Genomic DNA, 144179 nt, shown 5'->3' with positions numbered 1-144179 from the left:
CCAAGGATCGTACGCTCCAGGCCTAACCACCCCGACATGTACAATCTCATAAGCTCGCTCACGGTCCATCAGCTATAGCCTTGCCTTTACCTACACATAAACGTAAACTGTGAGTCGACAGACTCAGTAAGAAAAGCATAATAATATCATACATAATTCTAACTGTCGTGTCCAACACGATACTGAGTCCCGCTACGGCCATGTCCAACATGGTACTAAGCCACTACTGCCATGTCCAACATGGTACTGAGTTTTGAACGTTCACAGGGACGGTACTATTGACAAATATCCTCCTGATCGGTCGAACCGGTCATACTCCGGCTGCTGGTCATACTCCAGCCTGTACCGACGGGATAGGTCAATAGCACTGAACCACCAACCAAATGTCAGCCTGATCGGTCAAACCGGTCATACTCCGGCTGCTGGTCATACTCCAGCCTGTACCGACGTGACAGGGTTGGATGGTTCGAAGCCTATATACATAACTAATGTAATCTAGCAGGCTTCCTACATGCACGCTAAACATGTAATCTACATATGCATACTGTTATACTAATCTTACCTGGATTCCGATTTCAGGTGTGCCGTCAACCCGACCGGAACCGAAGCCGAGTGGCGGACATCGGCTCCTAAACCATAAAAATCACAACGTTATAAGTGACACGCTAAATCACTTCCCGGGGACTTAAACTAGGAACTAAAAGTTTCCCTATCGATAAAAAGCATGGCAATACCCCCAAAAACATAAAAACGAGGAAAACTAGGGTTTCTGAAAATTCCCCAACCTAAGTGAGCCAGGTTGCCCAACCGGAATTCCTGGTTCGGGAATTATCATGGACACCCATCCGGAATTCCGGTTGCACAACCGGAATTCCGGTTCCTCGCAGGAATTTTTCAAAAATTCCTAACTTGATCAATTCTAACCCAAAACAATCCAAACCTTCCAGACCTGTTCTATATGTCCCAAATAACCATTCAAAGGCAACAAAATCACCCAGAACACTCAGAAACAAAAATCACCATGTGAGCTCCAAGCTTTGAGTTAGAACTCAAACTTGGCTAAAGCTCACTCACAAGCCTCAAAGCTAGCTTAGAATCACATAATCAAGCATAGAAACATAGCAGAAAACAAAACCTAGTTCATGCAACAACTACAGCCACCAATTTCTCAATTTTTACTTTGAAAACTAAACTTTTGCATAAGAAAATTCTAGCATGCTCAACCTAGGAATTACACACCACAAGTAGCTTAATTAACATCTAAAAATCATGCTTTTTAACCACAGAAAACAACCACAGAATGCAGCAGCAACAACATCCAAAATAACATGCATTTACTCATCTTTTTATCAAAAATTCCAAGAAAACATAGAAGGATAAGTTCAAGGATCTTACCTACAATTGAATTACACTTAAAATGGTAGAAAAATGATTGAATTGATGAGAAAATCCCCCAGCCCTAGCAGCTCACACCAAGCCGAAATAGAGAGAAAGAATGAGAGAAAATTCTCTTTGTTTTCAAAGTTTTTTTCTAATTTTTTACTAAGTGTTTAAATGAAAGGAGAAAATGAATTTTAATGCATATATCACATTAATTCAGCCAAGATAAACAATTAAAATATACATTTATTCCAATTAATAAGTCACATAAGACAAAACACTAATGGGGCAAAAAGACCATTTTGCCCCTCCACCATAAAATCACATAAACCATACTAAAGGGGTATTTTTGGGAAATTCTAAATTCCCGGCCATTCCCGACATTCCCAATGTCTAAAACCCGTCCCCAAATTACTAACATACTAAGTTGTGATTTCTACTGAGCCAAACGCCGAGTTCCAAAATACCGGACACCGGAAATGCAAAATATGCAAGCTACTGAATAACATAAATAACAGTATAATAAATTATTTAAATAGCTATAAATAATTCCATAATTAATCATAAACAACTGCTAATTTCCAAATTAACTAAGCGGGCTTTACAACTATTCCCCCCTTAAAAGGATTTCGTCCCCGAAATCTAACCTGAATAACTCTGGATATTGAGCTCTCATATCTGACTCTAGCTCCCAGGTGGCTTCTTCCACCTTACTGTTTCTCCAGAGAACCTTGACCAATGCTATGGTCTTATTCCGAAGGACTTTATCCTTTCTATCCAGGATCTGCACTGGTTGTTCCTCATAGGTCATGTCTGGCTGAAGCTGAAGACTCTCATAACTGAGTATATGAGAGGGGTCTGAAACGTATTTTCTCAACATCGAGACATGGAATACGTTGTGCACTGCTGATAAGGCTGGAGGCAATGCTAACCGATATGCCACTTGACCTATCTTCTCGAGAATCTCGAAAGGTCCTGTAAATCTAGGGCATAGCTTGCCTCTTTTCTCGAAACGTTTAATCCCCTTCATCGGAGATACCCGTAAAAACACATGTTCCCCTACTTGGAACTCAACATCTCTGCGTTTCTGATCCGCGTAACTCTTCGTCTCGCTTCCGTGAGGCAAGCATTCTAGCTTTTATCTTCTCTATCGCCTCATTGGTCCGCTGAACTGACTCTGGACCTAGGTATTTCCTCTCCCCTGTCTCATCCCAATGGATAGGGGATCTGCATTTCCTACCGTACAACAGTTCATAGGGAGCCATCCCTATCGTACTCTGATAACTGTTGTTGTAAGAAAATTCTATCAACGGTAGATACTTACTCCATGAGCCCTCAAAGTCCATAACACAAGCTCTCAACATATCCTCCAATATCTGAATTGTCCTTTCAGACTGACCATCTGTCTGAGGATGGAATGTTGTACTAAATTTTAGCTTTGTACCCATTGCCCGTTGCAAACTTGGCCAAAATTTGGAGGTGAATTTCGGATCCCTGTCCGAAACTATAGACTTCGGTACCCCGTGAAGTCTTACTATCTCTCTGACGTACAGTTCTGCCAACTGATCCACTGTGAACGTTGTTCTGACCGGCAGAAAATGAGCAGATTTTGTAAATCGATCCACCACTACCCAGATGGAATCATACAAACCCGTGGTCCTAGGTAACCCGACCACAAAATCCATCGTAATATCCTCCCATTTCCATTCTGGTAGGGTTAGAGGCTGCAACAACCCCCGTCGGTCTCTCGATGCTCAGCCTTAATCTGCTGACAAGTGAGGCATCTCGATACGAATTCTACCAAATTCTTCTTCATACCGCTCCACCAGAAGTACGGTTTCAAATCTTGGTACATCTTGGTGGTGCCGGGATGCAGAGAATACGGGGTAGAATGAGCCTCCTCAAAGATCTCATTTCTAAGTTCCACACTGTTCGGAACACAAACCCTGGCTTTATACAAAAGCATCCCACTATCTGACACTGAAAATTCCTTGGCTTGACCAGCCAACACCTCATCTCGAATTTTCACTAACTCCGGATCTGTCATCTGAGCGACTTTTATTCTTTCTAATAGATCAGATTGCAGCGTCAAGTTGTGAAGCTGACCTACCACAAACTCAATGCTGGATCTAACCATATCCTCAGCTAGCTGGGGTGAGATCTGAACCATGCTAGCTACTTGCCCGGGACCCTTTCTGCTCAGGGCATCGGCCACTACATTGGCTTTTCTGGGATGATAGAGGATCTCGCAATCGTAATCCTTCACTAATTCCAACCAACGCCTTTGTCTCATGTTCAAATCTTTCTGAGTAAAGAAATACTTGAGACTTTTATGGTCGGTATAGATCTCACACTTCTCCCCGTAAAGGTAATGCCGCCAAATCTTCAGTGCAAAAACCACTGCGGCCAATTCTAGATCATGAGTCGGGTATCGCTGTTCATAATCCTTTAACTGACGAGAGGCATAAGCGATAACCCGGTCGGCTTGCATTAATACACACCCCAAACCCTGTTTGGATGCGTCACAGTAGACTACGAACTTCTCCTTGTCCGAAGGCAAAGCTAGCACCGGAGCAGTAATCAACCTCTGCTTCAGCTCCTGAAAGCTAGCTTCGCACTTATCTGACCAAATAAACCGATTATTCTTCTTTGTAAGCTCGGTTAGGGGCATTGAAATTTTGGAGAACCCCTCCACGAACCTACGGTAGTACCCAGCTAATCCCAAGAAGCTTCTGATCTCTGTCACTGTCTTCGGTCTCAGCCAATCCCTGACGGATTCAATCTTCCCGGATCCACCTCGATCCCATCTTTACTCACAATGTGCCCTAGGAAGGACACCGAGACAACTGTAACTCACATTTCTTGAACTTGGCGTAAAGCTTATGTTCTCGAAGTCGTTGCGGTACCATCCGAAGATGTAACTCATGCTCCTCTTCCGACCGAGAGTACACGAGGATGTCGTCGATAAACACAATCACACATATATCGAGGAAATCCTTGAATACTCTATTCATCAGGTCCATGAATGCTGCAGGAGCATTGGTTAGTCCGAATGACATAACCAGAAACTCGTAATGTCCATACCTAGTGCGGAAAGCCGTCTTTGGAATGTCCTCCTCTCGGATTCTCAAATGATGATAACCCGAACGGAGATCGATCTTAGAAAAGACCGTCTTCCCCTGAAGCTGATCGAACAAGTCATCGATCCTAGGTAATGGATATTTATTCTTCACCGTCAGCTTGTTCAACTCCCTGTAGTCGATGCACATCCTCATAGATCCATCCTTCTTCGACGAACAAAACCGGGCTCCCTGCAGGGTGACACACCGGGCCGAATGAACCCTATGTCAAGCAACCCTTGGAGCCGAATCTTTAATTCCTTAAGTTCAGCTGGAGCCATCCTATACGGGGCTTTGGAAACCGGATCCACCCCTGGTGCCAAGTCAATCACGAAGTCAATCTCCCGCTGAGGTGGTAACCCTGGAAGTTCTTCGGGAAAAACGTCCAAAAATTCCCGAACCACTCTGATGTCCTCTGGCCGAATGGTGTCTGGCCGAGTGGTGTCCACCACCACGGCCAGAAACCCTAAGCACCCGCCGTGCAACAATTCTCTCGCTGACATAGCTGAGATCACCGGGATCCGAGATCCCTGAACTGAACCCACAAATACAAACGGTTCTTCACTTTCCGGTTGAAAGACCACCATCTTCCTTTTACAGTCAATGCTCGCCGAATATTTAGATAGGAAATCCATTCCTAAAATAATATCAAATTCGACTAAGCTCATCTCTATCGTATCGCCGCTTAACTCTCTACCATCTATCCCGATCGCATAGACCTAATCCACCTATTGGAGATAACCAATTCTCCGCCAGGTAACAGTGGTTCCAAACCATGATTCATATCTATCATAGGGTCTACCCAATTTACTAAAGACTCGGCCGCCACATAAGAATGTGTAGCCCCGTAATCAAACAAAGATCGAATATAGCGAGTTGTTAATAGAAAGCCGACCCGTGACTACCGATGGGCCGGCATCCGCATCACCGCGTGATAGCGAACACCCCGGGCCGGAGTGGGTATCGCCGGAGCTCGCGGTGCCTCCGGGCTCCGAGCCGGGGACATTCCCTCTTGAAGTGTCCGGCATGCCACAATGAAAGCATCCCCGACCTTTGCACTCACCCCGATGGTGCCTCTTCCAGCCTAGGGCACTCGGGATAGGAGAATCGGGTCTCGCACCACCAGACGACTCCCTCTCGTTCGGTTCCCCCGAACCTCTTGTTCGACTCGAGCCATCGGAAGCGTGGGTGCCCTCTTCCTCCGATCAATGGTCGAACCACTACTCCCCCGCTATAGCCCGATGCAGAGGGGTAGGAGCTCCGCCACTCACCGAGTACCGGCCGATTCCCGACATGCACCCCACCGCGCCCCCGCTCGCAAAGCGTTGCCTTCTCCACCATCCGAGCATAGGTGGTGCCGTCGTCCGTGGTGATCATCGGGTCATGCCTCGATCTCGGGATTCAACCCGTCCGCATACTTCTCCTTCTTGCCGAAGTCGGCCTAAGACAATTCCCGAGGCTAACCTCGCCAACCGATCAAACCGAGTAGTATACTCGGTGACGCTCATGTTCTCCCGCCGGGTCGTGAACGAACTCTTTCCTCTTGGCGCTTTCCGACCGCCTCATTGTAGTATTTCGCATTAAAGAAGTTCCCGGAACCTTTCTGTGTCATGGTGGTGACGTCATGGATCCGAGACACCATGTCCCACCGTACCAATGCGTCCTCCCCGGAACCGAAACGTGGCGCACACCACTCGTCGTTACCGGTGACACCCATGAAATTCAGAATTTTGGTGATCACCGTCGGCCATTGCTCGGCTTTCATTACATCCGGACCTCCCAGAATACCGGAGGTGCTTGCTTCCGAACCGCTCATACAATGGTTCCAATCTATGGGCCGCCACCACTATCTCGGCCCGGGGCGGCAGGGCGGTGCCACTGGAACTATGGGCACAGGAACTGCAGGAGCACCCTGCTGTCTCAACCTCTGAATCTCGAGGTCTTGTTCTTCGATCCGGGCTTGCATCTCCGCAAACCGTAACTCCCAGTTCGGGGCTCCCTGATCGGCTGGGGGAGCCTGGGCAGCCTGTGGCGGGTTCTCATCACCCCTGCCACGAGCCCCCGCCTCGGGACCTCTACCTCGCCCCTAGCAGTGGGGGAAATTGAGCTCCCCGACCTTGATCTCGACCCCTACGAGTTGCCCTGACTCCTGGTAGTCCGCCTGGCGTCCATCTAGTTAGAACCGCCTGCGAAACCAAGAGGTGGCATATCAGGTCGTATTCAAGGAGAGCTTACTAATGCCGCTTAATTTGGAAATTAAAAATGAAACATGCGCCTATTCTACTATCAGGCTACTAACATGCTTCCTAACAGGCTTTTCTTTTTCATAACTGAATAAAATAAACTACTAAAGCAATAAAGGCTTACTGAACCGTGAACCAAGCTAACTGCTGATGATGATTGTACATGTCGTGACGATCTTCTAAGACAACCCGGCGCTCGATACCAAATTGTAACACCCTAACTAACTTAGGCGTATTACGTGATTTTTAAACATACTGTGCAGCTCGTTGCTAATCAACGAGGTTTATGGAAAAACGTGATTAATTAAAATTTTGCTTTTTGATTAAACTTGTAAAATAATATTACAAAAGGCTCGGGATCCCGATTATAAAAATATTTACAAAAAGTTTAACTGTTTAACTATTACATAAAAATAAAAGTCGTCTAACGACCAGTTACAAAAATTCAGCCTTGCTGTCCCGAGGATCGTACGCTCCAGGCCTAACCGCCCCGACATGTACAATCTCATAAGCTCGCTCACTCGTCCATCGCCCTATAGCCTTGCCTTTACCTACACATAAACGTAAACTGTGAGTCGACAGACTCAGTAAGAAAAGCATAATAATATCATACATAATTCTAACTGCCGTGTCCAACACGATACTGAGTCCCGCTACGGCCATGTCCAACATGATACTGAGCCACTACTGCCATGTCCAACATGGTACTGAGTTTTGAACGTTCACAGGGACGGTACTATTGACAAATATCCTCCTGATCGGTCGAACCGGTCATACTCCGGCTGCTGGTCATACTCCAGCCTGTACCGACGGGATAGGTCAATAGATCGAACCACCAACCAAATGTCAGCCTGATCGGTCAAACCGGTCATACTCCGACTGCTGGTCATACTCCAGCCTGTACCGACGTGACAGGGTTGGATGGTTCGAAGCCTATATACATAACTAATGTAATCTAGCAGGCTTCCTACATGCACGCTAAACATGTAATCTACATATGCATACTGTTATACTAATCTTACCTGGATTCCGATTGCCGGTCAACCTGACTGGAACTGAAGCTGAGTGGCGGATTACTGGCTCCTAAACCATAAAAATCACAACGCTATAAGTGACACGCTAAATCACTTCCCGGGGACTTAAACTATTAACTAAAAGTTTCCCTATCGATAAAAAGCATGGCAATACCCCCAAAAACATAAAAACGAGGAAAACTAGGGTTTCTGAAAATTCCCAAACCGGTAGACCGGTTGCCCAACCGGAATTCCGGTTCTGGGAATTACTGGACACCCATCCGGAATTCCGGTTGCACAACCTAATTCCGGTTCCTCGCAGGAATTTTTCAAAAATTCCTAACTTGATCAATTCTAACCCAAAACAATCCAAACCTTCCAGACCTGTTCTATATGTCCCAAATAACCATTCAAAGGCAACAAAATCACCCAGAACACTCAGAAACAAAAATCACCATGTGAGCTCCAAGCTTTGAGTTAGAACTCAAACTTGGCTAAAGCTCACTCACAAGCCTCAAAGCTAGCTTAGAATCACATAATCAAGCATAGAAACATAGCAGAAAACAAAACCTAGTTCATGCAACAACTACAGCCACCAATTTCTCAATTTTTACTTTGAAAACTAAACTTTTGCATAAGAAAATTCTAGCATGCTCAACCTAGGAATTACACACCACAAGTAGCTTAATTAACATCTAAAAATCATGCTTTTTAACCACGTAAAACAACCACGTAATGCAAAGAAGAACAACATCCAAAATAACATGCATTTACTCATCTTTTTATCAAAAATTCCAAGAAAACATAGAAGGATAAGTTCAAGGATCTTACCTACAATTGAATTACACTTAAAATGGTAGAAAAATGATTGAATTGATGAGAAAATCCCCCAGCCTTTCAAGCAAAGCTCACACCAAGCCGAAATAGAGAGAAAGAATGAGAGAAAATTCTCTTTGTTTTCAAAGTTTTTTTCTAATTTTTTACTAAGTGTTTAAATGAAAGGAGAAAATGAATTTTAATGCATATATCACATTAATTCAGCCAAGATAAACAATTAAAATATACATTTATTCCAATTAATAAGTCACATAAGACAAAACACTAATGGGGCAAAAAGACCATTTTGCCCCTCCACCATAAAATCACATAAACCATACTAAAGGGGTATTTTTGGGAAATTCTAAATTCCCGGCCATTCCCGACATTCCCAATGTCTAAAACCCGTCCCCAAATTACTAACATACTAAGTTGTGATTTCTACTGAGCCAAACGCCGAGTTCCAAAATACCGGACACCGAAAATGCAAAATATGCAAGCTACTGAATAACATAAATAACAGTATAATAAATTATTTAAATAGCTATAAATAATTCCATAATTAATCATAAACAACTGCTAATTTCCAAATTAACTAAGCGGGCTTTACAACTATTCCCCCCTTAAAAGGATTTCGTCCCCGAAATCTAACCTGAATAACTCTGGATATTGAGCTCTCATATCTGACTCTAGCTCCCAGGTGGCTTCTTCCACCTTACTGTTTCTCCAGAGAACCTTGACCAATGCTATGGTCTTATTCCGAAGGACTTTATCCTTTCTATCCAGGATCTGCACTGGTTGTTCCTCATAGGTCATGTCTGGCTGAAGCTGAAGACTCTCATAACTGAGTATATGAGAGGGGTCTGAAACGTATTTTCTCAACATCGAGACATGGAATACGTTGTGCACTGCTGATAAGGCTGGAGGCAATGCTAACCGATATGCCACTTGACCTATCTTCTCGAGAATCTCGAAAGGTCCTGTAAATCTAGGGCATAGCTTGCCTCTTTTCTCGAAACGTTTAATCCCCTTCATCGGAGATACCCGTAAAAACACATGTTCCCCTACTTGGAACTCAACATCTCTGCGTTTCGGATCTGCGTAACTCTTCTGTCTGCTCTGTGAGGCAAGCATTCTAGCTTTTATCTTCTCTATCGCCTCATTGGTCCGCTGAACTGACTCTGGACCTAGGTATTTCCTCTCCCCTGTCTCATCCCAATGGATAGGGGATCTGCATTTCCTACCGTACAACAGTTCATAGGGAGCCATCCCTATCGTACTCTGATAACTGTTGTTGTAAGAAAATTCTATCAACGGTAGATACTTACTCCATGAGCCCTCAAAGTCCATAACACAAGCTCTCAACATATCCTCCAATATCTGAATTGTCCTTTCAGACTGACCATCTGTCTGAGGATGGAATGTTGTACTAAATTTTAGCTTTGTACCCATTGCCCGTTGCAAACTTGGCCAAAATTTGGAGGTGAATTTCGGATCCCTGTCCGAAACTATAGACTTCGGTACCCCGTGAAGTCTTACTATCTCTCTGACGTACAGTTCTGCCAACTGATCCACTGTGAACGTTGTTCTGACCGGCAGAAAATGAGCAGATTTTGTAAATCGATCCACCACTACCCAGATGGAATCATACAAACCCGTGGTCCTAGGTAACCCGACCACAAAATCCATCGTAATATCCTCCCATTTCCATTCTGGTAGGGTTAGAGGCTGCAACAACCCTGCTGGTCTCTGATGCTCAGCCTTAATCTGCTGACAAGTGAGGCATCTCGATACGAATTCTACCAAATTCTTCTTCATACCGCTCCACCAGAAGTACGGTTTCAAATCTTGGTACATCTTGGTGGTGCCGGGATGCAGAGAATACGGGGTAGAATGAGCCTCCTCAAAGATCTCATTTCTAAGTTCCACACCTCGTTCGAACACAAACCCCCGGCTTTATACAAAAGCATCCCACTATCTGACACTGAAAATTCCTTGGCTTGACCAGCCAACACCTCATCTCGAATTTTCACTAACTCCGGATCTGTCATCTGAGCGACTTTTATTCTTTCTAATAGATCAGATTGCAGCGTCAAGTTGTGAAGCTGACCTACCACAAACTCAATGCTGGATCTAACCATATCCTCAGCTAGCTGGGGTGAGATCTGAACCATGCTAGCTACTTGCCCGGGACCCTTTCTGCTCAGGGCATCGGCCACTACATTGGCTTTTCTGGGATGATAGAGGATCTCGCAATCGTAATCCTTCACTAATTCCAACCAACGCCTTTGTCTCATGTTCAAATCTTTCTGAGTAAAGAAATACTTGAGACTTTTATGGTCGGTATAGATCTCACACTTCTCCCCGTAAAGGTAATACCGCCAAATCTTCAGTGCAAAAACCACTGCGGCCAATTCTAGATCATGAGTCGGGTATCGCTGTTCATAATCCTTTAACTGACGAGAGGCATAAGCGATAACCCGGTCGGCTTGCATCAATACACACCCCAAACCCTGTTTGGATGCGTCACAGTAGACTACGAACTTCTCCTTGTCCGAAGGCAAAGCTAGCACCGGAGCAGTAATCAACCTCTGCTTCAGCTCCTGAAAGCTAGCTTCGCACTTATCTGACCAAATAAACCGCTGATTCTTCTTTGTAAGCTCGGTTAGGGGCATTGAAATTTTGGAGAACCCCTCCACGAACCTACGGTAGTACCCAGCTAATCCCAAGAAGCTTCTGATCTCTGTCACTGTCTTCGGTCTCGGCCAATCCCTGACGGATTCATTCTTCCCGGATCCACCTCGATCCCATCTTTACTCACAATGTGCCCTAGGAAGGACACCTGAGACAACCAGAACTCACATTTCTTGAACTTGGCGTAGAGCTTATGTTCTCGAAGTCGTTGCAGTACCATCTGAAGATGTAACTCATGCTCCTCTTCTGACTGAGAGTACACGAGGATGTCGTCGATAAACACAATCACACAGATATCGAGGAAATCCTTGAATACTCTATTCATCAGGTCCATGAATGCTGCAGGAGCATTGGTTAGTCCGAATGACATAACCAGAAACTCGTAATGTCCATACCTAGTGCGGAAAGCCGTCTTTGGAATGTCCTCCTCTCGGATTCTCAACTGATGATAACCCGAACGGAGATCAATCTTAGAAAAGACCGTCTTCCCCTGAAGCTGATCGAACAAGTCATCGATCCTAGGTAATGGATATTTATTCTTCACCGTCAGCTTGTTCAACTCCCTGTAGTCGATGCACATCCTCATAGATCCATCCTTCTTCTTGACGAACAAAACCGGGGCTCCCCAGGGTGACACACTGGGCCGAATGAACCCTATGTCAAGCAACCCTTGGAGCTGAATCTTTAATTCCTTAAGTTCAGCTGGAGCCATCCTATACGGGGCTTTGGAAACCGGATCCACCCCTGGTGCCAAGTCAATCACGAAGTCAATCTCCCGCTGAGGTGGTAACCCTGGAAGTTCTTCGGGAAAAACGTCCAAAAATTCCCGAACCACTCTGATGTCCTCTGGCCGAATGGTGTCTGGCCGAGTGGTGTCCACCACCACGGCCAGAAACCCTAAGCACCCGCCGTGCAACAATTCTCTCGCTGACATAGCCGAGATCACCGGGATCCGAGATCCCTGAACTGAACCCACAAATACAAACGGTTCTTCACTTTCCGGTTGGAAGACCACCATCTTCCTTTTACAGTCAATGCTCGCCGAATATTTAGATAGGAAATCCATTCCTAAAATAATATCAAATTCGACTAAGCTCATCTCTATCAGATCAGCGCTTAACTCTCTACCATCTATCCTGATCGGCATAGACCTAATCCACCTATTGGAGATAACCAATTCTCCGCCAGGTAACAGGGTTCCAAACCCTGATTCATATCTATCATAGGGTCTACCCAATTTACTAAAGACTCTGGCCGCCACATAAGAATGTGTAGCCCCAGAATCAAACAGCACTGAATATAGCGAGTTGTTAATAGAAAGCTGACCTGTGACTACTGATGGCCGGCATCCGCATCGCCCGCGTGATAGCGAACACCCCGGGCCGGAGTGGGTATCGCCGGAGCTCGCGTGCCTCCGGCTCCGAGCCGGGGACATTCCCTTCGAAGTGTCCGGCATGCCACAATGAAAGCATCCCTGACCTTTGCACTCACCCCGATGGTGCCTCTTCCAGCCTAGGGCACTCGGGATAGGAGAATCGGGTCTCGCACTCACCAGACGACTCCTCTCGTTCGGTTCCCCGAACCTCTTGTTCGACTCGAGCCATCGGAAGCAGTGGGTGCCCTCTTCCTCTGATCAATGGTCGAACCACTACTCCCCCTGCTATAGCCTGATGCAGGAGGGGTAGGAGCTCCGCCACTCACCGGAGTACTGGCTGATTCTGACATGCACCCCACTGCGCCCTCAGCTCGCAGTGCCTTCTCCACCATCTGAGCATAGGTGGTGCTGTCGTCTGTGGTGATCATCAGGTCATGCCTGATCTTGGGATTCAACCCGTCCAGATACTTCTCCTTCTTGCTGAAGTCGGTCGGCACAATTCCCGAGGCTAACCTCGCCAACCGATCAAACTGAGTAGTATACTCAGTGACGCTCATGTTCTCCCGCTGGGTCAGGTGAACGAACTCTTTCCTCTTGGCGCTTCTGACCGCCTCATTGTAGTATTTCGCATTAAAGAGTTCCTGGAACCTTTCCCAGGTCATGGTGGTGACGTCATGGATCTGAGACACCATGTCCCACCAGACCAATGCGTCCTCCTGGAACTGAAACGTGGCGCACACCACTCTGTCGTTACCGGTGACACCCATGAAATTCAGAATTTTGGTGATCACCGTCAGCCATTGCTCGGCTTTCATTACATCCGGACCTCCCAGGAATACCGGAGGTGCTTGCTTCCGGAACCGCTCATACAATGGTTCCAATCTATGGGCCGCCACCACTATCTCGGCCTGGGCAGCAGGGGCAGGTGCCACTGGAACTATGGGCACAGGAACTGCAGGAGCACCCTGCTGTCTCAACCTCTGAATCTCGAGGTCTTGTTCTTCGATCCGGGCTTGCATCTCCGCAAACCGCAACTCCTAGTTTGGGGCTCCCTGATCGGCTGGGGGAGCCTGGGCAGCCTGTGGCGGGTTCTCATCACCCCTGCCACGAGCCCTGCCTCGGGGACCTCTACCTCGGCCCCTAGCAGGTGGGGGAAATTGAGCTCCCTGACCTTGATTCGACCCTACGGAGTTGCCCTGACTCCTGGTAGTCCGCCTGGCGTCCATCTAGGTTAGAACCGCCTGCGAAACCAAGAGGTGGCATATCAGGTCGTATTCAAGGAGAGCTTACTAATGCCGCTTAATTTGGAAATTAAAAATGAAACATGCGCCTATTCTACTATCAGGCTACTAACATGCTTCCTAACAGGCTTTTCTTTTTCATAACTGAATAAAATAAACTACTAAAGCAATAAAGGCTTACTGAACCGTGAACCAAGCTAACTGCTGATGATGATTGTACATGTCGTGACGATCTTCGGAAGACAACCTGGCGGCTCTGATACCAAATTGTAACACCCTAACTAACTTAGGCGTATTACGTGATTTTTAAACATACTGTGCAGCTCGTTGCTAATCAACGAGGTTTATGGAAAAACGTGATTAATTAAAATTTTGCTTTTTGATTAAACTTGTAAAATAATATTACAAAAGGCTCGGGATCCCGATTATAAAAATATTTACAAAAAGTTTAACTGTCTAACTATTACATAAAAATAAAAGTCGTCTAACGACCAGTTACAAAAATTCAGCCTTGCTGTCCCGAGGATCGTACGCTCCAGGCCTAACCGCCCCGACATGTACAATCTCATAAGCTCGCTCACGGTCCATCAGCTATAGCCTTGCCTTTACCTACACATAAACGTAAATCCGTGAGTCGACGTACTCAGCAAGAAAAGCATAATAATATCATACATAATTCTAACTGCCGTGTCCAACACGATACTGAGTCCCGCTACTGCCATGTCCAACATGGTACTGAGCCACTACTGCCATGTCCAACATGGTACTGAGTTTTGAACGTTCACAGGGACGGTACTATTGACAAATATCCTCCTGATCGGTCGAACCGGTCATACTCCGGCTGCTGGTCATACTCCAGCCTGTACCGACGTGACAGGGTTGGATGGTTCGAAGCCTATATACATAACTAATGTAATCTAGCAGGCTTCCTACATGCACGCTAAACATGTAATCTACATATGCATACTGTTATACTAATCTTACCTGGATTCCGATTTCAGGTGTGCCGGTCAACCTGACTGGAACTGAAGCTGAGTGGCGGACATCGGCTCCTAAACCATAAAAATCACAACGCTATAAGTGACACGCTAAATCACTTCCCGGGGACTTAAACTAGGAACTAAAAGTTTCCCTATCGATAAAAAGCATGGCAATACCCCCAAAAACATAAAAACGAGGAAAACTAGGGTTTCTGAAAATTCCCCAACCGCAGAGATCGGGTTGCCCAACCGGGAATTCCGGCTTTCGGGAATTACTGGACACCCATCCGGAATTCCGGTTGCACAACCGGAATTCCGGTTCCTCGCAGGAATTTTTCAAAAATTCCTAACTTGATCAATTCTAACCCAAAACAATCCAAACCTTCCAGACCTGTTCTATATGTCCCAAATAACCATTCAAAGGCAACAAAATCACCCAGAACACTCAGAAACAAAAATCACCATGTGAGCTCCAAGCTTTGAGTTAGAACTCAAACTTGGCTAAAGCTCACTCACAAGCCTCAAAGCTAGCTTAGAATCACATAATCAAGCATAGAAACATAGCAGAAAACAAAACCTAGTTCATGCAACAACTACAGCCACCAATTTCTCAATTTTTACTTTGAAAACTAAACTTTTGCATAAGAAAATTCTAGCATGCTCAACCTAGAAATTACACACCACAAGTAGCTTAATTAACATCTAAAAATCATGCTTTTTAACCACAGAAAACAACCACAGAATGCAAGAAAGAACAACATCCAAAATAACATGCATTTACTCATCTTTTTATCAAAAATTCCAAGAAAACATAGAAGGATAAGTTCAAGGATCTTACCTACAATTGAATTACACTTAAAATGGTAGAAAAATGATTGAATTGATGAGAAAATCCCCCAGCCCTAGCAGCTCACACCAAGCCGAAATAGAGAGAAAGAATGAGAGAAAATTCTCTTTGTTTTCAAAGTTTTTTTCTAATTTTTTACTAAGTGTTTAAATGAAAGGAGAAAATGAATTTTAATGCATATATCACATTAATTCAGCCAAGATAAACAATTAAAATATACATTTATTCCAATTAATAAGTCACATAAGACAAAACACTAATGGGGCAAAAAGACCATTTTGCCCCTCCACCATAAAATCACATAAACCATACTAAAGGGGTATTTTTGGGAAATTCTAAATTCCCGTCCATTCCCGACATTCCCAATGTCTAAAACCCGTCCCCAAATTACTAACATACTAAGTTGTGATTTCTACTGAGCCAAACGCCGAGTTCCAAAATACCGGACACCGGAAATGCAAAATATGCAAGCTACTGAATAACATAAATAACAGTATAATAAATTATTTAAATAGCTATAAATAATTCCATAATTAATCATAAACAACTGCTAATTTCCAAATTAACTAAGCGGGCTTTACAGAATCAATTCTTTCGATCCCCTTCATAGTGAGATTAGGCCACTATTTATAGGGACTAAATACATGAGGAATTATTTCCCTTTGTCTATAATAAATAAAACAGAAAACTACATTAATTCTATAATTACAATGTAAATAATAGGAAACTAAAGTGAGTTGCCACCATTCTCTGACTTAATCCAACAATTATAGGGATTGTCTTTGTGTCTTGGAAACAACAAGATTGATCTCTAGAATTTGTATCTTACATGCTTTGCTCGGCATAAATATGTCTGCATCTTGGCCGGACATCTTCTCGATCATCTTGTTCAGGTATCCGAATGTCACAGATGTTAAATAACCTATTAACAGGCTGTTAGGAATACTTTCCTTCGCCCAAGTATCGGAAATGTGGGACAAGTGTCATCCATTTGTATTGCCATGCCAAGGTGCAAAAAATAGGATAACATTTGTCTTATAAGTCTGTGTCAACCTGGAGTCTTGTCCGTATGGGTGATGTTTGTCTTTGATGATAGATGATGATCTAATGTGACTCTGACTAGTGGTCTCTTCAAAATCTGACCATTTAATGCTAATTGACAGTTGTACCTCGAATCACAACTTGATGCTTAAGCACGCTTGGCGGTTGTAGTCCCTGCAAGGAGTACGTAATGTCTATTTTTTGGGGGAAACTCAAAAATTCGAATTTTAAAATGGTTAATTCCTTTTTTAGATTACTTATAAATAGGACCAGGAACCCTTGGTAATCCTTTTAGCCATTTTAATTCTCTTAAACCATAGCAAAGGATTTTCAGTCAAATTTCCTCTCAAATTCTTCGAGAAATTCATAGGAAAACCTTTGACAATACCATCCGAGCAGGATAAGAAAGCTTCAAATCAGTGAGTAAGTTCTTCATTCCTTTCTTTTCCACATTTGCAATGAAATGCATGTATGATTTCTAAATTTTTTGCTGTGAATCTTGCCTATTCTTGAACTGTTCTAGGTTAACCATAGAGTAGCTAGGTTTAGGACTTGGATCATTTATGGCTAACCATAACATCCAATTATTTGATTGTGTTTCGAATTTAACCTTACAACGTTCATTTCCACTTGTTCATAAGATTTTAGCGAAAATCAGATTCCAATTCAAAGTTTTGAACTTCCAAGATTGAAAATTATGTTTCTGGGTGAAACCTTTGCTTTTGATTCTCAATCAGGTCTGGTCGACATATACAATTTGTTTTTCATTCGTTACTTTGACCAACTCTTATTCTCTTGTCTCCCACCTTTAGTAGATGAATCCTGGTGAGTTTTGGGGAGGCAAGCATCATATCGATTAGGATTTACTTCAACTTCTATATGAAGATCACCCCATCTCCATGCTAGCCCATCCTCGTCCAGTCACAATCTTTCAAATTCTAGCTTTGAAGATTGGGAAATAAGTTGTAATACCCTGGAATTAAGGAAATGGATTAGCAAAGCCCTAACTAGGTAATTGAGTATTATTGTAGAATTATATTATATTATAATTTATTATATGCGAATTAATATGAGAAATGACATGTTAAGACCCCGTTGGTGAGTTAGGGGCATTTTAGTAATTTTGACCCGAGAAGGGTAAAACTGTGAATTTAATTTATTTATGTGCTTATGAACTATATTATTATATAGTATATCTGGTGTGTCCTTTTTCAGGTGTGTTCTGACAAGTTGGCGCGGTATAGTCACAATCGGGTATTTCGGGCCGAACCGGGTTCGGGGCCGAAATATAATTTTGGGATAAATTATTGGCATTTTATTTATGTGTGAATAATCTGAAATTATTTAAATATGTGTTATATATGAAATGAATTCAATGTCCTTGATTGTTTGAGTATGTGAGAAATGGCCCTAGGGGCAAAATGGTAGATATGTATTTTTGGATTTATTTTCAACTAAAGGCATTCTTTGTAAAAAAAAATGAAATTCATTTTCTGCATTTACCTTAACACTAAAACAGCCCCCTTCCCTCTCTCTCTCTATCTCTCTTTGTATTTGGTTGAAAAATTGGTGATTTGCTTGGTATTCAAGCTTGAAATTGAAGAATTGTTTGAGGAGTTGTGGCTTGATCATTGCATTGAAACTTGAGGTAGTTTTTTTATTGCTGAAATTTAATGAATTTGCTGCTGTGATTTTATGGTTGAAAAGCATGAAATAGGTTGGGATGGTCTTGAGATGCATGTTGGTGTTTTCTTGTTGATTTGAGCATGTTTGTACTTGGATCTTTTGAATTGATGTTGGGTTAGGTTTAGACAGAATTTAAAAGGAATTTTATTGTGTTTTTATTCTGTTATTGAACTTTGAAATTAATTGTTCAAGTTCAAGTTCTTGAGCTTGAAGTTCTTGGTGATTTTGCTTAAGTTGGAGCTTTGAAGTTTATGATGTTTAATCTGAATTTTTGGGGTTTTTACCATTGGATTTTTAATGCATGAATTGTGTTTTAAGCTTTTGATTTAATTACTGGAAAATCTATTTAATGGATTTAAGTTTTGGTTGTGAATTGAGTTGAAATAGATGAGTTTTGGGGCTGAAATTCATTGTTGAAGGCTGATTTTTAGTTGCTGGTTTTTGGTGTTGTTGGAGAGTGAATTAGGTGTAATTCCTCTCTAATTACTTGGTTTATGTTAGGTGAAAGTTTGGTATGATTGTGGGTTGATATAGCATGAAAATTGGTGTTTTTGGATGCATTTTCGTGGCTGGAAACTGGGTTTCCTGGGTTTTTAAACCCAGTAGCCGCGGCCATTTTTGGCACCTTATTGTATTTTTTTTTCGGGTTTTTGTTTTGGTCATAACTTTTGACTCGGGACTCCGTTTGGGACGTTCTTTATATCGTTGGAAAGCTCGTTCCGAGCTCTATCTGAATATCTGGAATTTAAATGCCCAGTTTTTAATTTGTGGAAATGGATTTTGGGATTAACCCTATACTTGTGTACCCCGAAATTGTGACTAGGATTACCGGCACTTGGTCAGGAGCACCCGGGGATTTAGAATCTCCATATTTGTGGGAGATCATGTAAGACAGTAGTTAACACGTAGAGATATGCGCAATGGCGCTTATATGGAATGTGATTTATATGAGAAACTAGAAACCGGGATTAGAGTTATTACTCTAAAGTGAGCGGTTTATTGGCTTAGGGTTATTACCCAAGTGAATTGTTAATATGTAATTGTTATGCCATGATGTATATAGCTTTATGTTGAAGTAAAGGGTTATGTGCTTAAGGCATAATCGGGTTGGACTCGGTAACTAGAACCGACATGAACCGTTCTAAGGCCTTATTGTAATTAGACGTGTGAGCGTAACACGTAGGTCTATACCACATAGACATAAATAGGCGTGTGAGCATAACACGCAGGTCTGTGTCATACAGACAAATATGAAATGGCATTATTATTATTTATGTGATGAGTTATATATGATTAACGATATATCTTACTGTCTTGCTGGGCTTGTGTAATAACCAAAATATTCAGGTATTATTTTTTTTTCTATGCTAGTCTTAATATCTCGATGTGGAAATAGTGATTTCATAAAATATGTTATTGACTATGGTATCTTTCAAGCTATAGGAATTATGTTGATATTATAGTTGGACTATAGATTAAGTCGGATATAATTTAAATTTTTGGTTACTACTTTGACTATTAGAGATAACTATGGTGGATGCTACAAATTTAGTGATAAAATATTTTGCATAAATATATGCATGTGTGGCATGAGGAATTGAAGAAATAAATAGTTTGTATATGAAGCATTGAGAAATAGTTAAGTTATAATTTTATAAGTCTTAAATAATGGGTCTTGATGAGTAGTTTTGAACTATTCATGAAATGAGGTGTCAAAATATAGTTACCCTAATGTTCATATAAGAAACGTGTGGCACATTGTTGGAGAAATATATGGGAAGCTTTCAAAATTTAAACATGATACATGTACAAGCATAGTTGTAGATATTTTTTTTTTTTGAAACAATTTGATTTAAATAATACTTAGTACACGTGTGATGAAAGGTTTAAGAAGCACTCAAACCACACAACAACTAGAGACCAATAATAAGCCTAGGATTCAAATATAATAATAACTACTCCTCTAGTCTAAGTGGACCGAGTATAATGAAGTGAGAGAGTGGAGTTGGAGTTCAAGTTTGAAGTATATTATCACCTACATAAAAAAAAGAAATCGGAGTTATAGTTCCCTTTTGACCAAGTATGGGAGAAAAAGATTTGAATTTAGGTATTTTATTTAGTATTTAATTAAGTTAACTATAGCAAGCTAAATGATAGGCTCGAAATTAGTGAGTTTAGTTAAACCTTGAGGCTATAAATAGGAGCTATCATTCTCACATTTCTTCATTCACTAAAAGCCAAATAGCTATTTACTATACTCTCTCTTGCCCCTCTTCTATACTGAAGTTATTTTATTCTATCTTTTATAGCCACTCACTTGTTTTTCCAAGAGCCAAGATAGCCATACACACCATCATAATTACTACAAGCTTTAAACACCAACATCCTCTCTTAAACATCACTATCATTCTCCCATACGTATATATATGTCCTTCATCATATCGACATCATCATCACCACTATTTTTACATTCAAGTTTTAGTGCTCTGCTAGTTTTCTTTGGAAACTAAGGTATCATCTTATAATTTTAGATTTTTAGATTCAAAGTTAAAATTTCATATATATATATATATATGTATATACCATTACGATAAATCCTAATTAATGAGTATGAACTTTAGGTTTTTCGTAAGACAATTATTTCTCAAGAAAATCACTCTCATTGCAATCAAGGCTAGGACTCCACATTCGAGGTAAGGAAATTAAGTAGATAACATAAGTTTTCTCTATGTAATAACATTCATAGAAAAGAGTGGGAATAGTAAAAGAGAAGTTAACTAAGGTCTTCTGCCTGACTCTTTATTATTTGTTATTTATTGTACTGTATAATATATATTTAAATAATATGTTTATAAGATTCATGTTATTTATGTATGTTTACAGTATTAGAGCATGGCCATTGCTAAAGGTATATATTTAAATAATGTGTTTATAAGATTCATGTTATTTAAGTATGTATGTAAATAGTGTGTTTATAAGATTCACATTATTTAAGTATGATTGTTATGTTATTTAAATAATGTAAAGTAGTTTGACATTATTTAAATTAGGCAGATTATAATTTATGTGACATGATTTGACCGAGAAGATAATGGTTAAATACTTGACTGTTGGGTCTATATGGTAGATAGGGGGCCATTTAGTAGTGGGTACGATTTTACTGAACCCAGCCCTCCGCCATTTAGTCCAATAGCTCGAGTTTATTTGCCCAAATTGGACTCGGGCGTAATCATTATTATGTGATTTAGCTTAGAACCTAATTATTAGTGACTAGTGATATGATTAAGTTTATGTTTTGCTAGTTGTCTATATATGTGCATGTGCATTTTTAGTTAAGTTTTATTTTTATTTATGTGACTACCTGACACACATTTCCTTACTGAGTTTAGTAGCTCACCCTTATCAAATTACCATGTGCAGACCAAGGTAACTGAAAGTTTAGAAAGCCGGTGGCGAGTGAAACTTTGGATGCTTGTGTGTGTGAACTCGCTGAGGGCCATATAACTGCGGGCGGTCTAGGGCGCTCTATTTATTTATTTACGTTATTAAACTTATGTCGCAATTATTTTAGTTATTAATTATTATGTCTTTGGTACGAAAACTGGCCAGTTGTGAACATTTTCAAGTATTAAATAAAAATGCGACATTATGATTTTCCGCGTTTAACGCTTGTAAACAAAATTAATATTTTTATAAAAGTACGGGCGTTACAGTTTGGTATCAGAGCCACAGTTATATCGGTCCCGAACGTTCTCACGAGTTACACACATCAGCCAAAAAGTTTCTACTTGCCACCAAGTAAGTCCATTATATATGCTTGCATTTTATGTGTATTTTTTTTTTTTGTAATTTCTAAATTGGCATTTTACTAAAGAAAAAAAAAAACCTTAGTACCAATATCCAAGTTTAGGTACTACCCATATGAAATATTTTTTTTTTTTTTACATATAAATATATTTCAAGTTAGTTTAAAATAAAATTTTTGGGTAAAATTTTAGAACTTGATGTTAGATAGCACCATATGACTCTTGAAAAAAAAATGTGTGTCTTATTATTTTATGTGATTATTTATTTTATCTTTGAATAAATAGAAATTATTTGTGAACTAGTTATGTAAGTATGGGCATTTTTTTTTTTTTGAAAATAGTGATATCTTATTTAAGTTTATCTTCTTTTAGAAATTCTTAGAAACAAACAAGGAACATTAGGAAATAATGTCTCCAAGAAGATCAATTCGAATCAACGGCAATAGAAACATCCACGTGGATGCAGCTCCAGCACCCGCAAGGGGCGAAGGCCGAGGTGATGGTCGACGCGGAGGCCGACGTGGAGGCCAAAGCGGTAGGGGAGGTAGACAAGGAGCATCGGTAGCACCGGTAGATGAAGTAGCACTCGAACAACAACAAGCACCTCCCAATGCTCAAGCTGAGATACTCCGAGAAAACGCTCGTATACATGAGGAGCTAACTCAAGAAATTGCAAGGCTACGAGCTCAGAATGAGGAGTTACGCCGGAATCAAAATCCACCCGTTAGAAACCTAGCTCTTCAACCAGCTGCATTGAATCCAGAACCAATGCAACATTTTGAACCTGTGTACGAGCGATTCAGGAAACAACAACCACCAATATTCAATGGAAGCTCGGACTCACTTGAAGCTGAGGAATGGTTGCGCTCAGTGGAGTCCATATTAGAATATATGGACCTCAGTGATAGGGAAAGAGTATCCTGTGCTGCCAGCCTACTTAAAAAGGATGCACGGATCTGGTGGGAAGTAGTAAGACAAAGTCGCAACATAACAACTATGACCTGGTTGGACTTTGTTGATGTGTTCAACAGGAAATACTACAGTGCCGCCATACTGGCTGCAAAAGAAGATGAGTTTATGAATCTGAGGCAGAACAATCTCACTGTCACGGAGTATGCTAGGCAATTTGACCGTCTGGCAAAGTTTGCACAAGAGATCGTACCAACCGAGGCCCTTCGGGTCAAAAGGTTCTTGAAGGGGATGAACCCCATGATTAAAAAAGATGTGAAAATCATGGTGGGGACCAACACAGTTTATGCTGAGGTGTTAGAAAAAGCTCTTGAAGCTGAGTTGCTCGAAAATGATATAAAGAAGGAGAATGCTGCTAAGTGGGAAGCCCGAAGAAACAATGGAGGAAATCAAGAGAATAAGAGAAAACACGAGGGAAATCACAGTAATGATCGTGATAAAAAGGGGAAAGCAGTGGTCCAAAATAACAACAATGGGGTGAAAAGGTCCTATGTAGAATTCCCAATTTGCCCCACATGCAATAGGAAACATCTTGGGGAGTGTAAGATGAAGTCAGGGGTGTGCTACAATTGCGGGCAGCCAGGCCATCTGAAGAAAAATTGCCCAAAGGGACAAAAGAAGGAGAACCAAGTCGCTCCTGCTCGAGTGTTTGCTCTCACCAGAGGAGAAGCGGCCACAAGCAACACTGTTGTCTCAGGTCAGGTTTCTATTTACGGATTGCCTTATAATGTTCTCTTTGATTCTGGAGCTACTCATTCTTATATAGCTACTAGGGTAATTGATAGTATAGATAAGCCATGTGACCTACTTAGATGTGGTATTGTGACGGAATTACCCTCGGGAGAAACCATGTTATCAACAAGAAGAATGCGAGATGTACCTATCATAATCGAAAGCAAAGAACTTATGGGCAACCTAATAGAGCTGGAAATGAAGGAATATGATGTTATACTTGGGATGGGTTGGCTATCTAGTCACGGTGCGACAATCAATTGCCGAAAGAAACTGGTCGTTTTTGAAACAAAGGCTGGGGATCGGTTTACTTTCAAGGGCGACAAGCTGGCCTTGAGGACTCCATTAATCTCTTCCCTAAAAGCTAGTCAGCTAATGAAGGCGGGGTGTCTGGCATTCTTGGTCAGCGTAGTGGATCAAGCAATAGAGACGCAACTAAATGTGGAGAATGTGCACATAGTCTGTGAATTTCCAGAGGTCTTTCCAGAAGATTTACCGGGACTACCTCCAGACAGAGAGGTGGAGTTCATCATCGAATTAGCCCCAGGGACTAATCCAATTTCAAAGGCTCCATACAGAATGGCACCTAATGAGTTAAAAGAGTTTAAAATACAACTACAGGAGCTCTTAGACAAAGGGTTCATTAGACCGAGTTACTCACCTTGGGGTGCGCCTGTACTCTTTGTCAAGAAGAAAGACGGAAGTATGAGGATGTGCGTAGACTACCGTGAGCTCAACAAGGTGACCATCAAGAATAAGTATCCTTTGCCAAGGATTGATGATCTCTTTGATCAATTGCAAGGTTCGGCTGTGTTCTCAAAGATAGATCTAAGATCTGGGTATCACCAACTGAAGGTCCCGAAGGAAGACATACCCAAGACAGCATTCAGAACACGGTATGGACACTATGAGTTCTTAGTAATGTCATTCGGACTAACTAACGCCCCAGCAGCCTTCATGGATATGATGAATAGGGTGTTCAAGGAGTACCTAGATAAGTTTGTTGTTGTATTTATTGATGACATTCTTATCTACTCCAAAACTATGGAAGAACATGAGGAGCACCTGAGGATGACTCTAAACCGACTTAAGGAGAACCAACTATACGCCAAATTCAAGAAATGTGAATTTTGGTTAGAGAAGGTGGCATTCCTAGGCCATATAGTTTCCAAAGATGGAGTCGAGGTGGATCCTACAAAGATCGAAGCGGTCAAGAGCTGGCCAACACCTAAGACTGCAAGTGAAGTAAGAAGCTTCTTGGGTCTAGCTGGTTACTATAGACGTTTCGTTGAAGGATTTTCCAAGATCGCAACTCCTCTAAACAACTTGACTCGAAAGACGCAGAAGTTTGTCTGGTCAGAAAAGTGTGAGGGTAGCTTCCAAACACTTAAGGAGAAACTAATAACAGCCCCTGTATTATGTGTTCCCAATAACAAGGATAAGTTTGTGGTGTACTGCGATGCATCGAAACAAGGGCTGGGATGCGTGCTGATGCAAAATGACAAAGTAGTAGCGTATGCCTCAAGACAACTTAAGGAGTATGAACAGAGGTACCCAACACACGATCTGGAGTTGGCAGCAGTAGTTTTTGCGCTAAAAATATGGAGGCACTATCTCTACGGGGAGAAATGTGAAATTTATACCGACCACAAGAGCCTGAAGTACTTCTTTACGCAAAAGGAACTCAACATGAGGCAGAGGCGATGGCTAGAGCTTGTTAAGGACTATGATTGTGAAATCCACTACCATCCGGGAAAGGCCAACGTAGTAGCAGATGCGCTAAGTAGACGCAGTTATGCCAGCTTGGCAATACTGGCACAAATGGAAATGCCACTACAACAAGAACTCCAAAGAAGTGGTATAGAGATCATTACACAAAAGCTAGCTAACCTAACCATTGTCTCAACGCTGCTACAAGAACTTAAAGATGCACAGATTGTTGATGAGTTCTTACAGAAGAAAAGAGCAGGCATGCCAGAGAAGGAGGCAGAGGATTTCTCCGAAGGTACAGACGGCATGCTAAGGTATAAGGGAAGAGTGTGTGTAGCCAATGACATAGAGCTTAAAAGAAAGATCATGATGGAAGCACACACTACACCCTACTCAATGCATCCAGGGTCAACCAAAATGTACAATGATTTAAAAACCTTGTATTGGTGGCCAGGGATGAAGAAGGATGTAGCTGAATTCGTAGCTAGATGTCTCACTTGTCAACAAGTTAAGGCTGAACATCAGAGACCAGCAGGGATGTTGCAACCCTTGGAAATCCCAGAATGGAAGTGGGAAGATATAGCCATGGATTTTGTGACAGGACTACCCCGAACAACCAAGCAACACGACTCAATTTGGGTAATTATAGACAGACTCACCAAGTCAGCACACTTTGTTCCAGTAAAGTCTACTTACAACGCAGAGCAGTATGCTGACCTGTACGTGCAAGAGATATTGAGGCTGCATGGAGTTCCAAAGACGATAGTCTCTGATAGAGGTTCAATATTCACCTCTAAGTTCTGGGAGAGTCTACATAAGGCAATGGGGACGCGATTGAAATTAAGTACAGCATTTCATCCCCAAACAGATGGACAATCTGAACGCACCATCCAAATACTCGAGGATATGCTTCGAGCGTGTGCACTGGACTTCACTGGTTCGTGGAGCAAGTATTTACCTCTAATGGAGTTCTCCTACAATAATAGTTATCAAGCCACAATCGGAATGGCACCATATGAGATGTTGTATGGACGAAAATGCAGGTCCCCGCTTCACTGGGATGAAGTTGGAGAAAGACGCTACTTAGGTCCAGAAGCAGTAAGAGAAGCTTCAGAAGCAGTTGAAAAGATACGGCAAAGGATGCTCACCGCCCAAAGTAGACAGAAAAGTTATGCAGATCTGAAAAGACGGGAGGTTGAGTTTTCTGTAGGGGACTTAGTGTTCTTGAAGGTATCACCTATGAAGGGGATTATGCGTTTCGGAAAAAGGGGAAAGTTAAGCCCAAGATTTATAGGTCCTTTTGAAATACTGGACAGAATTGGTCAGGTAGCTTACCGTTTGGCCCTACCGCCAACATTAGCAGAAACGCATAATGTTTTCCATATTTCCATGTTACGGAAGTATGTACCTGATCCGACACATGTGCTTAAATACGAGAACTTGAACTTGCAGCAGGACATGAGTTATATGGCACGCCCTGTGCGCGTGATAGAAAAAGGAACAAAAGTCTTACGAAATAAGACTATACCTTTAGTCAAAATCCTGTGGAGTGATAGTTCTGATAGAGAAGCAACATGGGAGTTGGAGAAGGACATGCAGAATCAGTATCCAGGGTTATTCTCTAGTAAGTAAATTTCGAGGACGAAATTCCTGTAAGGAGGGTAGATTGTAATAACCAAAATATTCAGGTATTATTTTTTTTTCTATGCTAGTCTTAATATCTCGATGTGGAAATAGTGATTTCATAAAATATGTTATTGACTATGGTATCTTTCAAGCTATAGGAATTATGTTGATATTATAGTTGGACTATAGATTAAGTCGGATATAATTTTAATTTTTGGTTACTACTTTGACTATTAGAGATAACTATGGTGGATGCTACAAATTTAGTGATAAAATATTTTGCATAAATATATGCATGTGTGGCATGAGGAATTGAAGAAATAAATAATTTGTATATGAAGCATTGAGAAATAGTTAAGTTATAATTTTATAAGTCTTAAATAATGGGTCTTGATGAGTAGTTTTGAACTATTCATGGAATGAGGTGTCAAAATATAGTTACCCTAATGTTCATATAAGAAACGTGTGGCACATTGTTGGAGAAATATATGGGAAGCTTTCAAAATTTAAACATGATACATGTACAAGCATAGTTGTAGATACTTTTTTTTTTTTGAAACAATTTGATTTAAATAATACTTAGTACACGTGTGATGAAAGGTTTAAGAAGCACTCAAACCACACAACAACTAGAGACCAATAATAAGCCTAGGATTCAAATATAATAATAACTACTCCTCTAGTCTAAGTGGACCGAGTATAATGAAGTGAGAGAGTGGAGTTGGAGTTCAAGTTTGAAGTATATTATCACCTACATAAAAAAAAAAAAAGAAATCGGAGTTATAGTTCCCTTTTGACCAAGTATGGGAGAAAAAGATTTGAATTTAGGTATTTTATTTAGTATTTAATTAAGTTAACTATAGCAAGCTAAATGAGAGGCTCGAAATTATTGAGTTTAGTTAAACCTTGAGGCTATAAATAGGAGCTATCATTCTCACATTTCTTCATTCACTAAAAGCCAAATAGCTATTTACTATACTCTCTCTTGCCCCTCTTCTATACTGAAGTTATTTTATTCTATCTTTTATAGCCACTCACTTGTTTTTCCAAGAGCCAAGATAGCCATACACACCATCATAATTACTACAAGCTTTAAACACCAACATCCTCTCTTAAACATCACTATCATTCTCCCATACGTATATATATGTCCTTCATCATATCGACATCATCATCACCACTATTTTTACATTCAAGTTTTAGTGCTCTGCTAGTTTTCTTTGGAAACTAAGGTATCATCTTATAATTTTAGATTTTTAGATTCAAAGTTAAAATTTCATATATATATATATGTATATACCATTACGATAAATCCTAATTAATGAGTATGAACTTTAGGTTTTTCGTAAGACAATTATTTCTCAAGAAAATCACTCTCATTGCAATCAAGGCTAGGACTCCACATTCGAGGTAAGGAAATTAAGTAGATAACATAAGTTTTCTCTATGTAATAACATTCATAGAAAAGAGTGGGAATAGTAAAAGAGAAGTTAACTAAGGTCTTCTGCCTGACTCTTTATTGTTTGTTATTTATTGTACTGTATAATATATATTTAAATAATATGTTTATAAGATTCATGTTATTTATGTATGTTTACAGTATTAGAGCATGGCCATTGCTAAAGGTATATATTTAAATAATGTGTTTATAAGATTCATGTTATTTAAGTATGTATGTAAATAGTGTGTTTATAAGATTCACATTATTTAAGTATGATTGTTATGTTATTTAAATAATGTAAAGTAGTTTGACATTATTTAAATTAGGCAGATTATAATTTATGTGACATGATTTGACCGAGAAGATAATGGTTAAATACTTGACTGTTGGGTCTATATGGTAGATAGGGGGCCATTTAGTAGTGGGTACGATTTTACTGAACCCAGCCCTCCGCCATTTAGTCCAATAGCTCGAGTTTATTTGCCCAAATTGGACTCGGGCGTAATCATTATTATGTGATTTAGCTTAGAACCTAATTATTAGTGACTAGTGATATGATTAAGTTTATGTTTTGCTAGTTGTCTATATATGTGCATGTGCATTTTTAGTTAAGTTTTATTTTTATTTATGTGACTACCTGACACACATTTCCTTACTGAGTTTAGTAGCTCACCCTTATCAAATTACCATGTGCAGACCAAGGTAACTGAAAGTTTAGAAAGCCGGTGGCGAGTGAAACTTTGGATGCTTGTGTGTGTGAACTCGCTGAGGGCCATATAACTGCGGGCGGTCTAGGGCGCTCTATTTATTTATTTACGTTATTAAACTTATGTCGCAATTATTTTAGTTATTAATTATTATGTCTTTGGTACGAAAACTGGCCAGTTGTGAACATTTTCAAGTATTAAATAAAAATGCGACATTATGATTTTCCGCGTTTAACGCTTGTAAACAAAATTAATATTTTTATAAAAGTACGGGCGTTACAGCTTGGCTCACGGGTGCTCTACTGTGCAGGAAAGGGTAAATCTATCTCTAATCAGCCATGAGTATGGGAGTTGGGCGATGTCTATACATGTTCGGGCCACACTAGACCAAGCGGGTTGGGGTCTACCAGCGTTGAAACTTTTGTAACTCTATTTTTGCCGCTTAGGTCGGCTAAGGAGAAAAGACTTGTAATATTTTGTAAAATGATTTTTTTTGGGATCCCGAAACATGTAACTTTTGTTTGTAAGGTTAAAATTATTACAAGTTTATTTTCATTCCGTTTTCGTTGAAAGTTTTAATGTCCGCGCTTATTTTAAAACCAATTCCGTTTAGGGGATTAGGGTTTCTTAATCATATTGGGTAGCGTGCCTAAATCTTAGGGCGTTACAGTTTGGTATCAGAGCGCCAAGGTTTTTAAACTTCCTGTAGACCGGCCGAACATGTACAATCATCGTCAGAGATAAGCTCGACTCATGGTGCAGTAAGTGTTGAGAGTAAATACTTTACTGCTTATTTGATCAATTATTTACCGCTTTCCATTTTAGGCAGTATGTAAGCATCTAGAGTATTTATGTGATATATGATGCCATGCTTAAAATGCTATATGTTAAGTGTTTAATTATATGAAGTAAATAGTTGAGTTAGGGTTTAAGGTAATAAGTGCATAAGTGTGGTATTGGTGCTTAACTCGCTGGGGTTGTTGGTTACAGGGGTACTTGTAAAAATGGACCCTCCGCAATCATCTAGACCACAGGGCGAGCAAGTAGAGCATGGTGTAGACCAAACCAATCCACCGGCACCGCCTGCACCTCCGCACAATCCGGGGGATAATGTGGGGGTTGGCAATGTTAATCCTCCTGCTGACTGGCAGCAGATGTTCCATGAAATGCGAGGTATCATACTTCGTCAAGAGGAAGAGTTGCGTCGATTAAGGCAACCGGCACCGGCTGCCCCTGTTGAGCAAGTGTTACCACCAGTGCCTGTGCCAGTGGTGGGTAACCAGGGGTTTATGATGCCGCATAGAGATTCCGTGTTTGAGCGGTTTGTGAAGCTGGAACCTCCTACTTTTCTTGGAGGTACTGACATAATTAAAGTTGAGCAATGGATGAGTACAATCACCCGTATCCTTGATAATATGGGAGTGACGGGAACAGAGAGAGTGAATTGTGCAGCTTTCATGTTACAAGATCATGCCCGCGTCTGGTGGGATATTGTGGGACAGACTCGTGATGTCAATGTAATTACTTGGGATGAGTTTAAGAATTTGTTTGAAGAAAAATTTTATAACATCGCTGTGAGGACTTCACACATGGAAGACTTTGTGAAATTAACTCAGGGGAAGATGTTTGTGGCCGAATACACTCTAGAGTTTGATCGGCTGTCCAAGTTTGCTGGTGATCTGGTGCCCACAGATTTCACCAGGAAACAGAAATATGTGAGAGGACTGAATGCCACAATCATTCGGGACTTGAAGATTACCACTACTCATGACACTTTGTACAAGAAAGTGGTAGAGCTAACCTTAATTGCTGAGGAGGCTGAGCATCAGGTAATAAAGGAGCAGACTGCAAAGGATGTTGTCATGGCATCGAACCCTGCTGCTAGTGGTAATATCAATAAAGGGACCGACAGTGGTAACACTGATAACAAACGAAAGGTTGATGCTTTCGGAACATCAGGGGGTAACAGGAAGTTTCGGGGAAACAGAGGTGGCCGCCAGGGCCGCGGATCTTCATTCTGATCTTATCCTGAGTGTCCAAAATGTAAGAAACACCATCAGGGTGAATGTCGGGCCAAGACTTGTTTCCAGTGTGGCATGGTGGGCCACTTCATCAGAGATTGTCCTCAGACTAAGAAAGAGGAGCCTAAGAAGAATGTTACTCAGACCCCGGGACGACTTTTTACCATGACTCAGGTTGATGTTGATGCTAGTCCGTCAGTGGTGACAGGTCAGGTTTCTATAAATGGTTGTTCTTATACTGTATTGTTTGATTCGGGAGCTACCCACTCTTATGTGTCAAGTAGAGTAATTGAAAATTTCGATAAACCATGTGATATTTATGCTTCGGGGTTTGGTACCCTTTTACCTTCGGGAGACCTTATAGTATCCACTAGGTGGATTCGGTCCTTGTCCTTCTAGATTGAGGGTTGTGAATTAACCGCCAATCTAATAGAATTGCAACTGTCTGATTTTGATATAATCCTGGGAATGGATTTTCTGTCTAAGTATGGGGCAACGATTGACTGCAAGCGGAAGATGGTGGTGTTTGAGCCTGATAGTGCCAACCCAACAGTGTTTGTGGGTAAAGTTCAGGGGGCACGCATACCAAGAATAACACTTTTGAAAGCTAAGGACCTGATGAGCAGAGGTTGTCTGGGATTCGTAGTTACTGCAGTGGATACCAGCCAACCTGTGACATCTGGACCTAAGAGTACAAGATTGGTATGCGAGTTTCTTGACGTCTTTCCAGAAGATCTACCGGGATTGCCACCTACCCGGGAGATTGAATTTGTAATTGAGTTGGTTCTGGGAGCGGAACCAGTATCAAAGGCACCGTATCGAATGGCTCCAGCTGAATTAAAAGAATTGAAGATACAACTACAAGAATTACTGAATCTGGGATTCATTAGGCCGAGTTACTCTCCTTGGGGTGCTCCGGTATTATTTGTGAAGAAGAAAGACGGGTCTCTGCGAATGTGTATTGATTACCGAGAGTTGAATAAGCTTACCATCAAGAACAAATATCCTTTACCTCGAATTGATGATCTTTTTGATCAACTGAAAGGGAAGATGGTCTTCTCCAAGATCGATCTTCGCTCAGGCTATCATCAGCTGAGAATTCGAGAGGAAGATGTCCCGAAAACTGCTTTCCGTACTCGGTATGGACATTATGAATTTCTAGTGATGTCTTTTGGACTCACCAATGCCCCGGCGGCATTCATGGATCTTATGAATCTGGTATTCAAGGATTACCTGGATAGATGTGTGATCGTGTTTATTGATGACATCTTGGTTTATTCTGAATCGGAAGAGGAACATGAGTTGCATCTTAGATCTGTATTGCAACGATTACGAGACCACAAGCTCTATGCTAAATTCAAAAAGTGTGAATTCTGGTTATCTCGTGTCTCTTTCTTGGGGCACATAGTAGATAAAGATGGGATAATGGTGGACCCGGCCAAGATTGAAGCTGTTCGGGATTGGCCAATACCAAAATCGGCTACTGAGGTCAGAAGCTTTTTGGGCTTAGCTGGGTATTATCGTCGATTTGTTGAGGGTTTCTCAAAGATCGCTGTACCCTTAACGGAGTTGACTCGAAAGAATTTGAAGTTTGTTTGGACTGATCGGTGTGAGAAAAGTTTTTTGGAGTTAAAGCAGCGCTTGATTACCGCTCCAGTGCTAACTCTTCCTTCAGATAAGGAAAAATTTGTTGTTTATTGTGATGCCTCGAGACAAGGTCTCGGCTGTGTTCTTATGCAAGCTGGAAAGGTAATACCTTATGCTTTTCGGCAGTTAAAGGAGTACGAGCAGAGGTACCCTACTCACGACTTAGAATTCGCGGCAGTAGTATTTGCGCTAAAGATTTGGCGGCATTACTTATATGGCGAGAAATGTGAGATATACACTGATCATAAAAGTTTGAAATACTTCTTTACCCAGAGAGACCTGAATATGAGATAAAGACGCTGGATAGAACTGGTGAAGGATTATGATTGTGAGATCCTTTATCACCCTGGTAAGGCCAACGTGGTTGTCGATGCCTTGAGTAGAAAGGGGCAGAGTCAGATAAATACTGTGAATCAAATCTCGCAGCAGTTAGCAAATGAGATGACCCGAGCTAAAATCGAGTTGGTTGTAGGGCAGTTGGCTAATATTACCCTGCAATCTACTCTTTTAGAGCGAATCAAAGAAGCACAATTGCAAGATCCAGAGTTAATGAAATCCCGAGATAGGGTTTTGGCTGGGAAGACTAGTGACTTTACAGTGGATGAAACAGGAATGTTACGATTTATGAATCGTGTTTGTGTGCCTATGGATGACGGTATTAAAAGAGAGATTATGACTGAGTCTCATACGACTCCTTACTCAGTTCATCCGGGGTCAACGAAGATGTATCAAGACCTCAAGGCCATGTTTTGGTGGCCAAGCATGAAGAATGACATCGCTGAGTTTGTTGCTAAGTGTCTTACCTGTCAGCAAGTGAAGGCTGAACATCAGAGGCCTGCAGGGTTGCTGCAGCCATTGAATATCCCAGAGTGGAAATGGGAAGACATTGCTATGGACTTTGTGGTAGGCTTGCCGAGAACCACGGGACAGTTCGACTCTGTATGGGTCATAGTGGACAGGTTTACAAAGTCAGCGCACTTTTTGCCTGTTCGAACGAACTTCTCCATTGATCAGTATGCTGAGTTATATGTTAGAGAAATTGTTCGTCTTCATGGTGTCCCAAAGTCCATTGTTTCGGATAGAGATCCGAAATTCACATCAAGTTTTTGGGAGAGTCTACATCGAGCTATGGGAACACAGTTAAAGTTTAGCACAGCATTTCATCCTCAGACGGATGGACAATCCGAGAGGACTATTCAGATCTTAGAAGACATGCTACGGGCATGTGTGCTTGACTTTGAAGGATCATGGGTAAAGTACCTTCCCCTGATTGAGTTCTCGTACAACAACAGCTATCAGGCAACAATCAGGATGTCCCCTTATGAGCTTTTATATGGAAGAAAATGTAGATCACATATTCACTGGGATGAGGTAGGTGAAAGAAAGTTCTTGGGTCCCGAGGCTGTTCAGAGAACAAGTGAGGCAGTTGATAAAATTAGAGCGCGAATGCTCGCGGCTCAGAGCAGACAGAAGAGTTATGCTGATCCAAAGCGACGGGATATTGATTTTCAGATCGGGGACATGGTGTTTCTCCGAATATCGCCGATGAAAGGCATCAAGCGCTTTGGTAAGAAAGGAAAACTTAGCCCCAGGTTCATTGGACCTTTTGAGATCCTTGAGAGGATAGGGCAAGTAGCGTACAGGTTGGCTATGCCCCCAGTCAATGGGTAAACCGTACATGATGTGTTCCATGTTTCGATGCTTCGAAAATATGTCTCAGATTCGTCCCATATCCTGAGTTATGAAGCATTAGAACTACAACCAGATTTATCATATGAGGAACAACCGGTGCAAATACTTGACAGAAGGGAGAAAGTCTTGAGAAACAAGACAATTGCACTGGTGAAAGTATTATGGAGGAACAGTAAAGTAGAAGAGGCAACCTGGGAACTCGAGACGGATATGCAGCAGAAATATCCAGAGTTGTTTAGGTAAATTTCGGGACGAAATTTCTATAAGGAGGGGGTAATTGTAATACCCTGGAATTAAGGAAATGGATTAGCAAAGCCCTAACTAGTTAATTGAGTATTATTGTAGAATTATATTATATCATAATTTATTATATGCGAATTAATATGAGAAATGACATGTTAAGACCCCGTTGGTGAGTTAGGGGCATTTTAGTAATTTTGACCCGAGAAGGGTAAAACTGTGAGTTTATTTTATTTATGTGCTTATGAACTATATTATTATATAGTATATCTGGTGTGTCCTTTTTCAGGTGTGTTCTGACAAGTTGGCGCGGTATAGTCACAATCGGGTATTTCGGGCTGAACCGGGTTCGGGGCCGAAATATAATTTTGGGATAAATTATTGGCATTTTATTTATGTGTGAATAATCTGAAATTATTTAAATATGTGTTATATATGAAATGAATTCAATGTCCTTGATTGTTTGAGTATGTGAGAAATGGCCCTAGGGGCAAAATGGTAGATATGTATTTTTGGATTTATTTTCAACTAAAGGCATTCTTTGTAAAAAAAAAAATGAAATTCATTTTCTGCATTTACCTTAACACTAAAACAGCCCCCTTCCCTCTCTCTCTCTCTATCTCTCTTTGTATTTGGTTGAAAAATTGGTGATTTGCTTGGTATTCAAGCTTGAAATTGAAGAATTGTTTGAGGAGTTGTGGCTTGATCATTGCATTGAAGCTTGAGGTAGTTTTTCTATTGCTGAAATTTAATGAATTTGCTGCTGTGATTTTATGGTTGAAAAGCATGAAATAGGTTGGGATGGTCTTGAGATGCATGTTGGTGTTTTCTTGTTGATTTGAGCATGTTTGTACTTGGATCTTTTGAATTGATGTTGGGTTAGGTTTAGACAGAATTTAAAAGGAATTTTATTGTGTTTTTATTCTGTTATTGAACTTTGAAATTAATTGTTCAAGTTCAAGTTCTTGAGCTTGAAGTTCTTGGTGATTTTGCTTAAGTTGGAGCTTTGAAGTTTATGATGTTTAATCTGAATTTTTGGGGTTTTTACCATTGGATTTTTAATGCATGAATTGTGTTTTAAGCTTTTGATTTAATTACTGGAAAATCTATTTAATGGATTTAAGTTTTGGTTGTGAATTGAGTTGAAATAGATGAGTTTTGGGGCTGAAATTCATTGTTGAAGGCTGATTTTTAGTTGCTGGTTTTTGGTGTTGTTGGAGAGTGAATTAGGTGTAATTCCTCTCTAATTACTTGGTTTATGTTAGGTGAAAGTTTGGTATGATTGTGGGTTGATATAGCATGAAAATTGGTGTTTTTGGATGCATTTTCGTGGCTGGAAACTGGGTTTCCTGGGTTTTTAAACCCAGTAGCCGCGGCCATTTTTGGCACCTTATTGTATTTTTTTTTGGGTTTTTGTTTTGGTCATAACTTTTGACTCGGGACTCCGTTTGGGACTTTCTTTATATTGTTGGAAAGCTCGTTCCGAGCTCTATCTGAATATCTGGAATTTAAATGCCCGGTTTTTAATTTGTGGAAATGGATTTTGGGATTAACCCTATACTTGTGTACCCCGAAATTGTGACTAGGATTACCGGCACTTGGTCAGGAGCACCCGGGGATTTGGAATCTCTATATTTGTGGGAGATCAGGTAAGACGGTAGTTAACACGTAGAGATATGCGCAATGGGGCTTATATGGAATGTGATTTATATGAGAAACTAGAAACCGGGATTAGAGTTATTACTCTAAAGTGAGCGGTTTATTGGCTTAGGGTTATTACCCAAGTGAATTGTTAATATGTAATTGTTATGCCATGATGTATATAGCTTTATGTTGAAGTAAAGGGTTATGTGTTCAAGGCATAATCGGGTTGGACTCGGTAACTAGAACCGACATGAACCGTTCTAAGGCCTTATTGTAATTAGACGTGTGAGCGTAACACGTAGGTCTATGCCACATAGACATAAATAGGCGTGTGAGCGTAACACGCAGGTCTGTGTCATACAGACAAATATGAAATGGCATTATTATTATTTATGTGATGAGTTATATATGATTAACGATATATCTTACTGTCTTGCTGGGCTTGGCTCACGGGTGCTCTACTGTGCAGGAAAGGGTAAATCTATCTCTGATCAGCCATGAGTATGGGAGTTGGGCGATGTATGTACATGTTCGGGCCACACTAGACCAAGCGGGTTGGGGTCTACCAGCGTTGAAACTTTTGTAACTCTATTTTTGCCGCTTAGGTCGGCTAAGGAGAAAAGACTTGTAATATTTTGTAAAATGATTTTTTTTGGGATCCCGAAACATGTAACTTTTGTTTGTAAGGTTAAAATTATTACAAGTTTATTTTCATTCCGTTTTCGTTTAAAGTTTTAATGTCCGCGCTTATTTTAAAACCAATCCCGTTTAGGGGATTAGGGTTTCTTAATCATATTGGGTAGCGTGCCTAAATCTTAGGGCGTTACATAAGTAGCGATCATACACCTTCCCTGGAGCCCTAGGTGCAACATCACTTCTATCCTGACCAGATTCGTGGTGAGGGATACAGTCGTTTTATCTGGGAACTCAAGAAAGGTTGGAGGCGTTATCTTCTTGTCAGCTGGACGTATATGGTCTATCCAAGCGTGGTTGACACCCTGTCCGAGGGCCGCCCACACCCAGCTGCTGAGGGCAAACCTATTGCCAACTTTGTTGTGACCATTGCCAGGCACACTTTTAATAAAACCCCGTCCAAACGTAGAATGATGGCGCGAATCAAACAGACTGTTAGGAAACCTTCATCTACCGACCCTCATATTGCTCATCTAACCACTCTGACCAGGGCAGAACAGGCCTCTCCTGCTGTTGACGAGGAAGAAACTACTAGGGACATTGAAGTCTAGGAAGTGGATGACTAGGGCGAGGTCCGTCCTACTACTCCTTCTGAGGTCGAAGGCGACGAAGAAGAGGGGTAGCTCACGTGCTGCCATTCAACAGTTATAGTGAGCAAGGAGAACATGTGTTTGAAGTGGGAGACATCCTGGAAGCTAGTCAGGACAATGTTGAGGAGGAGTACACTGAGGCTCATCCTACAAGAAGGAAAGGTCCGAAGGGAGATCAAAAGATTTCCCCGCCATCTATCTTGACAATGAAAATATTGACCAAACTTTTTAAGGACGATCTCTTAGGGGATGTTGAATGCTTCCTTCCCTGCCCCGTCAACTGGCTATCGACCCTGGAGAGGGTTATTGTGCTTGGTTAGGAGCTCATACTAAATAGGGTGCAATGCTGCCTTTGCTCCCATACTTCAAGAAGATAGCAAACTATTACCACATCAATCTGACCCAATTCACTCCCAAGGGCCTCAAGTACTTATCTGCCCTGTTTGTGTTATACGCCTTGCAGGGATGGGGTGAGCCAACCCCCTCTTGATACATGTTGGGAATATTTTACCAGGATCTAGATTTACTAACAAGTATGTTGAATTAACATCCTAAATATGAATTCTCTAAAACAATGAAATTAAACACATAAGGGTTTAAGAAAATCTTACATTGATTGCAGCGGAATGTAATGACTCCTTCCGTTCAAGATCTCTAGCCCTTGATTCCTTTTTGTAGTAGAGCATTATCAATATCTGAACCTAGATCTCTTTCTCTCATTCGGGTTTGGTTACCACCGTCTTACTCACTATGATTGAGTACTTGACTTGCTATGTTTGGGCATGACACTCATCACTAAGGGTTCGAATAGGTGAAGAACAATGAAGGAGGTTTGAATCACTAAGGAAGGAACTCTCTCATCTAGGTTTGGTTGAATAGTCAAGTTTAAAAAAGTTAGATGAGTGAGAGTATCATGTTCCTTTTATAGTGTTTCAACTAGGGCTTAGGGTTGAATTATATGGATTGAAAAAGAATAAAATATTGGGCAAAAATCCACACTTGGTCGTACACTTAATGGGACCTCTTTCTAGTTAGATTTTTGCCACTTTATTTCAACCACTTATTCTTCTTTTCAATAATACCATATTTTCCAATTCAACCTTATAAATGCTAAAACTATCTATTTAATAATTATAATTAATTACTAAATAAAATTGTCATTTATGTAATTTAACTCCAAATAAAATTTAATTCAAATATACCTCTTTTTATGAGTATTAGTATTAAATTATCATTAGACACTCACATAGCTAAGACATAATTTCAAATATAATAGATTTGTGTTCTTTGTAGATGGATGTGTAAGTTTATAGGAAAGTTAGATAAAAATTTTGATTAAAGAAAACTTAAAACTATTATAAAGTGATATGGATAAAATTGGTAGAATGATTGAAAAAAAAAAATAAACATAATAAATTTATAAAAAAAAAATTAAAATTAAAAATATCAAATTAAAAGAAATATATAGTGTAATTTCATCCTCAAAAATATTATATTTCTTTCGAAGTTGCAAATTGTTGTAAGCATTTGTTTGTTTAGTTGTCGTTTGCTTCTCTCTCTCCATTCGAGTACCTTTTTCGCCACTCCTTTTTTGGGTGGCAAAAGGTTCTTTCTTTTCTTTTCTTGATGTGCCCCCCACAAATCTCAAAAACTCTAAATTCAATTCTGATTTCTTTCTTTCTTAACCTTTTCTAAGTTTAAGTTTTATACCGTTGAGGAGGAGTAACCTTTTCCAGTTTTCTGTGTAAGTCAATAAGTGAGTCAATCTCTTTCCATGGGTTTTCTCCGTCTATTCTCATTTATTTGATACATCTATAAATAAAAAATATACATATACTTTTTAATTTTTTTGGCTGATGGGTTGGTTGACTTAGTTGTCTTTGGACTTAAACCATGTTCGATGGTGATTTATGTTGAGCCACCTTGATCTTAAAAAGAAGAACTTAATGTGGGTTTTTTCTTCTTCTTTAATTTTTTTTTTTTCTTTTAAAGCTAATGTTTTTGTACATAAGTATTTGATTTGATTTAATGTTATAACACAACTATTTTCTTTCGAGTTAATAAAGTTTTAATTTTTCTTCCTTGGTTACTTTCATAGCTTTCTGTTTACGTTTTGAGTGTTGTACTATGATTGAGTTGTTGTGTACAAGAAGGTTACCATTTAATCAAATGTTTTTTTTTTTTTTGATGGTTTTCTAAGTTTGGATATCTGTTGCTTATTAACATTTTGCAGGTCTGAATTTGTTGGAGTAAGTTCGGATGTTAATTGAACCATGCAGCTATATCACCATCCCTACTCTTTGAACAGCCAAAGGGTGAGATTAGCTTTGGAAGAGAAAGGCATTGATTACACATCACACCATGTCAATCCTATTACAGGCAAGAACATGGATGCCTCTTTCTTTAGGATGAATCCTAGTGCTAAAATCCCTGTCTTTCAGAATGGCTCCCACATCATCTTTGATACTATTGAGATAATCCAGTATGTACCTTTGTTTTGTAATCTTCTATTTTTTTTAGTCTGAAAAATACTAACTAGATTATGTTTCTCACTGAATTGAATAAGCAATGATGGAAGTTAAAATGTGCTTGTTGATGAATGTTACAAGTTTGGAAACATTAGTTACAATAGGTAAAATTGGTCAAGCTTGGCTTTTGTAACACCAATTATATTCATTGGATTTTCTCTTAGGTGTGCAAATTACTAATATGGGATTTCTTGATTTGTGCATTTTCAATTGATTTGTGCAATTATTACTGATGTTTTTTTTTCTCTTTTTTGCCAAGGTATGTAGAGAGAATCGCATTAGTATCTTTAGGCACTGATAACATCATGTGTAGCAGCAGAGAAGTCATTGAATGGATGCAGAAGATACAAGAATGGAAGCCAAAGTTCTTCACACTGGTCCATATACCAGACAAGTATCGGCAATATGTTTCAAAGTTCATTAGACGAGTAATTATCGCTCGCATGGCTGAATCTCCTGATCTTGCAGGTGCTTACCATTCAAAGTTAAGAGAAGCCTATGAGACAGATGATAAGATGAAAAAACCAGACATTGCATCTCAGGACAAGGAACATCTAATTAGACTTCTTGATGATATCGAAGCACAGTTGAATGAAACAGCATTTTTAGCAGGAGAAGAATTTACCATGGCGGATGTGATGCTTATTCCAGTGCTCGCTCGCCTAGTGCTCTTGAATTTGGAGGAAGAGTACATCGGAAGCAGGCCAAACATTGCTGAGTATTGGACTTTGGTTCAGCAAAGGCCTAGTTACAAGAAGGTAATTGGGAAATATTTCAATGGATGGAAGAAGTACATGACTTTGATGAAAACATGGGGCTTTGTTCGTCTCAGAACTCTTGTGAAGAGATTTTGATGCAAGTGTACACACTACACACACATATATTTAAATCTTTGAGGTTGAATAAAGTCAAAAGAAAAGGAGCTAACTTTATGTACGTTTTGGTCTTTCTTTCTGCATTTTCTTCTTCATTTTACTTGGAGAAGATGCATTGAGTGGAAATATATCTTGAATATTGATCCACAATATTAAATTAAATTACAAAGATTAGCATTTGTACACAATTGCTTATGCTCTCCAACTGAAATGTGTGAGCTTTTACCAGTGCAAAATTATACTTGTGAATTACAAGAATTCTCTTTTGGATTGGTACCTTTCAGCGTTGGCATGAAGGTGGTGACATAACGGGATGACTTTGTTGGCGCCGATGCAGTCGTCCTTCCCTTGTGAGGGCAGTGTCTGTGTTGTTGGCTCTTCTCAGATCCGTTGTTGAGGTTGTGCTTGACATGGGATTCCTGTGTTTTGGTTGTTCAGGTCTCTTTGGTAGTGGTGTTCTCAGGTCGGATCCAAGGGTGCTCGGGTCGTCTCTCGCTGATGGTTGGTGGCATTATCTAAGTCTCTTCCTGATTTGGCTTGGTTTTTTTCTCCTTTTGTTTTGTTTTATTTTCTCAATAATGATATTGTTATGGGTTTGTCCACCTTTAGTGTGGAGTTTTCTACTGTTAATCTTTCATAATATGGTGTTTGGTTTACTTTATCACAATTAGTTCTTAACATTGTTTTTATTGACTCATTCAGGCAACAAAAGTTGATTACAAGATTTTTTATGATCCGTATTAAAGTTGTGTAAATTGCAGCATTGAGTATATTATTTGTATGTTGTATGACCCTTTTACTTCATCAATGAAAATGACCTTTTCAACAAAACATAAAATAAAATCTTCTTGTCTACTCAGTACATAGATATAAATGACAGAATAATGATACTTGAACTCAAAATATGCAGGCAAGCTTCACAGAACCATTCTGTAATATAGGTGTACTGTAAGTACATGTCATCGCTCATTATAACACCCATAAATAACCCTACATGCATTAGTTGGAAACTCTTGACACTGAAAAATGAAAATGGGGCAAACAGATAAAGAACTGAAAACTTGGCCAATTATTAGCTTATCATTAAGAAAAGAGAAAAATGATGTGTCATTACTCATTAGTTACTTCAGCTGATACATTAAATAATTAAATAAATAAGAAAGCCTGCATTCTAGGCAACAAGATGGACCAATAATATTCCATTTCAGAGTCACCGTATGGGAGGAGAAGCCTATTTTTTTGAGTGTTGGTATTTTCCATATCAATTCAATATCGGATGCAATTTTCATTCAAAATGAAACCCACAAGAAAACAGAAAACAGAAAGAATTGGAAATACATGTAATGAAAGAAAGGAAACAAGTAAATCAATGTTGACTGTGGTTCTCTGGATGCTGATGACAATTATTACCAGCTTTCTCCACACCACAGCCTAAACTTTCTGAACAATATGTACTTCTAAGCTCGCTTGTTATGTCTCCTATACTTACGCAGTTTGTAACACCTTTTGAGCTTACGGTGTCATTCCTTTTCAAGTGGCCCGGGGATCCGTGTTTTATGCTATTCCATTTCTGCTGTTTAAAATATCTTCTTCCCAAATCTTGTGACCATTCTCTACCTCGTTTGAATGTATGTTGATTGTCTGTACACAAAATGTCCGCACCTGATAGGCTACCAGTAGTGCTAGGAGTGCTATCGTTCGTGTGAGTCGGAGGAAGCTCACCGTCCTGTTGCTTTTCCGCAGGTTGATTAATTGACAGACAGTGTCCATTCTCAGAAGGCGAAGAGTCTTTCTTACCACGAGGAAGTGGGGGCAATGGTGGAAACGGATGAAAAGGCATGCCAGGAGCAACAACCCAGCTTCCCACAGTTTCAGGTGGACCAAATTGCTGTATAATGGACAGAGGAACTCCGTATGAAACAGGTGAGCGAGAGAGAAATTTCTCCTGTGGATGCCCAACAGCAGTGTCGGGAGGACACTGCAAATTACAAACCATCGAGGGACCAAGTGACAGTCCCATAGTAGGCGTAATGGGAGACGAGAACCCTGGTGGAACATCATCCCCGGTATTCTGTTTTACATCATGAGCAATATCGACTTTATGAAGCTGATATCGATCATTTGTGCAGCCAGAAACATCTTTGTCCTCTGTGCTCGTCTGGGGTAATGAGCTAGACTCTGGCCCTTTGGACTCCACATTCAGTTCCTTGTGCTGAAGAGAACTAGAATCTTGATTTGTCACTACTGGATACTCCCATGATACCTGATCCCATCGGCTTTTACGCTTGCGAGTTCTTGTCCCACTGATGGGGCAAACACCTGTATGTGATGCAGATGATCCCTCCTGAATGCCTGCACTCACCAAGGTTGAAGCAACGACCGGTTGCTTGACACAATCAAATGCTTCTGAAGGTCTCCCGGCATGATCAGACCAATCATTCTGTGAGACAGAAAACCTGTTGCAGTCGGACCAATCGTTCTGTGAGACAGAAAATCTGGAACTCCTAGAATGTTCGGTCTTGTTTTCGTCCCTGTCTATATGAGTAACTTTTCTACCTAGTTTTCTAAGCCACCTGTCACGGAAATTCCGTGCAATCTGATGGACCTGTATGGACAGCAGATTTAACTGATTAAACTTTTTCAAAAAATGGAGTCATATAAACGAGTTGTTACATGTCAGGAAGCAATAAGATGCTAGAAAACTGTCAAGTCCAAAATAGGGATAGGAAAGGAAAAAAAAAAAGAGGGGGGGAACAAATTCAATAAATTTTCAAGACAACGAAGGGGTAGTTGGCTTGAGATATAAATACCTGTCTATCACCGTGCTCTGTCAGTGACAGAATTGACTCCGTAAAACTGCATGCAAAAAACATATTTATCAAGAAACATTTGAAAACTAGATAACAAGTGATTTATTTATTTTAAAATAGGAAACAAAAGATAATAACTATTTAGGAAACAAAGGACATCACAGTTTAAGATTTTCCAGCTGCCTGAAAACCAATATACAAGAAAAATACTATTTTTGTCCACTCGATTGTACAAATCCTACAAGAGTTAAAAAGAAAATGCTAAATTTTGATGAACCTTTATATTTTAATTAAGGTGCAGGAACAAGGGAAAAATTGGTTTTTTAATAGAGATGTAAAACAAGTGGTTATTATTGACAGGTTAAGTCTGGTATTCAATTATATTCTTTTTTCTTCCTCATTTTTTTTTTCCAAAATTTCCTAATGAACCTCTAAATGATGAGGAAATTCTAATTGTTCAAACTATCCCTCAAAGTCAGCAGAGAAACAATGTAAGCATGAGAAGAAGAACTAATTTTTTTTTCTAACCTCTCCATTTGAGGGCAAGGAGGATCTTTGCTGATATGTCTACAGTTAATAATCTCCCTGACTGCCAAATACTCCAGGACCTGCAGGAATAATAAGTTAGGAGCATGCTGCTGCATTGTTGAATTCATGAAGCTTTACTGTATGGTAAATTGTCTACCAAAACCTCATGACAATGTATTAGCGTCAAATTCATTTTTGGATAAACATGACTCATTCTTTAATGCCCCAAGTAAAAATTTGTCTTTTCTTTTGTTTTGTCAATTAAAGCAAAATATGGGTGGATGGGGCTGAAATACTTTACATAGAAAGAAAGGATCATTCAATCAAGTAAGGCTTAAATTTGCACGTACCTTGAGAAGCTTCCGAAGAATAGGTATCTTTTTAAAGTCTGCTTTGTACTGCTTCATTATATTGTGTAGCATTCTCAAACCTAAAGAGAAAGTGACATTGATTAACTGCAGCAAACTGGGAATGGCATAGTAAATTCTCTAATATACTTACCATTATTGTTGATTATATCAGTCAACACCAGCCTTGATTTTGTTTTCAAAAGAGCATCAAGAATCATTGAAAGATCTCGATTTCTGAAAAGAGAAGGTATAAAAAGTAAAAAGTCATCCACCAAAAGCCATTTTGTTCAAAAACTTTCAGCATTCTACATGACCGACAATTCAATTCAATAGAGGATATTAGAATGATGATAAAACAAAGCTGACCTCTGAATAGGTTCACCATTGACACTATCACCTGATTTGGCAGTATGATATAAAAGCTTTAAGTAGAATTTTGGGGCATCCTGTCAGAAAGCAACATGAATTGCAAATATGAACTCCAACATTCTTATGAAAAAAAAAAATATGCTGACTCTTGTGATAGTGCACTCAGCTTATTTCATAATGCAGCAAAGAAACCAAAATTAAAATGCTAAGCCACACAGAAATATTTGTCCACATGCATTGTGTCCTAAATACTTACTTTCCGCTTACTTATTCCCCCATAATCATCAAGCAAATCATTAAGTTTCTCCTCAACTGCAGAGCATTAAAGGTCATTGACACTTATTTGACACAATAAAATGTCTTCCTCTAAATACACATAAAAAGACATTACTTACCTTCATCGAAACGGCTAGCAAAAGAGCCTTCTATAGCTTTTTTGGGCTTCATATGAAGCACTTGAGATTTTTTTGTTAACATCTGAACTTTGCAAGCATTTGGGGAATTACTTTTAACCTTTCCTTTCTTAAGGACATTGGATGAGTGAGGAGCTTTCATATTAGGATGAGCTTTAGAAGAAAGCAGCCTATCATCAGCAATGCAAAACTTGGACCGCCTATTAGCATCAACACCGTCATGTAAAGATTTGTTGAGCACCTCAACAGGTGAAGTTCGATTGAATCTATGAGAAGAGCTTGACGATTTTTCAAGAGCAGATGGAATGAGTTTTTGAGTAACATCTTCTCTTTGTTGGGAAATTTCTAAAGCTTCACCAGAAAGAGACATTTTTCCCTTCAAGTCCAACTCTAATGCATCATCTACAAGGGAAACAACAGAAGCAGAGTAATTCATGGAGTCCTCTTTTCCTGTAGAAATCTCTAATTTCCCAGGATCAGTAGTGTATCTATCCCATTCATCTCTTTTGTCCAGATCACCCTCAGAAACTGGTGCTATGACATCATTACAGGAACTGGCTTTGTGCATTAAATTGGCATCGCCATCTTCAGGAAGCATAAGAGTTTCTGGAAAGTCCTCATCTGAACCACTTTGACTACCATCCTCCTTATTAAGAGGATCACCACCAATATAACCCCGGCATTGGGGAGAGCCACAATAACACTTTTTGGCAGCAGCCCCAAATACCCTGACATAGTTGTAGTCAAATGTCACTTCTTCACCCTGACACAAACACCCAAAAAGAAAATTGCAATGACAATTTTGTCTGAAAGAGACAGATAGATAAAGATAGAAAAAGGAAATAGAATAACGAAACCACAGGTAATGGCTCGAGTTGAAAATGCATGCAACAAACTAGTGGTAAGGACCAACTTACATGACCTATGTCAACAATCTCTCTTCTATTACACGTGTGTGTGTGTGTGTGCGTGAACGTGTCATAAGTGAAATCAGAAAAATACAACCTACAGTAGAGTAAACAACAACAGCTCATTTAATGTCTTCTCCTTCGGAAGTTCAAATTCATCAATTAAGCCTATTCCCATCACCTTTACCTTTACCTAATAATTAGTAGAAAGGAATGGGCTTACACCAGTTCAACTTAAATCAAATTATTGAAAGAAAATAAATCCTTTTCAAGTGATTCTTCTCGGCCATCCAAACTTTGAAAGCATGAGAGTAAAAAATAAGCAGTCACAACAAAACGGTAATTATGGCCTTAGCAAAAAGGTCTAAACAAATAAAGTAATAGAGCAAAATGCAATTTCACCTTCTTTATATCTCTCAAGGCAAAGAGTCCTATACAAATCTCTCCATTCACCATCCACTGCAGCAAAAGTTTAAAAGTTAGAGTAGAACAGAAAGAAGTTACAAACAGAAAAATTGCAGGCTTTCCTTCCAGAGTTGTGCCCAACAACTAAGATGTGATATAAGCTCATACATATATTATAATTATGTCTCAATTTTCTAGATAAACATCCTCAAGATACAGGTTACTCTCTTTAAGGTCATAGATGCATCTCCAACTTTTAAAGCAGCCCGACTTAGCAAGTCAGGCCACAAAATTCACAGATGCATCTCCAAGGTTGGTATATAAAATTGTTCACTCCAAATAAAAGATAAATAAATAAATGTGGAAAAGCAAATGTCTTCTCCAAAAATAAAAGATACATGGCAAAAGGGACCATAACATAGCAAAATCAAGAGTTGGAAGTAAACATAACAAGAGAGAGCAGTCAAGCCAATCCTCAAGAATGTTCAACTGGATGTAAGCTGAAGAATTCAGATCCAAATGGTCAAATCCAAACTCCTAAACCCCATCCCTCCCCTTTCCCAAAGGATTCAAATTGGAAAAACAGACTCCCCCTTTTCACCTTAATAGATAGAAAATTCAAAACCCAAAAAAATCAGATTCACCTTTTCTGTCTGACAATTTGGATCACAGCTATGGTTAATAAACCGTCCTTTATTTCCTTTTACACATGCATCTATGACCTGAAATGAAAGGTAGAAGTGAATCAATAAGAACATAATTTAATATCATTACAGATAATAATAAAAAAAAAAAGAGGTTTTAATCAGTCTATTTATTTATTTAAAGTTAGGATGCGAAATACTATAGTACTTGAGATTCAAATAGCTAGTGCTTGGGTTGGGCCAAAAATATTACTGAGTTGGAGTATGTCTGTTTTTGTAAATTATCCTACTCTACAGATTCAGAGAAAGACTATTCCAAAGGCTGCAAGTACAATTGGCTTACAATAACTCTAAAGATTAAACCACCAAGGAAGATGTCAAAACCAACATGTTGTAAATCCAGCTTATATTCCAGAAGATACATATAATGAGGTTCAACTGGAAATGAAGAATCATAATTCCTAATATGTACTAAACAAAAACGCCAAAAATGCTATTAAATCTACCCATGAGATCATGAGTTCATAACATATAATTCCGATAGCTCCCAAAAATCTTTTGCATTCCAAGTGCTCATCAAGGCCATAATGGGAAACCATGTCATACTCACCCCCTAGCTTTGATGATTATTTTCCAATGTGATATATATACTGTGTCATACTTATATTAACACACACACACAAACAAAATCTATTTGAAGGGAACATTAAGAGCTTGCACACACTCAAGGGTTTGCTGACAAAATATGAGAAAAGGTGATCATGCATCAATAAGATATAGATGCCTATATACTAACCTCATTGCAATTAAGTGTCATAAAGTAGAAATGTTTATGACCCTTCAGAGCATACTCTTTCTGCCGTGACACATAAGATTGCATATCAAGCACCTGATTGGAGATACAGTAATTAGTTAGGCAGGAAAGAATAAACTAACAATAACGCGGTTGTGAATGTGCATTTGCATAGTTAGTAAACACTTGCACTCAGAAAAAAGGATAGCAAGTTCAAGTAACTTTAAACTTTAATAGTGCACCAATTAGAAATTGCCGCACTCCAATTTACTCAAAAATAGACAGTTTCATTCCCACAAACCACTACCAGATTAACTAGCAAGTCTCATGTATCTGTCCAAAAAGGCGACACAAAATGCCAGCAGAAAATCAAACACAATTTCACAGCATACACCCAGTTTATCAAAAAAAAAAAAAAAACTTTCTAGAATACTTTATTTTGTATTAACTGCTGTTCATGCCATTTGCACGAAAAAGGTATAGTTCTATGCCTAACTTGTTGGGACTTATAGTCTGTATAATGTGCATACTTCTTTATCAGATCCATACAGTAACTCATGGAACCCCTGCCAACAGTTCCTTCTAGTTTGAAAAGAAAAAAATAATTGTAAGCCCTGAAACCATGCGTCATTTAACTTCTACAATAATGATTTTTATGAACACAAATTTATTTTCTCATGTTAGAAAAAACATAGACCAATGACAACATGTTGGGAACTAGCCAAAAAAACAAATACTTCATGACTTAACACCAATTTACATTTGAAATACTTCACAAGTTAATATTACCTCCCCAACATATTCAATAAGAAAATGTCCTTTGGATATATCCTCAAGCAACTTAAGCCCATAACCTTTTTTCCCACAACGAAACTTCTCCAGTTTGGCATACTTGCGTTTCTGAAACTGCAAGGAAAGCAGACCAACAGATTAAGAAAAAACAGGTTCAGAAAAGACCGTAACAATAGCTGCAAGTCCAAGATACCTGCTGATTTGAACAAAGGTCTCGGCATGGACAGGTTCCTTGCATACATTCAATGTTTAGCACTCGATTCAGGCAATCATCTCCGCAACCCAACCGGCCATCTGAAGGTGGCTTGCATTGGCAGATCATCATCTGATAGAAAACAGTTAAGATCGTCAAACTTCAACAAATCTAGCGTCTTCTATATGACAATAAGATAAGACTTCACAAATTAAAGTACTTGGGAAGCATTTAAAAAGCTAAAGAGGCAACAGCTACAATACAACATGTCCCCACCACCAACTATATACATATATATTAACATGAACAATGTACACAAGCACAAATGACAAAATATTTCTACAAAAGCTTCCAATCCAACAAACATACTCACCAAAACAATCAGCACGTGTAAAATCTCTATTACAGATTTTGCAGTCAATAAAATATGATTTTTTTAAAAAAATAAAATAATCCACTTCCGGCAGTAGTGAAGTACTAAAACTTGTTATTTTCTTTGGTAAAGCAATACCATTGGTTCTCAAAGTAACGTCATTTAGGTTTACAATGAGTTAATATGTTTTCAACACAAGAATAATACAACATTATGCAGATATCAAACTTCTTAGAGACAGCCAAGAATATGTAGCTCATATACTTCTATGCTGGACAGTTGCTTGGAGATTTAAAACTTCATACAATTTTGTCTCTAGGGAGGTGCAAGAAAAAAGGCAAGGATATTGGTCATCTGCTTTGGGAGTGTGACTTTGCTCAAACGTATGGTCCAAATTGCTCACTGAATTTGAGATCCAGTGTGCATGCCTAGAAATTGTGTTCATGTGTTAAAGAGTGTAAATTGAAAGGGGCTAGGAGGATCTCTATTGTGGACAGCTACCACTCTTTCTATTTTTTGGGGTGTTTGGCTGGAGAGGAACAGCAGAATTTTTAAAGATAATGAGGTTTCAGCATAAGGGCTCTGGGAGAATGTTAAATTCTGGGTAGTAACCTGGGTTGACAAAGCTAAAGACTTTGAGGGTCTACCTTTCTCAATCTTAGTAAAGACTTTGAGGGTCTATCTTTTTTCGATCTTAGAAAAGGCTTTGAGGGTCTATCTTTTCTTAATCTTAGTAAGGAATGGGCAACTTTTCTGTAATAAGATAGATTCAGCCCTTTTATTATTGTTTTACTATGTTATGTTTTCTGTTTCAAGTATATTTCAGCTTACTGAGATTGTACCTTGATCTCCATACAAAGTTTACAAAAGAAGTTTCTTTTCAAGAAAGAAAACAATAAACTTCATACAATTTTGTCGAGAGGATTGAACACCAATGTTATTTCATCATTTTTTTTATGTCTCGGGTATTTTTCAGAGCAAGACACAAACATATGTATGCAGAAACAAAAAACATAAATTCAAAAGCATATATCAAGTTGTCCTATTGCTATATATTAAAATTCAATTTGTCAGACACCTGGTTTTCATCACAATAATTTGCATCTGCATATAAAATCTCCAATAAACCCCAAGGATACCCAGCATATTACTAACAAAAGCTACAAATACAGCTAAAAATAGAATACTGAATAGATTTGGGCAAAAATAAAATCCTTTTCAGTACAGACCTCATCAACTGTCTGTGTTTTCCGACTACGGTGAAGATATTGATTAGTCCTAATACTGACACATGCAGCAGTCTTTTTTGGATCTGCGACAAATGAGAGGAAGTGTCACAACAAATACGATGCTAGTGTTTCTGTAAAAACATACACATGTATGCAAATCTCTGCCTGCAATAAATGAAGACAAAGCATACCTCTTGGACGCTTGCATTCTAAGACCTCATGATTTACTAGGGTACCAGAGACATCTTCTTCCCCTGAGGCCTCTGATAATTCCAATTCTGCGTTAATATCTGCATTTGACTTCTCTTGAGGGATTGAGCAATCAGCAAAGGTTTTATCCATGTTGTCCTTACATGTCCTTCAAGAAAATTAGTTGAATGTATCAAAAAATAAAAAATAATGAAAATAAAAAATGAAGTACATAAAGCAAATGACAATAAAAAAATGAGCTACCATTTTAAAGAAAAGCAAACAGTTGGCACACATTAAGGACAATTCACCAAATAAGAACAAGTATAAGGAAGAAAAGACAAAAAGCTAATGACAATATATAAATTAACTACTAAACTGTGGTATTCATGTCAAACAGTAGGCTTTGATCTTTAATACTATTACAGAAACCAAAGAGAACAAAACTGCATAAAAAAAATTGCATCGTATGGCCATCAGGTTTTATATAATTATTATAGAACAATCTGATTTACCAGACATAAAACTAGGTCAAATTTCTCTTAAAATTATAATGAGATCCAGAAATTAAATTTGGTTAAGCAGCTAAGCCAAAAAACATAAATAAATCCGTATGCATTGGTCTCTGATCCCTGCAAAAAATATTTTCTCATGAAAATTTGACAACTCTCAATTTTAATCAAAGCAAATCATAACAAACAAACCCAATATGCATTTATTCTGTATGTCCCAGAGTTTCTGTAAAACTAACATGAATCCTTGAAATGGGTAAACAAGAATTAATAATGGATGTACCATGTGCACTTTATTTCTTCTATAGTATCTGCATCTTCAGCCGGTATGCGCCGCCATTTATGACAATTATCACAACTGACCCAAGCATTACGTAAAGGAAGATACTGCTCCCCAGTAAAACCTGGTAACTTGTTCGCCTTAGTTTCTAAGCCAGGCACATTTTCACCAGAGTTGGCATTCATTTTTCCATCTCCGACATGGACACCTTAATCATCAATTAGTATAAAATCAGAATCAAGCTTGCATTGCACAGATCTAGAAAAGAAAGCACTAACAGAACAGTATATATTATTTACCCATGCACAAAAATTAAACAAGTATTACCTGTTTCTGGTTGACTTTCCTCTTTGCAAGTAACGTTACCACAAACAGACTTCTCTTTGGTATTCTTCTTACCAACAGACCTTCGTTGGGCCTTCTGGCTTACATTGAAACTTTTAATTCCTGAATCAGAGTCCTGGAACTTGCCTTTGCGAATTTTGTGACCTTTAGTCTTAGCATCAAGAATAGAACTTTTGCCATTCTGTAATTTTGACAAATCAGCACCAGTATCTTGATTGCTGGGTATTTCAACTTTTGTACCACTTTCAACTTGGAACGTCTCAGCAAAAACAGTAGCAGCAGCAGTCTCTGACAAGTGCAATAAATCCATATCACTTGATGGATTGCTTGAAGCATTTGCTCTGACTGATGAAATAAGATTCTCACTAGAGCTAACGCCATTATTACTATTTTGTTTTCGCACGTATAGCTTTAATGATTTAGATTTGACCGTTCTTGACGGATTAAGTGATTTTTCTTCTTCAATATTATTACCTAAAGAAAGCTTATTTTTCTTCTTCGCATTCTTATTGCTGGTGAGATCTCCAGGAGTGGCAAGATCTTTCGGAGAAGTAACTGCACCTTGGAAGTCATCATGACGTTTAAAATCAACACGAGCATCAGGGGTTAAATTAATAACTTCGGAATCGGGTGAAGTTCCAGGATCTTTGCACCTGTCATCCGCAGCCCCTCCTGATGATTCAACCATATGGGGGGAAACGCCAAAATAATCTCCCCCTTTTTTAGATGACATTTCTGAGACCACATTGCTCTCCAAGTCATTTAAAAAATCACTTGGATTATTGCTTAAACACTTAAACTGTGTGGCAATCTCATCTTTTCTCCAGTCATCCTCAACATCGTTAGCTACTTTTGCTGATTCAAAGTACAATTCAGCACCAATATCACAACCATTGGCAGTACATGAGGCTGAAGTATCAACAACCTCGGGAACCATGGCAGTCATAGAGCTTTGACATTCATCTTTCCCCATTTTAACCTTCAAACGGATATTAGTATTTAAAGCACCAGATTTTCTCTTGGAACCTTGTGATCTTATTGTAGCCCCTTTCTTTTTTTGCTTTCCACTTTTCTTTCCACCATTTGCTTTCAGTGATCCTTGATTAATGAGCTTGACTTGATTACTATTGTCAAAGAGTTGCGTAACGTTTCCCAATGTTCCCCAAGCAGATGAACGAGCTGATTTGGACAGACAACTTCTCTTCTTCCTTCCCTGGATTGCAATTTTAATACATCTAGATGGAGCTGGTACTTTGGTTTTGCCTTTTCTAGGGGTCTTTGTTGTCGAAGTTTTTCTGATTGATCCACCTTTTCTGCTATTCCTTCGAGAAGTTGATGATACCATGTCAAAACTTTTGGTTTCTGAAACATAATCAATTTTCTCATCATCTTTTCCTGGATAATCTGTTTGACTATACCTCTCTACTGGACTGCTAGAGTTGATGGGACCATACATGTGACTGCCAAGTTGGTCTGGCACATCCAACCTTCCAGAAGAGTCATCATTAACAACACCCAGGGGTTGAGAAGATTGGAAAGAACCAGATTTTTCAAGTACACACTTGGACGGCATGAAGGATGAGTTTTCATTGAGAATGCCTGCAATTTCTTCATTAGGCACCATCTTTCGCCCAACAACTTTTGTATCTAAAGTTACATCACTTTCTTCTTCAACAAACTCCATAACCTGTTTAGTAGGGGGAGTATCAACACTCCCGTCACTAATCTGCTCACACTGTTGGACAAAAATACTTGGTGACTCATTCTTGTATATACTGTCCGTACTTGTGGAAAGAGACACATGGTTGCTTTCCATTTGAACAGCTTCAGTTATACTACTATCTGCCAAAATACAACTGACGCAATTATTTTGATCCTTCTTCAAGTCACAATTACTCACTTCTTCACCTGAACATGATGCTTCTGAAAATATTCCACCCCGCTGTAAGGGTGAAACCATGTTACACGTGTCATCTTCTGACCCAACAGAATCGACAATTTTAACGCTTAAATTTTCCAAGTCTGAAACAGAAACACTCTCAAAGTCCTCCTTTTGTTTGTGACTGTTACCCAGCACAACATTCTGGGGTAGCGATTCTAAACTTTCACAACCATGTAATTGAGATTCCTGCTCGCACAGATCACTGTTCACCTCAGCTACATCATTACCTTTATCTTCAATCACCTCCACAGAAAGATATTTGTCATTTTTATCAATGGTCTGCTCAACCTGCAGATCACAGTTTATTGGCAAACTAGTAACGGATATAACTCCCGAGTGTACTAAATTTCCCAAGACATCGTCACCTTGTGCACAGCTTTCCTTCAAACATTCCCTACCCCTTTGATTAGTACAAACACCAATTTCACTGAGATTGTCGTTCGAGCAAACCCTGCTGTATCCAGGGTCATTTTCTGAAGAATTATCTAATGCCAAAACACATGCATTTTCAATATCCCCAGCCAATGTACCATTAACAGCACACACCTGTGTAGTATCAACCTGCTGATCACAGTTTATTGACAAACCACTAACAGATATAGTGTCCAATGATACCTGACACTCCCCTCCTAGATTTCCCAGGCCATCTTCAATGTGTGGCTTGTTTTCGTTGAAGTATTCCCCACCCGTTTCCGTGGAACAAACATCAGCATCACTGTTACTCTCATTTGTAAAAGCCTTACTGTCCCCGTAGTCATTTTTCGAAGTATTCTCCAATGGAAAAGCATCTTTATTTTGATTATGCTCTGCCAACGTATCTCCATTAACAATAAGCTCCCGTGTGGTATCAACCTGCTGATCTCTGCTAAGTTTTAGCGGGATACCAGGGACTTCAATGGGTGTCTCACAGTCCCCCACAAGATTTCCCAAGCCATCTTCACCCTGTGGCTTGTTTACCTTTGAGCACTCCCGACCCTGTTCCAAAGTACAAACATCTACGCCAATGTCATTCTTGTTCAAACAACCTCTATCATCTCCAGAGCTATTTTTAGACAAATTTTCCAATGGCATTTCTTTTGTACTATCAGTCTTGTTCAAACAACCTCTATCATCTCCAGAGTTATTTTTAGACAAATTTTCCAATGGCATTACTTTTGTACTATCAGTCTCCCCTTCCAACATATCTCCTTTAACAGTACACACCTCTGTAATTAACTGGTGTGAAAGCTTCGAACAAGAGTGCTGATCGGAAACAGATTGCACTAGAATCTCCGAGCACAAATTATGCCCGGAAAGTGACACGCAAACGGGTTCTTCAACTATAACCGAATTATCACACAAACCCATTTCATTGAAACCAGTTTTTCATCACAATCTACCGCAACCCATTACTGAAAAAACATAGCAAAAGACGTCAAAACGAACTCAGTGTCAGTTTAGATTCAGACCCAATACAATGCCTATCCCAATCACCACCAAATGAAATTTAAACCCTAATTTAGTCTTCAACTCCCAATCTATTAAAAACAAATAGTAGTAAAAAAAAAATAGATAGATAGATTGAACGAACCTGCAGCGGCTGTCAGAATAATACGTGTATAGAAAGCCCTAAAACCACATTCACCCAACTTCCTTCTGCAGAAGTACAAACCCTAACTTGGGAATCAACAAGGGAATGCAGGTACATACATCTTCGTATAATACAGACAAAACAATGTCTACACATGGAAACAATCAATATTTAATTACTTTTTCTAGGAAAGGGGGTAGAAAGATGAACAGAGAAAGCGAGAGTAATTATAAAGGAAAAAAAGAAAGAGCTAATAAAGAAGATAAAAAAGAAACCAAGAATGGAGAGAGAGAAGATACCTGGGAAGAAAGAAGAGATTGACGGACGACGCAACTGGAGAGAGAGAGAGAAGTTTATTTATGGTTTCCTTTCCTTTTTCGATTTTTATCTTTTATTTTCTGTAATTAATATATTTTTATAAAAACAAAATTATTTATTTATTTTCCGTGTAATAGAGAGACAGGAGAATCGGTTGGTGGAGTGTATGAGTCTATGGAAGGAAGCGGTTTAAGAGAGTGAAATTACCAAAATAACTATAAAAATAAATAACAATAACACAATCTGATGATTGATTTGCCGTGGATTGCCTCCACGACGCACCGTTTTGACCCTACTTCTCTCCCCACTACCTTCCACGCACAACCCAAAAAAAAATTGTTAATTCTTTTCTTCAGGGTATTTTGGTAATTTCTGTTCTCTATTATTTGACCAGAAGTATTTCAAAGTCTAACTAGGCTCTGTTTTTGAGTTTTTTCTTTTTTATATAAATTTAAATGAAATGTACTTTGTTGTCTTTTGTGTTGGTTTAGTTGGAGAAAAGAAAATATTTGAAGAAATGGATAATATGTATGAGACTTATTTTTTCCTTTATTAGATTTTTTTTTTTGGACAAAACAAAACAACCCGAACAGCTCATCTATCTAAAGTAGTATCATTTTTATTTGATGAACTATTGGTACTTTAAAGAAAAAAAAAAACTATGCGTACTTTACCCAATTTTACTAACTCTCAACTCACACGAGATTGGAATGTATAAAAATCTGTAATTATTTTACGTTTGATGTTTTTATTTTAGGATTGTGTTATTCTTTTCGAATATGGATGCATACAATCTTAAATTTGAGATGTATAACAATAAATTTTGAGATACATAAGAGGTCATGATAAAGTTTTTCTTTGATAATTATATTTTGTATTCTACACACTCCAAATTTAAATTTTTACTTATTACAAACATGTAAAACTTGAATAAAAAGATACGCCAAAAAAATCAGCTTGACATCCGAATGAATAATTGTGTCACCGAAGTTTTAATCAAATTTTAACGCAAACTATCGCAAAACTTTGTTAGTAATTGTTTTACCGTTGTTGGCCAAAATTTATGGTTTCGTGTGTGATAGAATCTCAAAACCATAGCTAGTCATCATTTTGGCCAAAAAATATTGTTTTTTCACATTGCAAAACCATAGTTTAAACATTGTTGGTGATTGTTTTACTATCGTTTTTGGTCAAAAATATGTTTTCGCATCGCAAAGTTCAAATTTTTCAAATTTTGATAGGTTTAGATTTTAAAAAAATGCTAGCAAAGTCAATAAAGTATACATATGTGTTTAAACCCCTTAAAATAGTACTTTGAATGAATATTATTGGAGTTTTAAGTTTTAGATTGATTTTGAATATTAAATAACAATAATAATGATGAATTGGTGCTTCAATGGTGATAGAGGTGGCAACATCCATGGTAAAGATGATATTAACGTTGATGACATCACAATTGAAACAACCATATTTTTTTAATTTTACGTCAAATTTTTATATTACACACATGTTAACGCAGATTTTCGTTAACCAAATTTGAGCCTCACGATTATGATTCAACACAGAAATAATAAAAGCTATAGAAAAATAAAATATGAACACCGAGTTTTTTACATGGTTTTGCAGTTAAAATTCTGCATAGTCCACGAATCAATCTTATTTAGATTTCTAAGAGTTTCTTTCGTCCCCCATTTTGATCTTATCTGCTACTATTTATAATTGCATAGTGGCAATCAATTGCAAAGCTGACCAAAATACATTTACTGCCATTATCCTTAAAATTATGAGATTTGATTACAAATCAAGCCAAATAAATGAGGTTTTTACATAGCTGTAAATATCCCGTCTTTATTGGGCTGAGATGAACGCATAATTAAAGAAATACGGTAAGTCGTATCTCATAGGGATGCCTCGTCTAGGAGGGCGCCAAGATCACTTTGATAGCAAGCAGTTGCTTGTCATTTTGGCTTCTCGAGACTAATATTGTCTTAACTCTGATAGTTATACTCTCTGGGGTGGAGAGGATCTTCCTCGCATGCAAAACATCTTTTAGCGAGATAAACGCCTCGCTATCTGTTATCTTGGCTCGTCATACTAACTATACTCAGTTTGTATGTCGTATAATGTACGCTAATCATTTTTAGCGTTGTTGTTATCTCTTTCACGCAGCGAGGTTGAGGCCTCGTCATGAACGTATGCACCCACATGGTTTCTCGTCAATACATAAATTAGCAGTTCGTATGTTTCTATCTCGCAGAAGGCTATTCAGCCAGCCGAGTTATAAACCTACCCTACAAATTATATTTCCAACGAGTTGTTCCATGCTAAGCGTACTTGTCGTTTGTGTGTTTTAGCTCTTCCCAGCTCGACACGTGTCCTCCTCTGATGTGCTTACCGAACTTCGGGTATAACAATTGCCTCTTAAAAAGTTCTTTTTAATTAAAAAGAGCTTTTTAATGATTACAAAGGGTATTTTCGTCACGCTCCTCTGTTTTTGAAAAGACGCATTCCCTTTAATTTTGGCGGTTGTGCGGTTTCGAGGTACATCAGAATTAAATGACCATTTTTTCCACTTTCGCTTCGAATCACGTCCATTGATTCAAATCTTTTTTGAAATCATTATCGTGGGTATAAAATAAGGAAAAGGAACCACCTTTGCACCATTTCATAAAAGTTTGAGAAAAACCCTTAAACTTCTTCGTTAAGGATCACCATTAAACTCGTCTGAAAACTTGCATGCCATCCTTGTCTTTGACCTTTTTCCTGCGAGTTTCCTCCGACTTCATTTTTTTAAGGCGATCCTTGCTTCGTTCGAAGGTTTGTAGAAGGATTTCCCAAGCATTGCCCCAAGCCCTAACTTCAAACGGTAAGTTATTTTCTTCTTTCTCATGTTTATTACATAGCGTGGATTAGTTACTTGATTCGTTTGTATCGTTATCATCTCATCTGAGTTTGGTAGTTTTTTAGGGTTAAAACTATTCATAGTAGGATTCAAGCAATATGTAAGTTGTTTTAAGATCTCCAACTCATTACCTTCTGATTTGATAAAATTCTCTCCAGGGATTGGGACTGCTTTTTGCTGATAGCAATGTCCCACTCTGGTTTAGGAGTTTATCATCCAAAAGCTTTAGAGTTGACTTTGAGTTTCCTACAGAATTGGCCATCCCATATAAACACAATCCCTCAAAACCCACCTCCAAATTAGAGTTAAACGATGCTAGGGCTAGGGAACACACAGTGAGATCCCAACAGGAAGATATTTCTAATCGCCACAGGCGCTTCTTGCAAGAAATATCCGAAGGCAGACACTGGTTCTTGCGAGAAGCAGCCTGGCCAGAACCACCTGACGTGTCCTTTATTCCTGTGGCAAAGCCTTTGTTTTTACCCAACGTCACAATTGCTTTTGAACCAGGTGACCTGGATTTCGAGATTATGCCTCCCAAACCATGTACGTTTAAAACTCCTCAAGATCACAGCGTCACCTTCGAGGCTGAGTTAAAAGAATCGAAGGTGCGATTTATCTCAGGCTATACAGACGACATGTTAAAGACCTGTGGAATTGCCATTGGGCAATCATGCCAGGTTAGTCAGTACGAGAGGTGATGCGTGTCGTAAGCCACAACAAATTTACTATTTTTTAATTCCAATACTTCCAATTATTTTAGTATAATCATAAGTAAGGGTCGATCTGTTGGGTTTTATGCCCTAAATAAAATCCATTTCAATATAATCAGATTTACTTATTAATAAAGATCAGAAATAACATTTTATGTTGCATGGTTCACATGATTTATTTCATGATTATATATATAATGTATGAATTCTATTTAAGTCCAGAACATATGAATCTGTTAATGATTATAGTGTTGTCAGCACAGTGGAATATAATCTTAATTATATGTTCGAAAGTTTATTCCCTGATTTTTCAGAACACTGGATTTAAACTGACATGGTATAATCAGCGATAGGTATTCTTACACCTTGGAAAAGTGTTATGTCCTTTCCAGGACATTGGCAAAGTTTACCAGTATCGGATGTATGGAGTATACATCGGAAGGGACCGATATTGAACTTTGATTAGATATATTAAAATTTACCGTAATATCTATTCAATTCAATATCACCCGTTGATCCTAGATCAAATGATCTTAATCCTGATATGTTTAGGTTCGATCTCAAGAGTACTATACATGTTCTTTGATTTGTTAGTTAAGCCTACTTTTGAGTCAAGGTGATACATACATTTTGGGAACATGATAGTATAATTGAGTGGGAGCGCTAACATAAATATGGAGTCTATAACTTTTATAGGAATTTAGAAGTGAAACGATAATATCCTTCGAGCTTGGCTAAACAGAGATAAATGGTGGAGATTTCATTTCACTTCGCTAAAATATCATTTATACGGAGCTAAGTGTTTTAAGGATAAAATACATTGAAGGTGTAACGGTAACTTAGTGCCTATTCAATGTAGATCATCTATTAGAGGGTCATTGATCACATTAGGATTATAACAATGGATAACTAATGACGTATTTATATCGTGGAACATATAGAGCGTTCTATATGACTGAGAGTGCAATTCCAAGTTCTAAGTGTGGATTCATAAGGAATTAATAAGTTAGGGAATTTACTTGGTAAATTCGGTTCGACTTATTGGAAGCTCGGAAATATACGCCCATGGTCCCATGGTCCCCATACTAGTTGAGACCATACTGCTTGTAAGACTCAGTTAATTGATTTTGATTAATCAATTAGAATTCTAAAGTTAGACTATGTTTACTTTATGAATTTTCACTAAGCAAGGGCGAAATTGTAAAGAAAAGAGATTCTAGGTTTATTTATTAATTAAGAGACTTTATATGTCTAAATTAATAAATATATTAAATGGCAATATTATTTAATAATTAATCTTTAGTTATTAAATAATTAGAATTGGCATTTAAATGGTTAAATTGGAAAATTAGCATTTTTGAGAAAATGGGAATGAAAAAAAATAACAAAATGGGAAAGTTGCAAAGTGAGGCCCAATTTCCTTATATGGCCCCCCACTATGCAAAGCCTTTACCATTTATTTTTTTCATTATTTTAATGACATACAATTCTAACCTAAACCTAGTTGGCATTCTATATATAGAAAGTGTTGGCTTCAGGAAACTCATGACTTACACATTGTTTCCTTCAGAGAAAAAGCCATGCGCCGCCCTCTCTCTCTTTTCCACTCTTCAATTTCGAAATTCCTTGAGTGATAGAGTAGTGCCCACACACATCAAGTGGTATCTCAATCATAGTGTGTAAGACTGTAGGAGAATCCAAACAACAAGAAGGAGAATCAGCATCAAAGGAAGGAGAGAAAGAGATCCATATTCAGATATTGATTATGCTCTGCTACAGAAAGGAATCAAGGGCTAGAGATCTGAATGGAAGGAGTCATTATATTCCGCTGCACCCAATGTAAGGTTTACTAAACTTTATATGTGTTTATTTCATTGTTTTAGAATTCATATTAGGATATTAATGAAACATACTTGGTAGTAAATCTAGATCCTGGTAAAATATTTCCAACACGATCCCACAAGGACTATATTTATTTAATTATTCACAAATTAGTAACAAGAATTAGAAAAAGAGGGTTTGGAAGATTAGAATAAAAATTGCAACAATAAAAATTAAAGAAAAGAACAAATTTAAAGTGTGACTACGGTATGAGAGACTAGTTAAAGGTTATTCGCCACCCTCAACAATCATTCCTAATTCCTATTAAAGAATGTAATTTTCAGTTTCCAATCAAACTATTAATCCCGCATATAATGCTGAAGCAGTCAATTATCCCAATCTCCCTATTGTATGTAATCAAAGTGAAGCGCTCTGATACCGAATTGTAATGCCCTAACTAATAGGCACGCTACCCAATATAATTAAGAAACCCTAATCCCCCTAGACGAGATTACTAATAAAATAAGCGCAGAAATTAAACTTTAAAAGCAAAAGGAATGGAAATAAACTTGTAATAATTTTAACTTTACAAACCAAAAGTTACATGTATCGGGATCCCAAAAATATTTAACAAAATACTATTACAAGTTCGTTTCTACTTAGCCGACCTAAGCGACAAAATAGAATTACAAAACTCATCACTGGTAGACTCCAACCCGCTTGGTTTAGTGTGGCCCGAACATGTACATACACCGTCCAGCTCCCATACTCATGGCTGATCAGAAACAGATTTACCCTTTCCTTCAAAATAGAGCACCCGTAAGCCAAGCCCAGCAAGACAGTATAAAATATCGATAAACATATTTATCACACTATATAAACATTAATACCATTCTCATATGCCTGTATGACACAAACCTGCATGTTACGCTCACATGCCTATTTATGTCTATGCAACATAGACCTACGTGTTGCGCTCACACGTCTAAATACAATAAGGCCTTAGAACGGTTCATCTCGGTTCTAGTTATTGAGTCCAACCCGGTTATGCCTTGAACACATAACCCTGAAACTCAATATACTCATATATTTAACATGGCATAGCATTTACATAACATATATCACTAGGGTAATAACCCTAGGCTATTAAACCGCTCATGTTAGGGTAATAACCCTAATCTTGATTATTATTTACTCACATATATCATTTCCAATATAAGTGCCACCGCACATAACTCTACGTGCTAACTACCGTCTTACCTAATGTCCCACAATGGTAGAGATTCCAAATCCCCGGGTGCTCCTGACCAAGTGCCGGTAATCCTAGTCACAATTCTAGGATTTACACAAATAGGGTTAACCCCTGATTCCACATTTATAAAGTATATACATGGCATTCAAAAATACAGATAATCACATAGAGCTCGGAACGAGCTTTCTAACGATATATAAAACTCCCGAAACAGAGTTCGGATCACAGAGTTATGCATTTTTTAAGTTTGCATTCGAATCTGCCTAGAAACACGAGGACGGGCCGCGACACTCAAAAGCTGTGTCGCGACACCTGAGTTAAATTCCCAGGTCACAAAATAAGGGCAGGCCGTGGCATGCAAAAGTTGTGTCGCGGCACCTGGGTTCCAAACCCAGAAAACCAGCAACGAAACTTTGAGTTTCAACCCCAAAAACACCTCCAAACTAACCCAAATCATAACCAAAACTTAAAACCATCAAATAGATTTTTAATAACTAAATAGAGAATTTAAAATACAATTTCATGCATTAAAATCCAACTATAAAACTCTCAAAACTCAGATTGAACAACATAAAGCATAAGCTCTAACATTGAGCTATAATCCAACCAATTCCACCTTCAAATACTCACATGATCAAGTCAAGAACTCATGTATTAGACAATTAATTTCAGAGACAATAAACAGAATATAAACACTACAAAAATCCCTAAAATTCTCTCTAATCTCAATCTAAAACAAAACCCAAAAAGCTCCAATCACAAATCATGCTCCCAACAACTAGAACAATCAATTATCAACCACATGCATTTCAAGAGTATTCAATATATTTTCATACTTTAAATCATAAAAACTCAGCAACAATCTTAAGTAAAAGAACAACAAGAATGCTACCTCAAGTTCAAACTAAAATCAAGCTTCACACCTCCAAACTTCAAGTTTGAACTCCAAGCAATCACCACAATTTCGATCAAGATTGTAAAATGTATAGAGAGAGGGGGAAGGGTCGGCTAGGGCAAAACAAAGCAGAAAATGATTTCTAACATACCAAAAATCCCATTTTTTTGCTAATAATCCAAATGCCTAAAAAGACAAAAATGCCCTTATAGCCATTAAGCACACTCATAAACATTCGAGGGTAAAATGGTCATTCCACATAACACCAATACACTCAAATAAAATCAGATTATTTTCACATAAATCAAATGCCAATAAATCATCTAAAATTGTATTTCAGCCTCGAACCCAATTCGGCTCGAAATACCCGGTTGTGACTATACTGCGCCAACTTGTCATAACACACCTGAAAAAGACAACACAGACACACTATATAATAATATAGTTCCATAAGCACGTAAATATATTAATTTCATTATTTTACCCTTATCAGGTCAAAATTACTAAAATGCCCCTAGCTCACCAACGGGGTCTTAACATGTCATATTTCATATTAATTCTCATATATTAAATTAAATAATAATATAATTTCACAATAATACACAACTAACTAGTTAGGGTTTCGCTAATCCATCCTCTTAAACCTAGGGTATTACACTTACTGTTGGTCTTTCTTTACATGTTGTTGAGTTTGATTGTTTAGCAGTTGTAAATGTATTTCTAAATGCTCTTTCATCCTCAATGAACTTGGTTCCTTGTTAGAGGATTTAACAAGTTTGATGTCTAGTTTTTTGGAGTGTCCTTAATTCATGTACGTCGAACAACTAATGTGGTTGCACATAGATTAGCTCGGCATGCTCTTAGGATGGATAGAGAACTTATATGGTTTGATGAGATTTCTTGTTGGGGTTTCTTAATACTTAAAGTTGTATGATATTATGATTTATTTTTTCAATAAAGTTATTCATTATTAAAAAAACTAAATCTTATTTCTTAACACGTATTTAATTTTAGTAATTAAAAACTTATTAAATATACTAAAGAAAATAGTGTAGCTAAAAAATGAAAATATGCGGACTTAAATGTAGACATTATACTCTCGATTTCTCTGGTCCTTCCTTAAGGCTTCCTCCTCCTATTCCGCAAACTTCTTCTCCGATGACTCCCGGTTTGTGGCCTTGGCCCATTAGTGACTCCGAGGTCACTGCCCAATGGTCCCTTTGCAGAGATCGCTACTCCGACCTTCTTTTGGGTAATTACCGCCTTCTTTCTTTCCAGTGAGAGCTAGGTATGTTTTTTGTGCCTTTAACCCGATTATGCTTATGATCATCTTTAGTATATTTTCATGTGATCAATCTATATTTTCAACGCATTCATATATATAATGTATTATATATATAATATTATTGCATAAGGCTTCGTAACATTCTCTAATATTTTTGACTTTATATATACTGCTTATAGTTTATTCATATATTGAGATTATTGAGGCTTCTTTTCTCTTTTTTCTGTTTATATATGGAGTCCAAATATTAATCACATCAATGGTGATCAAACTAAGAGAAACTATAGCATCCCACCACTCTTTAATCGTTTGGATGAGATTTGTGTCGGATTTGTAACTTTTAAAATTGTCTGAGCTTGTTTTCCGATTGAGAAATGGTGGTAGCACCGAAGACGGCTGCTGAGAGTTGCATCGGTGTATGGTCAAGTAATTTAGCCATTTATGTTGAGTAAAATCTCTGTATTTAATTTTGGTATTTATTTCATACATTTAAATTTTTTAAATCACATTAATTTTTATATATTTTATGACAATTTTTAACTATATTTTAATTTTATTAAATGTTTATATATGCATTAAATCTTTGGTAATTTTATATTAAATTTTTATATTCTTTAATTAGCATTTATTTGATATTTTCTTTTTCCCTTATTATTAGCTAGTAAATCTAAATTAACGGTTTTTTTGGATATTAAGATCTAAATTAACGATTATTTTATTTTGTTTTACTTTTATATTTTAATGATTAGTGATTAACCATTATTAAATTTATTGACTAATCCATTTATTAAGTAATTTATTTATTCATAATTAATTTTATGTCATTCTTTTAATTTTTTATTTTTATATTCATTTATAATAAATTTAATTAAATATATTTATAAATTTAGATCATTGACTTTTAAATATTAATAAATATTACATAATGAATATGTATTATCAATAATAATCATCTACTTATCATTATCATATTCATATAATTTTTTCATTGTTTTGATGCTTTTTATGGTTTTTGTGCCTTTTATGGTTTTTGTGTCATTTATTATGACTTGTCCCTATTTGTTTAGGGTATTTTATGGTATGGTCAATGAGTAAGAGAATTAATCTATTTTGTGCTCATAATTTCTACTTCGACGATTCTTTTCACTTTTAACAGATAAGTATTTCAAATCTTTTTAAGTCTTTTTCTTTAATATTGATTGATTTACCATCACTTTTCACTTTATATTTTTCATTATATTGTGTTGTAATGGAGTATTATTTTTTATTATTTTGTAGGTTGTTTTGTGGAGGGCCTACAATTACATAAAATTTACCGATAAGTTTAAGTTTAAATTTAATCTAATTGTTTTTTATTTTCAGTAGTCTCAAATAGGGTGCTAGTAGGTTGTTACTAGCCAAAGGATAATACCTTTGGCTAGTTATACTTTAAAAATTTTGTTAGTTTTTAGTAATTTTGAGTTAGTGTTATGGGTTGTGGGTCAAATGTTAAGTTTGTATTTTAATTGTTATTTTATAAATTGTTATTCTAATATAATTATATTTTTTTGGTTTGGTGTTGTAATATTTTTTCAGTTTCGCTAGCTCTGGTGACAACTATTATTAATGGGAAGGTGTTTTTCAATGAGATTGGATCCTATTTGAAGACGTTATAGCTTTATTGTCTAAATTTCCGGGGGCAGTTTTGTCACATGTAGCTTGCGATAAGATTTTTGCAGTTCATGGTTTGACAAAACATGCCCTTCGGTTAGACAATAAGCTATCCTGGTTCGAGGAAGTTGCACCGCTGATCGTGATTAATCATGTGTGACTCAGTTCACCACGTCAAAAAAAAAAAAAAAATGTAGACATTATAAGAACAAGAATTTTAGCAGCAATAATCATATAAAATAAAGGACAAAAGTAAAAGATTAAGAATTTTTTTAACTAAAAATAAATAAAAATTATTACAAGGTAACTTTAGATGAAACAAAAGAGTTGGGCCATTACAATTGTCTTGGACACAACCAAATTGTTGAGTTGGGCCAACTATTTCATGGTCTCATTCCGATTCATCAAATAATAATGAGAAACATTAATGTATAGGCTATTTACAAATTACGGGAAAAATTAGAATCATTTATAAAAAAATATATTTATAGGGCAAGATTATAATAGGACCTAGTAAAAGTTCCTTGTCGGTATGGAAATTTTTTTTAACCATTGATTTTAGATCTTGTGGCTATTATGATGTAGGTGTATACTCTTACTATAAAACTGTTTGTATACAATTAAAATTTTATACATATAATAATAATATTTAATGATATATTTATTTTTAAAAAATAAAATAATATTAATAATTAAAAAAAATTATTAATTTTTAATTTTAATTATTATTTTTATTTTCTAAAATTAATTTAAATTATTTTTATATAGGTATTTATTTAAAAAAAATAATCACTTACAAAAATTTTGTTATCAATTATTTTATGTAATTAATATAAACTTTGAATTTTTAAAAAATAAATGGTTTACTATATAAAAAAAAAATATATGAAGATAGAGCTAACACACATTTGAATTTTTGATAACATAATTAGAAAAATATATAAAATAACAAGAGTTGGAACCAACAATTAAATTATTTTGTTATATATGTAAGAGAAATTTGTGACTAAAACCCTTTATGTTTCTATTTGTATACACGTAACTTCTTTATCTTTTATTTTGGTGGCAATGCTCCCTTTATTTTAGTTCTGTGAGCAAATTAAAGGTAATAGTTATATTTTCTAGTTAAATGCCAATTGAGACGCCACCTAAAATTGTCACTGTGTATATTTATGTACACATGTCATTCTTTTATTGGAACCACTAATTTTAATTATTTTAATCATTTTTCAAAATTATTTAAATGGTAAAAAATAAATAAAATTTAATAATATTATAAATAAATTAAAAAAATAGACTAAATAAATAAATAAAAACCTAAAATCTAAATCTATGAATTTATTTCCTCCTGACGTTCTTTTGTCTTCCCTCCATCGTCTTCTTCGCAGGTGATTGGAAATCCGACTGCAGAGGATGGTGGAGGACAACGGAGGTAACATGGGGAAGAGATGGGATCGAGATTTTTGGGTCTTGGGGGAAGTCGGTGCTGCTCCGTTCATCTCTTGACGGAGTCGCGACGGGGAGAACAAGACGGAGTCAGACAACTCTAAGAGGGATGATTTGAATTCTGGGATGGGGTTTAAGTGCTAAGAGGCCATTCGTGGTCTCTGTGTGCTCGCCAGCACCGAGAAACGTCTGGGCTTGTTTGGACAGAGGTTCATCGGCGCCGAGAAACGTTTGGGCTTATCTGTTCGTCGGCACAAATGACTATTTCTTCCATTTCTATTTGTTTTTTCATTTATTAATTGTTTGAGATTTGAGATTCTGGAATTTTTTTTCTTGCTTTGAATCTGAGATTTAATTTTAATTTTGGATAAATGGCGGCAAAACCCCCAATACTTTCGTTTTGGTTTCACTAAACCCCCAAAACCCAAATTTGTGCGGGTAAACCCCCAAAATCAGGAAACTGTTAGCAATTTAACACTTTCGTTCAAATTTAGCTGTTAACTGCCAGATTGGATTGTCCACGTGGACACAATAAACACGTGGCACAATTTTATTGGTCCACGTAAATAATTATTTAAAAAAAAAAAAAAAAATTTTTCTTTCTTCTTTTTTCCTTTCTTTCTTTTTCATTTTTTTCTTTTTTTTTTCCTTTCTTTCTTTTTCTTTTTCTTTGTCACTATGAACCCTAAACCTAAATCCTTCCCAGCCACCCACCCACCACCCACCACCCACCACCCACCACCATTCCTTCCCTACCACCACCACCACCATCTTCTTTTTCTTCATCTTCTTCAGTCATCTGCTACCACCACAACCATTCAAATCATAAAAAAATAAATAAATAAATAAAACCAAGCTCAAACCAATTCAAACAAATTCAAATCCAACATATAAACAAACACACATATATATATACGAAATCTTAACCCCAAAATTAATATTTGAAAACCCTAAATTTATTTCTCCACAACTATTTGAAAACCCTAAATATAAAGAGAAAGAGAAGAGATCGGGAAAGAGGGAGAGAGAGGAGATCGATCTGAGCTGGCTTGGTGGTCCCCGACGTCCTCCTCCATAACCACGTCGAAGCTACATCTTTGTTCGCCGACTTTAATGGCGGATTTGAGATGGAGGAGATGGTGGGTGGTGGCTTTAATGGCTTTGAAGTCGGCGGAGGAGGAGGACGCCGGAGGAGGTTGGGGTTCGGTGGTTGTGGAGGATCGGGCACAAAAGAAGAAGAAAGAGAAAGGGATAGAGGGAGATTGAGAGATGTTTCAGAGAAAGAAAAAGAAAGAAAAAGAAAAAAAGGAAAAAAAGAAAGAAAAAAAATATTTTATTTATAATTTTTTTTATTTTTAAAATAATTAATTTTTTATTTTTTTTAAATAATTATTTACGTGGACCAATAAAATTGTGCCATGTGTTTATTGTGTCCACGTAGACAATCCGACCTGGCAGTTAACAGCTAAATTTGGACGGAAGTGTTAAATTGCTAACAGTTTCCTGGTTTTGGGGGTTTACCCGCACAAATTTAGGTTTTAGGGATTTAGTGAAACCAAAACAAAAGTATTGGGGATTTTGCCGCCCAAATCGTGGTCTCTGTTTGCTCTCTGGCACCGAGAAACGTCTGGGCTTGTTTGGACAGAGGTTCATCGGCACTGAGAAACGTTTGGGCTTATCTGTTCGTCGGCACAAATGACTATTTCTTCCGCTTCTATTTGTTTTTTCATTTATTAATTGTTTGAGATTTGAGATTCTGATTTTTTTTTTCTTGCTTTGAATATGAGATTTAAGATTTCAGCTTTAATTTTAATTTTTTTTATGTTTGAATCTGACATTGAGATGGTTTTTAATAAATTGTGGATATTGTGGTGATGGTGGGTGGTGTTGTGTAATGGTAGTGGTGGTGGTATGTCACGGCAATGGTGGTTGGTGTTGCAAGAAATATCTTTATATATAAAAAGTGACAATCTAATAGATTTTGTTGGTTGAACGATGTTTTAATATTTTTTACTATTAATTTTAACGAAGATTTAACAGAACTGTTAACTTATATCTTATTTAAATTAATCGCTAAACATTCCCATCATCAATCGCTCATCTCTCACACACTTTTCTAATTCTGAAAACCCTACGTCAAAAAAAAAATAATTGAAAACCCTAATCACAAATTCTACGATAATTGCTTTTATGTTGAAGAAGATTTGGGTAATGAATATAGTACTCTTTAGTTTTTTAATTTATATAAAATTTTATTACAAATTAAAATGCACTTCCACATTCTTTTTTGGATATTTTTCACCATTTGTGTTTCTTTCTCCTTCTAATCTATTATAGGTGACCAAAAGTTACCCATTAGAAGATGTTATTTGTTTTCTAAATTGTAAGTATTATTTTGTGTATTTTTTTTATTTACTAATATAGAAATAGAACACTGCGATTATTTTCTTCTGTGACAACAATTCGTCTGTTGCGATTCTTCTTTCTCTTCCTCTATTTCATCAATACTCCCTGCCACCAATTTAGGTTTGAAGAATTTACTCAGGCTTTTGGTTTAATATGACAGGTACAATCGATAAACACTAGGTTTTGGGTTTGTTGTTTCTGTTTTCTTTTTCGTAACGATTTGTCTTGGGGTTTGTATCGCTCCTCTGGTTTCAGATCCTTATCAACCCGATATTTATTTTATTGTTAAAATTGGTGACTCCATTTTCTCATTGAAATCCTAATTTTTTTGAAAAAATTTTCTCTCTCAATCTCTCTCTCTTTCTCACATAGACACACTCAGTAGCTCATTTTGGTTGGAGGCCTGTTGTTTATGTTTTGGGACTTTGACCTTGGAGTTGTTCGGTGTTTGGATTGGAAATGGTGGGAGGTAGGAGTGCTAGGCGCAATGAGTACCCAGTGATATAGAGCTCCAACTTTTTTGTTGCACTCTGGGGTTTTAAGAAGAAGAAGAAGAAGTCGGATAAGAACAAAGGTAAGAAGGCCGAGAAGGAGCCTTAGAAAGTAACAACATTGATGTTAAGAATGATTAGAGAAATTGAATCTATGATATTAGCTATTTCATGTATAATATGTATATTGTGTTGGATTTTCTATAATCATAACTACTAAAATTTCATTCTCATCGATTTGCAGGCATTGTAGAAGGAAAGAGAAGAAAAGCTTCTAACAACTTTTAAAAGTCACCTTGAACCATTTGTTAACAAGCGTACTGACGAGTTTGTGGAATTGGCAACTTCAGAAGCATGACGTCTCTCAACAGTTGGTAGAACTTTTTTTTCCTCATAAGTTTTAATTTTTTTTATGTTCTGTTATTATTATCTTTCGAAATTTATTTGGAGTAATTATTTCTTGGTAGCTTTTGCAAAATGTGAAAGGAAAAATATTGATAGGGTACAATAAAATAATGGCTCCACAATATTGATAAGGTAATTTGATCAGGATATAATGAGAAGGAAACTATTATGGATTTTCCATATGTCTCTTTTATTTTGCTTAGCTGTATTATCTTCTTTCTTAACAATTGAACAATTGTTTTTGCTCTTCAGATCATTTATTCCGTAGAATTTTGATTATTGAACTCCAACTGTTAGGGTATGTTTGGTAGGAAGGATGGAAAAGTGGAAGGATGGAGAGTTTAAGAAGGAGGGAGAGAATAGAGGAGTGGAGAGGAGTGGAGTAATCCTTTGTCTTGTTTGGTAAGGTAGGAAGGAGAGATAATAATTTCCAATCCTTTTGTTTGGTATTAGAAGGAGAATTGAAAGGATGGAGAGTGATTTGTTAATAAAATTACTATTTTGTTAATAAATATATAATAGGTATGAGAGAGAGAGAGAGAGAGAGAGAGAGAGAGAGAGAGAGAGAGAGAGAGAGAGAGAGAGAGAGAGAGAGAGAGAGAGAGAGAGAGAGAGAGAGAGAGAGAGAGAGAGAGAGAGAGAGAGAGAGAGAGAGAGAGAGAGAGAGAGAGAGAGAGAGAGAGAGAGAGAGAGAGAGAGAGAGAGAGAGAGAGAGAAACAAAATGGTATTTTGGAGGGTAAATTTTTAATTTTCCCACTTTTTTTTTCACCCTCTCTTCTACAATCCGTCCAATAAAGGGAGGATACAAAATGGTGGGCCTTGACTGATTTTTAATCCCTCCAACACTCCTCTCCATCCATTTATCCATCCTGCCAAACACATAGAAATATAATCCCTACTCTCCACACTCCCTGCATTGCTCTTCCTTCCTCCTAAAAGCCCTCCTGCCAAACACACTATTAGGTTCAAAGTTGTTAGTATCCTATCTAATAAACCACAAAGAAAAGATGTCAAAATGATATAACTTTCATTCTTTTAGTTATAAATATTTTCCAGTATTAGTGATTTCAATGAAATGAATTACCAATTGCTAATAACACTATCTATTTTATCAATTTTTGTTCTCTCATTTAGTTGGTGAAATGTTTATGCTATTTATATGATGTAGACTTAATTATGTAGCATGCCATGTTTTGCCCATAGCTTCTCATTGTTAGAACTTGATCAAGCCTTTGAATAATTTAAGAACAATCAGATTAGTGATTTTATTGAGCCTGAAGGAGAAAAATATTTTCCAAAACAAATTTTTTGTTATTTAATTTTTATTTATTTATTGAAGTAAAGATCAACTTGCATTTTGATGACATTGATTTTCTTATATAATTTTAATGATTAAGCTCATTTTTAATTGATTTATTGCCTCATGAATATTTTAAAGAAATTCATTTTGCATGCTACAACCTAATATACCATACTATACCAAGCAATAATATATTATCCCAGTTTTATTTATTATTGTATGATTTATCTCATATAAATTTGTACTTGTTTTGATATTGCATTTGGATTTGATTGATAATGTCTTCTTTGTTCAATGTATAATATGTGGGATTATTAAAGTTCTGGTTATCTTGATGCTTTATAACACCTTACAAATTTGAAAGGATAAGGTAAGATGCTGGTTTGTTTTGTAATTTTTGGCAAAATTTATAAGATGAAGAATGTTGCATTGACAAATTTCAACACAGAGATGAGACTCATGTACTCCAAAATCATGACACGAGAGAGAAAAAATATATATTTTAATTACTTTTGTAATTTTAAAATAGTTAAAAGTTTATGAAATAATTGAAATTATTGGAACCAATAAGAGTACAACAATCTTAATTGGCGTCTTATTCAGCTGTCATTTAATTGAGAAATTTAACTATTATAGTGATTTGCCAACAGAATTAAAGTAAATGGGGTATTAACACCAAAATAAAAAATAAGGGGATTATAAGTATACAAATTAAAAAGAGATTTAACTACAAATTTCTCTATATCTAAAGGACAAATCCATCTATATAGGATGTTGTTTTTTCTATATCTATTAATGTTAAATGTATTTATTATTTTATTAATTTCAATTTTACATAAAAAAAAATTGATAACAAAATTTGTATGTAAAATTATTTATTTTTTATAAAAATACCTATATAAAAATAATTCAAATTAATTTTTTTAAAAATAATAATAATTAAAATTAATAAATTAATAATTTTTTTAATTATTAATATAATTTTATTTTTTTAAATAAATATATTATTAAATATTATTATAATATGTATAAAGTTTTACTTGTATACAAGCAGTCCTAAGTAAGAATATTACATCATAATAACTACAAGATTTAAAATTAATGGTAAAAAAAAACGTTCCCTACCGGTAGGAAACTTTTGCAAAGTGCTACCATAATTTTACCCTATATATGTACAAAACTATACTAAACAAACCTTGTACATAAATATATTATGGGCTTTAAAATTAATATTTACAGAATTATGGTAGAACAAAATAGTATTACCCACGACACTGCCACCAGCCACCACCCTTATACCATCACCCATTTGACCCATAGAGCCCCCGATAACTTTTCAGAGACCCATATTAATTCAGACCAATCCACCACCCAAGCCTTTAACATCAGCAAGAACTCTGCTCAAACTCCATCTCTTCACACCGTACATTATAGCCAAAATCCAACATAGAAAGTTAGACCCCACCACGAGCTCCATCGCTCCTCTGATCAACTTAAAGGTACAAGGTGGTTGTATAGCTAGCCTTGGATTAAGATAGGCTAAGTCCACCCAGCACAAGAGCTCACAAAGTTTTTTCTCTCTTTTAATCAGGGACGGACCCATTAAGATTGATGTGGGGGCTATAGCCCCCACGAACAAAAATATTGTCTTTTAAAAAATTAAATGTAAATTTTTTTATTTAATAATTATAGGCCAAAATAGTAGAAAAGCCCCCACAAAATTAGATAAATTTAGTAAAAGTGATTATAATGTAGCTATAAATATTTTTTTATGATAAATTAGGCCCCACAAAGTAAAATTCCTGGGTCCGTCACTGCTTTTAATTATACACATTTTTTTAGTAATTTCTAAAAATATATCACATATCTTTTAAATAAGGGTAAATATTATTTTAAACTTTGTGTTTTGTAAAAATTATCGATTAGACTATTTGTGTTGTTAAATGACAAATTGAATCATGTGTATTAAAAAATAGAACAAAATAATACCTAGCCTGATTTTTTATCAAAATAAAACATAATAATAACTCGATTAGAAGTTTTATGACAATTACATTTTAAACAACCATTCGTATTAGAAATTATTTTCAAATATATTTTTTTAAAAAGAATATTATCGATAATTGAGTAAAACGTACTATTTATTTTGTACCATTTTAGATAAAATTCTAATAATTTTAATTTTTTTTAGGTCCCGTAAAATTATAAAGAAAGACTTGGGTGATTATCTCATTCAAAAGGGAAGAGATTTTTTCAAAATAAGTTTGATTTTCTTTAGCTTTATTTTTATTTTTTAAAATTCTTTTTTATTCATTAATTAAATATTATCATTTTTTACATTTTTTATAAAAATCAAATAATTTATATAGAAAACTTATACAAAAAAAAATTAGCCAAATACAACCCACAACTCTAGTCTAGTCTACCATTTAGACTTTTGTCATTAGCTCTAGTCTCCTGTTTGGCACATAAGAATAAGAATAAGGATAAGTAATTCCAATCCCATGTTTGGCACATAATAATTAACAATAAGAATAAGGATAAGTAATTCCAATCCCATGTTTGGATCAGTCATTACTATTTAAACCTCACCACCAAACTCAACTCGCCTCATTCGCCGTGCTCTCCTCGCGCCGCCTGTTTTGGTCGCCGTCGCCGTCGCCGTCGCCGTCGAGCTCATCTGGTCTATCCTCAAAATTCCCGGTGTGTTGCCGCAATCTCTTCCTCTCCATTAATTAATTTCTTCAACAATCATATATTATTCATAGTAAAAACCCTTAAACCCTTTACATTCTTATTATATACTGAGCTTAGTTACTTAATAGCGAAAATGGAGTTTGATTTTAGGTAGAAATGATTTCCCTGAAGAATATGATTTAGAGCTTGCTTGGTTATGAATTGTTTTGCTGATTTGATCAATGAATAATGTATCATCATGGTAATTCAAAACATTTAAGAGAAGTTCGATTAAGAAACAGAAAAGAGAAAAGCACATTTATGAAATGGGTAAGAGTCTTGATTTTGTGTAGAAGAAGTAATCATATACTGTTGAGTTGATTATACTTAGTTATGAGTTCTTTGAATTCATTGGCTGTTGGTTTTGGGTTGTATTTGGTTTCTTCTGTTAACCATTTGTTTAGTATCTGATTGATATAGATTTTCAAGAATTTACTTTGTTAGTTCATACATTTCTACCCTCTTGAGGATGATGGATGTACCACAATATTAAGGGATTTTACATCTTCTTCAGTGTAAACCCTCTCCATTCTTATTATACTGAGCTTAGGTAGTTACATAATAGCGAAAATGGAATTCTTCTTTATCATTCTCTGAAGTTTGATTGTAGGTAGAAATGGCTTCCCAGAAGAATATGATTTAGAGCTTGCTTGATTATGAATTGTTTTGATGATTTGATCAATGAATAATAATGTATCATCACGGTAATTCGAAACATTTAAGAAAAAGAAAAGAAAGAATCACATTTATGAAATGGGTAAGAGTCTTGATTTTGTGTAGAAGAAGTAATTATATACTGTTGAATTGATTATACTTATTTATTAGTTCTTTGAATTCATTGGTTGTTGGTTTTGGGTTATATTTGGTTTCTTCTGTTAATCATTTTGTTTAGAATTTATCATTTTCTGTCATTGCATTTTGGGGTTTCTGTTTCTAATATTTGATTGACATACATTTCTATTCTCTTAAGGGTGATGTTAGTTCCTTGGTGAATGATATATTTGAAATCTTTTGGGGATTTTACATTTTCTTTAGTGTAAATTAGTTCAGACTAAAAGTTGATTGCACTTTATGAACTTAAATGAGTTGTGCAATGATACAACTTCATCTTTTCCAATCTATGTTGTTCCATATTTCGAAGCATATATACAAGTTGTGTAAACATTCAAACACTTTGTAGTTCCTTAGAGGTAGTTTTAATCTCAAAGTAGGTACCTCTACAACTTCATCAACTTGTAACTTCACATCACCATCCTTGTTTAAATCTACCACAGGATCATTATTATAAAAGGGAGCATCAAACTCATCAAATGTATTGTCAGCCATGTCCTCATCTATATTAGTAGGGGCTTGCTCATTCAAATCTACCTCTGAATCTGCTTCTGGGACAAAAGTACCAACAATACTTCGTGGAGGGATAGTTGGCAGAGTAGGTCCTAAAATTACATGCCTCTTAACCTTAGTCACAAACAGTGGCAACAAGTTCTCCACACTCACTTTTGCCTTCATTCTTAAGAACAATTTTACTTGACTATCTTTCACTAAAACCTTCAACTGTATCTTATTGTCTTTCATGTACATGTAACACACCTCTACTTTTAGTTCATACACAAGAATGTTTATATCCAACTCTTCATACAAAATTTCATGCATCTTTTATAAAGTAGTGTCAACTTCAAACAATAACATCTTACTCTTTGGGTTATTGAATATTCAGTTGAAACGTTCAACTGTCCAAGCCCCATTATACAGTACAACTACAAATGCAATTGAATCTACAAAAGAAAGAGAAGGAAAAAAAATTAGTTAATGAAAAATATGTCGAGAAATATTGCAAGTTATGTCGCAACAAATTATAAATCCTGTTGACAAGCAAGTTGCATAACATCGCAACATGTCGACAAAATTCCCCCCAACTTAACCAACATATAACTCTAAACTATCTCCAGATGTTGTAAACAATGTCGACAGACATCGAAAAATCGTACACGGTGAGCATAAATTGGCCCATGTCGTGAATTTAATCGCTACATATCGCAAAATATCGTGAAAAGTCATCCCTAACCTTCAACATACTCTAATGTCGCTATATATCACAAATTATCGCTAAAACTCGAAAAAAAAACCCAAAAAATGTAGAATTTCGCAAGCTCGAGTTTTAGGAATAAGACAATCAAAATAAAAGAATAATATGTGTAGATCTATTCATTTCAACCTAAATACAATTAAATATAACTTAATCCAATAAAATTACTAAATAAATTACATACCCATTGTTTTTTTCAAAAGATTATGTTGGCAGGGAGCTTAGGTTGCTCCTAGACACTTGGTTGTCAAGCAAAATTGATGGACTCCGGCAAATGGTGCTCCGGCAATGCAGAATCTCGCAAGTTGTGTGTGACTTTGTAGAGAGAGAGTGACAGGAATGAGAGGGGAGGTAGTAATTGGGGTTTAGTTTTATTATTTGAGGAGTAAAATTAGTACTAAAAAAGAATATAGCATATTTCTTTTGATATTTAAGAGGGAGGCATATAATAAAACCATACACTTAATTTAAGTATGCATAGTCAAATGTAACCCTGCTTAATGACAAACATTAATATAAGCACTTCTATTGAAATTGTTGGCTTAAATGGTTTTTGGAATAATAAATAGATGTTAGAAAATGGTTTCAAACCCTAGATTTTATTTTTGTGTGTTTTCTTCAATCAAACACAACCTAACACTTGATGTTGACATTTCCATTCAATATCACCACAGGGATAAAGCATCCTATCCTTTGCTTGATATTTTAGTCTCCTTTTTCCCATTGAATTGATTCTCTCTCACATGTGATGTGCTTAAACATCTTTCTCTTATTTGTGTCCTACCTAAGCGAAGGAATTCAATTGAATTCATTATGGGTTTGGGCCTACCCATCAGTAGTGGGCCCAATCTAGAAGAGCACTATGTATGATTTCATTGTAGAATCTAACTAATTAATTTTGTTTAGCCTTTTAAGCCAATCAAAAGGGGGTTTAGATAATTTTCCATTTTTGTTCCCCGACTATTATATTTCTGGTAATTGGCACCAATATTGATCCTTGTTAAAGCAATGTACTCTCTTCATCAACAACTCAAAAAAGATTGACCAAAAGGGTTAATTTGAATTTTGATTGACTTTTATTTGACACATACAAACAATACAACAATGGTACATTGTGTGCAATAATCTTAGAATTTATAACCCCAAAATTTCAACCTAACCTCAAATTTCAATTAATTTCAAAGTAAACTGATGTTGTGTCCCTTTTAAAGTATACATGTTTGTTCATTTTTCTTTTAAATTAAAATAAAAATAAAACTATATGATTATGCCTTTTCTTATGTTATGTTTTAATTTTTATAATAAAAGTCAATAACGTTAAATAAATAAATGTTTTTTTGCCGAAACACCTAAAAGCCAAAATTGCAACTATTTGTTGTTTTCCTATACACGTTTTTAATTCAACTATTAATATTATTATTATCCCAATATCTTACATCCACGGAAAATAAACAAATAAAATAAATATAGCAGAAAATTTTATATTGGTCGTTCTCTTCTAATATCCCTTCCCTCTCTAATTGTAATAAAATAATAATATTTCAAAAAGCATTGGACCAATGAAAATGTGCCAACTAAGCGTTACCGACACTTACTAATCCCACAAAACATTCTAAACTTTCCTTTCGCATCCGTTGTTCTGTTCTGTTCTGTGATCGTTTCTCTTTTCTCGTTCATCACAAAATCCTTGGCCACCAAGATTTTAATTGCTTCATTTAATGCAACTTTTATCCTTCTGCTAAGGGAAAGATTAAAACTTTATACACAAATATTTGTGGGTTTTCTCTCCTCTTATTTGTTTCGTTGATTGTGAGTTTTCTGGGTTTTCTTACAACTGGTTTGATATATTTTTCTTCTGTGCTTTTTTTCCCTTTGAAAAGACTGAAGATCTGAGATGGGTATTTTGAGTGCTATAATGGGCATTTTTGGTTTTGGAGTGGGAACTTCAATTGGGCTTGTGATCGGCTACTACTTGTTCATATACTTTCAGCCAACTGATGTCAAGGTTTGTTGTCACACTTTTTTTTTTTAGTATTCTGTTCTCCACTTGTGTGTTTGTGTGTGTGTGTGTGTGTGTGTGTTTATTAATGAACGTAATTTTCTGGATTATGCAGTTGTATATATGCTCGTACTAGAATAGTTGCTTATGTTTGTTAAGCTTGTTGAAGAAGAAGACCCTTTAGGTTGTTTGTCCATTGCTTGTATTTACAGTCATTTGGTTGGTACTTTAGGTTATCATCTTGAGTTCATAGTTTCTTTTTTAGTTTGTTTCAATTAGGCCATTTATGTACTTGTACTAGAATACTTTTCGAATTTGGTGATGTGTCGCAGTGGCAGTGTCAATAATGGAAACAAGAAGCTAAGAGTGTTTATTAAGCTTGTTCAAGAAGACCCTTTAGGATATTTGTCCATTTCTTGCTATTTTTTACGGTCATTTTGGATGGTACTATTGATTAATCAAATTGAATTCATAGGTTCTATTATAGCTTAACATAAAGTTCACTTCATGGTTTACTATTGTCTCTTCCCCTTAATATCATTTACTTGATCAAATTTTACAAATTCGTAGAACTTATGCTGTCTACTATTGGTTGTAGGTTTGTTAGATTTTTGCTTATGTTTATTGTTATATATGTGTCCAGGATCCTGTTATTCAGCCTCTGGGGGAGCAAGATTCCAAAACTTTTCAAGGGTTACTTTCATTGATACCACTTTGGGTCAAAATGCCTGATTATGATCGAGTATGTTTGATGATATACGAAAATGCTTAAGTTCCCACTCTCATATGTTAAGGTTCTAATTTGCTTGTTTATGTGAAGGTTGACTGGCTGAACAGGTTTATTGAAATCATGTGGCCTTATCTGGACAAGGTATATGAAGTATAGGTTTCATTGTTGTTTTGGAGTATTGATAGACCTTTTATTCTTTTTGTTGTTTTCTCCCTATATTATGTGTTTCAGGCCATCTGCAAAACCGCACAGACTATAGCCAAGCCCATTATTGAAGAACAGATTCCAAAATACAAAATTGATTCTGTTGAATTCGAGGCACTTACCTTGGGCTCCCTACCACCTACATTTCAAGGTTAGATTCCACACTTCTAGCACTGACTCATAGACACCAATGAACCAAAAGATAGTTTATCACTAGAAGTTCATTAGCTGAGTTGTGAATAGATAATGGGTGACCTTGATACAACCACTTGGGTGGAACTCACTCCCAAAAGTTAGCCTCGAGAAGGAAGGTGCCCAAATAGTTATGGTTGTATCAAGTGGTATAAGAACCATGCACTCTCAAGTAGGATTGACGTCACAAAAGGGGCAACCTGTGGATTAGGCCCAAATTAGGCCACCGTAGAGTGGACTGCCGTGAATGTTGGCTCCAAAAGAGGGTGTATTGTTAGGATCCCATGTAGACCAAGTATGAGAATGGGATTGGCTAGTGGTATATAACTACTTGGGCACCACCCTCCTCTCTTAGACTAGCTTTTGGAAGTAGTTCTACCCAAGTGGTTGTATCAGACCTCCATTGGTTCTTGGTTCATTTGCATTTATTTATCAAAGTTCTGATAGCAACATACTAATAGATGGAGTTTACACTTGGTGTTTCAAACTAAATGTTGTCAAAAACAGCATTTAAAAGATTTCTTCCATATATGAGTAATGATGCTTTCTTCAATTTGTAGTTAACCAATTTCTTTGAAATTACCTGCTAAGGTACACACCTAACTACTTAAGCTAGAGTCAAGTGGAGCTGTATGTGGCATACTTTGGAGCCTATTTTGGGCCCTGCTGGTTCATTATATATCTTTTGTTGTTTGTGGTGTTTTTTGGTAGACACAGTTACACTTACACAATAAGATTTCTGTACTTTCCAGTGTTTTTAATTTTATATTGCTGATTGTGGCACTGCTCATTCTTGGTCTCCTTATATATCAGGAATGAAAGTGTATGTAACTGATGAAAAGGAGTTGATAATGGAACCAGCATTAAGATGGGCTGGAAATCCTAACATCATGGTTGCTGTTAAAGCATTTGGTTTGAGAGCCACAGTTCAGGTATTTGTTTGGAATTGAAAAAAATTCTCTTATTAACTATGATCAACCATATGTAGCTCTGGATTCAACATTTTAGAGTACTGAATTACCGATTCTTCTCAATGCTCTAGGTTGTTGATCTGCAAGTATTTGCTCTTCCACGTGTTACCCTGAAGCCTTTGGTTCCACAATTTCCTTGTTTTGCGAAAATACTTGTTTCCCTTATGGAGAAGGTACGGATCTATATATCTTTACTGCTAATGTTAAGGTAGAATTGGCGATTCGTATTATTGTGTCGTATTGACATGATTATGACACAACATGATGAAAGTAAACACTAACATAACACAATTATTGAACGTGTCCAAATATTAAACTTGAATACGATGCAATTATCTTAGCATGTCACACGATAACACAATTATGATACGATTAATATGTTAAATTGACACGATTAAACATAAGTATGTAAAACTTTAAGAAGCTTATGTGTTATCATGGCAACACAATTATGACACAATACTATTAAGGTAAACAACAAATACAATACGATTAATTTAACATGTTGAAAACATAAACTCAAACACGACACAATTATTAAACATTTAACCCAAACCTATAAATTGTGTGTCATTTTTGAATCGTGTAATCGTGTCATGTCTGTCAAAAATCTCCGGTCCTCTGTTAAGGTAATTTTGGGGCAAAAGGGCATTTGTTTACTTGGTAGAGTTATAAGAATGGTGCTGTTTCTTCTTGGTAAATTTTCTTATCAAGTTCTACAATTTGATGGCACTTTTTTTTAATAGAATGCCACTCTTTTTCCTGTCTTGTCTTCTTATTTCTCTTGGAATCCTTCATTCAATATTGTTTCCAATGTTTTTTGCAGCCACATGTTGACTTTGGATTAAAAGTACTTGGTGCAGATGCTATGTCCATTCCTGGCCTCTATGGGTTTGTCCAGGTAGAGGCTTAGACTTAGTTGAACATGCATCCATCTAATATAGACAAACATAATTATCTGAGAATACATATTTCTCCTAATATAATAACTAAATGAATATTCCTTGCAGTTTTTTACTTCTCTTTTTCATTGCTTTGTGCTTAGTTTATTATTCGGAGGTGCTTCATTTTGCTTTTTGACACTGTTTTCTTCTATTATTTTTTTGGTTTTTCTCAGGAGATGATTAAAGATCAAGTTGCAAAAATGTATCTATGGCCCAAAGCTCTAGAAGTGCAAATTATGGATCCAACGAAGTTAGATTTTTTTTTTCTTTTTCACCCCCTGATTAAATCATAAAATTTCATCCATACCTTAGACCTATTCCTATAATTTGATGGCATTGCTTAATTTTGGCAGAGCTGCAAGGAGACCTGTTGGAATTCTGAATGTAAAAGTTGTGAGAGCCTTGAAACTTAAAAAGAAAGACTTTTTGGGGGGAGCAGATCCTTATGTTAAACTTAAGTTAACTGAGGATGTGCTTCCTGGAAAGAAAACTACGGTGAAGCACAAATCTTTGAGTCCCGAATGGAACGAGGAATTTAACATGGTTATCAAAGACCCCCAAACTCAAGCATTAGAGATAATGGTTTATGACTGGGAACAGGTAAATTATTTGTTTGAGTTTTTTCTTGTTTGCATTGTTTGGATATGTGGAATGCTAGCAATACTGGTTGTTTTTCAAGTGATGTTTTTTGTGTTTTTAATTCTAAGGTTGGGAAGCATGATAAGATGGGTTTGAATACCGTTCCATTGAAAGACCTCACGCCGGATGAGTCTAAGGTTCTCACATTGGATCTACTTAAAAACATGAACGAAGATGATGCTCAGAACGACAAGTTTCGTGGGCAGATTGTTTTGGAGATGACATACAAACCTTTCAAGGAAGATGAAATGCCTGATAATGTTGAAGATTCAAATGATGTACAAAAGGCACCTGAAGGAACACCTGCAGGTGGTGGTTTACTTGTAATTATAGTTCATGAAGCTGAAGATGTTGAAGGAAAGTACCACACCAATCCATATGCCAGATTGCTTTTCAGAGGAGAGGAAAGAAAAACTAAGGTATGTATGTTGTTACTTGTTACTTGTCATATATTTATGAAAGCTCAAATGTGGAACTAAGTATTGTTTTGAACTGAGTTTCATGTTTTATAACAATAATAATAATAATAATAATTATAATGTAGTATGTGAAGAAGAACCGGGATCCAAGATGGGATGAAGAGTTTCAGTTTCCACTGGATGAACCTCCTACCAATGATAAGCTTCATGTTGAAGTTGTTAGTGTTTCTTCAAGAATGGGTTTGCTCCATCCCAAGGTAAATAAATACAATTTGTTCTATCTGTATTTTATGATAATGTGAAGCCCTCTTATTAGTTTCTATACTTTTCTTTCTTTTTTTCAAACAGGAAGTTCTGGGGTATGTGGATATAAAACTAGCTGATGTGGTTAGCAACAGAAGAATTAATGAGAAGTACCATCTCATTGATTCCAAGAATGGAAAGATACAAATTGAACTGCAATGGAGGACCTCTTAACTACTATTAATGACTGATCTGGATTTGTAATTTGTAGGACTAAATCTCATCTTAGACGGTTAATTAAGGTTGGCTAAATACTGCTACTACTACTACTATATTGTAAGAAGTGGGGTTGTTTTACTTCACTTTTCTTTTTAATTATACAATTTCAAATCTTGAAGAGAGTTTCATATTATTACCATTTTTGTTTTTGAAGTTAAACCGGTGTTTAACTAGACTGAGTTACCATTCACAAGTAAGTAACCAGTGATGCCAGAGCTGAGGCATTTATTGACTATTTGTCTCATTATATGGCTTTTACAAACTATATCTTAGCCAAAAACCAATAGACACAAAATGCCAAAATTAAATTACATGCTTCCAAACACTATTTGGGACACGTGAAGAGTTGTCCAAGATTGTGGAAGTTTGAGTTACAAAGCTAGTACTATTTTATAGAGATGCTTCATTCCACTTGTCGTAAGTACACACGTTCCTCTTCTTCTAATAATACTGAGAAATTTTAAGACATGTCAATGTCATTTCTCATTACTATATTAAGTATCTTTGTTTCATTTAAATAAACGATCAAACTAGTTTTACTCTTACAAATTTAGGTACAAGTATAATTTTCCTGTGGAGATGATTAGGAATATAATAATATATGAAATGAAAACCCTCAAGTTAGGTTATACAAATTTCATGGGAATATCAGAAAACAAATATTATTTTTCTTGTGTTCTTGTTGGTTAGAGTATCTCTAGTGGTGTATCATTTCATTAAATTAGTGTAGAATTTTCACATTAATTTACTTCATTGACACATTAAATTATGCACTAAATTAGTGTGCACCAAATTTTACATCATTAATAGTGTACAATTTTGAGTCTACACTAATTTGGTAAATTTTAGTCCTTATTTTAATTTATTTTAAAATTAATCTTACATTTGAGTCATCAAATTAAAATTTATTAAATTAATGATTAATTTAAAATACTAACATATTAGAAAATACAAAATAACAATAACAAAAAACTAATATTAAATAATCACACTAAGTTATGAAATTAAAACGATGAACATAAATAAAAATAAACATCAAGTAAAATAATAATTTAATAAACACTATGTGTAAGTTTACTTATATTTTTCTTAGATATGTAATGTTGACTTGATTTAATAAATATTTTCTTTTGATTTGATTTAATAAATATTTTATTTTACTAAAATATTCTTACATGTAGTCATGTTAAAATTATATCATAAATTAGCTATTTGAGGTTATTGTTGCAAATAATATAAAATGCGAGATCTTTTAAGTAAAATATATTTATCTAGTGAAATATTTGGTGTGAATCATTCGAGTTGTTGCACCAAAAGTAGAAGATTCTATACTAAATTAGTGTAACTATTAAAAATGGTCTTAACTTAAGTATGTCTTTCAGATAGATGATATGCATTTTAAATAGATGATAACAATTTTTAGCTAGTCTGTGCCATTTTATTTGACTATTTTGTACTATAATATTTGGCTAGTTTGCATTATGTTAACTCATTTGCTCATGGATACAATCTCAAAATGTGTTCTTTTTTATTTATGTTTTTTTTTTTTTTTTTTTTTTGAAAATAAGCGTATTCATACCATCAAATAAACAGTTTTAGACCTCTCGGTCATTACATAAAAGGTCCTCCGGAACTGAGGAGGCCGGAATAGAGCCATACAACTTGTGAATAAAAGCCCAATTAGCCACCTTATGGGCCGCAAAATTACAAATTCTACTAGCATACACGAAATTACAACAATTAAAAGAGGGAGATGACTTAGAACAAAAGGAGACATAGTTCTCAAGCGCCCAATGTGACTCTGTCCCATTAAGAGCATTGATAACTATTCTCGAGTCACTCTCCACCAAAATATACTTATAACTTAGCTCAAGAGCCAACGAAACAGCTAAACAACAGGCCGCTGCTTCTCCACATAATACATCCTAGAAGTCCAACCGAGCCGTATGAATCCAAACCACTCTACTCAGATGGTTCCTTGCTACCACCGCTATGCACATGCTTTCTAATCCCACCTTGGCATCACAATTCATTTCTATCCAATCCTGAGATGGTGGCCTCCAGGTCCCCCTCAAAGATGGTGTCGGGCAAGGCAAGAAAACATCATGAAGCTCTGCATAAGAAGTACAAATCTGGTTAATACATTTCAAAAGATCTGGATAAGTGTTATTATGAATAAACTCGTTTCGCATCCTCCAGATAGTTTCAACAACAATCGAAGCATACAAAAAGACTTCTTTTACTCGGATCCCCCTATTATTGAGATTCCATATAAATTTGACTCAGTCCCAAACTCAAATCCCGAAATTACAGATAGGATAGATGCCCCATGGTGAAGATCTCCATAAATGCAACGCCACATCACAGAACAAGAAAAGATGTTCCATGGATTCCTCCCCTAATCCACAGAAAGGACAACAGGTGTCCTCAATGTGGAATCTTCTTCCAATCACAGATCTAACAGGGAGCGCGTTAGAGAGGATGCACCACCAGAGAATCTTATGCCTCTCCAAAATATTACTATTCCATAACTTGTTCCAGAGCACCGGAGCAACCTCACATTGATGAGCTCTTTCAAACGCTTGAGACAGGTAAGCCGATTTGCACGTGAATTGCCCATTTTTCTCTAAAGTCCACACCCATCTATCTTCTCCTTAACCTGAGGGTTTAACACCTTTAACGATTGCAGACACCGTTTCCTTGTCAAAGATGCCATTGAGCTTTAGGATGTCCCAATCTCCATTATCAAGCAGGAGTTCAGCCACACAGTTTTCATTGGGTAAAACACCGCCATTTGGTTTCGGGATAAAACCTTTATAATGAGGAATCCAGGGATCCCTCCAAATACTGGTCGCCCTTCCATTCGACACTACTTTACAAGCCCCTTTCCTAAGAATTGCTTTGGTTTTCACAACATTTTTCCAGAACCAGGAATCAGAGTCTTTGTAGCTACAGCTGAGAAAATACTTCCCTTTAAGATACTTGGCTTCCAACATTTTACAGCATAAAGACTGAGAACAATTCAACGAATTCCACCCCCACTTGGCTAGGAAAGCCAGATTCATTTCTTTTGTTTTCCTAAAGCCTAACCCACCCAAAGACTTGGGAAGGCACAACTTATCCCATGCTGTGAGATGAAGACCTTGGTTCCCTTTTTCAAAGCCCCACCAAAAATCCCTGACTAAACCATCTATCCTTGAGACCATCCGACTAGAGAGTTTCGTGGTTTGCATGGCATAGATAGGCATCGACAGACCCACAGACTTTATAAGAGTAGCTCGGCCTGCCTTGGACAAAGTCTTAGCCTTCTAACCCTACAATTTAGAGGTGAGATTTCCAAAATGAAGTTAAAATCAGCATCATTCTGTCTTGATCTGAATAGAGGCAAACCCAAGTAATTTATAACACCTTCCAGTGAATCAATACCCATCGCTTCCTTAATACCTCTCCTCATACCATCAGGGGTATTTTTACAGAAAAAGATTGACGTTTTGAGTTTATTCACTTTCTGACCAGACTAAGAACAAAACCTCTCTAAACAATTCCAAAAACAATTAGCTTCATTTAAATTGGCCCTACCAACCAGGATAAGGTCATCTGCAAAGAAAAGATGGGTAAGGGTCGGTAGGGCTGCACACGGGTTGGGTTTTTGGATTTTTGGGTTTGGGTTTTCGGGGTTCGGGTCTTGGAAATGCACAACCGAACCCAGTTTTTGGGTGTTCGGATGTGTCGGGTATCGGGTCGGGCTCTTCGGGTTTGGCATAGTCGGGTTCGGGTCCTATTGGGCTGAACCCGAATGTTTAATTTCTGGGTTGAAATGACATTTTATTTTTAAAATTACCATTTTTTTTTATTTTTAACATTGTTTTGACCTTTCTTTTATAATTAATATTTTTTGGTGTGGGTGAGTTGGACTAGTCGAGCCAATCAACTGGTGTGGGTGACTGAAGTGAATACAAATAGTGAATAGTGAATACGAATAGTCAACTCAACTGGTGTGGTTGAGTCTGTCACTGAAGTGAATAGTGAATACGAATAGGCAGCAGGCTGAGAGCTTTTGTTTGAAATTGAAAATGATTAAAATAACATTTACTACAGAAAAAGAATACGAATAGGCATTATAGGACTTTTATCATAATTAATACCAATAGTATTTATTACAGAAGAAGAATACGAATAGGTATTTACTAAAAGTTTTATGATATTAAATTAGTAATTAATTATTTAAAGTATTGATTTTTTAATAAAAAAAACATCTTAATATTTCGGGTTACAGGTTATAATCCGACTAGAAAAAAATCAATTAAGCAGACCCGAACCCGAACCCGTTTATAGTCTTTTTCGGGTTGAACCCGACCCGACTATATGGGTTTTTAGGTGGTCAATTTTTTTGGCAGCGGGTGGTCGGGTTTTTCGAGTTTGCGGGTCTAAATGTGCAGCCCTAAGGGTCGAACCTCCCCTACTTAGTTTTATTCCTTGAATATTTCCGTGTCCCAGAGCCTCTTCCAAAAGTCTTGAAAACACCTCTGCAACACAAATAAATAGGTATGAGGAGAGAGGATCTCCCTGTCGGAGGCCACACGATGGCATAATCTTTCCGACTTGACCCCCATTCAGGCAAATGTTGAGAGTGGTGGTGGAAATGCATTGTGAAATCCAACTGCGCATCCTTTGAGGAAATCCAAAGCAATCCAAAGCGTGGTCAATGAACCTCCAACTAAGCCTGTCATAGGCTTTTACAAGATCAATTTTAATTGCAAAGTATCCCTCTCTGCCTTTCTTCCGGTTGAAAGAATAAATAATGTAACGTCCCCGCTTCAAGCCTCCATTGGGTCCTTACACCCACGAAATGAATGGCTCTTATACACGAGTATGTCACTTTGGCTGCTTCATGGATTGATGACTGACCCTACAGACCAACACGAGTGTTTTCAGCGTGCTTTGTCCTCACTCACACGCATCCTGAAAAAACTTCCCAGGAGGTCACCAATCCTTGAAATTGCTCCAGGCCAAGCACGCTTAACTGTGGAGTTCTTTCGAGTTGGGCTACCGAAAAACAAGATGCACCTTGTTGACATAGGTAGTACCAATCAATCCATTTAAGCCCTCTTCAACTGTGTAGTCCCATACCTACACAGTCTCAGAATCATCCCACTTGACCTTCCCTAGGCGATGTGGGATTGCACAGCTTACCCGGTATTTCCCCTTACGGATCACGGGACTACTGACTGTCACAATCACCCCCCTTACGGGGTCTGACGTCCTCGTCGACCACACTTTCGGCTGGGTCAAGGCTCTGATACCATTTGTAACGTCCCCGCTTCAAGCCTCCATTGGGTCCTTACACCCACGGAATGAATAGCTCTTATACACGAGTATGTCACTTTGGCTCCTTCATGGATTGATGACTGACCCTACAGACCAACACGAGTGTTTTCAGCGTGCTTTGTCCTCACTCACACGCATCCTGGGAAAACTTCCCAGGAGGTCACCCATCCTTGAAATTGCTCCAGGCCAAGCACGCTTAACTGTGGAGTTCTTTCGAGTTGGGCTACCGAAAAACAAGATGCACTTTGTTGACATAAGTAGTACCAATCAATCCATTTAAGCCCTCTTCAACTGTGTAGTCCCATACCTACACAGTCTCAGAATCATCCCACTTGACCTTCCCTAGGCGATGTGGGATTGCACAGCTTACCCGGTATTTCCCCTTACGGATCACGGGACTACTGACTGTCACAAATAATCTCTTGAACGATTACATTATTATCTTGAATATTCCTTCCCGGGACAAACACAGCTTGAGTAGGGCATATAATAGAAGGAAGGATAGGTTTGATTCTATTTGTAACTATTTTGAATATGACCTTGTAAATAACGTTGCATAGAGAAATGGGTCTGAATTAGGTAAATTGTATTGCCAAAAAACAAAATCATCCATATTTACAAACTAATCAGCACCTTAAAAAGTTTGTACATATAACTAATACATTTGTAAAGAATTGAATCAATCAATGTAATCTTTGTTACTAGTAAGCTTTGGATTCTCTATTTTACATTCATTTTTTACTTGTTGTACACAACTCCTTACTGTTTGCATTCATTCCAATAACAATTATTCCGATTGATCCAAATTTGATACACTAAAGCAGCTATAGTAGCAAAAACTTTCCTCTTAAACTTGGAAATTTTTGCCCGAGAAATCCACCTCAAAGAAGCTGCTAATGGGTTGACCGTTCCTTACCATCCCAACTAAGATTTAACATCTTGAAAGCACCTGTTTCTAAATGGGCATTCAAATAATAAGTGCTCAATTGTTTCTAAATCAGTGCCACATAAAAGACAAGTTCCATCTTGACAAATCTGGAATTTTAGCAGACAACTTCTGGTTTGAAGCTGATTTTACACAGCCAGCCACAAAATAATCTTGTGTTTTGGTATATTATACATATTCCAAACTTCTCTATGCTATATAACTTTACCTTGGTCATCACAAAAGAGTTTATACACTTGGTGGATACTATATTACTTACCACAAGAGGCTGCAAATGAGGGATTCTTTTATGTGTTTCTTTAAGCTTCACAACCTGTCTCCAGGTACAACTGTCATCTATGGTTGATTGATAGTCCCACCAATTTGAGTGTTTTTAAGTATACGACATGCACTCATTTCACCCACAAATTATCTTGTTTTGTAGCTATAGCCCAAACATATTTCCCCAGAGCTGCTTCATTCCATAACATTGCATTCCTCAAGCCAAGACCTCTCTCTATTTTTTGTTTGCAAAGACGGTCCCAAGATAACCAGGGCTATTAGCTTCAACCGAGCCTTTCCATGAAAAGAACCTAAATATGGTATTTATCTTTTTCATAACAGCTTTAGGGAGAATTATAATTTACGCCCAATAGGAATGTATTGCTATGAGCACTGAGTTAATCAGTGTAATTCGGCCAGCAAAGGAAAGGTTCCGAGACCCTAAATATGAATTTTATGAACCATCTTCTCTACTATGGATTCACATTCTAAGACCGACAATTTTCTTGTACAAATTGAAATTCTCAGGTATTTGGAAAGAAGATCACTTCTAGCAAAACTCGAAGCTTCCAGAACTCTTTGCACTTCTTCCTCTTTCATACCACAACATTACAAGGTTGATTTCAATTCACTTAGAAATAATTCGGATGACATTAAAAATAGCTTGAGACCTTGTAAAAGATAGTAAATAAATTTAAAATCACCATGACAAAATAATAAAACATCATCTGGAAAGTAAAGATGATTAAGTTCCATAACTGAGCACCTATCATGGTATTTAAAATCTATTTTTCTTTCCACTTTTGCTAAAATTTGGGAGAAATATTCCATGCACAGAACAAATATAAGAGGGGACACTGGATCTCTTTACCTGAGCCCCCTCTTAGCTTCAAAAAAACCATGCATTGCTCTATTATAAAACAAGCTAAATTTAAGGGTTCGAATGCATACCATCAATAGTTAATGAATTTTGGCGGAAAATTCATAGCAGCCAGCATTTTCTCAATAAAGTACCACTCTAAAGTGTCATAAGCATTCCTTAGATCCAGTTTAATCATACAATTCGACCTTGTGCTTTTCTTTCCATAATATTTTACCAAATCTTAACAAACAATTATGCTGTAAGCTATGTATGTATGAAGCCACTTTAGTTCTAAGTAACTAATTCTGGTAGCACTATTCTCATTCTCATAAAAAGCATCTCCGATGCCACTTTATAAATGACATTACAACAAGCAATTATTATGTAGTCACGAACACTTTCACAGCACTTCACTTTAGGGATAAGTGTAAAGGATGTAGAATTCAACTTTTTCAACAACCTGCCTGAATGTAAAAAGGAGAGTACTTCACTGGTCACATCTTCCTCAAAAAGATCTCAATTATCTAAAGAAAATAACTACTAAAGCCATCTAGCCCAAGAACTTTACCTCCGGGAATGCTGAGTAAGGCCTTTTTAACATCTACTGTAGTAAAATTCTTCTCTAAATAACCTTGCTTTTCCTTTGTTAGTCACAGACCTTATTGCATCAGCTTTATAATCACTGGCTTCATGTTAGACATTCTCATCCCCAGTAGATTAGTGTAGTACTTTAAAAAAGCTTTACTAACCTAGTTTGGATCATCTACTGCAATAAATTTTTTCAAAAAGTGTTATTACAAATTTTCACAAACAAATTTTAAATTTTTCTTTTAATTATATTTTAATAATTTTGATCTATTTTACTTTCTTAACCAAAAACTAATAATTATAGACAAAGTATGCTTTTTTCAACAAAATGCAGAAAATCTTGCTTCTCAATAGCTTCTTTATTATATATTTTTTTAAATACTTCACTAAAATTTTACTTTTTTTTTTATTTTACTTCACAAATTTATATTGTACCATACATTAGATTTTTTTATAATTTTCTCTAAACCATTTAAATAATATATTTATAATACACACAAATAATAAAATATTATATATTACATAATATTTATTTATTTTTACACTAATTAGAATTAAATAAAATACATTATTAAAATAATAAAAAAAATTATTGATAAGCACTAAAACTAAGATAACTTTAAGCTACATTTAGCTAAGCACTATTCATAAGGTAAATTTTTTAGCTATTTTAGCTCATCTATTAGATCTGCTTTTAACCTTTTTTTTTAAATTTTTAGAGCACTCACATCAACTTTTTTACTCTATCATTTAAAATATACCATTAAAACTTTACTTTTTTATTTTATCTCAAATTTTTCCATTACATCATACAATAACTTTTTTATTTTTCTTCTCTATTTCAAAATTAATACGTTTGACACGATTAAATACATATTAATAAACAAAGTATAAATATTAATGAAACTATAATAGCTTATACATGATAAAATGAAAAAATTAAACCGATTTGACATAAAATTAGGCAAAATATTAATGAAACTATAATAGCTTATACATGATAAAATGAAAAAATTAAACCGATTTGATTATTTTTTATGTATGTGGGTAAAATAGGTATTAAATAAAAAAAACATTGTGTTGTCTAACATTAACATAACCTAAATATGACATGTTTGTATGTCACGAGTGTAGCTATTTATAACCATGTCATGTTTATATTTACATTATATGACACATTATTAATTATGTTGTGTTCGTGTTTAATATAATTATATGTTGTCAAAATTCAATTAATCTAAAATACAATATAAAATTCACGAATTGAAGCCCTATTAGCACCATTAACACTACATTCTATCTCCGTAGAATTATCCATTCTTCATTAACGTTATTAGGTTTTTTTATTCATTTCAAGTTTCCAACTTCCCTATTCTCTCTCCTATTCCTCTCTTCCTCTCATTCTCTATATTCTCTCTCACAAAAGACCACCCAAACTCATCATAGCACACCACTCAGTGTTATATTATTTATCAATAATATAATATATAAGTCATACATCGATCGGTTTAGTCGGTTGATACTACATATTTTCTAACCCAACGTAAAGATCAGTTTGTAAAATTCTACATGCAACCTGCCCAATTTTTTTAAAAAAAAATCTTAACCCGACCAACGGTTTGGGCGGTTTGGTTGGGTTAACCCGCCCAAACTGAATTAAGAGGGTTTTTTTTATATAGTTTCAACTAAAATAAAAATTAATCACATAAATACACAATATATGTGAGAAAATTTTTTTTTGAGAGACTGAGAAAGAATTTTAGGATTTGATACTTTTTTTTTAATATATATTATATATTATTATATTTATATATTATATAATATATATAAAATTAAAAAAAAAAAAGTAAGAATCGGGTTAAATCGGGTTGGGCAGTTTAATTGGGCGATTTGAGTCAATTTTCAACCCGCCCAATTAACTGATTGGGCGGTTTAGAATTTTGTCGAGTTATGTCGGTTTGTATTTTTTATTGGTTTTGTTGGTTTGGTTTGGGCGGGTTATTCGGGTTGGGCGGCTTATGAAAATTAATGTACATCCCTAAATTAAATATGTGTAACAAATTAATATGTAACATATGATAATTGTCATCTTCTTATAATATTTGAGGAAATTACTTGTTACTATGAGTAACTTTCACCATTATCACCAACATTAAGAGTGTAAAAGGTGTTACACATCTTAATTTAAAATTTTTAATGCTATAGGAGTTATGGTGTGTGCATAAGTTACATCTCTATAAGAGTTATGGACCTTATGGTGTGCATGAGTTACATTTCTTTACTGAGTCCATAACATCCATGTAGGTTATGACTTATGAATTTAATTTCAAATGGTGATATCCTAAACACTATATAAAGAGATCTAAGGTGCGCATATTGAAGAGAAGTTTTTTATCAAAAAAAGCACATTACTAGAAAACTCTAAGGTTTGATAATTCCCAAAACTATTTCCTAGAGAGTTCCTTTAGGCCCCATTTGGTATGCAGGATTGGACTGGACTGGACAAGATTGGATTATGCTAAAAGTAATCATGTGTTTAGTTTAAGAATAGACTGGACTATTTTATTTATTTCTTTTTTTTTAAAAAAAAAAACTTAAATTAAAATAAAAATATATAATAATAAATAAATAAAAATGAATAATTCGCAGCAAAAAAATAAAAATAAATAAATTATACAATAAAATAAAATAATATATCCTATATAATTAAGTATATATCATAAATATATAATGAAATATTTTATCATATTTTTTATTTAATAAATAATTAAAATAGTAAAATAAAAATACTTGAATAATATAATATTGTTTATCTTAAACACTAATTTAATATAAACATCAATTTTCACTACAACAAATGTGAGCAATAGAGGCGGAGTTAATACCGGCGGAACAAATTTAGCCGGTAATAGTTGGGTTATTACCAATAGAACACAACATCCGCCTTTAAAAAGAATTTCAAAAATAAAAAAATATAAAATAATTAATACAAATTTTTGATAAAAAAAAAATATATAAATAAATGTGTGATAATTATTTCCTTTAAATTCTTATTAAATTTAAAATACATTAATAAAATTAAAATTAAAAAAACGATAAAAAAAAATCTCACCTACATCGGATTATTTATCCCACCCTACTGGATGGGATAAATAATCCCAGACAAACGAGGTTAGCTGGATTAGTTATCCAAACTTCTAACATGCCCAAACATTGAATTGGATAAATTAGCCTGTCGAATCCAATCCAGTCCTGCGTACCAAACGGGCCAGTGCTTAGAGATAAGAAAAAATAAGCTTTTGGACAACAGTGTAATACCTTGTTCAAGTCATGGTGATTCCCACTATTCTACACTTAAGGTTGTGAGTGAATGTATACATACATTTATATATATATATCTTCCTATACATTTCTTATATATAATATATATAGTGTATATATATTGTATATTATGTGTTGTAACATTTATTTAATCTATTTGTTGGTCTTTGTAGTATATTATATTGCAATATAATTGTAATGTCTTGATTTTCTTCCATTGTAATAAAATCTCAAACACTCACTACCACGCCCCTCTCATTCTCTTGCTCTTTATTTGGGGGGTTCTAAAACTATATATATAGTTTATTTTTAACAGATCTATATATTGGTTTTTGTGTTTTGTTGATTTTTTTGCTCAAAAATTGAATTTTGAATTTTTTGTCTTTTCTGTGTTTTTTTTTTTTTGGTTTTCCAGATTTTTGCAATAATTTGTGATATTTAGCAAGGTATTTGCAATGATAAATTAAATTTGAGATTAGGAGTGAAGTTAAGTGATGTTTTGCATATTTTGCAATGATTTTAGCAGTGTATTTGTGATATGAGACTAAAAAATACAAAGCACATTGCTAAACATCATTAACCATCGTGAAAACTTGAGTGTGATTTAGCGACATTTAGCGATGTGTTTAGTGATATCGCAAAAAACTAAAAATCAAAAGAAAAAAATATAGAAAACAAGCAATGGATTGAGAACTCCAGTGATGAGTGGAGATTTTGGGAGTTTTAGAGTGGTTGAGCTCATGTATTTTGAGGCTTCGGGATATATATATATAGATATAGAGAGAGAGAGAGAGAGAGAGAGAGAGAGAGAGAGAGAGAGAGAGAGAGAGAGAGAGAGAGAGAGAGAGAGAGAAGATGATAGCGGGGCTTGTGACTGATGTTCTGGGTTTGGGTTCGATAGTATGGGTTTTGGGTCAGGGTTCAACGTCGCAGGTGAGAGAGTTAGAGAGAGGTTTTTTTTAAATGTAAGATTATATTTGGGAAGAAATTATATTAAAAGTACAAATACTCTATTTCTAATTGAGTGCAAGAGAAAATATGTGATGCCAAAATATAATAATAAAGATTAAAGGGGGACCAATATATAAATTTTTAAAGAAAGATAAAAAAAAAAAGAATAATTAGCTTTTTTAGTCCCTGTACTTATGACACTATACTATGATGCCCCTTAATTTATAAGTGTAGTTAAAAATACCCCCTAAAATATATCAGTTGGAATAGTATAATCCTTCTATCTAATTCTGTTAAAATTGACTAAAGTTGACTGTTAAATTAATAATGTGAGATTATACATAGATAGTAGTTGAAAAATTATATACCATTAGGAAAATAAATTACAAGTCATAAAAATTACAATCACAGGAAAAAAAAATGAAAAATAACATCTCAAAAAATAGAATATCATTACCTTAATTTTCCAAAAATCCCATGTTCTTTCTAGTGATATCCATCTCTTCAAATACTGTAGAATCCTAATTTTACACCTTTTTCTAATTTGAACGGCTAAAAAACGATTGGAATTATTTTAATAAAATTACTTTTATTAAATTTTTTTAAAAGGTTATGAAATTATTTTTTAATCATCTTTCATGGTCAGTTATTATGCCATTTCATAGTCAATTTTCCCTCTAAAAAGAGATGAAATTACTACTCTATCCTTTGTTATAATACCACATCATCAATACAAACTGTATTTTTAAACAAAATAAACAGAAGGACTAAATGTATGCATATAAAATTATACAAGGACTATTTGTAACAAGCTGAATAGATTAAGGGGCATAATAGTATAGTGTCATAAGTACAAGGGGTAAAAAAGATAATTATTCAAAAAAAAATATAAGTTGAAAAATAGAAAAAAAATATTGTATAATTAAAATTTGCCTATTAAAACCACGTGGATGTGACATTTGTGTTGTGTGTGTGTATGTTTGATTGAAAACTAGCCGTAGCTAGTGAGAATATTTCTCATGATGGCAGCGTTGAGCAACAGCACTTGAAATAAATAAGCTAAAATTTAATCACTTCTGCAGCTATGGTCTCTGCTCTGCTCTCCTCCATCAAAATCATCCTCCATACCTAAAAAAATCTAATCTATTTTGCTATTATTAATTACATTACTCAAGTACCTCTCTAGTTGATAGGATATAGGAAGAGCACCTACTAATAATAATAAATAAATAAAAATATTTATAAATTCTTAAAATATATATAATATTTATAAGAGGATTGATATTAGGCACCAGTGTTGCCTAGCACTTTCTCGACATGTCACGTTGCGATTGGTTAATGATACTCTCTAAAAGTTATTATATTAAATTATATGAGACTAGATACTTAGTTGGACTAATAACAATAATGACACGTAAGAAGGTGCTAGACACCACTAGTACCCTTTAGCATTTCTCTATTTATAAATTAAGTAGCAGAGGGAGAGGCCCTCTTTGCAACTTGGATACACTGTCTAGGTCTACACACCATTGAATGCCCTCTGCAACTTCATCATTCCTTTTTTGTTTTATTATTTGCCAGAAATTAAATTACTTAAACATGCATGATGATGATGATGATGACTAGTTTTAACAACAATATATGGAATATTTCTTTCTAGAGCCGTGGGATTACCTGAGATCAAGTCACATTCAATAAAGTCTCAAACAAAGATATCGTTTTATTGATTTGATTTATCTACAATATGAATTATACATCTAAAAATAGAAAATTAAGTTAATTGATAATGTGATTAAATAATTGGACCACGAATATAGTCATGCACAAAGTCTCGTAATATTTAAATAATAAATTCAAAAATAAATATTCTTTAAACCAAACATTTTATTTTAATTTACTCTTATTGATGCAAATCCTACCACACTTTGTAATATGTACGTAGTTGTCAAAATTCAATGGCCACTAACTAAAATTTAGATTATTAATTATAAACACGTAAAGTATAAAATATTTAAAAAAAACACACAGATCATAAAAAACACTAACTAGAGAACATTAGCTTTCTATTTTTTTTTTTTTTAAAAAAAAAGAGCATAAAAGTTGTTAATGATAAGAGACAAAAGGCAATTAATAGGGTTGTTTTCAAGTTGTAGTAAGAATACAAATTCATGAGATTTTTTTTTTCTTTATTGCTTTTGGTTTTGCATTGACTTCATATAAAGGTAGGGTATAGCTAGGTTTGCTCCACCACAAGTTTCTTAAATCTTAAATGATTCGATGTTGGACAACCAAGCTTCAAAACTTTTCCAATATATAAATTTTTCATTATTTATACATTACATTATACAAAAATCATGAACCCACTTATACATATATATACATCTTATACCATCTTTGTGGACATGTTTGGGACAGAGCACAAACATATATAAATATATAACTATATAAAGTCTAAAATACTTATAATTCAACCACTTATATTAAGTCTTATATGAAGCACCAGTAAAGCAGCCACAACAAAGTTTAAATATGTTTTAAGCTTGGAAAGAGAATTGAAAGTATCCAAAAAGTTATGCAAATCTGTGGATAAATTAATATTGATTTTATTATGTACAAGTAAAAAGTAAGAAGGCATAGTTAATTTTCAATCAAAATCTTTATTCTCTCCCTAAAAATAAATGAGTTAGATTCTTCCTAATACAGAATGCTCCACTAACGCATTATTTGAGAATATGAATCTATTCTCTCTAGCTAATTTAGAAGGAAAAACAGAATAAATGCTTTTCTTTACTTGATTAACACAAACTTGTGCAACTCCCAAATATTATACCATTTTATACCCCCACTTTCGTATCGCCCACCATATAAAAACGATTAAAGACCCTTTTTTATTAAAAAAAAAAAGAAAATAAAAGGTGAGTTACCATTTATTGAAAATAGTATCACATGATTATAAATTAATGTAAATTTAACCTGTGAAATTCCCCCATAATGAGGTTAAAATTTATTTTTATTTATTTTTTTAATTTAAATATTGTTAAACATTATATATATAATATAATAATTTATGTAAAAAATCAGAATGTTTATAATATTAAATAATTTTATTTTTTTACTGATATTTTATATTAATGAATTAATTTTTTTAGTTATCGTTAAAGAAATAATCAATATTAGCTAGACTATCTTTAATAAGAGATATGTAAAAATTATATTATATTTTGCGTAAAAAATAAATTTATTATATATTTGTATTAATCTTTAATATTGTACTTCAATATAATATTATAAAATTTGATGTAAAATTTAATTTTTAATTAATATTTTTATAAAAATATAAAAATAATAACTTTATCACTATTATTATTATTATTATTTTGTTATGTAAAATAATAAAAAAAAATAAATATAAGAGTTTATAATTTAATCCGTTAATTAAATTTAATAATAATATATCAAAAGTGATAAAAATAATATTTTTATTGTGATATAAATTTTAAATATGTTGTATTGTAATCCAAATTTAAAAGTAATTTTTTTGTACACTATTAAGAGCAAGTATTTACAAGAGCTATAAAAGACATGAGACTAATTATAATGGTATTATATCACTCATTTAATAATAAAATATGTATCTTTCAAAAAAGACATGTATAATTCGAAATTAATAGGCATTAAACAATATAAGATACAGTGTTGTGCACTAACAATTCTCATTACGAGTTTTGATAATGTAGAATCTGATTGAAAAGAAGATTTCGTAGACCGTGTTACCATGAACAAGGGAGTATTAAGTATAAGATTATGAGAAAGTACAAGTATGAAAGAAAAATGTTAAAATTCACTGATGGTGTCTAATATTTCTGTAATGTATAATATTATTTAATATTAAATTTTATATATGTTATTTTAATAAAAATATAATAAATCATTAACTAATTAACTAATTATAGAACCTTATCTCCTAATAATTATAAGAATTTTAGGTAGCGTTAGGTAGCGTTTGGTTGGAGGTAATAAAATATAATGGAATGGAAAGTAAATATTTTTATTTTATTTTTCTATTTAGTTGCATTTTAAAGTATTAAAATGATATTTTAATAAAAATTCTTTCTACTATTTTAGTAGAATAATTATTCTATTTAAAAAAAATATTATTTTAATGTACAACAGAAAAAATTTAATATTATTTTAATTAATTTTTTTTAACATTTTAAATTTTATTCTATTATATTCTTAGTTCTATTTTTATTTTTATATTTTTATTCCTAAAAACACTCGTTGTAAAAACTGAAGTGAGAAGAAATCCGAAGGATCGTTTGCGTTTGTGTGAGAGAGAGAAATGAATTAAAAGTGGTAAAATAAAGAAAGAAAGAGATAGGAAAATACAAAAAGAGTGGACTTTTAGCTCACGGCCAAATGGAGTCAGAGGGTGGAAAGTTGTCTGTATGGGAAAAGACACCCAGGGCCTTTGCTTTGCTTTAATGGGCCCAGTAAAAGCCCAAAAAGCCCATTCCAATTCCATAACAGAAAGTCAAGGGGGCATTGGATACAAGAATCAGAAACAAAATCCATTCCAATATTAATTATTAATAAGTACAGAAGTAGATTTACAAAATTATTGGGGGAGTGCTGTTTTATTATTTTAGAGTTATAAATAAATTTAAGGCTGATTAGTACAAGTTGATTCTGTTCAATTTTATTAACAAGTGTTTTTGGTACATAAAATAAAATTGAAGGAAAATTCTTAAAAATAATAAGAATATATTTTATTATTATTGTATGTTCAGACGTCATAAAACAACTGGTGGAAAGACATAGATGAATGGAAGTAGTAGAAGAGACAGGTCTGCAAAGTCCAACAATATATATTATCATGGGCTTTGGAATTCAAACAAAACCAAATCACGCCGTCAAAACCACATCTATCAGCGTACCATCACAGACTAGCGTGTTGTACTAACCCCCCCCTTCATCAATATTAACGTCCACCGTTTACCTTTTCTACTTTTCCCTTTTAGCCCTAACACTCATCTCTAAGCTGAAACAAACGACGATGGATAAAATAGTAAAAACAACAAACAGAGACGTTAAATCACCGTGAAATCAGTAACCATGGGACCCACTGCGTCCAGGTCCTACACCTCTAGGACATGAAACCTCATGCAACTCTTTTTAGTTTTTACACACTCACTCAGTCTCAGTCTCAGTCTCACACTCTCTTCTCTCTCTCTCTCTCTCTCTCTTTTTTTTATTATTATTATTATTTTCTTCACTTTCCAATTTTGGTTTATTAAATTTAAAGCTTCGATTCTCTTCTTTCTACAGCTAAACTGGAACAACTTTTCTTTTTATTAATTATTTAATTCTACTAATTTTTTTATATATACTGATTAGTTATTACTATTTGTAGCGCCACATTGTGAACATACAAGCTTCTTCTTCTTCTACCTTTTGAATTTTGTTTTCTTATCTCAATAATCTGAAACAAACAAAGGGGGGGAGTTTGGATGATAATGATGATGGGTGACTGTTTTTTCTGTCAAATTCTTCTTTCTTTTCTTTGTTTTTTATTTTTAACAACAACTAGTTCTTCCGGGAACAGTGAACTAGACGTACTATTGAAGCTCAAGACTGCCATGACCGGACCTAAAGGTTCGGGTCTTGAGGATTGGAAACCATCTTCACCGTACTGTTCCTTTTCTGGAGTCACGTGCGACAGCGAGTCACGTGTGAACACACTAGTCGTTAGAAACTTACCTCTCTTTGGTTACTTACCACCAGAGATAGGGATGTTGAGCAAGCTAGTGAACCTGACAATCGCCTGTGACAATCTCACTGGCAAGCTTCCGGCGGAAATGGCTAACCTTAAGTCACTCAAGCACTTGAACATCTCCAACAACGCCTTCAGTGGTATTTTCCCTGGAGAAATCACACTCGGGATGACAGAGCTTGAAGTTCTAGACATTTACGACAACAGTTTCACGGGTCCATTACCGGTTGAGATTGTTGGGCTTAAAAAATTGAAGCATCTTCATCTTGGTGGGAATTACTTCTCTGGAAGCATACCGGAAAACTACTCAGAGATTCAGAGTTTGATGTATTTGGGTCTCAACGGTAACAGCCTCACGGGAAAGTTTCCGGCTAGCTTAGCTCTGTTGCAGAATCTCGAGGAAATGTATGTTGGGTACGATAACAATTACGATGGTGGTATTCCTCCAGAATTGGGTTCCATGAACTCACTTAAATTACTGGATATGGGTGAATGTAACCTCACCGGCGAGATACCCGTAACTCTGAGCCAATTGAAGAATTTACACTCTTTGTTCTTACAGATAAACCGTTTAACAGGGCAAATTCCGCCGGAGCTTTCTGGTTTAGAGAGCTTGATGTCTTTAGATCTCTCGATCAATCAGCTTACTGGAGAAATACCAGCTAGTTTCTCTGGGTTGAAGAATTTGACGCTACTCAATCTGTTCAGGAACCGTTTTTTCGGTACTATACCAGAGTTTATAGGTGAGCTTCCACATCTTGAGGTGCTTCAGATATGGGATAACAATTTCACGTTTTACTTACCGGAGAGTCTTGGCCGGAACGGGAAGCTTAAGGATCTTGACGTGACCAACAACCACTTGACTGGACTCATTCCACGTGATTTGTGCAAAGGTGGAAGATTGAAGACTCTCATTCTGATGCAAAATTCTTTCTTCGGAACCATTCCTGATGAGCTCGGACAGTGTACATCGCTAACTAAAATCCGAATTGGTAAGAATTTCTTCAATGGCACCATTCCAACTGGGATTTTCAATTTGCCTAACGTAAGCATTATAGAGCTGAATGATAATTTCTTTTCTGGGCAACTTCCGTCTCGAATTTCGGGAGATTCTCTGGGGATTTTAGTTCTTTCCAACAATTGGGTCTCCGGCAAAATCCCACCTGCGATTGGTAACCTCAAGAATTTGCAAACTCTTTCCATTGAACATAACAGGTTTTATGGTGAAATCCCTAGTGAGATATTTGGTTTAAATAATTTAACTAGGATCAACGTAAGTGCTAATAATCTTAGCTGTGAAGTTCCGATAACAATTACGAGTTGTGCTTCACTTACTGCCATTGATTTTAGCCAGAACAGCTTGGTCGGTGAAGTCCCTAAAGGGATATCAAAGCTAAGGGATTTAAGTATTCTAAACTTGTCCAAAAACCACCTCACTGGTGAAGTCCCATACGAAATCAAATCCATGACCAGCCTCACTACCCTTGATCTCTCTTACAACGATTTCATTGGCCATGTTCCAGTAGACGGACAGTTCATGGTATTCAACGACACGTCGTTTGTTGGGAACCCAAATCTCTGTCCGCCACGTCATACCTCCTCAACATGTTCATCCATGGGGAACAGAGTCGGAACCCCTAGTGGAGGCAACAAGGTCTTGAACCCAACCAAGCTCAGCATAATTCTAATCTTCCTCGTCACTGCACTTCTACTGGTTCTCCTCACACTCTACCGAATACGCAAGAGAAAGCTTCAAAAATCAAGAGCATGGAAGCTCACAGCCTTCCAGCGCCTCGATTTCAAAGTGGAGGACGTGCTCGATTGCGTGAGGGAAGAAAACATCATAGGAAAAGGGGGCGCGGGAATCGTCTACCGTGGGTCATTGCCTTACGGAGCTGAAGTGGCGATCAAGAAACTGTACGGTCGCGGGGGTTCCGATCATGGATTCTCGGCTGAAATTCAAACGCTGGGACAAATCAGGCACAGATATATTGTGAGGCTTTTGGGTTATGTTTCTAATAATGATACGAATTTATTACTGTACGAGTACATGCCTAATGGGAGTTTGGGAGAGTTATTGCATGGTTCTAAAGGAGGGCGTTTAGAGTGGGAAACAAGGTACAAAATCGCTGTTGAAGCAGCCAAAGGTCTGTGTTACCTCCACCATGATTGTTCGCCTTTGATTATACATAGAGATGTTAAATCCAATAATATCTTATTGGACTCCGATATGGAGGCCCATGTTGCTGATTTTGGGCTTGCTAAGTTTTTGAGAGACGCTGGTGTTTCTGAGTGCATGTCTTCTATTGCTGGCTCCTATGGTTACATTGCTCCAGGTTTACTTCTTTTACATTACCTTCTTAACTAACTTTTATTATTCAACATAAGCAATAATATAATTTATTAATTTTATTTATAATGACAGAGTACGCTTATACGTTGAAAGTGGACGAGAAAAGTGACGTGTACAGTTTCGGAGTGGTGTTGTTGGAGTTGATTGCGGGAAGGAGACCAGTTGGGGATTTCGGGGACGGAGTGGACATAGTGAGATGGGTCACTAAGACCACCTCCGAGCTAGCTCAGCCGTCCGATCAGGCTGCTGTGCTGGCGGTAGTGGACCCCAGACTTCACAATCCTTCATTGACAGGTGTCATTCATCTGTTCAAGATAGCTATGATGTGTGTTCAGGATGAAAGCTCTGCTAGGCCCACCATGAGAGAAGTTGTTCACATGCTCACTAATCCTCCTACTCCTAGGATTGCTCCAACTCCAACCCGTTTCAGTCTTTAATCATCCTATTATATAACTATCCAATCTTTTTCTTGAACTGCAATACTATATAATAGATATAGACTACTTTTTTCCTTTTTTTTTTGAGTAAATAAAATGCAAAATTACCAAAATGTATTATAATATTTTGTCCAAAAAAATATATGTTGCATTTGTAATATCTAGTTTGTTTTAAGGTAATCAAACAATTTACAGCCCATTGGTTTGGTGTAATCATTTTTGGAATGGAATGAAAGTTTCCAATTCTAATGTTTGGTTTGGTTTATCTTTTTTAACTTTTGTAATTTTTTAACAATGTAATTGGTATTACACTACTCATTTGAATCCTAATTACATAGCTATATGTAATGAATAAGGATTACAATTTGATAAAATGACTATTTAACCCTTCTATTTTTTACCATACTCTTTTTTATCTTTTATTTTTTATTTTTTTTTATATTTATTTTTTTTAATCATATAAAAAAAATTTTTATTAAAAAAATTATTATTCCTATTAATTTTTATCTTTTATTATATATTCATAATGTATTTTATTTCATAATAAATTAAATAAGTATTTTTAAAATTAAATAAGTATTTTAATCTGGCAAAACAACTAATAAATAACTCTTTCCAGCAACAACTTTTGCAAATAACATTTTGATCTGGACGACTATTTTAATCTGTCAAATCAACTATTAAACAATTATTTTGAAACATTCAGTAATTAATAAGAATAGATTCATTTTTTCTCGTTTGCAGATCCCAAACAACCATTATTCTACTGGAAAACAACTTATAAACAAATGTTTACAGATTAAAACTATGTAGCATCTAATTATATGCATTAATATTTTTTTTTTTCATGCAAACCGTTGTTTTTTTGTTCAGATTCACCAATATTTCATTATTATTTCAATTTATTCCGGTTTTCCTTAATTAATAACAAATTCTCATTTATGTAGAATAAAAGATTGGAAGATGTTCATGAATAAATTATATTACCTTCTGTTGCCCCTGATTTTGCCCAAAATACGTGGACCAACCGTATGATGACACGTAGATGGAAGGAGTTTTAGCGTTTGAATAAATCAGTTAAGTCTTCTTAAGGGCATGATTACCTTAGGCATGCCTCCCGAAGAAGGCATGTAAGTCTCGCATGCTCCCGAAGAGCAAGATTGCAACAAAGCACCTCCGGGAGGTGTCAGATCCTATCTGAACAGTCATCTCGCATTTAATGCCGCATGGGAGGAGGCGTATTGAAACTGACATACGTAATAAAGTCTGACGGCACAACCCCCACTCTGCACCTACTAGGCTATGATCAATAAAGTTTAGTGACGGCTACTCTGTGAGGAATCACATCAGTCAAAGAGGATGAAGGACTGCACTCATAAAATCCCTACAGAACCTAGGGATTAGACCAAGCATTACCTATGATATATTCATTGGGAATGTGTGACTTTACTGATAGTTACAGAAATACATGTACCTTAATTCTAGGGATCACCCCACAAAAACACTATAAATACCCCCCCAAAACTCATTAAAGAGGGGTCGAGAATTTTGGGTTTCATAAGAACTAGAAGAGTAAAAATCCACCAAGAACATTCTCTGTAATAAATACTATCATAAATACACAGACTCGTGTACTAAGGCTCATTAACGCCCCAACCACGTAAAAATCTCTCTCTTAATTCCTTATAGCTCTCTAAATTATTATTATTATATTGGTTGCCAAAAAACTCGGTCAACATTTTGGTGCTTTCATTGAGAGCTGAAGGAAGCGTCTGAAAGTCGACAGTGCATTACAACAAAACAACAATGGTGGAGAGTCGAAGCACACGTCAACCTCGCCCTCTTCAAGATGCTCAAGATCCAAACGATGAGGACGTGGCTTCAAGAGCGACTGTGGGTCCCGAGGAAGAAGAAGGAACCCCTAATGACGATTACGAAGGAAACTTCGATGAGTACGCCTACGACGAAGGCAGCTACTCAGAGTTGGTACTCTTAAGGCAAAAGGTTGTCGATCATGAAGCTGAAATCGCAGCCCAAAAAGAGCAAAACCAAAAGATGCAAGAGGTGATGCTGGCCATGCAAAAAGCCATGGAGGCAGCAAGAATCCACGTGCATCCTAAAGCCATCCCTGCTGGACTTGGAAAGGAACCAGAGGAATCCTCGCCAAGTACCCAAAAGCAGAAGTCTAGGGAACCAAGCCCTATAAGGTATCCCGCCGAAGGGAACCACAAGAAAAACCCTACTTCCACTCCTAGGAAAAAGAAAAAGGTGCAGGATCCGCGAAAGGTCCGCTCAGATTTCCCGAAAGGGAAAGGTCCGCAAAGGGGCAAACTCCAAAAAGGGAGTCTTGGCCCTCACGATCGAGAGGACCGAAAGAGCGTTTCCATGCACCAAGAGCCCGGAGGGAGAGGAAGAAGGGGCCAGAAATGCCCTCCCATTGATTTGAGAAATCAGATTAACGGGAACCAAGGTGATCTCCGGGATCACCTAGACCAAAAGAAATACGGACCCGCGGTCTCCAGGGGAACATTAAACGAAAGAATCATGGCAGAACTTGCCATACTCCGAAAAGACATCGCCCGAGTCTCCCGGAGACAGAAAGGCGACGACTCCGATTCTGATTGTGAGGACCGGGAGCCGTGTGCTAAACACATCTTAGAAGCAGAGCTCCCCAAAAACTTTAAGATGCCCGAAATGGCAGCTTACACCGCGAACTCTGATCCAAGCGATCACTTGTCACGGTTCAACCGGGTTATGACAGTCATGAGGGTCAGCAATGACGCCAAGTGTTTGTGCTTCCCACTTACTCTAAGCGGATCCGCAGAAGAGTGGTTCAAAAAACTGAAACTAGGATCCGTAGACTACTGGAATAAGTTGCAAACCAGCTTCCGGAGACAATTTGTCGCCGCAAGAAAAGTCAATCTGGAGGTCAGCGCCTTGACTAACATCAAGCAGCTGCCTACGGAGACACTGAAAAATTTCATAAAGAGGTTTAGGGAAGAAGCCTCCAAAACCAAGAAAGTAGATGACAGACAACAGCTTGCTCTTCTTCAAGCAGGCATCCGTACAAGGACTCCATTCTGGAACGATTTACAACAAGAAGGAGCTTCAAACCTTCAAGACTTCCAGAAGAGAGTCCATAAATACATTAACCTGGAAGAGGACCAAATAGTTGCCTATGGAGGGTACTATCCCACCGGGATCGCAGGATATGTGCCCGGAGCCCAGCTCTCAGGCACTGTGCCCGCAGCAGCTCCCCCGATGAGCGGCATACAGTTTTCTGCTACTCCCAGATGTAGCCAAGGCCAGGCCTTGGCCCCCGCATCTTCCCATTTTGGAAATCCCTCAGGAATAAATGGGCAAGCCCCCTTGCACTCCGCTCCGACTGCAAGTTTAGTCGGTCCTTCCCAGGGCTCAAGGAGTAAAAGGTCATCCAAGGGCAGCACCCGGACGGAGGATAAGCGACAGAAAAGGGGGTACACTCCCCAATATACCCAGTACACGGAGTTAACGGACTCCCAAGAACGTGTATATTTTGCTACTAAGCAAAATACGCATTACCGGAGACCGCCTCCCCTGTACAAAGACAGCTCCCGGAGGGATCCCAATAAGAGATGCGAGTACCACAATGACATTGGGCACAGCACCAATGAATGCAAAAATCTCAAGGACGGGATTGAGAACTTGATCCGATTGGGACACCTCTACGAGTGGATCAAAAACCGGTTGCCCCATCTCAACCCAGGTCAGGCAGCTGGAGCTTTGCCACAAGAAGCACCAGGGGGTGCAGCAGGAGTATTGGCTTCAGTTGTTCCCCCCGGAGATGCCCAGCATATTCCCATCCTGCCATCTAGACCAAACGGGAAGTGGCTATGATCTCGGGTGGACCCCACATCGGAGGAACTAACCGCAAAGAGCTCAAACGGTACGCAGGGGCCGTGAAACACGATCAAGTTTGGGAAGTTACTCAACTCCGAGCTCAAAGGCCTCGGCTAATGGATCAGCCCATTACCTTCACGGAAGAAGACGCTAAAACAGTGCTTTTCCTCACCATGACCCGTTGGTCATGGAGACCCCCATTGCCAATAAGATCGTGGCCAGAATTCTGATCGACAATGGGACTTCCGTGAACCTACTATTCAAGGAGGCCTTCACTGCAATAGGCCTAACGGACCGAGACCTATCACCAAGTGGTTCCCAACTCATAGGGTTCAATGGAACACTGCTTATCCCTATGGGAAAAGTGAGGCTCCCAGTCACCTTGTGCCCGGACACACCCCAGAGCACTTTCAAGTACTGCACATTTGTGGTGGTGGACTGCCGAACCGCTTATAACGCGATTCTCGGCCGACCGACCTTGGTGGACTTTGGTGCAGTCACGTCAATACGGCACTTATGCCTGAAATTCTGTTGCTATATTTTTAAACGCTACGCAAGTATACGCAACCAAGTAGTAAATCTCACACAGGTGAGGTCGATCCCACAGGGAATTGGATTAAGTACCACTAAATTATACTTATGATTCTATTCGGTAAATCAAAAGCAATTACGGTTTAAAAACAGTAAAATTTGAAAGAAATTCAGAAAACTTAATAACACAATTTAAAGTTAAACAAGATGAGACAATAGGGAGGAGAATCCTGTTGTTGTTTACCCAAATCGTTAATGATTAATTACTATCCTATTCTTGGGGTGAATGACAGATTATAAAATAACCTAGCTCCTTTCAGATCTTCTAGATTCTAAATCACATGTTATCTAATTAATTCCTTAACTAAACTAACATGAAATCAGCATTAAGCAATAATCTACTCGTCACATAAGACATGTGAATACTTTCGTTTCACATAGAACATTGATTATCTTAATTTTAGCATTCTCAATTCTCACTTTTCAGATTTTGAATTGAGATCATAGAGCATGCACAAGGTGATCAATCTTAAACATGAAATTAAACACAAATTAAGATAATTTCACACACAAGAATGGAGGAATGGTAATTAAACATTAACTAGGCAAAATATTAAACAACAATCATCATCCTCCCTAAATGGGAAATTTAGTTCAGAAACAAATCCATAACCATTCCTATAGCAATATTCAACATAAATAAATTAAAGAGGAATAAAGAAAAGAACTGTTTGAGGATGAATTCTGGATCTTCACTTGAATCTCTACGCTCTTCCTGCCGCTCTCAGCTGTATTTTAGGGTTTCTGATCGCTCTCCCTGACTTCCAATCGCAGTTTTCTATTTATACTTGAAATTTAGGGTTCGATGGACGAAAATACCCCTGGTCCGTACGGGATCTCGCCGCGGCCAAGCTTCCTCTCGCCGCGGCGAGAATTTGCCAATTTTAGGTGCTTTCTGTTTCTCGTAACTCGCCGCGGCGAGCCTCTTCATCGCCGCGGCCAGATATGGAAAAACTCAAAAATTAAGTTTTTCTTCGGCTCAGCACGTCTTTCAACGAATTTCTGCACCCGAGACCTCTTTTATTCCAAAGAACCTGAAAACATAGAAAACAAGCGTAATTCCGTCCCAACACAGCTAAAAACGCACATAAATTAGATCCAAAACATAGGCTAAAAATAGCCTAACAAACTCCCCCAAACTGACTCTTTACTCGTCCTCGAGTAAACTAGGACTAAACTAAAAACAAACTGACAATGATAGCTAAACTTTCCAACAATTCAATTGTTACCACCACCTGCACAACTTCAATCTATCAGTAACCAGAATTTCAACTTGCCAACTCTAAGAACTAAGTTGAATGTGCAATTTACAAGTAAGTAATTCATACAAACATAAAACATCGCAATTGCCATCAATATCACAACTGTTCTAAACTTTCCAACATCCTACTAACACATGATCAATAATTTTGAACGACATACCTCTCTCCACTAATGTTGACAAATTTCTATTTGGAATCAATAGGTCTTTTTCGGTTAACATCGCATGGCTTAGGTACATGGGTAGGTGAGAAGTCATTTAGGCTATACTATACCATAAGCACTATTAACCAAACAAGCTTAGACATTTATTTTGCTTTCTTTCCATATATCCCAAAAACAGAAATAAGAGATTGCAATTTTTCTTATGTGTGTACCTCATAATTTTCTTAACTTTTTTTTTTCAAGAAGACACATTTTTTTTCTTTTTTTTTTCTTTCTTCTTTTTTCATAGGCACAACACACAATAGTATTGTTTTTTTTTTCAATCTCTCATTCCTACACTTTATTTTTCCACTTACAGCAGTTATCCCCCCAAACTTGCTTCAAGGCTCATGGCATAATAAGTTACGTTCAGGGTGAAAAGAATTTAAGATACGAATTCAGCTCAGTTAAGTGGTGAAAAATTTTTAAAACAGGCTAAGGCTCAACTTTGGGTATACTATGGTAAAAATTTTTTTTTTTAGGTAGGCTTGAAAGGCTCAATCGTTCCAAAGAAAACTTGCCTAAATCACTTTCCAAACAAAAAAATCAAGGATTTCGCTTCAAGAGAGTATGTCAAACAAATTCTATTTCATATACAATCAATCATTCCACAAACCAAATAGAACAGAAGTGATACGTGAGAATAGCAAATGTTTTAAATCTACATGAATCACTTCCTAGCACACATCCAATTTAATTCAAACAGTTGCAAGTCAAGCACACAGTTATGTTTCAATCCATTGCACAAGTGAATAACAACAATTCAATCCATCTTTCAATTTAGCTATCACGCAAGACTAAAAAAAAAACTAAAACAAACTAAACTAAAACAAATAAACGCGAAAAAAAATAAATTAAGTTTCCCCCCCCCCCCCCCAAACTAAAATGCACATTGTCCCCAATGTGTGAAAATAAACCAGGGTGAGAGAAACTTACCTGAGCCCCTTAAAAGGGATCAAGTCCACCCTTTGCATTCAAAAGAGCCCTCGCACTAAATGAAGAAAATTTACCACCAATAGTGTTGATTTCAGAGTTTTGCACAAGAGTAAGCTCACCTTCAGAACTACCACACATCAATCTTTTCCAACGACGCTGAATCGTTCGAAGTCGCTCTTTAGGCTTTGCTTTCTTCTTATCAGTTTTAACAAAAGAACCCTTCACCACCTCAATCTTGCAACAGGTAGGAATGTCAGTTGGGGCAAAAACATTAAAATTGACCTCTTCATCTTGGACTCGCAACTTTAACTCCCCCTTTTGAACATCTATTAATGCTCGACCCGTGGCCAAGAATGGTCTTCCCAAAATAATGGGAATAGTTGAATCTTCCTCCATATCAAGAATTAAGAAATCAGCAGGGAAGATAAACTTACCAACCTTCACCAGTACATCTTCAATTATGCCACGAGGATGAGTTAGAGAACGATCCGCTAGTTGTAGAGTCACTGTTGTGGGCTTTGCTTTTCCCAATCCTAGCCTTTTGAAGACGGACAACGGCATTAGATTAATGCTTGCTCCCGCATCACATAGAGCTTTAGTTTCCACCGAACCCCCTATAGAGCATGGAATATTGAAACTACCCGGATCTTTAAGCTTGGGCGGTAGTTTCTTTTGCAAAATGGCGCTACACTCCTCAGTTAATGCCACTGTTTCATAGTCCTCCATTTTTCGCTTCTTAGACAATATCTCCTTCATGAACTTCACATAACGGGGCATTTGTTCCAAGGCTTCAGCAAAAGGAATGTTGATGTGTAGTCTTTTGAAGACCTCTAGAAATTTTGTAAACTGCTTGTCTAGATTGGTCTTTCGGAGTCTCTGAGGATAAGGTATCTTCACATGATGATCAATACTGATTGGTGGAGACTGTTGTGGTGGTGCAGGGCTATCAGTAGTTTTCTTTTCTATTGATGTTGGAGTTGGTGCTGATTGATCTTTAACTTCTTCATTGAATGGTTGTACCACATCAGGCCCATCATAATTCTTTCCACTCCTCAAGGAAATTGCTTTACATTGCTCTTTTCCTTTTGCCTCACTAGTGCTAGCTGAATTTCCTTGAGCTTGGTTTGCCACTTGAGTAGCCAATTGTTCCATTTGAGTTTCTAGAGTTTTAATAGAGGCTCTAGTTTCCATCATGAATTGGAGCAATAAATCAGCTTGGATGTTGGAGCCACTAGGACTTTGTTGTTGGTTTTGTTGGGGCTGATTTCTCTGCTGGTAGAACCCCTGTTGGTTGTGCCCATAATTATTATTTTGGGAGTAGTTCCCAATGGCTTTTGCTTGATCCATTGGCAAATTATCCACATCTGCCTGACACTCTGAAAAGTGATGGTTGCCTCCACATATCTCACAAATAACTTGGGCTTGTTTAGCTTGCCCTGCAATGATTTTAGTCAATGCCTCAACCTGAGCTGTTAACTTTGTGATGGCATCAACCTCTAGCACACCAGCTACTTTCTTAGTTTGACTCCTTTCAGTTGGCCACTGCTGGTTGTTTAGAGCCATCTCCTCCAATAGATCATATGCCTCATTAGCACTCTTTCTCATAAAAGCTCCGCCAGCTGCTGCATCTATTAGAGTTCTAGTATTACCAACCAACCCGTTGTAGAAGTTGTGAACCAGCATCCACTTCTCTATACCATGATGGGGACACCTCCTGATCAGATCTTTAAACCTCTCCCAAGCCTCATAGAGAGATTCATTATCTTGTTGGCAGAAATTGTTGATTTCTCCTCTTAGCTTTGCAGACTTAGCTGGAGGAAAGAACTTTGACAAGAATTTTGTTGCCAGATCATTCCATGTAGCAATAGAATTCGGTGGCAAAGAATTCAACCAACTCTTGGCTCGTTCTCTGAGCGAGAATGGAAACAACCTTAATCTAATGGCATCGTCGCTAACTCCATTAACTTTAAAAGTTTCACAAAGTTCCATGAAGTTAGAGAGATGCAAATTAGGATCTTCAGAAGGGAGACCACCAAACTGAACTGAAGACTGCACCATTTGAAGGATGGCAGGTTTGATCTCGAAGTTGTTTGCATCCACTGCCGGTGGCCTAATACATGACTGTACTCCCGTCAGAGTAGGGAGAATGTAATCTCTCAAGCTACGGCCATTAGCTTGATCTTCCACAGCGCCTCCATTATTACCATTATTACGCCCATTGTTCCCAACATTATTGTTCACATTGGCAGCCATGATTTCTGATGTTTCAGCGATTCTTGAAACTCTTTCTTGCCTCTTGTTCTTTCGATTCTTCCTGCAAGTTTTCTCAATTTCAGGATCAACTGGTAATATGACTGATTGTCCTTGACGGCGCATGCACTTAGGATTCCTGAAATAAATCACGAAAATATTGCAAGAAAAAGGTTAGAAAAATCAGCAAGAGAAAATATACCAAAGTAGAAGTTAGTATAATTTTATGTAATATTAATCTTTAACAATTCCCCGGCAACGGCGCCAAAAACTTGTTGCTATATTTTTAAACGCTACGCAAGTATACGCAACCAAGTAGTAAATCTCACACAGGTGAGGTCGATCCCACAGGGAATTGGATTAAGTACCACTAAATTATACTTATGATTCTATTCGGTAAATCAAAAGCAATTACGGTTTAAAAACAGTAAAATTTGAAAGAAATTCAGAAAACTTAATAACACAATTTAAAGTTAAACAAGATGAGACAATAGGGAGGAGAATCCTGTTGTTGTTTACCCAAATCGTTAATGATTAATTACTATCCTATTCTTGGGGTGAATGACAGATTATAAAATAACCTAGCTCCTTTCAGATCTTCTAGATTCTAAATCACATGTTATCTAATTAATTCCTTAACTAAACTAACATGAAATCAGCATTAAGCAATAATCTACTCGTCACATAAGACATGTGAATACTTTCGTTTCACATAGAACATTGATTATCTTAATTTTAGCATTCTCAATTCTCACTTTTCAGATTTTGAATTGAGATCATAGAGCATGCACAAGGTGATCAATCTTAAACATGAAATTAAACACAAATTAAGATAATTTCACACACAAGAATGGAGGAATGGTAATTAAACATTAACTAGGCAAAATATTAAACAACAATCATCATCCTCCCTAAATGGGAAATTTAGTTCAGAAACAAATCCATAACCATTCCTATAGCAATATTCAACATAAATAAATTAAAGAGGAATAAAGAAAAGAACTGTTTGAGGATGAATTCTGGATCTTCACTTGAATCTCTACGCTCTTCCTGCCGCTCTCAGCTGTATTTTAGGGTTTCTGATCGCTCTCCCTGACTTCCAATCGCAGTTTTCTATTTATACTTGAAATTTAGGGTTCGATGGACGAAAATACCCCTGGTCCGTACGGGATCTCGCCGCGGCCAAGCTTCCTCTCGCCGCGGCGAGAATTTGCCAATTTTAGGTGCTTTCTGTTTCTCGTAACTCGCCGCGGCGAGCCTCTTCATCGCCGCGGCCAGATATGGAAAAACTCAAAAATTAAGTTTTTCTTCGGCTCAGCACGTCTTTCAACGAATTTCTGCACCCGAGACCTCTTTTATTCCAAAGAACCTGAAAACATAGAAAACAAGCGTAATTCCGTCCCAACACAGCTAAAAACGCACATAAATTAGATCCAAAACATAGGCTAAAAATAGCCTAACAAATTCCCAACCCAGGAAGCTGGGGTAGGGAATGTGAGGGGAAACCAAAGGGAGACTAGGCAGTGTTATAACGTCGTCGCCCACCTACCCGTGTTGATGGTCCGAGAAATTAGTGAGCCAGAAATGGCGGAAGAAGATGAGTTGGATCCCCGTGTGGGATCCGAAAAAGTTGTAGAACCAATGGAGGACGTCGAGAAAGTATCGGTGTGCGACCTCGACTCCACCAAAATCCTCCGGCTAGGAAAGAGCCTAGAACTCGAGGAAAAAGAACAAATAATAAAGACATTGAGGGGTGCCATTGACGTTTTCGCATGGTGCCAAGAAGACATGACTTGCATAAGTCTCCACGTCATCAGCCATGTCCTCAATGTCAACCCGGACATGCCACTGGTCCAACAGAAGCGACGTCCCCTCGACTCAGTAAAGGCTGAAGCCTTAGAGAAAGAGGTGGACAAACTACCAAAGAGTGACATGATTCGAGATGTCTATTACCCGGAATGGCTGGCCAATCCGGTCATGTGCCGAAGCCTAACAAAACCTGGCGGGTTTGTATAGATTTCACTGATCTAAACAAAGCTTGCCCAAAGGATTGTTTCCCTTTGGCCAGGATCGACCAGATGGTGGACGCCACATCCGGATTCAAACTACTGTCCTTCATGAACGCGCACGCCAGTTACAACCAAATTAAAATGCACGTAGCAGATAAGTGTGCACTAGCTTCAGGACAGATAAGGGGGTATACTGCTACCTAGTCATGCCTTTCGGACTGAAAAACGCTGGCGCAACTTATAAAAGAATGGTGAACCGAATGTTCAAGGGCCTCCTAGGGCGAAATATGGAGGTGTACGTAGACGACATTCTAGTCAAGTCAAAAGCATGCACTAGCCACGCGGACGACTTAGAAGAATGCTTCGAAGTGGTCCGGAGGTACGGAATGAAACTCAACCCCAAGAAGTGCACTTTCGGGGTTAAGTCAGGAAAGTTTCTGGGCTTCATCGTTAGTCAGAGGGGAATTGAGGCAAACCCAGAAAAAATTCAAGCTCTCCTGAGCATGCCATCCCCAAAGAAACCCAAAGATGTGCAGAGCCTAACCGGAAAGGTTGCTGCCCTTAGCCGTTTTATCTCCCGGTCCACAGACAAGTGAATTTCTTTCTTCAACATCTTGAAGAAGTGTCAGAAATTTGAGTGGTCCGACGAGTGCGAGGAGGCATTCAAAAAACTGAAAGAACACATGGCCAAACCTCCGATCCTGTCAAAGCCCGTTCTCGGAGAGGACTTGTTCCTATATTTGGCCGTCTCCGAGCATGCGGTGAGCGCAGCCTTAGTCTGGGAAGAGGAGAAAACTCAGCATCCCGTGTACTATGTCAGCAAGCGAATGATAAAAGCGGAGACGCGATATCCAATCATTGAAAAACTAGTTTTTTGCCTCCTAATGGCCTCGAGAAAGCTGAGACCCTACTTCCAGGCTTACCTAATCAAGGTGCTGACCAACCACCCACTCCGGCAAGTCCTACAAAAGCCAGAGGCATCCGGAAGGCTCCTCAAATGGGCAATGGAATTGAGCCAATTTGACCTACACTACATTCCCCGCATTTCCATAAAGGGGCAAGAGTTAGCAGACTTCATCACAGAGTGCAATGAAGTCGAAGCTACTGCGAACATACCCACACCATCAGTCCCAACGTGGAAAGTATTTGTAGACAGAGCCTCCAACGAGAATGGATCCGGAGCGGGGGTCGCAATGATATCTCCAAGCGGACTTTGACTCCAAGCAGCCCTACGATTCGACTTCTCAGGTTCAAACAATAAGGCCGAATATGAAGCCTTGATAGCAGGGTTAAGGCTAGCAAAGACTGTGGGGGCTAAAAGAGTAGAAGTCTACAGCGATTCCCAACTGGTAGTGAACAGGTGTCGGGAGAGTATCAGACGCACGGAGAAAGAATGACTGCGTATGTGGCGATAGTCCGGGAATTGCTCCACGAGTTCGCGGACTATAAAGTGGAAAGAATCCCTAGAGAAAATAATGCTCACGCGGACTGTCTGGCTAAGTTACCTTCAGACAGTGAAATTGAGAAACTGGGGGTAGTACCTGTGGAACGCTTGGCAGAGCCAAGTATCAAAATAAAAGAGGTCATAACAACGGTTGGGCAAGAACCCAGCTGGATGGTCCCCATCATTGAATACATAACAAAAGGTGAGTTGTCCCAAGAAAGGGTACTGCCCAGAAAGATTCAGTACCAGGCTCACCGTTATGTGATGATGGACAAAATTCTCTACCGAAGAGGACTCAACATGCCTTATTTAAGGTGTGTATCATACCCTGAAGCTAAGAAAATTATACTAGAGGTCCACGAAGGGTTCTGTGGAGATCATACAGGAGGACCAAGTCTCTCAAAGAAAATATTGAGACAAGGGTACTTCTGGCCAACAATGAAAAAAGATTGCATAGACTACGTCCAGAAATGTGATTCGTGCCAAAGGTTCGCGAACATACCGAGAGCTCCTCCCAAAGAAATTACCCTGATGTCTAGTCCCTGGCCCTTCGCGGTCTGGGGGATAGATCTTATCAGGTCCCTGCCAACAGGAAAGGGAGGGGTAAATTATGCAATAGTAGCAGTAGACTACTTTACCAAATGGACGGAGGCTGAGCCAATAAAGACTATAACTGCTAAAAAAGCACTAGACTTTGTTATTAAAAACATAGTATGTCGATATGGCTTGCCTCACAAAATAGTCTCTGACAACGGAAAGCAATTCGATTGCAAAGAGTTCACTGACTTCTGCAACCAACACGGAGTCATTAAAAGCTTCTCCGCAGTGGCAAGACCGCAAACGAACGGACAAGCAGAAGCAGTCAACAAAATCCTAAAGGTCACCCTAAAGAAAAAGCTGCTGGCCTGCAAAAACAATTGGCCTGAAGAATTGTCAAGAGTGTTATGGGCCTACCGGACGACCCCAAGAACTACGACCGGCCACTCGCCATTCTCAATGGCGTACGGTTGTGAAGCAATGGTCCCAGTATAAACGTTATTCCCGTCCCATAGGAGAACGACTTATGATCCAGCTACGAACCAAACTTTGTTATAGGAAGCGCTGGATCAGGTTGAAGAGCTCCGGGACGAGTCTCAAATACGGATGGCAGCTTATCAAAAGAAGGTGACTAAATATTTTAACTCCAAAGTTAATAACAGAAAATTCACTATTGGGGATATGGTCTTAAGAAAAGTCTTCCCAGCCATTCAAGAACCCGGAGTGGGGGTACTTGGGCCAAATTGGGAAGGGCCATATGAAATCGAGGATGAAATCGGCTCCGGAACCTATAAGCTAAAAATGATGGACGGAACCATTGTGCCAAGGGCCTGGAACGCCGATCATCTCCGAAAGTATTACCAATAGTCCAAATATATTAACTTAGGCTTTGTCTAAAGAATTTGTACCGTCAAAATGTATGCAGCCTCTAAATTTTGAATAAAACTGAGTGCCTTAAAAACAAAGTTTTCATGCCACTCAAGGGGGTACTAAGGCATACCACACGGACAGATGTAAAACAGGCCGAAAGTAAAAACAAACTCAAAGAGAATATGCATCAAAGTGATCATATACATATAAAATATCCTGACCCAAAGGGCAGGTAAAAAAAATATAATAATACAAAGGGCCTAGGGACAGGCCATAATAATTGTCTCCCCTTAGAAAATAAAACAGCTACATAATTAAGATTGTCTTGAAGAAAAGAAAAATAGCTGTAAATAAAAAAAAAAAAGAAATAATCATGATGAAATGAGCTGGACTCAGCGGCTTTGTCAATACGAGGAGGAAGGCGAGGGCCCCGACGTGCTTCAAGCATAGCATCAAGCTTCTTCTTCTTCTCCCGGGATTTGGCAAGAGCCTCCTCAGGCTTGGGATAGAAGTCGAGTTTGATGCTCTGGCCGTTCGACTGCCACGCCATGTAGACGCCATCAGCAAAGCGTTTGGCACAGTGCTTACAGGAGATAGGGGTTAGGAGTTCTTCTCTTTTGGCCTTTTTCAAGGCCTGATCCTTGAAGTCCCTCAACTCCTTCACCTCCACGGTCAGGTTACCTGGTGCAATTCCTCTAAGGACTTTACCTTGGCAGCCATCTCGTCCATGGCTTCCCTGACCTCCCGAAGCTCACGCATAGCCTTGGCGACGGCCTCACCCTCCGCCTTCAGTGCCTCCCGATGCCTCACCTCCAGCTCAGCCTCCCTCTGTTTGGCCTTCTCTTGGAGCTTCGCCTCCGCTTGGGCTTCCCTCTGTTTGGCCTCCTCCCTGAGCTTCGCCTCCGCGAGGGCCTCCCTTCGATCAACCTCCTCCTGGATCGCCCGCCTTTCAGCAGACAGGTCGCACAGGATCCTCACAGCCTCGTCTATGCCCCCAAATTCGCACATGATGAAACCATGATTAACTATGGTCTTGGAAAGGCGGCTGGTCTCCGCAGTAATCTGAAAAAGGAGACAAGAGTAAGATCGAATGCCTTGGACAAAATATCAAGGGAAGAGATAAACCGCAAGTACATACCGCAGCCATGGCGTTGCTGATGTCTTGAACCTGGTAAACGGAGTTCAAGGATGCACATGCGGCATATCGCTTAGGCGGGAACTGAGTCAGATGGGAGACATACTCGCTGGTCATCTCCGAGGCAAAGGGAGCCAAGTTGGGCCCGAGGAAGCGATTGAACCAATCCGTCAGCGGATCCATGTTCAGATCCCAGGGATTCCAAAAGGCCTCCTCGTTCAGAGTGTTTTGCTGCTCCTCCCGTAAGATTCTCTTAAAGGCCTCCACCTCAGCATGCCCCCGGCTGTACTCGTCGAGGGCGTAATTGTATTGGCCACCCGGAGATTCTGCGTCTCCTCATCACCCGGGATCGGAGTCAACACTATGCCGTGAGGCACAGTGTATTCCTCCGCCTCGGAAGGAATCCCAGAGTCATGGTTGGGGGCCGGAGTGTCCACCCTACGGGGCCGCTTAGAAGGCTCCTCCTCCACCATCTTGCCCTTGCGCTTGCGCTCGAGGGCAGTCAGATCTGCTTCTTCACCTTCTTCAACTTTCTCAACTCCCTCCTCCTCGTCCACCAACACAATGGTGCCCGAAGGGGCATTGGAAGAGGACCTCCTGGGAGTGACCAACTGAGAAGCATCTGGAGGTGGGGAAGCATCGGGAGTGTGGGCTCCAGCAAGAGTGGCTAAGAGTTCATCCATGGGTCTGACTGCTGCAACAAGAAAATAAGTCAAGTGTTAGAGCATTCATGAAAACAGTATACACTTAACAAAAAACAGCAAAGCTAGTCCTACCCTAACTCTCTAATTCGGCCCTAGCAAAGTCCCGAATCATGGCACTGGCTTCATCATCTCCGAGAAAGCTGTCCGAGAAAAGGAACCAACTAGAGGATAAATGGGCTGAATGGTCCAAGGGAATGGGCACCGGGGGCCCAGAACCCATCCGGGACCGACATAAATAATTGCCTAAGTGGGAGAAATAATACTCCTTGGCATGATTCCCCCACTGAGTGGAAGACATCCTAAACCTATGGAGACGTTCATTGAACCCTATAGGCCTAAGGTTGGTATACTCACGGACGGGAGGAACATAGTGTATTGTTAAAGGGGACTTACCGGAACCTGAAGTGCTGGCATCGGGAGCCCCAGTATTTGGCACTGGGACCACGGGCTTGGGTCTAGGGGTCCTCCGCTCCACCGGAGCTCCAATACGAAGGGCCCTTCCGGCGGTCGCCTGGGCCTTAATATAAGCAAGCTCCTGTTTCCTCTTGAAGAGGTACTTTTGGTACTTGTCCTCTGCCATGGCAATGATTTCACCCCAGAGCACCTTCTCCGCAGCCGGAGCCCTCACGTTCGGGCAGATGACTTTAGAAAGATTGTAGTCATCCACTGACTGGTGCCCCATGATCAACTTGGCCTGCCGACAGTGCACTGTCATGACTAACTCCCCGACATCAAGGGCCTTCTTGTCGTATGTGGCGAAGGTCTTGGCCTGTTGAAGAAATATTTGAGTAGGTTCGGTCCACATATAAGGGGGGATCCTAACCCACTCCGTGAAAAGCTCTGGATGGTCCATGGCCTGGAAACCGGAGGAGAAGAAGAAGCGGTGACGGTATTCCTTCACGTGCTTCTGCTGGTTGTAGGGGACTGGGCCCTCATTTAAAGGATGGGCCCAGAGGCCGTAAAAACCGTCTTTAAGTTTATCTCCCTTTTTAGGGATAGAAACAAGTTCATAAAAATATAAAATTTTTGCCGAACTGGGCGAGCCCCAGCTCCGGGCAGCATAAAAAATGAACAAGCCTGAAAGCAGGCGGTGAGCTTGGGAAATAAGTTGATATGGCGCAAGGCCGACAAATACAAGGAAATTAATGAAATAATCTTGGAGAGGGAGCATGGCCCCGACCATGAGATGTGTCTGGCTCCAGGCTTCGAAACCCCCATAGTTGTGGTTGGGCGTCTCCTCGTCCCGGGGCAGCCGGTGGTAGGTCCCGGAGGTGGAAGGCTTGATGCCTGCCACAACCACAATATGCTCCAGCTGATGGGCGCAGGTCAGGGTAGAATGAAGCTCAGCTGCTTCCCACCCGTTGGCACGGGACTTGTGCCCTTCTTGGGCCACGGGACCCTTCATGACCTCCTCCAGGGTGGCCACACGCTTCTCTCCCTTCTTTGATGACTTAGAACCGGATGCTGAAGAAGACATTTTTGGTTCTGAAAAAGATTGAAAAATCCAGCAGTCACGCCCCAAACCAAACCCTATTTCAAAAAGGGAATGGGGATCCCCTAACCGCTAGAAAGAGGCCCCCTCCGGACACTTGCCAAAAAAGAAAGCCCCAAAAGTTTTCCCTTGACAAGAGTCAGGTGCAAGAATCCCACAGATGGTGACATTACGAAAAAGTAAGGAGAGAAAAGGAAAAAATGGGTAAAATCGAGAAGACGAAGTCTGCTCTAAACTCTAAAGTGTCATTACGCGGGACGAAGATGATTCCTCAACAAAAACATGATGAAAAGAAGTGATCTAAATGCAAAAGAGGAGGAATCTAACGCGCTGTGCAGAAACTCAAACAAAAATTCCCAGAAAGTTCAACATCCAACCCAGAAAACATAAACGAACAGTAAAGCATGCTATATGAACAAACAGTGAAATAGTGTACAAGGTACGAGGAACTTACATAAAGTATGGAAGCTGGATGTTGATATTGGTCGCCGGTAAAAGGTTAACTGGCAACGGCGAAGGAATAAGAGCAGGAAATCTATGGTGTTTGAGGTTTCTTTTCTCTTTGGAAAACTTTGAGAAAATTTGGTGAAATGCTGAAAGTAACCAAATGAAGTAAGAAGGTTGGCTTTTATAGGCCAAAACATGTGTGAGACAGCTGTGATCAGCAACCATCAAACGACTGGGATAGCAATCGATTCGAATTCCATAAATCCAACGGTTGGATTAAATCGTCATCAAGATGGTGGAAATGTTTGAGGACCCGTCTGACACCCATTTAATGCGCCGTATCAATAAATGGACAAGAAACTTATCGACGCCTGCAAAAACCGAATAACTGCAGTAATGATGGTCATTAATACACCACCACGCGCCCAAAGCACGTGCCAGGAAGCTGATAAGGCAACCGGAGGCATCTAAGCAAGCCTTGTTCACTTCATAACTAAATGTTAGGTTATAATTAGCCTATGTTTCGGGTCTTTAAAGTTAGCATTATCTCGTATATTGGTGTCTTTTGGAGCAGTTTTACGCTTGATTTTCATTATTTCAGGTTCCCGGGGTGTTAAAGTTCGAATTCAGTCAAATGGCGAAAAACTGGGACAAACTTGGAAAAAATTGGAAAATTCGGCTCCAGACGCATCAGTAGTCGCGACCTCCAGAGAGCCAGGTCGCGATCCTTTTTCCTGGTCGCGACCCTCGTCGCGACTTCGAGAATTGGCAGAAACTCGGTTTTTCGAGTTTTGCCTGTAGTCGCGACCAGCTTAAATGCTAGTCGCGACTTGGTACGGAAATCGCAGATTTGACCTAATTTCGATTTTTATCTCAATTGGAGGCACACTTCTCATCCCTATATAAGGAATACGACACTGAAGGTCAAAAGAAGCAGAAATAGACCTAAATAGTGGATGCAAGTGGAGAGGAAGCTATCTTGAAGACCCGGAGCGATATCACCTTCTAGTTTCTTTCTTTTACCCTTAATTTCTTCTTTATGTTTGTTTTTGTTTCTGAATTAATCATGGATGTTTTTAGAGTTATTATGAACTAAATTTCCCAATAAGGGAGGATGATGAATGTTGTTTAAGTTTATGCCTAGTTAATAAATAATTGCCATTCCTTCATCTTATGTGTGAATACTATCTATATTTGTGTTCAATTCCATGTGCAAGCTTGATCACCTTTTACATGTTTAATGATCTCAATTCGAGAAAAGTGAGAATTGAGAATGCTAAAATTTGGATAGTCTAGGTTTTGATGTGAAACGAAAGTATTTACATAGCCTCAGTGACGAATAGATTATTGCTTAATGCTGATTTTGTGTTGATTTAATTAAGAAGTTAATTAGAGAACATATTATTTAGAACCTAAAAGATCTGAAAAGAGTTAGGTTAATTCATAATCTGTCATTCACATTGAGATAAGGATAGCAATTAGGTATTAACATTGGTAGCTTATCAACAGGATTCACCTCCCTAATCTCTCATCTTGATTAATCTTCATTTATTTTCTCTTTAATTTTCTGAGTTATTTATTTTCAAATTGCAAACTTATTATTTTACCAAATAGAATCATAAGTATAGTTTAGTAGTACTTAATCCAATTCCCTGTGGTTCGACCTCACTTGCGTGAGATACTACTTGATTGCGTATACTTGCGTAATAAACATAAAAATTCATAACAAGTTTTTGGCGCCGTTGCCGGGGAATTGTTTAAAGGTTAATAGTACACAAAATTATACTAACTTCTACTTTGGTATATTTTCTCTTGCTGATTTTTCTAACCTTTTTCTTGCAAAATTTTCTTGATCTATTTCAGGAATCCTAAGTGTATGCGCCGTCAAGGACAAGCAGTCATATTACCAGTTGATCCTGAAATCGAGAAAACTTGTAGGAGAAACCGAAAGAACAAAAGGCAAGAAGGAGTTTCAGCAACTGCTGAAACTTCAGAAATCATGGCTGCTAATGTGAATGCTAATGCTGCGAACAATGGAGGTAATAACGGTAATAATGGTGGCGCCGTGGAAGATCAAGCTAATGGCCGTAGCTTGACAGATTACATTCTCCCTACTCTGACGGGAGTGCAGTCATGTATCAGGCCACCGGCAGTGGATGCGAACAACTTTGAGATTAAATCTGCTATACTTCAAATGGTGCAGTCTTCAGTTCAATTTGGTGGCCTCCCTTCTGAAGATCCTAATCTGCATCTCTCTAACTTCATGGAACTTTGTGAAACTTTTAAAGTTAATGGAGTCAGTGATGATACCATTCCACTGAGACTGTTCCCATTCTCGCTCAGAGAACGAGCCAAGAGTTGGTTAAACTCCTTGCAACCCAACTCTATTGCCACCTGGAATGATCTGGCAACAAAATTCTTGTCAAAGTTCTTTCCTCCAGCAAAGTCTGCAAAGCTGAGAGGAGAAATCAACAACTTCTGCCAACTAGATAATGAATCTCTCCATGAGGCTTGGGAGAGGTTTAAAGATTTGATCAGAAAGTGCCCTTATCATGCTATAGAGAAGTGGATGCTGGTCCACAACTTCTACAACGGGTTCGTTGGTAACACTAGAACTCTAATAGATGCAGCAACTGGTGGAGCCTTTATGAGAAAGAGTGCTAATGAGGCTTATGATCTATTGGAGGAGATGACTCTAAACAATCAGCAGTGGCCAACTGAAAGGAGTCAATCTAAGAAGGTAGCTGGTGTGTTAGAGGTTGATGCCATCACAAAGTTGACAGCTCAGGTTGAGGCATTGACAAAGCTAATGGCAGGGCAAGCTAAACAAGCCCAAATTGTTTGTGAGATATGTGGAGGAAATCATCACTTTTCAGAGTGTCAAGCAGATGTGGATGATTTGCCAATGGATGAAGCTAAAGCCATTGGAAATTTTTCGCAGAATAACAACAACAATTATGGGTTCAACCAGGGTAATAACCGAAGAAACAGTGGGTTCTATCAGCAACAAAATCAGAACCAGAATCAGAACCAATAGTTTAATCAGCAACAAGCCTCTGGTGGAAATTCTAGTTTGCAAACAGATTTACTGCTTCAATTCATGACTGAAACTAGATCTTCAATCAAAGACCTGCAGACTCAGATGGGCCAACTAGCAACCCGTCCTCAAGGAAATTTGTCTAGCACAACTGAAGTAAACTCCAAAGAAAACTGCAAAGCAATTACCCTGAGAAGCGGTAAAAATTATGATGGTCCTGAACTGCCACAACCAGCTGATGGAGAAAAGGAGAATGAAGCTCAACCAAAGCCAACCCCAACGCCAACATCAGAGAAGGCTACTGATAGCCCAACACAACCACAACAGTCCCCACCAATTGGCATTGATCACCATGCGAAAATACCCTATCCTCAGAGGCTCAGAAAATCAAGTCTAGACAAGCAGTTCACCAAATTCCTAGAAGTCTTCAAAAGACTTCACATTAACATTCCCTTTGCTGAAGCTTTAGAGCAGATGCCAAGTTATGTGAAGTTTATGAAGGAAATTTTGTCAAAAAAGAGAAAGATGGAGGATTATGAGACAGTGGCTCTAATTGAAGAGTGCAGCGCCATTCTACAGAAGAAACTCCCTCCCAAATTCAGAGATCTAGGGAGTTTCACTATTCCTTGTACTATCGGGAGAATTGAAGGAATAAATGCACTATGTGACTTGGGAGCCAGCATTAACTTGATGCCTCTATCAGTGTTTAAAAGATTGCAGTTGGGTGAAGCAAAGCCAACCACGGTAACTCTCCAATTGGCGGATCGATCACTAGCTCATCCTAGAGGAGTCATTGAGGATGTGTTAGTAAAAGTTGACAAGTTCATCTTTCCAGCTAATTTCATTGTTCTGGATATTGAAGAAGATAGAAATGTCCCAATCATTCTTGGGAGACCATTCTTGGCAACTGGCCAAGCCTTGATTGATGTTCAGAAGGGTGAATTAAAGCTGAGAGTCCAAGGAGAAGAAGTGGTCTTTAATGTGCTAAAGGCTATGACATACCCAAAGGCAATTGATAATTGTTTCTTCATTGATTTGATTGATGAAATTGTGGGTGAGAAAAAGCTGCTAGATGATCCTCTTGAACTAAGTTTAATTGAAGAAGAATTGACGGAGCAAGAAGGACAAGAGGTCATGGGTTAGGTGAAGTGGCTTGATTTTTATGGGCCCTTGAAAAAAAGGTATTTTGAGGAATTGGGAGCAGTTCCAAAAGAACTAATGCCATCTACTGAAAAGCCTCCAGAACTTGAATTGAAGGTGCTTCCTAGTCACTTGAGGTATGAGTTTCTGGGCCAAGATAAAAAGCTGCCAGTTATTGTTTCAGCTTCTCTTTCTGATGTGGAAACTGATAGACTACTGAGGGTACTGTTGGAAATTATTTTACCAGGATCTTAGATCTACTCACAAGTATGTTGATTAACACCCTAAATATGAACTTTCTAAAACGATGAAATAAACACATATAAAGTTTAGGAAACCTTACATTGGGTGCAGCGGAATAATATGACTCCTTCCGTTTAGATATCTAGCCCTTGATTCCTTTCTGTAGCAGAGCATTATCAATATCTGAACCTGGATCTCTTTCTCTGAATCTTTGATGCTGAAACCTCCTTCTTGCTGAAAGTCTTTCTTCACGATCTTCCTCACTATGATTGAGGTATCACTTGCTGTGTGTGGGCACTACTCATACACTAAGTATTTCGAAATCTCAAGAGGGAAGAGAAAGAAGAAGTGGCAGCTAAAGATAGTGAGAGAGAAAGGCTCAGGTTTTTCTCTGAAGGAAAAATAGAAAATTTAAGTGTAATTTTCCTGAAGCCTTCACTATCTATTTATAGCATTCCACTAGGGTTAGGTTTGAATTATTTGGCATTAAAATAATGAAAATATCAGAGGAAAAACCCTACAAAAGTGGCCGGCCATGCAAGGTGGAATTGGGCCTCCTTTTTTGCAATTTTGCAGTTTTATCTTTTCTGCATCTGATTTTCTCAAAAACGCCAATTTTCTAATTCAACCATTTAAATGCCAATTCTAACTATTTAATAACTATAAATAATTATTAAATAATATTGTCATTTATCATATTTATTAATTGAACCATACAAAGTATCATAATTAACAAATATGCCCCTAAAACTCTTTCTTTACAATTTCGCCCTTACTTAGTGAAAAAATTCACAAATAGACATAGTCTAATTTGAGAATTATAATTGATTAATCAAAATCAATTACATGAGTCTTACAAGCAATATTATCTCAACTAGTGGGGGGACCATGGGTCTATATAACCGAGCTTCCAATAAGTAGATCAAGAATTTAGCACTAAAATTCACTAACTTATTAATTCTTCGTTGAATCCACGCATAGAACTTAGAATTGCACTCTCAGTATATAGAATGCTCTATATGTTCCACCATATAGACACATCATTAGTTATCCATTGTTATAATCCTAATGTGATCAATGATCCTCTATATGAATGATCTACACTGTAAAGGGATTAAATTACCGTTACACCCTACAATGTATTTATTCCTTAAAACACTTGACCCCGTATAAATGATATTTCAACTTATGTGAAATGAGTACTCCACCATTTATGTTCGTTTGGTCAAGCTCGAAGGAGATCATCCTTTGCTTACTATTCGCCAGATAGAAGCTATAGATTCCATGTTTATGTTAGCGCTCCCACTCAATTGCACTACCGTGTTCCCAAAATGTATGTATCACCCTGACCTAAAAGTAGGCTTAACTAACAAATCAAAGAACACGAATAGCCTTTCAAGATTGAGCCTAATCATAACAGGATTAAGAACATTTGATCTAGGATCAACTAGGCGATATTGACTTGAATAGATATTACGGTAAGTTTAATAAATCTAAGTCAAAGTTCAATATCGGTCCCTTTCGATGCATACTCCATGCATCCAACCTGAGCTTTACTTTAACCAATGCTCTGGAAAGAACATAGCACTTCTCCAAATGCAAGTAAACTCTGTTGTAGATTATCATATCAGTAAAACCCTGTGTCTGATAAATCTAGGAAACTTTATTCACATAGTCATGTTTACTTTCCAATGTGTTGACGGCACAATAAACAGGATCAAGTATGCGAAAAGGGTTTCAGATGAATTTATACATTATGTACATATAATCATGAAATAAATCATGTGAACCATGCAACATTAAATGTTATTTCTGATCTATATTAATAAGTAAATCTGATTATATTGAAATGAGTTTTATTTAGGGCATAAAACCCAACAGGTACTCCGAGCTCATAACAAGGCTATCGCTTGGACACTAGGTGATGTCAAAGGAATCAGTCCTTCAACGGTGATGCACCGAATTCTCATGGAAGACAATGCCAAGCCAACAATCGACGCTCAATGAAGACTCAATCCACCCATGAAAGAAGTTGTCAGAAAAGAAGTAGTCAAGTGGTTGGATGCTGGAGTTGCCTATCCCATTTCAGATAATAAGTGCGTTAGCCTGGTGCAAGTAGTTCCAAAGAAAGGTGGAATGACTGTGATCAAGAATGAAAAGAATGAGTTGATTCCTACAAGAACAGTCACTGGTTGGAGAATTTGCATCGATTACAGGAAACTCAATAAAGCAACACGGAAAGATCACTTCCCTTTGCCCTTCATTGATCAAATGCTAGACAGATTGGCGGGGCAAGAATATTACTGCTTTCTTGATGGCTACTCTGGATACCACCAGATAGCTATAGCACTTGAAGATCAGGAGAAGACTACTTTCACATGTCCCTACGGTACCTTTGCTTTCAGAAGAATGCCATTCGGTTTGTGTAACGCCCCTGCTACTTTTCAAAGGTGTATGATGGCTATCTTTTCTGACTTGATTGAATCTTGTATTGAAATCTTTATGGATGATTTCTCGGTTTTTGGTTCCTCCTTCGATCATTGTCTGGAAAATCTGGAAAAAGTGCTAACTAGGTGCGAGAAGTCTAACTTGGTGCTAAACTGGGAGAAGTGCCACTTTATGGTAACAGAAGGAATTGTTCTTGGGCACAAAATTTCAAAGGCAGGAATTGAGGTGGATAAGGCTAAAGTTTCAACAATAGAGAATTTGCCACCTCTAGTTTCTGTAAAAGGAGTGAGGAGTTTCCTAGGGCACGCTGGCTTCTACCGCAGATTTATCAAGGACTTCTCCAAGATCTCAAAACCTTTGTCCAGCTTACTTGTTAATGGTGTTCCATTTGAGTTTGGAGAAGATTGCTTGAAGGCTTTCAAGGTTCTAAAGGAGAGATTAATTTCAGCGCCGATAGTAACTTCACCAAATTGGGAGTTGCCGTTTGAGTTGATGTGCGACGCAAGTGATTATGCCATTGGAGCGGTCTTGGGACAAAGAGTTGACAGAGTGTTTCACACAATCTACTATGCTAGTAGAACTCTGAATGATGCTCAATTAAATTACGCCACTACAGAAAAAGAAATGCTAGCAATAGTGTTTGCTTGTGACAAATTCCGACCCTACCTGATTGGAAATAAGGTAATTGTCTACACAGATCATTCAGCGATCAAGTACCTTATGACCAAGAAGGATGCAAAACCGAGACTGATTCGATGGGTACTTCTACTTCAAGAGTTTGATTTAGAGATAAAAGATAAGAAGGGCACCGAAAATCTAGTAGCAGACCACTTGTCAAGATTAGAACTGGAAGAAAGTCATAATACAAAGGAGGTACAAATAAATGAGCAATTTCCTGATGAACAACTCTTTAGTGTGAGGGAAAACCTGATGGTACCATGGTACGCTGACTATGTTAATTTCTTGGCTGCAAAAATAACCCTTCCCGAGCTTTCGCGTCAACAATTGAAGAAGTTCTTTTCTGAGGTGAAACATTATTATTGGGAAGAGCCAATCCTCTACAAGCACTGCACCGATCAGATAATTAGGAGATGTGTGCCTGAAGAGGAGATGTATTCTATCCTAAATCATTGTCATGCTTTACCATGTGGAGGACATTTCAGTGGAAACAGAACGGCTGCAAAGGTGTTGCAAAGTGGATTCTTTTGGCCAACGCTATTCAAGGATGCTACTACCTTTGTGAAGGCATGTGATCGTTGTCAACGGACAGGTAATATCTCAAGAAGAAACGAGATGCCTTTAACAGGAATTTTAGAAGTGGAATTGTTTGATGTGTGGGGAATAGACTTCATGGGTCATTTTCCTTCATCCTTTAGCAATCAGTGCATTCTATTGGCTGTCGATTATGTGTCTAAATGGGTCGAAGCTGCAGCTACACCTCAGAATGATGGTAAGACAGTTCTCCGCTTTCTACAAAAGAACATCTTTACTCCGTTTGGTACTCCTCGAGCAATAGTAAGCGATGAAGGGAGTCACTTCTGCAACAAGCAGTTTGAAGCACTTCTTTCAAGATATGGTGTCCGACATCAAACTGCTTTACCATACCATCCCCAAAGTAATGGCCAAGCTGAAATTTCTAATCGGGAGATCAAGATGATTCTAGAGAAAACAGTGCAAAGATCAAGGAAAGATTGGTCAAGAAAATTAGATGATGCATTGTGGGCATACAGAACTGCTTTCAAAATACCGATTGGAATGTCCCCATATCGGTTAGTGTTTGGAAAGGCTTGTCATCTACCGGTGGAGTTAGAGCATAAAGCTTTTTGGGCCATGAAGACTCTTAACATGGAACTAAAAGCTACAGGGGAGAAAAGACTGCTTCAGTTGAACGAGCTAGAGGAGTTTCGAAATGAAGCATATGAGAACGCAAAAATCTACAAGGAAAGAACTAAGAAGTGGCATGACCAAGGTCTAGTAAGGAAGGAGTTTCAACCTGGGCAGCAAGTGTTACTCTTTAATTCAAGGTTAAAACTGTTTCTTGGAAAACTGAAGTCAAGGTGGTCAGGACCATTCACAGTGGTCAAGGTGTTTCCTTATGGAGCGGTAGAGTTAAAAGGTGATGGTCCAGTAACTTTCAAAGTTAATGGACAGCGTTTAAAGCTCTACTTGGGAGGTCAATTTGACCAAGCCAAGTCCGCCATGATTCTGGCGCCACTTTGAAGTACAAGGCTCAACGTCCGGCTATATGACGATAAAGACAGCGCTCTTGGGAGGCAACCTAAGTGTTTTCTTTAATTTCTTTCAGACTCTTTGATTATGTTTTTAGTCTATGCTTTAGTATTTTTAGTATTTTCAACTTTTAGATTAGTACCAGACATTATTCTTTTTAGTTGAATCGTGAAAAACGTGAAAAAAAAGTTTTTTTTTTGAGAAGGAGCCCAGTGGTCGCGACCTGGTGATTCTTGGGTTGCGATCTATTTTTCAAGTCGCGACCCTGGTCGCGACCTGGACTTTTACAGAAACTCCTGAAAATTTTTGGTTCCAGTGGTCACGACTAGCCTTTGGCCAAGTCGCGACCTATTTTCGAAGTCGCGACCCCAGTCGCGACTACCCTATTTTCTAGAGAAGGCTTAAATACGATCGTAAGCTAGTCGCGACTAGCCCTAGGCCAAGTCGCAACTTGCTCACGTAATTTTCTATAAAATCCAATTTTTCCCCCTCATTCAACCCTACATCAAAATTCAAAATTTCAAAAACCCTCTCAGCCGACTTTACCCCTTTTCCTCTCAAAAATCCAAAACTTCTTCACCAAATTTCAAATTCTTTCATCTCAAATCCAATTTCCTAATCCCAATCCATCCTAAAACCTAATTTCTTTCATCAATCTACACTTTCCATCAAAAACAACCCAAATATTCATGAATTTCACCCCAAATCCAAAAATATATTGGTTCTTCATCTTCAACCTCAAACATTCAAAGATATTCAACAATGGAGGTGGAGTAATACGTCTTCGGGTTTGTAAGTATTCTTTTCTATTGAATTTGAAAAGTTGCATGAAGATATTGAGCATTGTTTGTGATTGTTGTTAGAATTATTGATTGATTTAAGAATTGTTAGGTTTATAGTGTGAGTTGGGATTGTGAATGTAATTGTTTGAATTAATTGGTGAGTTTTCAATTTTTGGGGATATAGAAAATTAAGGGGAGGTGCTGCCCAAAAAAAAAAGCAGAAAAAAAAGGAAAAAAGTTTATTTTATGGAAAAAAAAAAATGGCACCCAAAAGGACTAGGAATGTGGAGGAGGGTTCGTCTTCAAACCCACCACCAACGGGTTTTGATAGGACCCGCTTTGGCAATATTGAGGCCCAAAATCGCTTCATGAGACTTAAGAATAGGGCTTATATTGATGATCGGGGTATTGAATTCCCTGAGAATCCTTTGAGGCGTCAACCTCAATTTGAAACAATTCGGGCTCAAATAGAAAGAATGAAGTGGGGAAGTTTTGTGGATGCTCGGGGTCGGGCTAATGTTACTATGGCTTGTGAATTTCTTGCGAATTGGCCCGATCGCCGGAATGGGGAAGTAAAGGTGCGGGGAAAGAAAGTTCCCGCTACTGCTGATGCATTTAATGTAATGTTCTCTGTCCAAGATTACACTGGGGAAGAACAACGCCTCCGAATTATTGAGGAGGAGGAGCAGTTTGATATGGTGGATGTGGCGGAGACAGTGGGATTTCCTGGGTTGAGGTTCCATGACAATGATGGCACAGAGGGGTCGCCCAACATCCTCTACCGGTGTGAGCTGAATCCGGTGGCAAGAACATGGCTGTACTTTGTAAGTGCTCGGTTAGTGCCAAATAAGCACTTTTCCGATGTCCAAATGGATCGCCTGAAATATGTGTACGCTATAATGAAGGGGTACAACATTAACATTGGACAAGTCATAAGGCAGAGCATTGAACAGATCGTGCAAGGAGCCACGGGAGGTGGTTTTGGTTTGGCGGGAGTGATAACAGAACTCTGTGGGGCATATGAAGTTCCCCAATTAGAGTATGACAACACGGTGTTGCCACTCCGCAAGATGGACATCGCCTTTGTCAACAGGCTGAAAGAGCCACATCCCTATGGCCAACCTCCACCTGATGCACCGCAAGGGCGTAGGCGGCAAGTGTTGAAGAAGAAGAGGAGCAGCCCCTACAATTGCATGGGCCTATCGATCCCACAACGCAATACACTCATGCACAGCTGAGTTATATAATTCAGCAGAACAACCACATGCAACAATACATGGTGCAGAGGAGTATCTATGATGAGGGACAAGTTCAGCAACTTAACTCTCTCATCAACAGAATGAACATCGGGATTGATGACCCAAATTATCTGGCGCAACCTCCTCGGTTCTACCCATATGACCAACCGCCACCACCCAACCCTTTCTGAAAGGGTCTCAGGTAAGTTTCTTCTCTCTGCATATTATTGTATACATTGGGGACAATGTCATATTTAGTTTGGGGGGAGAGAGAATTTTAAATTCTGCACTTTGATTTCTGCATTTTAATTTTCTGTTTTAGTTTTTGTTTTAGTTAAGGAATGGCAATAAGCTTGTCGACAGTTGTATACTGCTGATTAGTGTGATGTGATCTGAAACTGTAAAATAACTGTGTGCTTGATTTTGTTAACTCTTTGGATTAGTTCGGATGCTTAGAAACCTGTGTTTATCTGCAAATATTCAATCTGTGAAAATTGTTATAATTGTTTTACTATGGTTTGTGGTAAGATTAACAGGATAGCTTAGAACTTGCATGTTTATTCTTTTAAGACGAAATCCTTGATAGTGTTCAATTGGAATAGGATTTAGGCATTTGTTTGATAGTTTGAGCCTTTCAAGCCTACCATAATAATGTGTATCCCTAGTTAACCTTTTGAGCCTAAACCTGTTTTGTTTTTCACCCATTGATTTGAAAAATTTTGCAACCACACTATTAATTTTTCTTCACCATGTTATCCATGATATCATAAGCTACATGATTAGTTTGGGGGAGGAGAAACATTTAGTGTGAGGAATTAGTGAGAGGGAGAAAAAACTTGTAAGATTGAGAAGAGGAAAAAAAAATGTAATTCAATGTCACTGAAAAAAAAAATGAAATATGAAGAAAAAAAAAGAACAATAAAAAAGTAAAAATATGTTTGAAAAAAAAAAGATTCAGTGATGTTGGAAAAATAATAGAGATATCTTCTATCAATCTTGGTAAATTTGGGAACATTATGGGATTCTAAAGAAAGAAAAGTAAAAAGCTTGTGGGTTCTGTTTGTGTGCTTATGATATCTTGAGCCGAAATTGTCTTTTGCCTATCCCTGAATATCTGAGCCATATTGCCTAAGCCTTGAAAAGACCAAATGATTCCAAAGAATAATGTCAACATTAGTGGAGGAAGGTAAGCATGCAAGCTTATGAGTTATCGGGCTGTGGAACTGTTGGAAAGAGTAAAACCTTTATAACGATGTTTCACATTTGAATAAATTTTTGCAGTTGTACATAGTGTTATTAATTGAGCATCTGAGTTAATTGTTAGAGTTAGTAGGATCGAAATTCTAGTTTATGCAAGGAAGAAAACAGAGCATGAGTCAGCAGCGTACTAATTATCGGATAGCGTAGTTAGTTTCTTTTTATCTTACTCGGGGGCGAGTAAGAGTCTAGTTTGGGGGATTTTGTTAGGTTATAATTAACCTATGTTTCGGGTCTTTAAAGTTAGCATTATCTCGTCTATTGGTGTCTTTTGGAGCAGTTTTACGCTTGATTTTCATTATTTCAGGTTCCCAGGGTGTTATTCAGTCAAATGGCGAAAAATTGGGACAAACTTGGAAAAAATTGGAAAATTCGGCTCCAAACGCATCAGTAGTCGCGACCTCCAGAGAGCCATGTCGCGACCCTTTTTCCTGGTCGCGACCCTGGTCGCGACTTCGAGAATTGGCAGAAACTCGGTTTTTCGAGTTTTGCCTGTAGTCGCGACCAGCTTAAATGCTAGTCGCGACTTGGTACGGAAATCGCAGATTTGACCTAATTTTGATTTTTATCTCAATTGGATGCACACTTCTCATCCCTATATAAGGAATACGACACTGAAGGTCAAAAGAAGCAGAAATAGACCTAAATAGTGGATGCAAGTGGAGAGGAAGCTATCTTGAAGACCCGGAGCGATATCACCTTCTAGTTTCTTTCTTTTACCCTTAATTTCTTCTTTATGTTTGTTTTTGTTTCTGAATTAATCATGGATGTTTTTAGAGTTATTATGAACTAAATTTCCCAATAAGGGAGGATGATGAATGTTGTTTAAGTTTATGCCTAGTTAATAAATAATTGCCATTCCTTCATTTTATGTGTGAATACTATCTATATTTGTGTTCAATTCCATGTGCAAGCTTGATCACCTTTTACATGTTTAATGATCTCAATTCGAAATCTGAAAAGTGAGAATTGAGAATGCTAAAATTTGGATAGTCTAGGTTTTGATGTGAAACGAAAGTATTTACATAGCCTCAGTGACGAATAGATTATTGCTTAATGCTGATTTTGTGTTGATTTAATTAAGAAGTTAATTAGAGAACATATTATTTAGAACCTAAAAGATTTGAAAAGAGTTAGGTTAATTCATAATCTGTCATTCACATTGAGATAAGGATAGCAATTAGGTATTAACATTGGTAGCTTATCAACAGGATTCACCTCCCTAATCTCTCATCTTGATTAATCTTCATTTATTTTCTCTTTAATTTTCTGAGTTATTTATTTTAAAATTTCAAACTTATTATTTTACCAAATAGAATCATAAGTATAGTTTAGTAGTACTTAATCCAATTCCTTGTGGTTCGACCTCACTTGCGTGAGATACTACTTGATTGCGTATACTTGCGTAATAAACATAAAAATTCGTAACACTAAACAAGGCTTGGGGGTAAATGTTGCCCCTGATTTTGCCCAAAATATGTGGACCAACCGTATGATGACACGTAGATGGAAGGGGTTTTAGCGTTTGAATAAATCAACTAAGTCTTCTTAAGGGCAGGATTACCTTAGGCATGCCTCCCGGAGAAGGCATGTAAGTCTCGCATGCTCCCGGAGAGCAAGATTGCAACAAAGCACCTCCGGGAGGTGTCAGATCCTATCTGAACAGTCATCTCGCATTTAATACCGCATGGGAGGAGGCGTATTGAAACTGCCATACGTAATAAAGTCTGACGGCACAACCCCCACTCTGCACCTACTAGGCTATGATCAATAAAGTCTAGTGACGACTACTCTGTAAGGAATCACATCAGTCAAAGAGGATGAAGGACGGGACTCATAAAATCCCTACAGAACCTAAGGATTAGACCAAGCATTACCTATGATATATTCATTGGGAATGTGTGACTTTACTGATAGTTACAAAAATACATGTACCTTAATTCTAGGGATCACCCCACAAAAACATTATAAATACCCCCCAAAACTCATTAAAGAGGGGTCGAGAATTCTGGGTTTCATAAGAACTAGAAGAGTAAAAATCCATCAAGAACATTCTCCGTAATAAATACTATCATAAATACACAGACTCATGGACTAAGGCTCATTAACCCCCCAACCACGTAAAAATATCTCTCTTAATTCCTTATAGCTCTCTAAATTATTATTATTATATTGGTTGCCGAAAAACTTGGTCAACACTTTCAATTCTTTCTCTGATTCAATTATGTGTGAGTTTCAAAGATTTTCAGATCTCCTTCTCTTCGATTCTTCTCCTCTGAACGCGTTTGGCTTTTGACTGAATGTTGTTTTTGAGTTTTTGTTGTACAACAATGGAGGTTGGATGATTTTTTTTCCTTTTTCGTATTTGGAATTTCGGGATTTGAGTGGTTTTTCTTTAAGATCTACATTTTTTTTATATCTAATTTTCCTGGTTTTGGAAGGAAAATGGTTGAGAATGGGTTGTTGGGGTTCGTCGGCTGGGTCACGAAGAAAAAGGATCCCTCAATTTTTTTTGGCCGGTATTTTTGTAAATAACAACTTTTAGTTTTTATTTTTGTTTATTTTCCTTTTCTTAGGTCATAAATGTAATTTTGTTCCATTTTTAGTTTATTATAGAAAAAAATCTCTAAAAAAATTAAGTTATAATCTAAATGCTAAAAATAGAGACGTTCTACTGGTAGAGAAAAAAATGATATCCCCCTCCTAGTTCCTACGTTAGAATTTTCATACTTACTGGTGGAGTAAGAAGTGATGTCCCCTTTCTAGTTCCCACGTTAGAATTTTCATATATACACAATATTTGTGATGCGTGATTAAGATTGTAGAAGGTATTTTTGAAAATTAAATACCAAAAATGCCAATCCTTAAATAAAGAAAAAATTACACTATATATTGACTTTTTTCCATTTATTATAAAAATATGTCAGGCGGTATTTCTTACTTTCTTGCTGTATATTTTTATAAGTTTTATACGATATTATACTGCCTCTTATTAAAACATATTTTTTGTCATGTTTTGGGAAATGACAAAAGCTTCCATGTTGATATAAAAGCTTTTTTAAAAGGGTAAATGGCGGCAAAATTCCAAATACTTTTATTTTACTTGCATTTAACCCTCAAAACTCAAATTTTGGCAGTAAAACCCCTAAAATTAGGAAACTGTTAGCAATTTACCGTTTCCATCCACTTTAGGTGTCAAGTGTCATGCTGGATTGTCCATGTGTACATCTACTTTGATACGGTATACACATGGCACAATTTTATTGGTACACTTAAAAAATTAAAAAATATAAATTAAAAAATAATTTTTTTTCTTTTCAGTTTTTTTTTCTTTTTAAAAAAATAAAATAAAAAATCTGAAACAATTTTTTTTTTCTTTTTCATTCCTTTCTTCTCTCTAATTAGAAAACCCTAACTCATCTCTTTCTCCCTCTCTTCTACTAATGACAGCCGAACCTCTGCCGGCGCCAGTGGTCTAAACGTACCACACCTCCATTCTTACAACTAGGGGTGTGCAGAAAGTTATCTAATCCAATCCCAGCCAACCGATCCAATAGAATCGAATATCCAATCATAATTGGATCAGATCGGATGCAAATTTTAAAAATTCAACTGGATCGGATCAGATGTTGGATGAGATATCCGATCCAATGGATAACCGAACCGATCCAATCCAATATCATCCAATGTACATCCAATCATATTTAATATTTATAATTTTATATATTTAATTATTTTATATATTATTTTATTATCTATGTTAGATTATTAGGTTTTAAATTATGTTTTTTCATATACTTTTTTTTCCTTTTAATGAAATCAGCCTAAATAGTGGCTTAAATGGATTGGATTCATCTATGAGATTTATTGGAGGGATCCAATCGAATCCAATAAAAAAATCATTTAAAACATTCAATGGATGGAACCGATCCAATCCAATACATCCATTCGATCGGATCAGATCAGATGACTTAGTTCAATTGGTTTGGATCAGATGAGTCCAAATCCATTGGATGTGATCCAATGAACACCCCTACTTGCAACTAGGGGTGTTCATTGGATCACATCCAATGTTTTTAGGCCTATCCAGATCCGATCCAATCATATATTGGATGTTAGATTTTACCATCCGATCCGATCCAATTAATTTCGTCATCCAATCGATCTAACATCCATTGGATGTTGGATTGGATCGGTTCTATCCATTGGATGTATTTCATATATATTTATTTGTTTAATTTGAGTTTATCTAATATTTTAAGCCTAGTATTTTTTGAATCGGATCGGATCCATCCAATATTTTAGATCTAGTATGCATTGGATTGGACTGTGTTGCTCCAGAATTCGCCCAAAATACGTGGACCAGTCGAGAGGGGACACGTGGATCAAATAACTTGTAAACATTTGCTAAGTCTTTGTGCGCCACAAGGAAGCGCTGTTAGCAGGGGTCCCGGAGGAGGCACCCGGAGTACAAGGTACTCCAGGAAGCTTGTATAGCGTGAAGGCTCTCCGGGATATGTCAGGTCTCTCCCGAGCAATCAAGTCGCATTTAATGATGCATGGGAGGAAGCGTGTTGGGACTGTAACACGCAATAAAGTCTGACGGCACAACCCCCAAACAGCAGCGCTACAGTAATGATCATTTAAGTCTAGCGACGGCTACTCTGCGAAGAGTCACGTCAATCACAAGGCAAAAAGGACATTCTTCATAAAAGCCCTACAACACCTAGGGATTTGACCATGCATCACCCATGGTATATTCATTGGAAATGCCCAACTTTATGGATACTTACAGATACATGTGTAAGAACAATTCTAGGGATTACCCCACCAAAACACTATAAATACCCCCTCAAAGCTCATTTAATGGGGTGGAGAATCTTGGTTTGCAAAAGAGCAAAAAAGAGAAAATACTCACCAAGAACATTCTCTGTATTTAAGAGAAAGACATTCTCTCAAGTGTGGAATCTGTATTAAATACATCCATTAATAACAGAGACTCGTGGACTAAGGCTCATTAACGCCCCAACCACGTAAAAAACCTTCATCTCACTTTCTTACAGCTCTTTATTATAATCATATTTTAATAGTTGCCGAAAATCTCGGTCAACATTTTGGTGCTTTCATTGAGAGCTGAGGAAAGCTGCTACATAACAAGCATTTGACTTCACAACAATGGTGGAGACAAGAAGTACACGTCATCCTCGCCCTCTAGAAGACGCTCAAGATCCCAATGAGGAAGATGTAGCCTCAAGAGCGGCAGAGGAGTCCGAGGAAGGAGAAGAAGAGATAGTTCCCGACGAGAACTACGATGAAAACCTCGACGAGTATGCCTATGACGGAGGAAGCTACTCAGAGTTGGTGCTCCTTAGACAAAAAGCTATCGATCATGAAGCTGAGATCGAAGCTCAGAAAGCGCAAAATCAAAAAATGCAGGAAGTGATGCTAGCCATGCAGAAAGCCATGGAGACAGCTGGTATTCACGTGCATCCCAAGGCGATGGCCGCTGGGCTCGACGGGGAGCCAGCGACGTCTTCTCCTAACTCCCAGCAGCAAAGACCTAGGGAACCTAGCCCTATAAGGCACCCTGCTGAGGAAAACCAAACGAAAAACCCTACTTCTACCCCTGGGCGAAAGAAAAAGGTGCAGGATCCGCGAAGGGTCCGCTCAGATTTCCCTAAAGGGAAAGGTCCGCAGAGGGGCAAGCCCCAAAGAGGGAGTCTTGGCCCTCAAGATCGAGGGGACCGGAAAAGCGTTTCCGTGCACCAGGAACCAGGGGGTAGAGGAAGAAGAGGACAGAGATGTCCTCCCATTGATCTGAGAAATCAAATCAATGGGAATCAAGGTGACCTCCGGGATCACCTTGACCAAAAAAGATACAGGCCCGTGGTCTCCTCGGGTACTGTAAACGAAGGGATTATGGCGGAACTTGCCATACTTCGAAAAGATATTGCTCGAGTCTCCCGGAGGCAGAAGGGAGACGACTCCGACTCGGACAGTGAGGATCGGAAGCCTTGTGCCAAACATATCCTGGAGGCGGAGCTCCCTAAAAACTTCAAGATGCCCGAAATGGCGGCATATACTGGGAACTCCGACCCCAGTGATCACTTGTCACGGTTCAACCGTGTCATGACAGTCATGCGGGTCAGCAATGACGCCAAATGCTTGTGCTTCCCCCTCACTCTGAGCGGATCAGCAGAGGAATGGTTCAAAAAACTGGAACCAGGATCGGTGGGTTGCTGGAACAAACTCCAAACCAACTTTCGGAGACAATTTGTCGCCGCTAGGAAGGTCAACTTGGAGGTTAGTGCCTTGACTAACATCAAGCAACTGCCCACCGAGACCTTGAAGAATTACATCAAGAGGTTCCGAGAGGAAGCCTCGAAGACCAAGAAGGTCGACGACGGACAACAGCTTGCGCTTCTCCAAGCAGGAATCCGCACTGGGACTCCTTTCTGGAACGAGTTGCAGCAAGAAGGCGCTGCTGGCCTTCAGGACTTCCAGAAGAGAGTCTAAAAATATATTAACCTCGAAGAAGCCCAGATCGTGGCTTACGGAGGCTACTATCCCACCGGGATAGCAGGATACATGCCAGGAGTGTCGCCCTCGGGTACTGTCCCGACCGCAACTCCACAAGTAAGTGGCATACAGTTCTCCGCTACTCCCGGATACAGCCAGGGCCAAGCTTTGGCACCGGCATCTTCCCATTACGGCAACCCGTCCGGGGTGAATGGACGAACTCCTTCACAGGCTGCCCCAACTGCTAGCTTAACAGGCCCTACCCAGGGGTCGAGGAGCAAAAGGTCCTCCAAAGGCAGCGCCCGAGCGGGAGAGAAGCGCCAAAAGAAGGGGTACACACCCCAATATACTCAGTACACAGAGCTCACGGACTCTCAGGAACGTGTATATTTTGCCACTAGGCAAAATACGCACTACCGGAGACCCCAGCCGTTGTACAAAGATAGCTCCCGGAGAGATCCGAGTAAAAGATGCGAGTACCACAACGACATTGGTCATAGCACCAACGAGTGTAAAAATCTCAAAGACGAGATTGAAAATCTAATCCGCTTGGGCCACCTCTATGAGTGGATCAAAAATAGGTTGCCCCACCTTAATCCAGGGCAAGTGGCCGGGGGTATGCCTCCGGGAACGCCAGGGGGTACAACAGGAGTATTGCCTCCGAGTGCTCCGCCGGGTGACACCCAGCATATCCCCGGGCTACCGCCCCGGCCTAATGGACGGGTAGCCATGATCTCCGGAGGTCCCCATATCAGAGGAAACACTCGCAAGGAGCGAAAAAGATATGCCGAGGCCGCAAAACACAGTGAGGTGTGGGAGGTTACTCAACTCCCGGCTCAAAGGCCTCGGCTAATGGACCAGCCCATAACGTTCACGGAAGAAGACGCCAAGACGGTGCGTTTCCCTCACCACGAGCTGGTCATAGAGACCCCCATCGCAAATAAAGTGGTGGCTAGGGTCCTGATTGACAATGGGAGTTCCGTGAACTTGCTCTTCAAAGAAGCCTTCACTGCGATAGGGTTGACCGACCGGGACCTCTCGCCTAGTGGATCACAGCTCACAGGGTTTAACGGGACGACGCTAATCCCGATGGGAAAAGTCAGGCTCCCAGTTACCCTGTGCCCGGATACCCCCCAGAGCACATTTAAGTACTGCACCTTCGTGGTGGTAGACTGTCCAACAGCCTACAACGCGGTCCTAGGCCGACCGGCCCTCGTCGACTTTGGTGCGATTACTTCAATCCGACATCTATGCCTGAAATTCCCTACCCAGGAAGCCGGAGTCGGAACGGTGAGGGGAAATCAGGGAGAGGCCAGGCAATGTTATAATATTGCCACCCACTTACCAGTACTCATGGTCCGGGGGCCCCCTGAGATAGAGAAGGCTGAAGAGGATGAGTTGGATCCTCGCATAGGGTCCGAAAGGGTCGTGGAACCAATGGAGGACGTCGAAGAAATACCAGTGTGCGACGAAGACTCCACCAAAGTACTCCGGATAGGGAAGAGCCTGGATCCGGAGGAAAAAGATAAAATAATAGAAACACTGAAGGGCGCCATCGACATCTTTGCATGGCGCCAAGAAGACATGACCGGCATCAGCCCTCATGTCATCACCCATGTACTCAATGTCAACCCGGACATGCCCCCTGTACAGCAAAAGAGACGCCCGCTCGACTCGGTGAAAGCCGAGGCCTTAGAGAAAGAGGTAGACAAACTCTTGTCCAATGGCATGATCCGCGACGTGTACTATCCGGAATGGCTGGCCAATCCAGTCCTGGTGCTCAAGCCGAACGGGACTTGGCGGGTTTGTATAGATTTCACAGATCTAAACAAAGCCTGCCCAAAGGACTGCTTTCCGCCGCCCAGGGATCGACCGGATGGTAGACGCCACGTCCGGATTTAAGCCGTGTCCTTCATGGATGCCTATGCTGGGTACAACCAAATAAAAATGCATACGGCAGACCAGGAGTGCACTAGCTTCAGGACCGATAAGGGGGTATACTGCTACCTAGTCATGCCTTTCGGACTGAAAAACGCCGGAGCAACCTATCAAAGAATGGTTAACCGGATGTTTAAAAGCCTCCTGGGACGAAACATGGAGGTATATGTAGACGACATGCTCATCAAATCCAAAGCATGCAACAGCCATGCAAGCGACTTAGAAGAATGTTTCGAAGTCGTCCGGAGATACGGCATGAAGCTCAACCCGAAAAAATGCACCTTCGGGGTCAAGTCGGGAAAATTCTTGGGCTTCATAGTCAGCCAAAGGGGGATCGAAGCGAACCCGGAGAAAATCCAAGCTCTCCTGGACATGCCATCCCCCAAGAAACATAAGGACGTGCAGAGCTTGACCGGAAAGGTAGCCGCACTGAGCCGCTTTA

The 144179-nt window shown here is 37.8% G+C and overlaps 5 protein-coding genes, 2 long non-coding RNA genes and 2 other non-coding genes across 17 annotated transcripts; 6 read left to right on the top strand and 3 right to left on the bottom strand.

The window, feature by feature from the left end:
* Window positions 1-35493: 35493 nt before the first annotated feature.
* On the top strand, window positions 35494-37387 carry LOC133032601 (uncharacterized). 2 transcript variants are annotated; one of them, XR_009685199.1, is made up of 3 exons: window positions 35529-35752; window positions 36613-36675; window positions 37140-37387. It is a non-coding gene; the product is annotated as an uncharacterized LOC133032601 (long non-coding RNA). The 2 variants fall into 2 exon arrangements; XR_009685198.1 differs by lacking the exon at window positions 36613-36675 and having other exon boundaries at window positions 35494-35752.
* Window positions 37388-39445: 2058 nt separating this feature from the next.
* LOC115698567 (glutathione S-transferase TCHQD) lies at window positions 39446-42087 on the top strand. 5 transcript variants are annotated; one of them, XM_030625693.2, is made up of 4 exons: window positions 39446-39697; window positions 40187-40435; window positions 40741-41239; window positions 41641-42087. In XM_030625693.2, the coding sequence occupies exons 2-4, from the start codon at window positions 40227-40229 to the stop codon at window positions 41671-41673; spliced, it is 741 nt and encodes a 246-aa protein (XP_030481553.1). In that variant the 5' UTR covers window positions 39446-39697; window positions 40187-40226; the 3' UTR covers window positions 41674-42087. The 5 variants fall into 5 exon arrangements, with proteins under 5 accessions (XP_030481553.1, XP_030481527.1, XP_060962597.1 ...); XM_061106614.1 differs by having other exon boundaries at window positions 39448-39709; XM_030625667.2 differs by having other exon boundaries at window positions 40741-42087.
* A 315-nt stretch (window positions 42088-42402) lies between these two features.
* Window positions 42403-56478, bottom strand: LOC115698553 (histone-lysine N-methyltransferase ASHH2). The gene is made up of 19 exons (XM_030625647.2): window positions 56301-56478; window positions 56002-56149; window positions 52472-55822; window positions 52148-52352; window positions 51355-51521; window positions 51164-51246; window positions 49562-49693; window positions 49366-49482; window positions 48580-48672; window positions 47784-47861; window positions 47137-47193; window positions 45809-46589; window positions 45670-45725; window positions 45411-45490; window positions 45196-45278; window positions 45045-45124; window positions 44695-44774; window positions 44167-44212; window positions 42403-43961 (listed from the first exon to the last, which is right to left on the bottom strand). Exons 3-19 carry the CDS (start codon window positions 55776-55778, stop codon window positions 42723-42725), a joined length of 6684 nt encoding a protein of 2227 aa, XP_030481507.2. The 5' UTR covers window positions 55779-55822; window positions 56002-56149; window positions 56301-56478; the 3' UTR covers window positions 42403-42722.
* Window positions 56479-69659: 13181 nt separating this feature from the next.
* LOC115703036 (uncharacterized) lies at window positions 69660-71765 on the top strand. Of its 3 annotated transcripts, XR_009685081.1 has the most exons (4): window positions 69660-70491; window positions 70621-70666; window positions 70810-71263; window positions 71425-71765. It is a non-coding gene; the product is annotated as an uncharacterized LOC115703036 (long non-coding RNA). The 3 variants fall into 3 exon arrangements; XR_009685080.1 differs by lacking the exons at window positions 69660-70491; window positions 70621-70666 and having other exon boundaries at window positions 70673-70849; window positions 71062-71263; XR_004008993.2 differs by lacking the exons at window positions 69660-70491; window positions 70621-70666 and having other exon boundaries at window positions 70673-71263.
* A 3636-nt stretch (window positions 71766-75401) lies between these two features.
* On the top strand, window positions 75402-84461 carry LOC115698548 (synaptotagmin-2). Of its 2 annotated transcripts, none has more exons than XM_061106806.1 (13): window positions 75402-75589; window positions 79589-79713; window positions 80351-80449; window positions 80528-80578; window positions 80669-80792; window positions 81647-81765; window positions 81876-81977; window positions 82631-82705; window positions 82922-82998; window positions 83102-83348; window positions 83456-83806; window positions 83932-84063; window positions 84155-84461. In XM_061106806.1, exons 2-13 carry the CDS (start codon window positions 79603-79605, stop codon window positions 84281-84283), a joined length of 1617 nt encoding a protein of 538 aa, XP_060962789.1. In that variant the 5' UTR covers window positions 75402-75589; window positions 79589-79602; the 3' UTR covers window positions 84284-84461. The 2 variants fall into 2 exon arrangements, with proteins under 2 accessions (XP_060962789.1, XP_030481494.2); XM_030625634.2 differs by lacking the exon at window positions 75402-75589 and adding an exon at window positions 79150-79482.
* On the bottom strand, window positions 76598-78465 carry LOC133032678 (uncharacterized). The gene is made up of 2 exons (XM_061106807.1): window positions 77893-78465; window positions 76598-77397 (listed from the first exon to the last, which is right to left on the bottom strand). Exon 2 carries the CDS (start codon window positions 77273-77275, stop codon window positions 76727-76729), a length of 549 nt encoding a protein of 182 aa, XP_060962790.1. The 5' UTR covers window positions 77276-77397; window positions 77893-78465; the 3' UTR covers window positions 76598-76726.
* Window positions 84462-101774: 17313 nt separating the features above from the next.
* On the top strand, window positions 101775-105397 carry LOC115698538 (receptor protein kinase CLAVATA1). The gene is made up of 2 exons (XM_030625623.2): window positions 101775-104694; window positions 104784-105397. The coding sequence occupies exons 1-2, from the start codon at window positions 102096-102098 to the stop codon at window positions 105146-105148; spliced, it is 2964 nt and encodes a 987-aa protein (XP_030481483.1). The 5' UTR covers window positions 101775-102095; the 3' UTR covers window positions 105149-105397.
* Window positions 105398-113711: 8314 nt separating this feature from the next.
* On the top strand, window positions 113712-113818 carry LOC115703267 (small nucleolar RNA R71). The gene has a single exon (XR_004009045.1). It is a non-coding gene; the product is annotated as a small nucleolar RNA R71 (small nucleolar RNA).
* Window positions 113819-125358: 11540 nt separating this feature from the next.
* Window positions 125359-125465, bottom strand: LOC115703358 (small nucleolar RNA R71). The gene has a single exon (XR_004009130.1). It is a non-coding gene; the product is annotated as a small nucleolar RNA R71 (small nucleolar RNA).
* Between the last annotated feature and the right edge of the window lie 18714 nt (window positions 125466-144179).

Source organism: Cannabis sativa, chromosome X, assembly GCF_029168945.1.
Source record: "Cannabis sativa cultivar Pink pepper isolate KNU-18-1 chromosome X, ASM2916894v1, whole genome shotgun sequence".
Taxonomy (NCBI): Eukaryota; Viridiplantae; Streptophyta; class Magnoliopsida; order Rosales; family Cannabaceae; genus Cannabis; species Cannabis sativa.
This window is presented reverse-complemented; position numbering and strand designations above follow the sequence as displayed.

Coding starts and splice junctions, on each gene's coding strand:
- LOC115698538 (XM_030625623.2), top strand. CDS start 102,096: ATGATAATGATGATGGGTGACTGTTTTTTCTGTCAAATTCTTCTTTCT. Junction 104,695..104,783: donor CTATGGTTACATTGCTCCAG/GTTTACTTCTTT, acceptor TTATAATGACAG/AGTACGCTTATACGTTGAAA.
- LOC115698553 (XM_030625647.2), bottom strand. CDS start 55,778: ATGGGTTTGTGTGATAATTCGGTTATAGTTGAAGAACCCGTTTGCGTG. Junction 49,483..49,561: donor ACCTTTGTTCAAATCAGCAG/GTATCTTGGACT, acceptor CTTTCCTTGCAG/TTTCAGAAACGCAAGTATGC. Junction 45,726..45,808: donor TGCTAGCCGTTTCGATGAAG/GTAAGTAATGTC, acceptor AATGCTCTGCAG/TTGAGGAGAAACTTAATGAT.
- LOC133032678 (XM_061106807.1), bottom strand. CDS start 77,275: ATGCATGAAATTTTGTATGAAGAGTTGGATATAAACATTCTTGTGTAT.
- LOC115698567 (XM_030625667.2), top strand. CDS start 40,227: ATGCAGCTATATCACCATCCCTACTCTTTGAACAGCCAAAGGGTGAGA. Junction 40,436..40,740: donor GATACTATTGAGATAATCCA/GTATGTACCTTT, acceptor TTTTTTGCCAAG/GTATGTAGAGAGAATCGCAT.
- LOC115698548 (XM_061106806.1), top strand. CDS start 79,603: ATGGGTATTTTGAGTGCTATAATGGGCATTTTTGGTTTTGGAGTGGGA. Junction 80,793..81,646: donor CCTACCACCTACATTTCAAG/GTTAGATTCCAC, acceptor CTTATATATCAG/GAATGAAAGTGTATGTAACT. Junction 81,978..82,630: donor TTGTTTCCCTTATGGAGAAG/GTACGGATCTAT, acceptor TGTTTTTTGCAG/CCACATGTTGACTTTGGATT.